This window comes from Musa acuminata, chromosome BXJ1-4 (genome assembly GCF_036884655.1).
Source record: "Musa acuminata AAA Group cultivar baxijiao chromosome BXJ1-4, Cavendish_Baxijiao_AAA, whole genome shotgun sequence".
Classification (NCBI taxonomy): Eukaryota; Viridiplantae; Streptophyta; class Magnoliopsida; order Zingiberales; family Musaceae; genus Musa; species Musa acuminata.
In genome coordinates, this window is record NC_088330.1 from 20347049 (window position 1) to 20491227 (window position 144179).

General features: G+C 41.8%; 7 protein-coding genes across 10 annotated transcripts; 5 read left to right on the forward strand and 2 right to left on the reverse strand.

The window, feature by feature from the left end:
- The first annotated feature begins 57183 nt into the window (after positions 1-57183).
- Positions 57184-60521, forward strand: LOC135650164 (large ribosomal subunit protein eL19x). Of its 2 annotated transcripts, XM_065169355.1 has the most exons (5): positions 57185-57361; positions 58970-59092; positions 59161-59474; positions 60105-60139; positions 60224-60521. In XM_065169355.1, exons 1-5 carry the CDS (start codon positions 57250-57252, stop codon positions 60243-60245), a joined length of 606 nt encoding a protein of 201 aa, XP_065025427.1. In that variant the 5' UTR covers positions 57185-57249; the 3' UTR covers positions 60246-60521. The 2 variants fall into 2 exon arrangements, with proteins under 2 accessions (XP_065025433.1, XP_065025427.1); XM_065169361.1 differs by lacking the exon at positions 60105-60139 and having other exon boundaries at positions 57184-57361.
- Positions 60522-60973: 452 nt separating this feature from the next.
- Positions 60974-62947, reverse strand: LOC135650174 (uncharacterized). Its single transcript, XM_065169371.1, has 2 exons — positions 62548-62947; positions 60974-62480 (listed from the first exon to the last, which is right to left on the reverse strand). The coding sequence occupies exons 1-2, from the start codon at positions 62752-62754 to the stop codon at positions 61029-61031; spliced, it is 1659 nt and encodes a 552-aa protein (XP_065025443.1). The 5' UTR covers positions 62755-62947; the 3' UTR covers positions 60974-61028.
- Positions 62948-64443: 1496 nt separating this feature from the next.
- On the forward strand, positions 64444-69421 carry LOC135650179 (O-methyltransferase 1, chloroplastic-like). The gene is made up of 7 exons (XM_065169382.1): positions 64444-64741; positions 65372-65538; positions 65607-65727; positions 65863-65987; positions 66353-66481; positions 66577-66741; positions 69081-69421. Exons 1-7 carry the CDS (start codon positions 64519-64521, stop codon positions 69150-69152), a joined length of 1002 nt encoding a protein of 333 aa, XP_065025454.1. The 5' UTR covers positions 64444-64518; the 3' UTR covers positions 69153-69421.
- Positions 69422-70016: 595 nt separating this feature from the next.
- LOC135650185 (proteasome subunit beta type-7-B-like) lies at positions 70017-76978 on the forward strand. Of its 2 annotated transcripts, none has more exons than XM_065169388.1 (9): positions 70017-70176; positions 74495-74639; positions 75016-75157; positions 75280-75397; positions 75506-75575; positions 75666-75770; positions 76363-76461; positions 76556-76646; positions 76735-76978. In XM_065169388.1, exons 2-9 carry the CDS (start codon positions 74496-74498, stop codon positions 76806-76808), a joined length of 843 nt encoding a protein of 280 aa, XP_065025460.1. In that variant the 5' UTR covers positions 70017-70176; position 74495; the 3' UTR covers positions 76809-76978. The 2 variants fall into 2 exon arrangements, with proteins under 2 accessions (XP_065025460.1, XP_065025467.1); XM_065169395.1 differs by having other exon boundaries at positions 75301-75397.
- Positions 76979-77459: 481 nt separating this feature from the next.
- Positions 77460-80565, forward strand: LOC135650191 (translationally-controlled tumor protein homolog). Its single transcript, XM_065169407.1, has 5 exons — positions 77460-77614; positions 79083-79156; positions 79453-79578; positions 79666-79823; positions 80277-80565. Exons 1-5 carry the CDS (start codon positions 77587-77589, stop codon positions 80392-80394), a joined length of 504 nt encoding a protein of 167 aa, XP_065025479.1. The 5' UTR covers positions 77460-77586; the 3' UTR covers positions 80395-80565.
- Positions 80566-84290: 3725 nt separating this feature from the next.
- Positions 84291-106120, reverse strand: LOC103998496 (REF/SRPP-like protein OsI_017815). 2 transcript variants are annotated; one of them, XM_065169426.1, is made up of 3 exons: positions 105810-106120; positions 105492-105716; positions 84291-84964 (listed from the first exon to the last, which is right to left on the reverse strand). In XM_065169426.1, exons 1-3 carry the CDS (start codon positions 106089-106091, stop codon positions 84554-84556), a joined length of 918 nt encoding a protein of 305 aa, XP_065025498.1. In that variant the 5' UTR covers positions 106092-106120; the 3' UTR covers positions 84291-84553. The 2 variants fall into 2 exon arrangements, with proteins under 2 accessions (XP_065025498.1, XP_065025491.1); XM_065169419.1 differs by having other exon boundaries at positions 105492-105722.
- A 5501-nt stretch (positions 106121-111621) lies between these two features.
- LOC135672100 (uncharacterized) lies at positions 111622-111966 on the forward strand. Its single transcript, XM_065180554.1, has one exon. It carries the CDS (start codon positions 111622-111624, stop codon positions 111964-111966), a length of 345 nt encoding a protein of 114 aa, XP_065036626.1.
- Positions 111967-144179: the final 32213 nt, after the last annotated feature.

Sequence of the window (144179 nt, forward strand, 5' to 3'; positions counted from 1 at the left end):
GGGCCTAGAGGTGCTTATTTGATTCTTAGCTTTGAAGCTACCCTTAATTTGCTTACCTAATTGGCAAGCATCACATACATTATCTTTGATGAACTTGATATGAGGAATTCCTCTTACAAGTTCTCTAGATGATACTTGAGTGATTAGTTTCATGCTAGCATGACCTAATCTTCTATGCCATAGCCAAGCATCCTCATTCATAACGGCAAAACACATTTCATCACATAAGTCATTGATGTCAATAGTGTATACGTTATTTTGTTTTAATGCAATCATAGATATATTTTTGTGTGGTTTTTCAATGATGCAAGCATTAGATTCAAATCTTATAATATATCCTTTATCACATAATTGACTAATGCTCAAGAGGTTATGTTTTAAACCATCAACTAGTAAAACATCTTCAATAGAGAAGTTGGATTTGTTACCTATGGTTCCTTTGCCAATGATTTTACCCTTGTTGTTGTCTCCGAAGGTGACATATCCTTCGTCTATGCTAGTGAGCTTAGAGAATTGAGATGGATCTCCGGTCATATGCCTTGAGCATCCACTATCAAGGTACCATCTCTTGCTCCTAGCTTGCGATGGTTTAGTTTTCTACAAGAAAGGATGATGTTTAGGTACCCATTTGCTTTTGGGTGCCTCATAAATAGATCTACATTTCTTATCATGTTGCATAGAATTTGTCATGGTTCCTTTAGGAACCCAGATTAGTTTGTTTGGACTTATTTTCTTGAATGGACAACAATGTGTCTTGTGTCCAGATTTGCAACAAAAGTTGCACTTGGTTTGGTGTTGAACATGTAAGATGGAGCCTTTAATGAAGGTGGTTGGATTTTGGTGAGGACTTCTCACAAATCCAATTCCGCTTCTTTTTGGAATGTGACCCTTGTTTGCAAGGATCATGTTTAATGACTTGCTACCAACCTCGAATTTCTTCAAGGTGTCCTTGAGTAGCAGGTTTTCTTTTTGCAAAGTATCTAAATCATGACATTTGATACATGAATTTAAACTATCATGATGTTCGACTTTTAGCTTATCAAACTCACAAGTAAGAGTATCATGCATCTTTTTCAGCAATTTATATTTTCTACTTATACTCTTGCATTCGTCAAATAAGTCATTGAAAGCATTTAATAATTCATCGAAAGATAAATCAGCATCTATTGAATTTGTTACCTCATCTTCGATGGCCATTAAGGCGTAATGAGCAACTTGCTCGGTGTTGGACTCCTCTTCCTCAGATGCGCTCGAATCATCCCATGTTGCTTGGAGCGCCTTCTTCTTTGTTGTTCTTTTCTTGACTTGGGGACAATCACTCTTGTAGTGTCCCGGCTTTTTGCATTCATAGCAGATTACTTGGTCCTTTTTGGGTTCAAGTTTATTTTTTGAATCATTCTTAAACTTGTTTCTTTTAAAGAACTTTTTAAACTTTCTTGTTAGAAGTGCCAAGTCATCATCACAGTCCTCATCACTTGAGTTTTCTCTCAAGTGGCATTCTGAAGTTTTGAGTGCCATATCCTTCCTGTTCTTTGGAAGGATGTCTTCTTGCTCTTCATGAGCTATACAAGTCATTTCGTAGGTCATTAATGACCCGATTAGTTCTTCAAGAGGGAAATTTCGCAGATCTTTTGCCTCTTGAATAGCGGTGACTTTAGGATCCCAACTCTTAGGAAGGGATCTTAGTATCTTATTAACAAGCTCAAAATCCGAAAAGCTCTTTCCGAGTCCTTTTAGACCGTTGACGACATCCGTGAAACGGGTAAACATGTCGCCAATGGTTTCACTCGGTTTCATACGGAAAAGTTCGAAAGAGTGTAACAGCAAATTGATTTTTGACTCTTTTACTCTACTTGTGCCCTCATGGGTCACTTCGAGTGTGTGCCAAATATCAAATGCAGTTTCACAAGTTGAAACACGGTTAAACTCGTTTTTATCAAGTGCACAAAATAAGGCATTCATAGCCTTTGCATTAAGAGCGAAAGCCTTCTTCTTCAAATCATTCCAATCGATCATTGGAAGAGAAGACTTCGAAAATCCGTTTTCGACAAGATTCCACAGTTCAAAATCCATAGAAATAAGAAAGATCCTCATTCGGGTCTTCCAGTAGGTGTAGTCCGTCCCATTAAACATGGGTGGACGTGTAATGGAATGGCCCTCTTGGTTTCCGGCGTAAGCCATCTCTCTTGGGTTTTAATCCTTTAGAGAGTTAACCGGGCTCTGATACCAATTGTTAGGATCGAGAGCACTAAGAGGGGGGGGTGAATTAGTGCAGCGGATATTTTTCAGCGATTAAAAAATGAAAGCTGCGTTCGTTCGATAAAGACTATTTTGATGCAAAAGCCGATTCTAAGATTACTTATGATTAAGTGCAGTTTACGTTTAAACACAGTTAGCGTCTAAACGCATTTGCGTCTAAATGCAGATTGCGTCTAAACTCAGATTGCGTCTAAGCGCAGTTTGCGTCTTAGCGCAGATTGCGTCTAAGCGCAGATTACGTTTAAACGCAGATTGCGTCTAAGCGCAGATTGCTTCTAAACACAGTTTTCGTCTAGAAGCAGTTTAAGCAGAAGTATAAAGACAATGTGCTGCTATTGTACAGCTCAAAAAGTAATCTGCAAAAAACAGATTTACGTCTAAACGCAGATTTACGTCTAGACGCAGATTTACGTCTAAACGCAGATTTACGTCTTAAACGCAGATTTACGTCTAAACTTTGAAACTCGTTTGTATACTCGCAGAAGGCAGTATGCAGTTGAAATCAAGACGTAAACGTGAACTGAGATATGATGATTGTGCGAGGAAAGTCGATTTACGTCTAAATGCAGTTTTACGTCTAAATGTTGAAACTCGCTCGTAAAATTGCAGAGGACAGTTTGCAGTTATCAATAGAATCAAAATGTAAGTGTAAACTGCAAAGAACTCGTTCGTAAAAGCACGGAAGACGGTTCTGCAGAATCAAACGTAAACGTAAACTGTAATGTACGAAAACACGAATTTACGTCTGAATGCAGATTCGGAAGAACAGCACTTAGAACTTGTTCGTGAAAGCGCAGAGAGCAGTAGTAATGAAGGAGGTTTGCAGTAATGATAAAGTGCTCAAAAATAAACGCAAACCAGAGATTTAGAGTGGTTCGGTCAGCCTTGACCTACTCCACTTTTGGCTTCCTCCACCGACGAGGTCGTCGACGTCAACTAGGGGCCTTCCATCAATAGGCGAAGGCCAAACTCCCCTTTTATAGTTTCTCTCCTTTTGACAGGCTCAGGAGACAACCTTTACAGACCTTTCTCTCCTCACTTTACAACTGAAAACTTGAAGAACAGAAGGAGGAGACTTAAAGGCTTTACAACACTTTTGAGCTCTTAGAATCACAGAAAAGATCAAGATTTCGGTGTAGGTCTGTATCTTTTCAGTGCTGAATGGGTGGGGAATTTATAGGCCCCAACCCAATTCAAATTTGGAGCTCAAAACAATCAAATCCTGGAATTCTGGGATCAGGCGGTTGCACCTCTTGACTGGAGAGGTTGCACCGCCTGGCAAAGCTCGAAGACCGAGCTCAGGCGGTGCCACCTCTCTGCCAGGGAGGTTGCACCGCCCAGTCTTGCTCGAAGACTGAGCTCAGGCGGTGCCACCTCTCTGCCAGGGAGGTTGCACCGCCCAGTCTTGCTCGAAGACTGAGCTCAGGCGGTGCCACCTCTCTGTCAGGGAGGTTGCACCGCCCAGTCTAGCTCGAAGACTGAGCTCAGGCGGTGCCACCTCCCGGCTGGGGAGGTTGCACCGCCCAGTCTCGCTGGGAGGCTTAGCCCAAGCGGTGCCACCTCCTGGCCTGGGCGGTTGCACCTCCTAGTGCAATCAGGGTCCGAATGGTTCATTCCATTCGGCCCAATTTCAGTCTTTCAGGGGCCCAATTGCCCCAAGATTAAGCCAATGGGATCACCTCCCATTTTCCAACTTAATCAACGTGCTAAATACGATTAAATCTAAGACAACTTCTGCAGCTTTGCTTCGGTGCGTCAATCGCTCCTTCCGGCGAGTTTCCGGCGAACTTCCGTCGATCATCCGATGAACCCTCGGTGATGCTCCTGTAGACTTCCGGCAAACTCCTGGACTTTACGACGATCCACTTGGCAAGTTCCGACGAGCTTCGCTTGGCAAGCTTCTGGACTTCTCGGATCTGTTCTCGCAGAACCTCCGACGACCGTCCGAACTTCCGTCGAACTCTCGAACTCCCAACGTGATCATGAACTTGACTCCGGCGCAACTCCTGCTGCTTGTCTATCTTTCATCGTAGTTAATCCTGCACACTTATCTCAACACATAGATTAGACAACAAATGACAATTGACTTCATCATCAAAATCCGAGATTCAACAAGATGCAGTTTAAGCAAGAGTATAAAGGCAGTTTGCAGTTATGGTAGAGCTCAAAACGTAAACGTAATCTGAAATATGATGATCGTACGAAAAAATAGATTTACGTCTAAACGCTGATTCGGAAAGTGAAAGGGTTGAAACTCGATCGTATATGCGCAGAAAGCAGTAAGCTTCAGAGGAGGTTTGCAGTAAAGATAATATGCTCAAAGTAAATGCAAACTGAGATTTAGTGTGGTTCGGTCAATCTTGACCTACTCCACTTTTGGCTTCCTCCACCGACGAGGTCACCGACGTCAACTAGAGGCCTTCCTTCAATAGGCGAAGGCCAACCACCCTTTTACAGTTTCACTCCTTTTGACGGGCTTAGGAGACAACCCTTACAGAAATTTTCTCTCCTCTCTTTACAACTCAGAACTTGGAAGAACAGAGGGAGAAGAACTTTTGGCCTTTACAACAATTTTGAGCTCTAAGAATCACAGAAAGGATCAAGATTTCGGTGTAAATTTCTTACCTATCAGTGCTGAATGGGTGGGGTATTTATAGGCCCCAACCCAGTTTAAATTTGGAGCTCAAAACTGTCAATTCCCGGAATTCCGGGATCAGGCGGTTGCACCTCCTGACTGGAGCGGTTGCACCGCCTGGCAGAGCTCGAAGACTGAGCCTCTAGGCGGTGCCACCTCCTGTCAGGGGCGGTTGCACCTCCTGCCAGAGCTCGAAGACCGAGCTCAGGCGGTTGCACCTCCTGACTGAGGTGGTTGCACCGCCTGGCAGAGCTCGAAGACTGAGCTCAAGCGGTGCCACCTCCTGTCAGGGGAGGTTGCACCGCCTAGTCTCGCTCGGAGACTGAGCCCAGGCGGTGCCACCTCCTGGCTGGGGCGGTTGCACCGCCCAGTCTCGCTCGGAGACTTAGCCCATACGGTGCTACCTCCTGGCTTGGGCGGTTGCACCTCCCGCCAGAAATCAGGGTCTGAATGGGTTGATCCATTCGACCCAATTTGGGTTTTTCAGGGGCCCAATTGCCCCAAGATTAAGTTAATGAGATCACCTCCCATTTCCAACTTAATCATTGTGCTAACTACGATTTTTCCTAAGACATTTACTGTAACTTGCTTCGGTGCGTCAATCGCTTCTTCCGGCGAGCTTCCGACGAACTTCCGTCGATCATCTGATGAACCCTCGGTGATGCTCCTGCGGACTTCCGGCAAACTCCTGGACTTGCGACGATCCACTTGGCGAGTTCCGACGAGCTTCTTTGGCAAGCTCATGGACTTCTCGGATTTGTTCCCGTAGAACCTTCGACGAGTGTCCGAACTTCCGTCAAACTCTCGAACTCCCAACGTAATCATTGTCTTGACTCCGGCGCAACTCCTGCTGCATGTCTTTCTTCCATCATAGTTAATCCTGCACACTTAAAACTTCGATTGAGACAATTAATCCTAAGCAATTAACCAAGTTGTCCGGCATGTCATTGGTCCCTCGACGCTTCGTCCGATTCTTCGGCGCATCGTTCTCTCTTGCAGCCTATTGCCCAATCGGCCAGTTGACTCCGCAACTCCGATATCCTTGGCACAATACCCGCTCTTCTTGGCCCGATGCCCGAGTCCACGGCCCGAAGCCTTCTGTCGATACGTCGACCGATCCACCGGCTCGACGTCCAATCTTCTGACATGTTCCTCCGGCACAACATGATTTTCCTGCTTTAATTGTCTCATCCTGATCGAAGCATGACACGGGAGTGTCTAATTTACTACAATCTGATTATATGAGCCTTGATTATGATCTAGTATCTTTTTCAGTCAATAATGATGCCTCATAATCTTTATCTCAGCACACTAAAAAATGACAGCTCATCAGCATATTCTCTGCACAAAGTTAAAGCTGTTTCAAGGTGCTTTTCTTCAAGACAAAGGAATGCATTAAAGGAGTTGGTTGGCAGCTATGAACATTTCTTCATTACCAATGAGTGCATTAAAATAGTTGGTTAGAAGCTGTAAACACTTAATTTCGAAATTCCCTATGCATGAAGGGTTGTTTCATGCACTAGTATTTATTTTGGTGTTTAGGACTTAGAAAGGACTTTAGAAACTGATGATATCTGGGCAGAAGCTCTTAGAGAACCCCTTAAACTCTGTATCTCTTGGATGCGTCCTTGAGTGGTGAGTCTTTTATTTTCTAGTTCTGTATCCTCGTTTAATTTCCGTTGGGTGGTGAACTTTCTGTATCCCATTGCGATTTTAAACTTGGTGGTGAGCTATATTTCGTTTTACCGAAGTTTCTTCAAGAGTTCGTTCATTGCCTTCTGTGATATTTTCTATCTGTACAACTGTTCTATTGGTATTCTTTTGAAATCCATTCTGCATTTTTACCCTCCCCGGTATCAGTTTGGTATCAGAGCTAAAGGCTAGAGATCATGGCAAGGCGGAATGGAAAAGATTTAGTTGGTGAAGGTAGCGATCACGAAGATGACGCTGAGTCGTTGAGGCTGCAGCTACGAAAATTGCTGCGTAGCCTACAAGAAAAAAATGAGATAATCGATGAACTTCAGAGTAGACATAACAAATATGAAAATGAAGCTCGAGAGTTTACTTCTGATGATGATACACTTCTTCCAAGGGAGTCGAGAAGATGTCGGAGAAGAAATGAAGTCCAAGACGAGTGGCAGAATAAATATAACCCCAGATTTGATATTCCAGAATTTGAAGGCAAAATAAATGTTGATGACTTTATCGATTGGCTTAATACAGTAAAAAGAATCTTCGATTTTCATGAACCACCAGAACAAAAGAAGGTCAAACTTGTGGCACTCAAACTCAGGCGGAATGCATCTTTTTGGTGGGAAAATCTGAAGAAACAAAGAGAACGTGAGGGGAAGAGTAAGATCGTTACATGGGAGAAAATGAAAAGGGAGCTAAAGAGAAAATATTTACCTGATAATTATAGACAAGAGATCTTTCTCAAAATACATGATTTCAAGCAAAAAAATCTTAGTGTGGAGGAGTACACTGCAGAATTTGATAATTTGATGTTAAAAGGAGAGCTTGCGGAACCGGAAGAGCAAACAATTGCAAGATATTTAGGAGGTCTGAAGTATGAGATTGCTAAAGTTGTTCAGCTACAGCCATATTGGTCTTTAAATGATGTGAGCAAGCTGGCATTAAAAGTTGAAAAGCAACAGAATTTTGAAAAGAGTTTTCGGTATGGCTCAAAAGAAGGCTACACAAAAGGAGGAAGTTCCAAGCCTACTGTCCAAAGCAAGGTGATATCGAAGGTGCAAGAAAAGGGTGAAGAGTCTACTGGCAACAAAAAAACACCTAATTCTTCTACCCCAAGTGGCCGAAAATGCTTCAAATGTCATGGTTTTGGGCATATTGCTTCGGATTGTCCAAATAGGAGGATTGTAACTTTGGTTGAAGATCATAGTGATGGAGGCGAAGATGAAGCTGACGATGAACCAAAATACGATGATGATGAGGAAGAGATTACTTATGCTGATCATGGTTTGTCTATTGTATTGCAACGTAGTTTACAAGTGTCATATGTGGCCGACGATGAAAGTTGGGTGAGAAAAAATGTGTTTCACACTAAATGCACTTCTCTTGGCAAAGTATGTTTGGTAATCATCGACAGTGGCAATTTTAAGAACGTGGTTTCTTTGGAGATGGTGCAGAAGCTGAAGTTGGATACGATCCCTCATCCACATCCATACCAATTATGTTGGTTGCAAAAAGGAAATGACATCAAGGTAACTAAAAGATGTTTAGTTTCATTTTCTATTGGCAAGTATTATAAAGATAAAGTGTGGTGTGATGTTGCCCCTATGGATGCTTGTCATTTACTATTGGGAAGACCTTGGCATTATGATAGAAGAGTGTTGTATGATGGTTATAAACATACTTATTCTTTTAAAGTGAATGAAAAGAAGATTACCTTAGCTCCATTACAACCTTCCGAAATCAGTGCGCCAAAGAAGGAAGTTAGTGCTTTTATTTCTTATAGAGAATGCAGATATGAATTGGACAAGGGCGGTCATGTTTTGGCCCTAATGGTAGTAGAGGAGAACGAACAACATAAGGAGACACCGAAAATCATGCAACCAATCCTAGAAGAATTTCAAGATGTTATACCGGAGGAGATTCCACATGGCCTTCCACCTTTGAGAGACATTCAACATCACATTGATCTTATTCCGGGGGCTGTTCTACCTAATAAGGCTGCGTACAGAATGAGTCCTAAAGAACATGAAGAACTTCAAAGGCAAGTTGATGAATTAGTGAAAAAGGGGTTAATTCGGGAGAGCATGAGTCCCTGTGCAGTTCCAGCCTTGTTGGTGCCTAAGAAAGATGGTTCTTGGAGAATGTGCGTGGACAGTCGCACCATCAACAAAATCACAGTGGACTATCGCTTTCCTATTCCAAGGTTAGATGACTTACTTGATCAATTGTGTGGTGCTTGTATTTTCTCAAAAATTGATTTGAGGAGTGGCTATCACCAAATAAGAATGAGGCCTGGAGATGAGTGGAAAACAGCGTTTAAAACTAGAGAAGGCTTATATGAATGGTTGGTTATGCCATTTGGACTATCTAATGCTCCTAGTACATTCATGAGATTTATGAATCACATACTTAAGCCATTCATTGGAATATTTGTTGTTGTTTATTTTGACGATATATTGGTGTACAACAAGAGTGAAGAGGAGCATCTGAGTCATCTAAAAGAAATCTTTCTTATTTTGAGGCAGCAAAAACTTTATGCTAATCTAAACAAATGTGATTTCTTTACTTCTAGTGTGGTGTTTTTGGGGTATGTTGTTTCAAAAGATGGAATCATGATGGATCAAAGTAAGGTGGAAGCTATTCTCAATTGGCCAACACCTGCTTCATTACATGATGTGAGGAGTTTCCATGGCTTAACATCTTTTTATAGAAGATTCATCAAGAGTTTCAGCTCTATTGTCGCTCCAATCACCGAATGTCTGAAATGTGACAAATTCAAATGGACTAGTGAAGCTAACGATGCTTTTGAGCTTTTGAAAAGAAAGGTTACTGAGGCTCCTATCTTAGTTCTACCAAATTTTGATAATGTGTTTGAAGTTGAATGTGATGCATCTAATGTGGGAATTGGTGCTGTTTTGAGTCAAGACGGAAGGCCCATTGCATTTTTTAGTGAAAAGCTGAATGATACAAGAAAGAAATACTCTACTTATGATAAGGAGTTTTATGCGATTTATCGAGCTTTGTCTCATTGGAGTCAATATCTTCTCGCCAAGCCATTTGTTCTATATTCTGATCACGAGGCATTAAAGTTCATTAATCATCAGCACAAGCTAAACAAGAGGCATGCAGCTTGGGTGGAGTTCTTACAATCTTACAACTTTACAATCAAGCACAAATCTGGTGTTCAAAATGTAGTTGCTGACGCATTGAGCAGAAAGCATTCTTTATTATCAGTAATGGAAGTCAAAGTGGTTGGATTTGAAACATTCAAAGATCTATATGAGAATGATGTGGATTTTGGCTCGATATGGCAGAATTGCAAATCAGGTTCCTTTCAACAATTTTCGATCTTTGATGGTTTTCTTTTTCGAGCTAATGCTTTATGTGTTCCAACTTGTTCTTTGAGACAAGTAATTCTAGCTGAAGCTCATGGTGGTGTTTTGGGAGGACATTTCGGTAGGGACAAGACTCTAGCTCTTGTTCAATCAAATTTCTACTGGCCTAAAATGTTCAGAGATGTGGATAGACATGTGAAGCAATGCCGATTATGTCATTTGGCAAAAACAAGAAGTCAAAATTCTGGGTTGTACACTCCATTGCCAGTGCCAAATGCTCCATGGGAGGATGTGAGTCTTGATTTCGTTTTGGGACTGCCAAGAACTCAAAGGAACAAGGATTCTATCATGGTTGTTGTTGATAGATTTTCAAAAATGTCTCACTTTGTTCCATGCAATAAATCAAATGATGCATCTCATATTGCTGATTTATATTTTAAGGAGATTGTTAAATTGCATGGTATTCCAAGAACTATGGTGTCTGATCGAGATTCAAAATTTGTTAGTCATTTTTGGAGAACTCTTTGGAGGAAGCTGGGTACTTCTTTGAATTTCAGTAGCTCGCATCATCCACAAACCGATGGGCAAACTGAGGTAACAAACCGAAGCTTGGGAAATTTACTTAGAAGCTATATTGGCAAGAATATTAAGCAATGGGATGTCATTCTTCCACAAATTGAGTTTGCTTACAATCGTTCTATGCATCATAGTATTGGTAAGAGTCCTTTTGAGGTAGTTTATGGTGTTAATCCTGTTGGTCCTTTGGACTTAATCCCTCACTCTATAACAAAGCAATTTAGTGGAGATGCTGATGAAAGAGCTAAGCAGATAAAGAAGCTGCATGAGGGTGTGAAAGCAACCATTGAGAAGCAAAATGAGAGGTACATGCATGCTGCCAACAAACACAGAAAACATGTGGAGTTTAATGCAGGTGATTTGGTCTGGATTCATCTAAGGAAGGAGAGGTTTCCACCGGGCAAATTTGGAAAATTAAAACCAAAGGCTGATGGTCCATTCAAGGTGCTTAAGAGAATTGGCAGAAATGCTTATGAGATAGAGCTACCTGAAGATTACGGAGTATCCCCAACATTTAATGTGGCTGATTTGAGTCCTTTTTATAATCATGTTGATGAATCAAACGAAGACTTGAGGACAAGTCTCATTCAACCGGGGGAGATTGACACGGGAGTGTCTAATTTACTACAATCTGATTATATGAGCCTTGATTATGATCTAGTATCTTTTTCAGTCAATAATGATGCCTCATAATCTTTATCTCAGCACACTAAAAAATGACAGCTCATCAGCATATTCTCTGCATAAAGTTAAAGCTGTTTCAAGGTGCTTTTCTTCAAGACAAAGGAATGCATTAAAGGAGTTGGTTGGCAGCTATGAACATTTCTTCATTACCAATGAGTGCATTAAAATAGTTGGTTAGAAGCTGTAAACACTTAATTTCGAAATTCCCTATGCATGAAGGGTTGTTTCATGCGCTAGTATTTATTTTGGTGTTTAGGACTTAGAAAGGACTTTAGAAACTGATGATATCTGGGCAGAAGCTCTTAGAGAACCCCTTAAACTCTGTATCTCTTGGATGCGTCCTTGAGTGGTGAGTCTTTTATTTTCTAGTTCTGTATCCTCGTTTAATTTCCGTTGGGTGGTGAACTTTCTGTATCCCATTGTGATTTTAAACTTGGTGGTGAGCTATATTTCGTTTTACCGAAGTTTCTTCAAGAGTTCGTTCATTGCCTTCTGTGATATTTTCTATCTGTACAACTGTTCTATTGGTATTCTTTCGAAATCCATTCTGCATTTTTACCCTCCCCGGTATCAAAGCATCCTGCGTCACTCAAAACGCAGATTAAATCATAAACATATATCAAGTGGTTTCATCATCAAAATACGAGATTCAACAATCTCCCCCTTTTTGATGATGACAACTACTTGATGACGGAGTTAACCTTAACTCCCGGAGTTTAAACAAACTCCCCCTATCAAAATGTCATATTGATAGAATCTTGAATTCAAACTGAATTCAAGTCATTGCAATATTCATCATGAATACTTGCAATACGTCATCATGAACTTATGCATAAACTTATGCATAACATGTCATGTCATCAACATACTTCTCCCCCTTTGTCATCAACAAAAAGGAGAAGTACCACAATCAAGTGTTCGTGATATTGGTTCAACTTATTGCATGAAAAACATAATATCAAGTTTTATCATCATGCAAGTTTGCTATTATCAAATATCAACATATAAAATTACGATGTAAGCTTTTGATATCATAACGCAAACATTTCAAGTGTTTATCAATTGTAGCATTTCATCACATGGTAAGATATCAACGCGTAAAATTACGATACAAGTTCTTGATATCTTAACGCATGATGCAAACATGGCATAATGCAAGCATGTTTGCAAATATGGCAATCATATTAATTCATATATCTCTTGATGATGCAGGCATGGCATAATCATAGCATCAGTGTTAATTCATATATTTCTCCTCCTTTGTCATCAACAAAAAGCATGGTAATTGTGATACCAGGAGAACAATATAAGCAAATTTTGAGCATAAGTGTGATAGTCGTTCATGCCTTTACTAGGTTCAAGTAATTTTCCAATAGTAAGTGATAGGAAATCAATTGTACAAGCATGATATGTAGATCACTTTGAATACTTCTTCCTTTGTATTTGTTATAATCTTTATGCATGAAGGAGGAAGACTATTTGTGATACCAACTATTTGTGATACATGCTATTTGTGATTTTACTTCGAGTGAAGTTAAAATCGATGAGAGATTAAATCATGCTTCATTTTTACAAGGATCAAGATATGTATGTGAAACAAATCCTTGCAAGTAAAAATACTTTCATCCATATTCATCAAATCCATTTCTCAAAAAATATTTTTCACATGATATGTGTATGAGAGATGTATTTGCTAGTTGATTACATATGTCAAAAATCAATGATATGAACTAAACTTGATATGACATATGCTTGTTAAGTTCGGAAGAGAGTAAACTTGATATGTTAGGATCAAGAGAATCCGAAAATGAAATTTGACTCTTTCTTGCATTCGGACAAGGTTTTGCTATAGATATTCAATTACAATCATGAAGGTAAAGCATGCTTGTTATCATTATAGTACGATGGCAAGTTTACAATTTTAAGACACGCAAGCTAGTAATTTTGAGATGTTCAAGAAAGCAACTCTTGCTTCTTGAAATATAAGTTTTGCTACATGTGCAAGTTAACTTTTTGCTTCTGTAAGATATCAATCCTTGGTGATGTTCAATATAGCAAGTTCTACATCATGCAAGCTAGTGAATCTTAAAATATTTTAGAACATGCATAATCACCAAAGCATCATAAATTTTAATGATGTGCAAAATTACAAATTTTGCATCTTTGCATTTGTGCATCTTGAGATTTGTAAGATAGCACTTCTTGGTGATGTTCAAGATAACAATTCCTTTTCTTTTGAGAAGTGTAATTATTTTCTTTCTCCTTTTTTTGAATTATATGAGCTAGCAAATTAGCTTTCAAGCATGTTTTGCTCCCCCTTTGTCATTGTCAAAAAGAAGGGAAGACCCTTTACGTTAATTTCTAAATTATGACAAAGGTAAATAACATTGATGAAAATTCAAGTCTTGAATATCAAAACAATTATTTTATCATGAATATTTCATCATTGCATGCATCATTATCATCATATATATTTTTAAAACATATAAACTCATTATTATATGATTCCAAATCATCATTCCTATTATTTCAATCATTGTTTCAATCATCTTTATAGCTTATCATGCACAATATGTCAAACCATCTAACATGATACAAACATTTATTTTCAAAGTATTTATCACTTCATTTTGATCATGATACCAAACATTCATCATTTAGAGTATTCATGACATTAAATCAACATTTATAATACTTCATTTTAGCAACAACTCATAGCATTTTAAATCATGATTCACATCATATGCAATACATCACATCATAATTAAAAAGCTCAAGTATTGTGTGCATCATTGCAAATCATAAATGTTTCATATCATGATGGTATCAATTATATCCTACCATGCATGATCATAACTTTTCATTTGTATACATCAAAATAAATTAATGAATATTTCATGTATTCATATCATCACATAAGGAATATCAAGAAGAAAATAATTGGGTGATGAGATAAACCTTTCATGAATACAAAGAATTACATAAAAATCATATCATGAATACAGGGAATACAGGTCACAATCATTCAAGAGAAAAATCATCATTCATTTTCAATTCATTCAATTTGACAAATCATGATCATGATTTTGATAAAACTCATTTCAAATTTAAATCATCAAAATCATTTTTATGGCTCACAAAATTTATAACATAAATAGATTCATGATTTCATTGATAATATATTTTTCTCCCTTTTTTAAGTGTTTCATCTTAAGTGATCGATGCCTTTTCATTTATGTCAAATGAAAACATGCATCAACGTTTAGGATCGTAAAATAAATTTCATCATAAAACCATCAAGACCAATAAGTCACAAAAATCATCATGTATAACTTTAAAATCTCATGCATAAAATCATAAATCATGGTATCCAAACATTTAGTGTTTTTATTAAATCATTATGCATCATTGAGTATACAATCGTCAAGCATGACACTTACACTATTTCATATAACCATGCCTATTTCATTTATGTCAAACATGCATCAGTTTTTAAAGCCACTGTTATTATCATGAAAATCGATAATTCATAATTATCAAGAATCATCATACATAATTTTAAAAATATCATAACTTCAAATTAAACATGATTTAATATACTCAAAATCGAGAAATAACAATGGACATCACCATGATACACATTATTACTTCTTAACCATGATTTCATATTTTCAATCAAAATCATTTTGTTTGTTTATCATAAAATATGCAATATTATCATTTTCGAAATTACTAGCATGATCATAATAATTTTTTTTTTAACATTAATTCTAAACTAAAAAAGAAAATACATCATGAGAGCATCAAGTAATTTCAAAATAATTCAAGAGAGTTGAGTTACTTACCTTGTAGTCGAAGCCCGTCAAAGCCCAATTCGCCGTTTCACCTTTGGAAGTTCTTGATTCATCCTTGGTTGCCTTCCTCTTCTTTGTCCTCTTCCTTCATTCAAGTTCATTGTCTATTTTAGATTTTTGTTTAATAAACTTATTAAGATTTAGTGTTCGAAGTTCAAGTTCATCATTGTCCTCATCACTTGAGTCATCGCTCAAGTGGTATTCATTTGTCCAGAGTTCCAAATCCTTCCTATTCTTTAGAAGGTGATTTTGTTCATCATGTTCATCATGTGCATTATGCACCATTTCATATGTCATCAACGAACCAATTAGTTCTTCAAGTGGTAAGTTGTTTAGGTTTTTAGCTTCTTGTATTACAGTTACTTTTGAATCCCACTTCTTAGAAAGAGAACGCAAAATCTTGTTTACGAGTTCAAAATCCGAAAAATATTTTCCAAGAGCTCTTAAACTATTGACGACATCCGTGAAACGGGTGTACATGTTGCCTATAGTCTCGCTTGGTTGCATTCGAAAAAGCTCAAAATCATGCAATAAAATGTTAACTTTCGAGTCTTTGACTCTACTAGTTCCCTCGTGTGTGATTTCAAGTGTTCGCCAAATGTCAAAAGCCGTTTCGCACGTAGAAATCCGATTGAACTCATTTTTGTCCAAAGCGCAAAATAAGGCATTCATAGCCTTTGCGTTTAAAGAAAAATACTTCTTCTACAAATCCGACCATTCGTTCATCGGTTTAGAAGGAAGTTGAAAACCATTTTAAACGATATTCCATAAATACAAATTCATAAAAATCAAGAAAACTCTCATTTGAGTTTTCCAATAAGTGTAGTCCGATCCGTTAAACAACGGTGGACGAAAGACCGATAAGCCCTCTTGAAAGCTATTAAGAGTCATTTCTCTCGGGTGTAAATCCGAAATGAGAAATACCGGGCTCTGATACCAATTGTTAGGATCAAGAGCACTAAGAGGGGGGGGGGTGAATTAGTGTAGCGGAAAACTTTCTTCGATTAAAACGAAACTGCGTTTGAACGATAAAAACGATTTCTGTCTGAAAGCCGATTCTAAGCAAGATGATCTTAAAGTCAATCTTTGAAGACGGTTTGCAGCTATTATGAAAACCAGAATATATGCGCAAACAGAAATACGACGTTCGTACGAAGAAACTGATTTACGTCTAAATGCTGATTCGTAAATCACTTGATTAGGCAAGATACAGTTTAAGCAAAAGTATAAAGGCAGTTTGCAGTTATGGTAGAGCTCAAAATGTAAATGCAATCTGAAAAATGATGATCATACGAAAAAATAGATTTACGCCAAAACGCTGATTCGGAAAGTGAAAGGGTTGAAACCCGATCGTATATGCGCAGAAAGCAGTAAGCTTCAGAGGAGGTTTGCAGTAAAGATAATATGCTCAAAGTAAATGTAAACTGAGATTTAGAGTGGTTCGGTCAATCTTGACCTACTCCACTTTTGTCTTCCTCCACCGACGAGGTCACCGACGTCAACTAGAGGCCTTCCTTCAATAGGCGAAGGCCAACCACCCTTTTACAGTTTCACTCCTTTTGATGGGCTTAGGAGACAACCCTTACAGAAATTTTCTCTCCTCTCTTTACAACTCAGAACTTGGAAGAACAGAGGGAGAAGAACTTTTGGCCTTTACAACAATTTTGAGCTCTAAGAATCACAGAAAGGATCAAGATTTCGGTGTAAATTTCTTACCTATCAGTGCTGAATGGGTGGGGTATTTATAAGCCCCAACCCAGTTCAAATTTGGAGCTCAAAATTGTCAATTCCCGGAATTCCGGGATCAGGTGGTTGCACCTCCTGACTGGAGCGGTTGCACCGCCTGGCAGAGCTCGAAGACTGAGCCTTTGGGCGGTGCCACCTCCTGTCAGGGGAGGTTGCACTTCCTGCCAGAGCTCAAAGATCGAGCTCAGACTGTTGCACCTCCTGACTGAGGCGGTTGCACCGCTTGGCAAAGCTCGAAGACTGAGCTCAGGCGGTGCCACCTCCTGTCAGGGGAGGTTGCACCGCCCAGTCTCGCTCGGAGACTGAGCCCAGGCGGTGCCACATCCTGGCTGGGGCGGTTGCACCGCCCAGTCTCGCTCGGAGACTTAGCCCAAGCGGTGCTACCTCCTGGCTTGGGCGGTTGCACCTCCCGCCAGAAATCAGGGTCCGAATGGGTTGATCCATTCGGCCCAATTTGGGTTTTTCAGGGGCCCAATTGCCCCAAGATTAAGTTAATGGGATCACCTCTCATTTCCAACTTAATCATTGTGCTAACTATGATTTTTCCTAAGACATTTACTGCAACTTGCTCCGGTGCATCAATCGCTTCTTCCGGCGAGCTTCCGGCGAACTTCCGTCGATCATCCGATGAACCCTCGGTGATGCTCCTGCGGACTTCCGGTAAACTCCTGGACTTGCGACGATCCACTTGGCGAGTTTCGACGAGCTTCTTTGGCAAGCTCATGGACTTCTCGGATTTGTTCCCGCAGAACCTCCGACGACTGTCCGAACTGCCGTCGAACTCTCGAACTCCCCACGTGATCATTGTCTTGACTCCGGCGCAACTCCTGCTACATGTCTTTCTTCCATCGTAGTTAATCCTGCACACTTAAAACTTCGATCGAGATAATGAATCCTAAGCAATTAACCAAGTTGTCCGGCATGTCATTGGTCCCTCGACGCTTCGTCCGATTCTTCGGCGCATCGTCCTCTCCTGTAGCCTATTGCCCAATCGGCCAGTTGACTCCGCAACTCCGATATCCTTGGCACAATACCCGCTCTTCTTGGCCCGATGCCCGAGTCCACGGCCCGAAGCCTTCTGTTGATACGTCGACCGATCCACCGCCCCGACGTCCAATCTTCTGACATGTTCCTCCGGCACAATATGATTTTCCTGCTTTAATTGTCTCATCCTGATCGAAGCATACTGCGTCACTCAAAACGCAGATTAAATCATAAACATATATCAAGTGGTTTCATCATCAAAATACGAGATTCAACAATGTCTCGGTATGAGACCTCTCCTAGAATTTTCCATGCCAAACCTTTTGACAATGGTTTCTATGTACCTGGACTGGGACAAGCCAAGCATCCTTTTGGATCTATCTCTATAGATTCGAATCTCCAAGATATAGGATGCTTCCCCTAAGTCCTTCATGGAGAAGTGTCTAGATAACCAAGCCTTTACTGTGGATAGCATTCCTACATCATTCCCAATGATCAAGATGTCATCCACATATAACACCAAAAAGGTGATAGTGCTCCCACTTACCTTCCTGTACACACAAGGCTCATCTTCGTTCTTAACGAAGTCATAAGATCTGATTGTCTCATCTAATCTTATGTTCCAACTTCTAGAAGCTTGCTTTAGTCTATAAATGAATCTAAGCAACCTACACATCTTATCTGGGCAGTTCTTAGACATGAATCCCTCAAGTTGCATCATATACACCTCCTCCTCGAGGTTCCCATTGAGGAATGCGGTTTTTACATCCATCTGCTAGATCGCATAACCATAATGTGTTGCAATAGCCAATAGAATTCTGATGGGTTTTAGCATTGCTACGGGTGAGAAGGTTTCGTCATAATCAACACCTTGCCTTTGACGATACCCTTAGCCACTAGCCTTGCTTTATAGGTCTCTACCTTTCCATCTACTCCGATCTTTTTCTTAAAGATCCACTTGCAACCGATGGGCACAATACCTTCGGGCGCATCAACTAGGTTCCAAACCTTGTTGGAGTACATAGAATCCATCTCAGAATTCATGGCTTCTTACCACTTCCCGGAGTCTATACTCATAATAGCCTCCTCGTAGGTCTGAGGATTAATATCCTCAACATCCTCTCCTCTAATGTCCCACATATCTCTTAGGCCAATTCAGCTCACTGGTTGGGCTCCAAACTATTGAATCTCGGATTTTGATGATGAAGTCAATTGTCATTTGTTGTCTAACCTATATGTTGAGATAAGTGTGCAGGATTAACTATAATGAAAGTAAGACATGCAGCAGGAGTTGCGCCGGAGTCATGACAATGATCACGTTGGGAGTTCGAGAGCTCGACGGAAGTTCGGACAGTCGTCGGAGGTTCTACGGGAACGAATCCGAGAAGTCCATGAGCTTGCCAAAGAAGCTCGTCGGAACTCGCCAAGTGGATCGTCGCAAGTCCAGGAGTTTGCCGGAAGTCCGCAGGAGCATCACCGAGGGTTCATCGGATGATCGACGGAAGTTCGCCGGAAGCTCGCCGGAAGAAGCGATTGATGCACCGGAGCAAGTTGCAGTAAATGTCTTAGGAAAAATCGTAGTTAGCACAATGATTAAGTTGGAAATGGGAGGTGATCCCATTAACTTAATCTTGGGGCAATTGGGCCCCTGAAAAACCCAAATTGGGTCGAATGGATCAACCCATTCGGACCCTGATTTCTGACGGGAGGTGGAACCGCCCAAGCCAGGAGGTAGCACCACTTGGGCTAAGTCTCTGAGCGAGACTGGGCGGTGCAACCGCCCCAGCCAGGAGGTGCAACCACCTGGGCTCAGTCTCCAAGCGAGACTGGGCGGTGCAACCTCTCCTGACAAGAGGTAGCACCGCCTGAGCTCGATCTTCGAGCTCTGGCAGGCGGTGCAACCGCCCCAGTCAGGAGGTGCAACCACCTGAGCTCGGTCTTCGAGCTCTGGCAGAGAGGTGCAACCGCCCCTGACAGAGGTGGCACCGCCTAGAGGCTCAGTCTTCGAGCTCTACCAAGCGGTGCAACCGCTCCAGTCAGGAGGTGCAATTGCCTGATCCCGGAATTCCGGGAATTGACAGTTTTGAGCTCCAAATTTGAACTGGGTTGGGGCCTATAAATACCCCACCCATTCAGCACTGAAAGGAAAAACTAACACTCGAAATCTTGACATCTTTCTGTGATTCTTAGAGCTCAAAATTGTTGTAAAGGCCAAAAGTTTTCCTCCCTCTGTTCTTCAAAGTTTTGAGTTGTAAAGAGATGAGAGAAAATTTCTGTAAGGGTTGTCTCCTAAGCCCGTCAAAAGGAGTGAAACTGTAAAAGGGTGGTTGGCCTTCGCCTATTGAAGGAAGGCCTCTAGTTGACGTCGGTGACCTCGTCGGTGGAGGAAGCCAAAAGTGGAGTAGGTCAAGATTGACCGAACCACTCTAAATCTCGGTTTGCATTTACTTTGAGCATTTTATCTTTACTACAAACCTCCTAAATAGCTACTGCCTTCTGCACTTTTACGAACGAGTTTCTAAGATCAGAACTTTCCGAATCTGCGTTTAGACGTAAATCGGCTTTTTCGTACGATCATTACATTTTAGTTTACGTTTACATTTTGATTTCAATCATAACTGTAAACTGCCTTCTGCGCATTTATAAAATGTATCTCAAAGTTCAGCATCCTCAAAATTGGCATTTAGACGTAAACCGGTTTTATCGTACGAACGTCGCATTTCAGTTTGCGCTTGCATTCTGATTTTTATCATAAACTGCAAACTGCCTTCGCAGATTTACTTTAACGTCATCTCGCTTAATCTTAAGTTAAAGTAATCTTAGAATCCGCTTTTACATCGAAATCGTTTTTATCAAACGAACGTAGCTTTCGATTTTAATAGTGAAAGATTTCCGCTGCACTAATTCACCCCCCCCCCCCCCCCCCCCCCCCCTCTTAGTGCTCTTGATCCTAACAATTGGTATCAGAGTGGGGTTAACTCTCAAACGGATTAAAACCCAAGAGAGATGGATTACGCCGGAAACCAAGAGGGCCATTCTATTACACGTCCACCCATGTTCAATGGGACGGACTACACCTATTGGAAGACCCGAATGAGGATCTTTCTTATTTCTATGGATTTTGAACTTTGGAATCTTGTCGAAAACGGTTTTTCGAAGACTTCTCTTCTAATGATCGATTGAAATGATTTGGAGAAGAAGGCTTTCGCTCTTAATGCAAAGGCTATGAATGCCTTATTTTGTGCAATTGATAAAAATGAGTTTAATCGTGTTTCGATTTGTGAAACCGCATTTGATATTTGGCACACACTCGAAGTGACTCATGAAGGCACAAGTAGAGTGAAAGAGTCAAAAATCAATCTTTTGCTACACTCTTTTGAACTTTTCCAAATGAAACCGAGTGAGACTATTGGCGACATGTTTACCCGTTTCACGGATGTCGTCAACGGTTTAAAAGGACTCGGAAAAAGTTTTTCGGATTTTGAGCTCGTAAATAAGATTTTAAGATCCCTTCCTAAAAGTTGGGATCCTAAAGTCACTGCTATTCAAGAGGCGAAAGATCTAAACAACTTCCCTCTTGAAGAACTAATTGGGTCATTAATGACCTACGAGATGACTTGCAAAGCTCATGAAGAGCAAGAAGACATCCTTCCAAAGAACAGGAAGGATATGGCACTTAGAACTTCAAAAGATCACTTGAGAGAAAACTCAAGTGATGAGGACTGTGACGATGACTTAGCACTTCTAACAAGAAAATTTAAAAAATTCATTAAAAGAAACAAGTTTCAAAATGACACAAAAAATAAACTTGAACCCAAAAAGGACCAAGTCATTTGCTATGAGTGCAAAAAGCCGGGACACTACAAGAGTGATTGTCCCCAAATCAAAAAGAGAACACCAAAGAAGAAGGCGCTCAAAGCAACATGGGATGATTCGAGCGCATCCGAAGAAGAGGAGTCCAACACCGAGCAAGTTGCTCATTACGCCCTAATGGCCATCAGAGAGGAGGTAACGAATTTAATAGATGCAGATTTATCTTTCGATGAATTATTAAATGCCTTCCATGACTTATTTGATGAATGCAAGATTATCAATAGAAAATATAAATTGCTAAAAAAGGAGCATGATAGTCTTACTTGTGATTTTGATAAGTTAAAAACTGAATATCATGATAGTTTAAATTCATGCATCAAATGTCATGATCTAGAAACTCTCCAAAAAGAAAACTTGCTACTTAAGGACACCTTGAAGAAATTCGAGGTTGGTAGCAAGTCATTAAACATGATCCATGCAAACAAGGGTCACATCCCCAAAAGAAGTGGAATTGGATTTGTGAGAAGTCCTCACCAAAATCTAACCACCTTCATAAGAGGCCCCATCTTACATGTTCGACACCAAAGCAAATGCAACTTTTGTTGCAAACGTGGACACAAAACGCATTATTATCCATTCAAGAAGATTAGTCCGAATAAATTAATTTGGGTCCCTAAAGGAACCATGATAAACTCTATGCAACATGATAAACAATGTAGATCTATCTTTGAGGCACCCAAAAGCAAATGGGTACCTAAAAATTATCCTTTCTTGTAGAAACTCATACCATCGCAAGCTAGGAGCAAAAGATGGTACCTTGATAGTGGATGCTCAAGGCATATGACCAGAGATCCATCTCAATTCTCTAAGCTCACTAGCATAGACGAAGGCTATGTCACCTTCGGAGACAACAACAAGGGTAAAATCATTGGCAAAGGAACCATAGGTAACAAATCCAACTTCTTTATTGAAGATGTTTTGTTAGTTGATGGTTTAAAACATAACCTCTTGAGCATTAGTCAATTATGTGATAAAGGATACATTGTTAGATTCGATTCTAATGCTTGCATCATTGAAAAACCACACAAAAACATGTCTATGATTGCATTAAAACAAAATAACATATACACTATTGACATCAATGATTTGTGTAATGAAATGTGTTTTTCGGCTTTGAATGAGGATGCTTGGCTATGGCATAGAAGATTAGGTCATGCTAGCATGAAACTAATCACTCAAATATCATCTAAAGATCTTATAAGAGGAATTCCTCATATCAAGTTTATCAAAGATAATGTATGTGATGCTTGCCAATTAGGTAAACAAATTAAGGGTAGTTTCAAATCTAAGAATCAAATAAGCACCTCTAGGCCCTTACAATTGATCCATATGGACTTATTCGGACCAATCTCTACATCAAGCCTAGGAGGTAGCAAATACGCCTTCGTCATTGTGGATGACTATAGTAGATACACATGGACTTACTTCTTAAAACAGAAAAATGAATGCTTTAGATCTTTTACCAAGTTTTGTAAACTTGTTCAAAACGAGAAGGGTTCTATGATTTCGTCAATTAGAAGTGATCATGGTGGAGAATTTCAAAACCATGATTTCCAAGAATTCTGTGAACTCAATGGATACAACCATAATTTCTCTACTCCAAGAAATCCTCAACAAAATGGAGTAGTAGAAAGAACAAAATCGAAATTTACAAGAAATGGCAAGAACCATATTGAATAAACATAGCCTACCCAAATATTTTTGGGCCGAAGCCGTAAATACTGCATGCTATATTTTGAATAGAGTTCTAGTTAGACCCTTACTCACCAAAACTCCTTATGAGTTATGGAACAACAAAAAACCCAATGTTTCATATTTTAAAGTCTCTAGGTGTAAATGCTTTATCTTGAATGAAAAAGATAACTTAGGAAAATTTGATGCCAAATCCGATGAAGGAATCTTTCTTGGTTATTCTTCAGTTTCTAAAGCTTTTCGTATCTTCAATAAAAGAACATTAATTATTGAAGAATCCATTCATGTTGTTTTCAATGAGGTTTCAGAAATCAGGAAAAATGATTTTGATGATGATGTTATTTTTGATTCTTTGAATTTAAATGAAACCCCTTCTCCAAATAGCAACTTGGATGCATCCACTTCTGAAACATCCTTACCCAAGGATTGGAAGTATGTAGATGCTCATCCCAAGGAGCTAATTTTAAGAGACACGTCGAAGGGGGTTCAAACACGATCTTCTCTTAAATTTTTTTGTGCGAACGCCGCCTTTCTCTCCCAAATTGAACCCAAATGTGTTGATGAAGCCATGAAAGATGATTCATGGATTATCGCAATGCAAGATGAATTGAATCAATTTGAGAGAAATGAGGTGTGGAAGCTTATTCCTAGGCCAAATGACCATTTAGTTATTGGTACTAAATGGGTATTCAGAAACAAGCAAGATGAAAATGGTATCGTGGTTAGAAACAAGGTTAGATTAGTGGCCAAAGGTTTCAACCAAGAAGAAGGTATCGATTACGAAGAAAACTTCGTTCCTGTGGCTCGATTGGAAGCCATAAGGATGCTCCTTGCCTATGCTAGTAGTAATAATTTTAAGCTATTTCAAATGGATGTTCAAAGCGCCTTTCTAAATGGCTTTATCTCCAAAGAAGTTTATGTTGAACATGTTAGGATCAAGAGCACTAAGAGGAGGGGGGGGTGAATTAGTGCAGCGAAAATCTTTCGAAGATTAAAACCGAAAGCTGCGTTCGTTCGATAAAAATGATTTCGATGTAAAAGCCGATTCTAAGATTACTTTAACTTATGATTAAGCGAGATGACGTTAAAGTAGATCTATGAAGGCAGTTTGCAGTTTATGATGGAAATCAGAATGCAAGCGCAAACTGAAAAGCGACGTTCGTACGATAAAACCAGTTTACGTCTAAATGCCGATTCTGAAGATACTGAACTTTCAGATATGTTTTATAAATGCACAGAAGGCAGTTTGCAGTTATGATTGAAGTCTAAACGTAAACGTAAACTGAAATATGATGATCGTACGAAAAAGCCGATTTACGTCTAAACGTAGATTCGGAAAGCTCTGAACTTAGAAACTCATTCGTTAAAAGCGCAGAGGGCAGTAAGCTATTAAGGAGGTTTGCAGTAAAGATAAAATGCTCAAAGTAAATGCTACCTCCTGGCCAGTAAGCTATTAAGCCTTGCTGGGAGACTTAGCCCAGGCGGTGCTACCTCCTGGCCTGGGCAATTGCACCTCTTGGCACTATTTCAGATCATTGGTTGGGCTCCAAACTTGGCCCAAACCAGTCCGAATTCGGGCCCAATTGGCCCCTAACCGGGTTATAAGATTAACACCTAATCCTAACCCTAATTAACGTGCTAACTACGAATTTAAAGACATTTCTTAAGCTATTACAAAGTCCACAAGTCAAGACTTTTTTCGGCGAGCTTCCGGTGAACTTCCGGCGGTCTTCCGATAAACTCTCGGAAACCATTCTGCGGACTCCCGGCAATCTCCTAGACTTCACGATTTGATCTTGGCGAGTTCCGATGAGCTTCTTTGGCAAGCTTCTGGACTTCTCGGATTTGTTCCCGCAAAACCTCCGACGACCGTCCGAACTTCCGTCGAACTCTCGAACTCCCAACGTGATCATAGTCTTGACTCCAGCGCAACTCTAGCTACATGTCTTACTTTCATCGTAGTTAATCCTGCACATGTAAAACACAAACTTCGATCGAGACAATTAATCCTAAGCAATTAACCAAGTTGTCCGGCATGTCATTGGTCCCTCGACGCTTCGTCCGATTCTTCGGCGCATCGTCCTCTCCTGCAGCCTATTGCCCAATCGGCTAGTTGACTCCGCAACTCAAAAATCCTTGGCACACTACCCGCTCTTCTTGGTACGATGCCCGAGTCCACGGCCCGAAGCCTTCTGTCGATACGTCGACCGATCCACCGGACCGACGTCCAATCTTCTGACATGTTCCTCCAGCACAACATGATTTTCCTGCTTTAATTGTCTCATCCTGATCGAAGTATCCTGCGTTACTCAAAACGCAGATTAAATCATAAACATATATCAAGTGGTTTCATCATCAAAATACGAGATTCAACAATCTCCCCCTTTTTGATGATGACAACCACCTGATGACGGAGTTAACCTTAACTCCCGATGTTTAAACAAACTCCCCCTATCAATATGCCATATTGATAGAAACTCTTGGATTCAGGAATCCAAGCAACATGTCATCATAAACTTATGCATAACATGTCATGTCATCAACATACTTCTCCCCCTTTGTCATCAACAAAAAGAAGTACCACAATCAAGTGTTTATGATATAAGTTTAACTCATTACATGAAAAACATAATATCTATTGTTATCATCATGCAAGTTTGCTATCATCAAATGGTAAGATATCAACATGTAAAATTGCGATTCAAGTTCTTGATATCTTAACATGATATGACATTCATAGCACCTATTCATATGAATGCTGCTTTTGATATCTCATCATAATATGGCATTCATAACATCTATTCATATTCTTCAAATATGGCACTAATAGTATCAATTTATATATTTCTCCCCCTTTGTCATCAACAATAAGGAGAACGATATAAGCAAATTTTAAATATAAGTGCGATGCCATAAGTTGGTTCATGTCATTTTCCAACAGTGAGTGATAGGATACCAATTATGCAAACATCTCGAGGAAAACATGACATGGAGATAGCTTTTATTGCTTCTTCCTTTTTATTTGTTATCTTTTTACATGAAGGAGGAAAGCCATATGTGAAGTTCAAATCGATAAGATATTAAAGCACACTTCATTTTTGCAAGGATTAAGATATGTAAGTGAGTCAAATCCTTGTATATAAAAATATCTTCCTTTTATAAGAGGGAATCATCAAATATGTTTCTCGAAAAATATTTTTCACATGATAAGTGCATTTGCTAGATGATTCCATATGTCAAAAATCAATGATGTGAATTAAACTTGATATGACATATGCTTGTTAAGTTCGGAAAAGGATAATGTATCAAGAAAATCCAATTGTTAGGATCAAGAAAATCTGAAAATGAAATTTGACACTTTCATACATTCGGACAGGGTTTTACTAGAGAAATTCAATTACAATCATGAAGGTAAAACATGCTTATTATCATGGAAATTTTTGTATTCAAGCACATAATTTCCAACATGTAATCATGGCAAGTAATTGTGTAAAATCATTATGGCAATCAAATGATTTGATCATTCAATCAAAAAAGTCCGAAAAATAATTTTAACACGTTTAATCATTCGGACATATTTTTGCCATAGTTTTTCAAATATAATCATGAAGATAAGGCATGCTCATCATCATGGTAGTATGATAGCAAGTTTACAATATACAAGCTAGCAAAAAATTTCTACATTTTAAGGCTCTCAAGCTAGCAATTTTGAGATGTTCAAGAAAGTAACTCTTGCTTCTTGAAATATAAGTTTTGCTAGATGTGCAAGTTAGCTTTTTGCTTCTTGAGATAGGCAAGATAGCATTCCTTGGTGATGTTCAATATAGCTAAGTTCTACATCATGCAAGCTAGTGAATTTTATAACATTTTAGAACATGCATAATCACCAAAGCATCATAAATTTTAATGATGTGCAAAATTACAAATTTTGCATGATTGCATTTGTGTGTCTTGAGATTTGCAAGATAGCACTTTTTGGTGATGTTCAAGATAGCAATTTCTTCTCTTTTGAGAAGTGTAATTTTTGCTTTCTTCTTGAATTGTGCAAGCTAGCTATCTCCCCTTTTGTCATTGTCAAAAAGAAGGGAAAAACCCTTTACATCAATTTTTAAATCATGACAAAGGTTAGCATCAATCTCATTTGTGCATCATTATATTTTCAAATTAAAACATGCACATTTTCAAAACATATAAACTCATTATTATATGCATGATTCCAAATCATCATTCATATTATTTCAATCATTGTTTCACTCATCACTATAGCTTATCATGCATAATATGTAAAACCATCTAACATGATATAAATATTTATTTATTTAATTTTTTTAAGCATTCATGATACACATCATACATTATCATAATAAAAAGCATATGCATCATTCCAAATCATAAATATTTCAAATCATCATGGTATTAATTTGTCACATTGCATCCTATCATGCATGATCGAAACTTCTCATTTGCATACATCAAAATAAATTCATGAATATCTCATGCATTCATATCATCACTTTAGGAATATTGAAAAGAAATAATTGGGTGATGAGATAAATATTTCATGAATACAAAGAATTACATAAAAATCATATCATGAATACAAGGAATACATGTCACAATCATTCAAGAGAAAAATCATCATTCATTTTCAATTCATTCAATTTGATAAATCAAGATCATGATTTTGATAAAAACTCATTTCAAATTTAAATAATCAAAATCATTTTTATGGCTCACAAAATTTATAACATAAATAGATTCATGATTTCATTGATAATATATTTTCCCCCTTTTTAAGTGTTTCATTTTAAGTGGTCGATTTCATGTTAGCATGCCTTTTCATTTATGAAAACATGCATCAAATTTTTTTTTTAAAGCCACTGTTATTATCATGAAAATCGATAATCCATAAATATCAAGAATCATCATACATAATTTTAAAAATATATACTCATTAATCATAACTTCAAATTAAACATGATTTCATATACTCAAAATCGAGAAATAACAATGGAAATCAACATGATACACATTATTACTTCTCAACCACATATAGCATGATTTCATAAGGTATTTTTAATCAAAATCATTTTGTTTATCATAAACATGCAATTTTCATGATTATTTTCAAAATTACTAGAATGATAAGCATGATTCCTAATTGTTTGTATTTTCATTATAAAATTATTAAACATGCAATTTTCAAGAAAATTAAATAAAAAAGAAAAATACTTTATGAAAAGCATCATGTAATTTCAAAGTAAATTAAAGGCATTTTGATTACCTCAGCGTCGTAAGGCGTAAAGGCGTAGTTTGCCACCTCGCCTTTGTTGATTTTCTCCTCGTCTTCAGAGGAGCTCGATTCATCCCAATTTTTGTTCTTCTTCTTGCGTTCAAAGCAAGTAGTTCCGTTCTTTTTACTTTTTAATTTTTGTTTCATTTATAGTTTAAGTTCACCATCACTTGGGCTTATGCTCGAGTGGTCTTCAAATGTTCTATGTCCCAAATCCTTCCTGTTCGTTGGAAGGTGGTTCTCAAGTTCTTTACGTGCATTGCACGTCATTTCATATGTGATCAATGAACCAATTAGTTCTTCAAGTGGAAAAATATTTAAATCTTTTGTTTCTTGTAAAGCCGTTACTTTTGAATCCCACTTCTTAGAAAGAGAACGCAAAATCTTGTTCACAAGTTCAGAATTCAAAAAACATTTGCCAAGAGCTCTTAAACCATTGACGACATCCGTAAAACGGGTGTACATGTCACCAATGGTTTCGCTTGGCTTCATTTGAAAAAGCTCGAAATCATGCAGTAAAATATTAACTTTCGAGTCTTTGACTCTACTAGTTCCCTCGTGCATGATTTCAAGAGTGCGCCAAATATCGAAAGCCGTTTCGCACAAAGAAACCCGATTGAACTCATTTTTGTCCAAAGCGCAAAATAAGGCATTCATAGCCTTTGCGTTTAAAGAAAAATGCTTCTTCTCTAAATCCGACCATTCGATCATTGGAAGAGAAGACTTCGAAAAACCGTTTTCGACAAGATTCCAAAGTTCAACATCCATAGAAATAAGAAAGATCCTCATTCGGGTCTTCCAATAGGTGTAGTCCAATCCATTAAACAACGGTGGACGAAAAACCGAAAAGCCCCCTTGAAAGCCATGAAGAGCCATTTCTCTCGGGTGTAAGTCTGAAATGAGAAATACCGGGCTCTGATACCAATTGTTAGGATCAAGAGCACTAAGAAGGGGGGGGGGGGGTGAATTAGTGCAGCGAAAATCTTTCGACGATTAAAACCGAAAGCTGCGTTCGTTCGATAAAAATGATTTCGATGTAAAAGCCAATTCTAAGATTACTTTAACTTAAGATTAAGCGAGATGATGTTAAAGTAGATCTATGAAGGCAGTTTACAGTTTATGATGGAAATCAGAATGCAAGCGCAAACTGAAAAGCGACGTTCGTACGATAAAACCAGTTTACGTCTAAATGCCGATTCTGAAGATACTGAACTTTGAGATATGTTTTATAAATGCGCAGAAGGCAGTTTGCAGTTATGATTGAAGTCTAAATGTAAACGTAAGCGTAAACTGAAATATGATGATCGTATGAAAAAGTCGATTTACGTCTAAACGCAGATTCGGAAAGTTCTGAACTTAGAAACTCGTTCGTTAAAAGCGTAGAGGGCAGTAAGCTATTAAGGAGGTTTGCAGTAAAGATAAAATGCTCAAAGTAAATGCAAACCGAGATTTAGAGTGGTTCGGTCAATCTTGACCTACTCCACTTTTGGCTTCCTCCACCGACGAGGTCACCGACGTCAACTAGAGGCCTTCCTTCAATAGGCGAAGGCCAACCACCCTTTTATAGTTTCACTCATTTTGACGGGCTTAGGAGACAACCCTTACAGAAATTTCTCTCCTCTCTTTACAACTCAGAACTTGGAAGAAAAGAGGGAGGAGAACTTTTGGCCTTTACAACAATTTTGAGCTCTAAAAATCACTGAAAAAGATCAAAATTTCGGGTAAGTTCTTTTTCTCTCAGTGCTGAATGGGTGGGGTATTTATAGGCCCCAACCCAGTTCAAATTTGGAGCTCAAAACTGTCAATTCCCGGAATTCCGGGATCAGGCGGTTGCACCTCCTGACTGGAGCGGTTGCACCGCTTGGTAGAGCTCGAAGACTGAGCCTCTGGGCAGTGCCACCTCTGTTAGGGGCGGTTGCACCTCTCTGCCAGAGCTCGAAGACCGAGCTCAGGCGGTTGCACCTCCTGACTGGGGCGGTTGCACCGCTTGACAGAGCTCGAAGACTGAGCTCAGGCGGTGCCACCTCCTATCAGGAGAGGTTGCACCGCCCAGTCTCGCTTGGAGACTGAGCCCAGGCGGTGCCACCTCTTGGCTGGGGCAGTTGCACTGCCCAGCCTTGCTGGGAGACTTATCCCAGGCGGTGCTACCTCCTGGCCTGGGCGGTTGCACCTCTTGGCACTATTTCATATCATTGGTTGGGCTCCAAACTTGGCCCAAACCAGTCCGAATTCGGGCCCAATTGGCCCCTAACCGGGTTATAAGATTAACACCTAATCCTAACCATAATTAACGTGCTAACTACGAATTTAAAGACATTTCTTAAGCTATTACAAAGTCCGCAAGTTAAGACTTCTTCCGGCGAGCTTCCGGTGACCTTCCGGCGGTCTTCCGATAAACTCTCGGAAACCATTCTGCGGACTCCCGGCAAGCTCCTAGACTTCACGATTTGATCTTGGCGAGTTCCGACGAGCTTCTTTGGCAAGCTTCTGGACTTCTCGGATTTGTTCCCGCAAAACCTCCGACGACCGTCCGAACTTCCGTCGAACTCTCGAACTCCCAACGTGATCATAGTCTTGACTCCAGCGCAACTCCAGCTACATGTCTTACTTTCATCATAGTTAATCCTGCACATGTAAAACACAAACTTCGATTGAGACAATTAATCCTAAGCAATTAACTAAGTTATCCGGCATGTCATTGGTCCCTCGACGCTTCGTCCGATTCTTCGGCGCATCGTCCTCTCCTGCAGCCTATTGCCCAATCGGCTAGTTGACTTCGCAACTCCGATATCCTTGGCACAATACCCGCTCTTCTTGGTACGATGCTCGAGTCCATGGCCCGAAGCCTTCTGTCGATACGTCGACCGATCCACCGGACCGACGTCCAATCTTCTGACATGTTCCTCCAGCACAACATGATTTTCCTGCTTTAATTGTCTCATCCTGATCGAAGTATCCTGCGTTACTCCAAACGCAGATCAAATATATCAAGTGGTTTCATCATCAAAATACGAGATTCAACAGAACAACCTCCTGGATTTAAAAATAATAGCCTCCCTAATCATGTGTTTAGATTAACTAAAGCTCTCTATGGTTTAAAACAAGCCCCAAGGGCTTAGTATGAGAGACTTAGTTCTTTTCTTATCGAAAATAATTTCACAAAAGGCAAGGTTAATACTACATTGTTCATCAAGAATTTTGAAAATAATTTTCTCATTGTTCAGATTTATGTTGATGATATTATCTTTGGCTCTACGAATGAATCTCTTTGTGAATCTTTTGCTAAAACTATGAGTCTTGAATTCGAAATGAGCTTAATGGGAGAATTAACATTCTTCTTAGGCTTGCAAATCAAACAACTAAGCAATGGCATCTTTATTAGTCAAACTAAATATGCTATGAATTTATTAAAAAAGTTTAATATGAACAACTCAAAGGCTATTAATACTCCTATGAGCACCTCCACTAAGTTAGAAATTAATAAAAGTGGAGAAAGCTTCGATCAAAAAACTTATAGGGGTATGATAGGAAGTTTACTTTACCTCACTGCAACTAGACCAGACATCATGTTCAATGTAGGACTTTGTGCTAGATTTTAATCAAACCCTAAGATATCTCATCTCAAAGCAGTTAAAAGAATACTTAGATATCTTAATGGTACCACAAATCTAGGATTATGGTACCCAAAATCAAAGAATTTTGTGTTAATTGCTTATGCTGATGCGGACTTTGCTGGCTGTAACCTAGATAGAAAAAGCACATCAGGATCATGTCAATTTTTAGGACATGCCCTTGTTTCCTGGTCATCTAAGAAACAAAACTCGGTTGCACTATCAACAACCGAAGCTGAATATATTGCAGCAAATGCATGCTATGCACAAGTTGTATAGATGAAAAACACCTTAGAAGATTACAAAGTTAATCTTAAAAATATTCCCATTAAATGTGATAACACAAGTGCAATATGTTGACTAAGAATCCTATACAACACTCAAGAACAAAACACATTGATATTAGACATCACTTTATACGAGATCATGTTACTAATCATGACGTAACCATAGAGTTCATTGATACTAAACATCAACTAGCTGACATTTTTACAAAACCTCTAAGTGAAGAACAATTTGATTTCATAAGAAGAGAATTAGGAATGTTGATGTGTCCGAATAGATAAACCAGTCGAAATTATTTTTTGGACTTTATTGAATGATCAAATCACTTGATTGCCATGTGTTGAAATGTTTTAAAAACTATAGCATAATCTTGTCCGAATACATGAAAGAATTCATCTCATTTTCGGATTCGCTCATCAGTTGGAATGACAAAAATCAAATACACTCTTATGAAAAATATTTTGAGATGGATTTGATAAAATGACTTTCCTCCTTCATGCACAAAGGATTATAACAAAAAAAGGGAGAAGAAGTATTCAAAGCATTATACGTATCATGCCTTCCTTTATATGCTTGATAACTTGCTTATATTGTTCTCCTAGTATCACATCTACCATGCTTTTTGTTGATGACAAAGGGGGAGAAATATATGAATTGATGCTATAAACACTGATGCTATGATTATGCCATGCCTGCATCATCAAGAGATATATGAACAGATGCCATGCAACACTTGCTACAATATTTGAAATATGTACATCTACTAAAATATTTGAAATGTGTACATCATGTAATGATATCAAAATCTTACTTCACAGCTTTACATGTTGATATCTTACAATATGATGAATTGCTTCAATTACATTCATTCAAAATTGTTATGTAAGAATGAATGTCAAGCCTTGACATCATCTTCAGAAATGTCACTTGAATTCTTAGGTCTTGAATTCAAGAATGACTTATCTCAAGTGTGGCATGTAGACAGAGGGAGTTAAGGTTAACTCCATTATCAATTGATTGTCATCATCAAAAAGGGGGAGATTGTTGAATCTCAGACTTTGATGATGAAGTCAATTGTCATTTGTTGTCTAACCTATATGTTGAGATAAGTGTGCAGGATTAACTACAATGAAAGTAAGACATGCAGCAGGAGTTACGCCGGAGTCATGACAATGATCACGTTGGGAGTTCGAGAGCTCGACGGAAGTTCGGACAGTCGTCGGAGGTTCTGTAGGAACAAATCCGAGAAGTCCATAAGCTTGCCAAAGAAGCTCATCGGAACTCGCCAAGTGTATCGTCGCAAGTCCAGGAGTTTGCCGGAAGTCCGCAGGAGAATCACCGAGGGTTCATCGGATGATCGATGGAAGTTCGCTGGAAACTCGCCGGAAGAAGCGATTGACGCACCGGAGCAAGCTGCAGAAATTGTCTTAGAATTTATCGTAGTTAGCACAATGATTAAGTTGGAAATGGGAGGTGATTCCATTAGCTTAATCTTGGGGCAATTGGGCCCCTGAAAAACCCAATTTAGGTCGAATGGATCTACCCATTCGGATCCAGATTGCTGTGGGAGGTGCAACCGCCCAAGCCAGGAGGTAGCACCACCTGGGCTAAGTCTCCCAGGGAGACTGGGCGGTGCAACCACCCCAGCCAGGAGGTGCAACCGCCTGGGCTCAGTCTCCAAGCGAGACTGGGCGGTGCAACCTCTCCTGACAAGAGGTAGCACCGCCTGAGCTCGGTCTTCGAGCTCTAGCAGGCGGTGCAACCGCCCCAGTCAGGAGGTGTAACCGCCTGAGCTCGGTCTTCGAGCTTTGGCAGAGAGGTGCAACCGCCCCTGGCAGAGGTGGCACCGCCCAGAGGCTCAGTCTTCGAGCTCTGCCAGGCGGTGCAACCGCTCCAGTTAGGAGGTGCAACCGCCTGATCCCGGAATTCTGGGAATTAACCGTTTTGAGCTCCAAATTTGAACTGGGTTGGGGCCTATAAATACCCCACCCATTCAGCACTGAAAGGAAAAACTAACACTCGAAATCTTGACATCTTTCTGTGATTCTTAGAGCTCAAAATTGTTGTAAAGGCCAAAAGTTTTCCTCCCTCTTTTCTTCCAAGTTTTGAGTTGTAAAGAGAGGAGAGAAAATTTCTGTAAGGGTTGTCTCCTAAGCCCGTCAAAAGGAGTGAAACTGTAAAAGGGTGGTTGGCCTTCGCCTATTGAAGGAAGGCCTCTAGTTGACGTCGGTGACCTCGTCGGTGGAGGAAGCCAAAAGTGGAGTAGGTCAAGATTGACCGAACCACTCTAAATCTCGGTTTGCATTTACTTTGAGCATTTTATCTTTACTGCAAACCTCCTAAATAGCTACTGCCTTCTGTACTTTTACGAACGAGTTTCTAAGATCAGAACTTTCCGAATCTGTGTTTAGACGTAAATCGGCTTTTTCGTACGATCATTACATTTCAGTTTACGTTTACGTTTTGATTTCAATCATAACTGCAAACTGCCTTCTGCGCATTTATAAAACGTATCTCAAAGTTCAGTATCCTATAAACTAGCATTTAGACGTAAACCGGTTTTATTGTATGAACGTCGCATTTCAGTTTGCGCTTGCATTCTGATTTTTATCATAAATTGCAAACTGCCTTCGCAGATTTACTTTAACGTCATCTCGCTTAATCTTAAGTTAAAGTAATCTTAGAATCCGCTTTTACATCGAAATCATTTTTATCAAACGAACTGTCACGGACAAACTTTGAAACAGGGTGTTTGATGTAATGCTTATATATGTCCGTGTCTTTTGGCATGTTCATGCCTTGTACAGAATGTAGAGGGGCAGCCGAAGGCTTAATAGTCCCACTTTAGTTGGGTTGGTGGCCTCTTTAGGCTTGTAAATAAAGGTTGTGTCATGTGGACACGTGCGAGAGCTTTTCGGTCTGTAATGGACCATTTTACCCTTTGTTGTGCCATGTTCAGAGCTTGTAAAGTCTGTTTGTAATTTGCATTGTCTATGAAGTGTTTTTCGGACATGTTTGCTTGTGGATCCCGTTTGAGGCGTTCTCTCTAACCCGTTCTCTCTTTTGGTGGTCCTAAGGGACAATGGGAGGATTCGGGGAGGCTGACCTTTGCGGACGGACACGCAAGGGTGCCGCACGCCTTAGGCAAAACCAGCTAAGGTCGTGACATTTGGTATCAGAGCGGGACAAGCACTCATAGAAACACTTAGCATGCAAACGTGGGGGACCTAGCGGGGCTGCGTTGAGGGCAGTCAGCACACGCGCGACCGTTTGAGGGAAAACTGGCATGGAGATGTAGGGAAAAGAGTCGCTCAGAGGAGCGGGCATCTGGCATTGGCATTCAGAGGAATGGCCAACCCTTCGCGCAAGAGGCACCACGAGAACAGGCAAGCTTGGAAGAATTTGGAGCGCACAAAGGTTGGGATGGCTGAGTTTGAGCTACGGCTCAACGTTGACAACTATACTTGATGGTGCTCTAGGCAAGCGAGGCGCTTGGCAAGAATGAGACCATCCAAGGTGGAATGAGTTGCTCAACGACCAAAAGAGTTATGCAAAGCTCACAGAGGTGAGGGGAATTGCTAACTCGAAGAATTTGGTACTCATGCATGGGCTTATATGTGAACGACGGAATGTTCGTGGCCATCCCAAGGCGGCCGAGACTCGGCACCATGGAGCATTGAAACTTTCTCTTCGGCATGTGAAGGATACGTCCGTAGGCGGCTGAAGTGTGCAATGAGTTCAGCATGTTGCTAGACCTTGAGGGGTGCAGTGGGGGCTGTATTGACGGGGAGTCGCAATCTAGCAAGTGCGTTTGCAGGAGGCAGAACAATGCACAGTTTGTTCAGCAGATCGGAGTAGTCCAAGGGGATGGTGGTCTCCGAAACGAAGAGAGATGTTGCTCCAATGGGATAGTTATCCAGGAGGGATAAGTCCCGGCTCTCCAGAGGGAGAATCATGTGAGACGGACTTCACATGTTGAGGAGGAGTACCTCAATAAACAACAACTCCACGAAGCTCGATGGACTGAGCAAGCGGCGAGGAGTCATCGCATGATCTCGCTTGAGAGAATGCATTGGTGGATGCATTGCGAGATCAAGTAGGGGAGCAACACAAATGAAGGCACACTTGGAGTCGATGTGGAGATCGGACTCAAGGGGGGGCTGACCCGTGGAATGGTGGGCACGAGGGCCACCATCGACTCAATGCGAAAACGAGGAGCGGAGCAACTTGGGTGTAACTTGGCGAAGTACCCAAGCCGCATGAAGGGGGCCAGCAGAGAAGTTGGAACATGGAGCAGAGGCACAGTGCTTTCCTTAGACAGGGGTCAAGGACATGAACACTTGCAGAGGCAAGAGCAGGATCATGTTGTTCCATGGGTCCTTCATTCTGACGGAGCAGACTCATCTTGCATGGTGCCAAAGACGAAGGGAGCTTCGGGGCACATGCACCTTATCTCGGAGAAGCATTTGAGGGAGGAACTAAGGCGACTCAATTTGCGGAGGCGAAGTTGGGTTCAGAAGGCCTTAGCACGGGGCAAGAGGACGCAGAGGCGGGTACTCTTGAAGAATATGCCACAGTGTTGCCATTCGAGTTGCTATGAAGGAAGCGGTGCGCAGCGGAGATTGTGCTGGTAGGGGCAGAGGCCCAGGATCCAGACAATGGTGCACCAATTGCAGCGAAGTTGGGGGACTTCGGGAGCTACTAGGCGACGGACTGTCCTAGAGCGGTGCTTCATCTAGGTGTGACCCAACAGTGGGTGGATGAAGGTCGATTGTCAAAGGAGCGAACAAACTCGAAGGTGGAAGAGACCTGGCGATGTATTGGCAGAGGCCACACATGGAGGGTTCACAATTCGAGTTTATTCCACAAGGATCAGAATGCAATGGAGATGTCACCAGGAGGCGACATGGTGCAGCGGATCGTGGTGGAACAGTTCGTGGCAATGCGATACACACGACAGTGTCCCGTGAGGGATGTGATCATATGGAGGTATGATCGGGAGCTACTGGGAGCTCCGCTTTGGTGAACAACACGACGGCAAGAAGGGCTATGGATTCAAGGAGTGAAGGCCATGGTACCGCAGAGGCGGGTCTTCCGGGCGTGCACCGAATTTTGCATCGGATGAAAACCTTGGTCATCAGCATATGGGGGCTGGGTTCCACCAAGGGAAAAGTTCGAATGCAAGTACCAGTGAGTTCCATGGGAGGGACTTGATCATGCAGAGGTATGATCGAAGCAGCTGGAGAGTTGGACTACTCCAGAGCTCATATTCGCTTAAGGGAGCCCGGCAAGTCAGAGGACAAGGCCGAGTAAGCGAACGTTGCTACCAAGGAAGCTATGGAGAACAGAATCGGTGCAAACCCTACAATGCGATGGCAGGGGCCATGCATGGGAGTGCAGTCTGTCTTTCCATCGACCAGAAGGAGCTGCTTGGAGAACATAGAGGTGTTGAAGCAGGGGGTCGAAAGGGGCGAGGAAGCGACGACGAGTCCAGAGGGACTTAGCTACCCAAAATCAAGCATCAGTTAGAATGGAGGTGGACTCAGAGGAGTGCCATGGAGACATCTCTACTGATCATGAAGAAAAGGGATTCAGAGGCGAGGCGACGGATAGTAGTGCCATGGGCATGGTAGCGCCATGGTACCGCAGAGGCGGGACTTCCGTGAAAGTCACAGATCCCTTGCTCTCACGGAGGGAGAGCGTTTGATCGTGAAAGGGGCCGAGGAGGTGGAGCATGCAGAGGCAATCTCCAAGTACCGGGACAAGGCTGAAGGGCAGAGGCCGAGGAACTTCGTAAGACCGGTGTCAGTGTGCTTCTCATCAAGACAGCCGTAAGTGAAGGACTTCGGGTCATGCAAGAGTGCACGACCAAGGAACGAAGCAGGCAGTACGCGGTGTTGTACCTTTGCTACTCAGTGGAGTAGGCGGCAGGGTTGATGGAGAAGACGGTACAATCCCAGAGGCGACCTCATCTATCAGAGAATTACTCCAAGTTGGGGTGAAAACTTCCCGCATTCCAGAAGTTCGATGGCATTGAGAAGGTGAATCACAGTAGCTAACTCAATGCAAGGAGTGCAAACACTTCAAGTGCTTCAGAAGTGTGAGCAAAGAGCAGGCGAAGACCAGTAACCAGCTCGATGTATGAAGTACAACCTCGAGGAGGCGGGCGAAGTCAAGTAACCTTTGCCTTCTCAACTCTTAAGAGAATGGGCGAAACCGAGTACCCCAATTCTCTTATCTATCCAGCAGAGGAGCTCTGCACAAGTTCAAAGACCCTTCGAAGATAATGGAAGACAATAGTTGTCAAATCCTCACCAACGGTGATCAGTGCTACTGAGAGTAGATTGTCCGCTTCATTTCCCAACGAAATGCCAATCGAAAGCGAAAGTGATGCGAACCTACTTGGATGTGACAACTAACTGAAAGAAGAGTCAATGAGCAGATTTTGTGGAGGAAGGACCCAAAACTTCAGAAGTTTGCGAGACGATGCTCGTTAAAGCTCCAACAAGCATCCACCCAGTTCAAGCAGCATGTGGAATTTCTGAGAGACTGGCGCAGTAAGGATGGTCTTTTCCTTCATCTGGGAGATCCACAGGAATCAACGAGGATCAACACAACTCCGCCAACCCCACACCAGAGTTAGAGTCATTGGCGAGTTGAAGCAGCATGGCGGATCAAAGGTTCGACTACTCAAAAACAGCAGCGGAGAGCAGCTGGGAGCCAGGAGGCGCATTGCAGCTGGAGCAGAAGATGGAAGACTCAGCAAAGGCGAAGAGTTGTAGTGTTCACAAAGGCTTCGACGAGGACGTCGAAGGAATAAGTGGGGGAGAATGTCACGGACAAACTTTGAAACAGGGTGTTTGATGTAATGCTTATATATGTCCGTGTCTTTTGGCATGTTCATGCCTTGTACAGAATGTAGAGGGGCAGCCGAAGGCTTAATAGTCTCACTTTAGTTGGGTTGGTGGCCTCTTTAGGCTTGTAAATAAAGGTTGTGTCATGTGGACACGTGCGAGAGCTTTTCGGTCTGTAATGGACCATTTTACCCTTTGTTGTGCCACTGTTCAGAGCTTGTAAAGTCTGTTTGTAATTTGCATTGTCTATGAAGTGTTTTTCGGACATGTTTGCTTGTGGATCCCGTTTGAGGCGTTCTCTCTAACCCGTTCTCTCTTTTGGTGGTCCTAAGGGACAATGGGAGGATTCGGGGAGGCTGACCTTTGCGGACGGACACGCAAGGGTGCCGCACGCCTTAGGCAAAACCAGCTAAGGTCGTGACAGAACGCAGCTTTTGATTTTAATAGTGAAAGATTTCCGCTGCACTAATTCACCCCCCCCCCCTCTTAGTGCTCTTGATCCTAACACAAACTTGGCCCAAACCAGTCCGAACTCGGGCCCAATTGGCCCCTACTTGGGTTATAAGATTAACACCTAATCCTAACCCTAATTAATGTGCTAACTACGAATTTAAAGACATTTTCTAAGCTATTACAAAGTTCGTAAGTCAAGACTTTTTTCCGGCGAACTTCCGACGGTTTTCCGATAAACTCTCGGAAACCATTCTGCGGACTCCCGGCAAGCTCCTAGACTTCACGATTTGATCTTGACGAGTTCCAATGAGCTTCTTCGGCAAGCTCCGATCTTTCTCGGCGAGCTCCGCGAACTTCCAACGAACCTTCCGGCGAGCTTCCGAAAAACCCTTCGGTAAGCTCCCTACTCATTCTCGGCTAGTTCCGGCAGCATTCCCGATGAACCTTCGGACTTCCGTCGAACTCTTGAACTCGCAATGAATCCTTCGTACTTGACTCCGTCACTTTGTTTTGCTTTATGTCTTCATCGTTATCATAGTTAATCCTGCACACACAAGCTAAAACTCTACTCCGATCTAGACAATTATTACAACGCGAATTGACATTCTGTTGCCCGGCACGTCATTGGTTGGCGCTTCATCCGATTCTTCGGTGCATCGTCCTCTCTTGCAGCTTGTTGCCCAATCGACGGTTGACCTCCGCAACCCCGATATCCTTGGCATAATTTCGCTCTCCTTGGCCCGATGCCCGACGTCCGAAGCCTTCTGCCATCCAATATCTTGATGTGATCTCCTCCGGCGCAATGTCAATTCCTCCTGCGTTAACTGTCTAATCCTGATCGAGTAGACCTGCATCACTCAAAATGCAGTTAAACATAACTATAATTATCAATTGGTTTCATCATCAAAATACGAGATTCAACGATCTCCCCCTTTTTGATGATGACAACCAATTGATGACGGAGTTAAACTTGACTCCCGGTGTTTAAACAAACTCCCCCTATCAATATGTCATATTGATAGAACCTTGAATTTAAACTGAATTCAAGTCATTGCAATATTCATCATGAATACTTGCAACACGTCATTATGAACTCATGCATAGACTTATGCATATCATGTCATCAACATACTTCTCCCCCTTTGTCATCAACAAAAAGGAGAAGTACAACTATTCTTTGTGTTTGTAATATAAGTTCAACTCATTGCATGAAAAACATAATATTAAGTTTTATCATCATGCAGTTTTGAAGCTAGAAAATTTAGCAAGTAATGCATCATGCTTAGGACATTCAAGCTATCAAGTTTTAGATATGCAAGTTTTACAGCATACAAGATAGCACTTTTGGTAATGTTCAAGATAGTAAGTTCTACATCATGCAAGCTAGCAATATTGAGATGTTCAAGAAAGAAACTCTTGCTTCTTGAAATATGCAAATTTGTCAAGTTTTGCTAGATGTGCAAGTTAGCATTTTTGCCTCTTAAGATAGGAAAGATAGCACATTTGTTTCTTTTGAGATAGCAACTTTTTGCTTCTCTTTAGACTACAAGCTAGCAATTTTTACGATATGTAAGTTTCACAATATACAAGCTAGCAAAAATTTCGAAAGCAAATGCAAGATAGCTTTCTTGTGTAAGCTCATAATTCTTGCTTCCTATTGCAATGTGCAATTTGCAAGTTTTGCTTCTTGAGATAGGCAAGATAGCACTTTTGTAATTTTTGTTTCTTAAGATAGGCAAGCTTGTGATGTTCAAAATAACAAGCTCTTTCTTCTAGAAGTGTCATTTTTGCTTTCTTTGCAAAGTGTAAGCTAGCAAAATGTTTGAAAAAGTGATCAAGTTTTGCAACATACAAGCTAGCAAAAATGCCAAACTAGCAAGAGATAATGTTTTACATGAGGCAAGCAAACAATTTGGCAAATGTTACATTTGCATCTTCTCTTTTGAGAAGTGCAATTTTTGCTTTCATCTTGAATTGTGCAAGCTAGTTAGTTTGCCTCTTTTCATGATGTCCACGCTAGAAATTCTTGCTCCCCCTTTGTCATTGTCAAAAAGAAGGGAAGACCCTTATATCAATTTTCATATTATGACAAAGGTAAGTATCATTCTTATTTGTGCATCATTATATATTCAAATTAAAACATATATAATTTCAATAACCTTATTTTTCATGCACGATACCGAAAAATAAATCAATCATCATTAATAAGCATATCATACATGATACTCAAACATTAAAATTTTCAAGCATTTATCAACATGTTGATCATGATATCAAACATTCATCATTTAAAGCATTCATGATACACATCATATGCAATAAATACATCATGTACATCATTATCATAAGTATTGCATACATCATTTTAACTTTATGAATATTTCATCATTGCATGCATCATACCAAAACATTTCAAGCCATGCAAGCCATAAATACAAAGAAATCATGTCATGAAGGATAAAATCATTTGAATACCAAAAGACATGATTCATATAGTAAATATCTTCTTTAAATAAAATATCAAGAAAAATCATAGGAGTACAAAGAAGAGATCTTGTTTTAAAAGAAAAATCAAGTAATAACTCCAAGAACTCACAAGGAAAAATCATGATTCATTTTCAACTTATTCAATTTGTCACATCAATATTTCTTAGATATACATGATACCAAAACATGGTTTTAAATCTTTAACATATAACATGCATAAATTGAAAGGAGAAGGGAAGAATTCAAACGTATAAAGATTTCAACTATCTCATAAACAAATGTAAGACCAAGTCATGAATCCAAAATTCCATGAATCAAAATGATCATCAAAGGTAATCTCATATTATTCCAAGAAATCAATATCATGATTTTGATAAAACTCATTTCAAATTTAAATCATCAAAATCATCAAAATATCAACATTACTTTCAAGAGATTCAAAATGGTATACATAGATTTATCATAATAAACATCAAGATCAATAGGATAGAGAAAAATAATTTTTCAAGGAAAAAATATTTTCCTCTTTTTAGTTGTTTCAATTCATATGATTTTATTTCACTTATATCAAATAAAAACATGTATAATGTTTAAAACGGAAAGTGTAAGATTTATTACAACAAAGATTAATAAGGCACTTTCATTATGGTAAAAATCAATAATCCATAAATCACAAGATTTATATGCATAATTTTAAAATTTATTAAGCATGATCATTATGCATGACACTAAAACATGGTTTCAAAATGTTTAATATTTTCATTACATCATTATGCAATGGTTTCATTGAACATAATTTTGAATGATTCTTATAGATAACTAAAACTTCTTTAGTTTTAATTTATGTGATTGACTTTATATTAGCATGCTCAAGTTTTGTTCTTATGTCAAAAACATACATCATGTTTGAAAACCAAAGACAAGGTTTAAAAAAAAATATCATCAAGCCTTCCATATAAAAACTATGCATCATCATTGAAAGTTAATATGGAAATCATCAAAATACACATTCTTGCTTCTCAAGCACATATATATGATTATTTAAATCTAACATTTTATTCTATTAACATAAAACATACAATTTTCAAGAAAACTAATTATTCAAAAGAAAAGAGAAAATGCATCATGGAAAACATCAAGTAATTTCAAAATAATTCAAGAGAGTTGAGTGAGTTACTTATCTTGTAGTCGAAGCCCGTCAAAGCCCAATTCACCGTTTCACCTTTGGAAGTTCTTGATTCATCCTTGGTTGCCTTCCTCTTCTTTGGCCTCTTCCTCCATTCAAGTTCATTGTTTATTTTAGATTTTTGTTTAATAAACTTATTAAGATTTAGTATTCGAAATTCAAGTTCATCATTGTCCTCATCACTTGAGTCATTGCTCAAGTGGTATCCATTTGTCCGGAGTTCTAAATCCTTCCTGTTCTTTGGAAGGTGATTTTGTTTATCATATGCATTGTGCACCATTTCATATGTCATCAACAAACCAACTAGTTCTTCAAGTGAAAAAATATTTAAATCTTTTGTTTCTTGTATTGCGGTTATTTTAGAATCCCACCTTTTTGGAAGGGATCTTAAGATCTTACTTACGAGATCAAAATTCGAAAAAGATTTACCAAGAACTCTTAGATTATTGACGACATCCGTGAAACGGGTGTACAAGTCGCCTATAGTCTCGCTTGGTTGCATTTGAAAAAGCTCAAAATCATGCAATAAAATATTAAATTTTGAGTCTTTGACTCTACTAGTTCCCTCGTGCGTGATTTCAAGTGTTCGCCAAATATCAAAAGTCGTTTCGCACATAGAAATCCGATTGAACTCATTTTTGTCCAAAGCGCAAAATAAGGCATTCATAGCCTTTGCGTTTAAAGAAAATTATTTCTTCTCCAAATCTGACCATTCGTTCATCAGTTTAGAGGGAAGTTGAAAACTGTTTTCAACGATATTCCATAAATCCAAATTCATAGAAATCAAGAAAACTCTCATTCGAGTTTTTTAATAAGTGTAGTCCAATCCGTTAAACAACGGTGGACGAAAAACCGATAAGCCCTCTTGAAAGCTATGAAAAGTCATTTCTCTCGGGTGTAAATCCGAAATGAGAAATACCGGGCGGGGGGTGAATTAGTGCAGCGGTAAAGTGTGATAAACTTTTTACGATTTAAACACTTTCGAAAACTTCGTACGATAAAAGTAACGTTTTCGTTTGAAACCGTTTCGATTGCATTTTAACTTGAAGAGATAAGTAAGACGGAGACAAAGAAGTAGAGCATTAAAGTGCAAATGGTTTGCAGTAATGTAATTGACAATAAGTAAATGCAAACCAGAAATCACGCCGATTTTACAGTGGTTCGGTCAAATAACCTACATCCACTTGCGAGGCCCCTCTTCGATGAGGCTCCCACCTTCCACTAGCAAATCTCTTGAAATGGAAGGGCAAATACCCCTCTTACAACCTTTTACAAGCGGTTCACTCTCTTATAGATTTTCGAGAAGAAAGAAGGAGGTGAACACTAGCAAATTGAAAACAAGACTAGCAAAGACTTTTCTAAGACCTTTCTCTCAAACAATTGCTGCTCAAAAAGTTGTGATCTTAGCTAAGATTTGAGGGGTATTTATAGGCCTCAAGAGGATTCAAATTTGGGCTCCAAAATTTGAATTCTTTTTGGATTCCCGATGCTGGCGGTGCCACCGCCTGTTAGTGGCGGTGCCACTGCCTGTTAGTGGCGGTGCCACCGCCTGTCACTGTCAGACATTGACAGTGCTGGGCAGTGCCACCGCCCAGTCAAGCGGTGCCACCGCCCAGCTCTCGGGTGCTGAGCGGTGCCACCGCCCAGCCTAGGCGGTGCCACTGCCTAGGCCAATTCAGCTCACTGATTGGGCTCCAAACTTGGCCCAAACCAGTCCGAACTCGGGCCCAATTGGCCCCTACTTGGGTTATAAGATTAATACCTAATCCTAACCCTAATTAACGTACTAACTACGAATTTAAAGACATTTTCTAAGCTATTACAAAGTCCGTAAGTCAAGACTTTTTTCCAGCGAGCTTCCGGCGAACTTCCGACGGTTTTCCGATAAACTCTCGGAAACAATTCTGCGGACTCCCGACAAGCTCCTAGACTTCACGATTTAATCTTGACAAGTTCCAACGAGCTTCTTCGGCAAGCTCCGATCTTTCTCTGCGAGCTCCGTGAACTTCCAACGAACCTTCTGGCGAGCTTCCGAAAAACCCTTCGGCAAGCTCCCTACTCATTCTCGGCTAGTTCCGGCAGCATTCCCGACGAACCTTCGGACTTCCGTCGAACTCTTGAACTCGCAATGAATCCTTCTTGCTTGACTCCGACACTTTGTTTTGCTTTATGTCTTCGTCATTATCGTAGTTAATCCTGCACACACAAGCTAAAACTCTACTCCGATCTAGACAATTATTACAATGCGAATTGACATTCTGTTGCTCGGCACGTCATTGGTTGGCGCTTCGTCCGATTCCTCGGTGCATCGTCCTCTCTTGCAGCTTGTTGCCTAATCGGCGGTTGACCTCCGCAACCCCGATATCCTTGGCGTAATTTCACTCTCCTTGGCCCGATGCCCGACGTCCGAAGCCTTCTACCGTCCACTATCTTGATGTGATCTCCTCCGGCGCAACGTCAATTCCTTCTGCGTTAACTGTCTAATCCTGATCGAGTAGACCTGCATCACTCAAAATGCAGTTAAACATAAACATAATTATCAATTGGTTTCATCATCAAAATACAAGATTCAACAGATAATACCCACAAGTTTCCTTGGAGTATCCCACAAATTTACATCGCTCTGTCCTTGATTCTAACTTAACGGGGTTGTGTCTTTTAACGTGGGTAGAGTAGCCCCAAATCTTAACAACCTTAAGATCAGGCTTCTTCCCTTTCCATATTTCATATGGTGTCAACACTACCGACTTAGTTGGAACTCTATTCAGAAGGTAAGCTGCGGTCTCTAGGGCATATCCCTAGAATAAGATGGGTAGGTCAGCGAAACTCATCATGGACCGTACCATATCTAATAGCGTACGATTCCTCCTTCCAGAGACACTATTGAGCTGAGGTGTATAAGGAGGTATCCATTGGGATAATATCCCATGGTTCTTGAGGAACTGAGTAAACTATGTACTTAAGTACTCACCTCCTCGATCTGATTGAAGAGTTTTAATACTCTTTCCAGTCTGGTTCTCCACCTCATTCTTATACTCTCTGAATTTCTCAAAAGCCTCGGACTTGTACTTCATTAAGTACACATATCTATACCTTGAGAAATCATCAGTAAATGTAATGAAGTAGGAGTAACCACCAATGGCATGAGTTAACATGGGTCCACATACATCACTATGTATTAGTTCCAATAGCTCAGTGGTTCTCTCTCCAGTTCCACTAAATGGAGAGTTGGTCAGTTTTCCACGAAGACATGGCTCGCAAGTTGTATATGACACATAGTCAAATGGATCTATATATCCATCATTTAGCAACTTTTGAATCATTCCCTCATGGATATGACCTAGCCTACAATGTCATAGGTATGCACTATTCACCTCATCTCGTTTCCTCTTAGACACTTACATTCATGATATGTGAAGTAGCGTCTAGCATAAACAAACCTTTATGCAATATTCCTCTCGCCAATCTCCCCTCGGCTTTGCTAGAATTTACAATAAATTGTAGATGTGATAAGCAATACTGGTATCCAAAACCAATGCACTATCACAAAAATCTGACAATTGGAGATTGATCATGAATGTACCTGATGCTCCGTCATCAATTGATTGTCATCATCAAAAAGGGGGAGATTATTGAATCTCGGATTTTGATGATAAAATCAATTGATAGGTTAATTGATCTAATCCATATTATTGAGTTAAGTTTGCAGGATTAACTACGATAACCAGAAAACACAAAGCAAGAATACCGGAGTCAAGTTTGATGGACGTTTAAGAGTCCGAAGAATCGTCGGAGATGCTGCCGGAACCAACCGAGAAGAAATCTTGAACCTATCGGAATTTTCGAAAGTTTGCCGAAGAGATCGTCAGAGGTTCACGGAGGTCACCGAGAAAGCTCGGCTACTCGTTAAAGTCATCACAAGATCGGGAGCTTGCTGGGAGTCCGTCGGAAGAAGTTCATCGGAAAGCTCGCCGGAATAAGACTCGACGTTCGCGATTGAAAACTTGCTTAGGATGTTTTTAGTTATGTAGTTCACTTGTAATTAGGATTAGGATTAAGAGATAATCCTATATCCTGGTTAGGGGCCAACTGGGCCAAAATTAGACTTGGTTTGGGCTAAATTTGAAGCCCAACCAGTGAACCGAAGGGTCTAGCGGTGGCACCGACAAACTGGGCGGTTGCACCGCCCAGCACTGTCAGTGTCTGACACTGACAGGCGGTGGCACCACCAGCATCGGGAACCCAAAGAGAATTCAAATTTTGGAGCCCAAATTTGAATCCTCTTGAGGCCTATAAATATCCATCAAATCTCAGCTGAGATTACAACTTTTTGAGAAGCAATTGATTGAGAGAAAGGTCTTAGAAAAGTCTTTGCTAGTCTTGTTTTCAATTTGCTAGTGTTCACCTCCTTCTTTCTTGCTGAAAATCTGTAAGAGAGTGAACCGCTTGTAAAAAGTTGTAAGAGGGGTATTTACCCTTCCCCTTCAAGAGATTTACTAGTGGAAGGTGGGAGCCTCATCGAAGAGGGGCCTCGCAAGTGGATGTAGGTCATTTGACCGAACCATTGTAAAATCGGCGTGATCTCTAGTTTGCATTTACTTATTATCATTTATATTACTGCAAACCATTTGCACTTTAATGCTCTACTTCTTTGTCTCCGTCTTACTTATCCCTTCAAGTTAAAACACAATCGAAACAGTTTCAAATTGTTTAAATCATTGCTTTTATCGTACGAAGGTTCCGAAAGTGTTTAAATTGTCAAAAGTTTATCGCACTTTACCGCTGCACCCCCCCCCCCTCTTAGTGCCGTTCCGATCCTAACAATTGGTATCAGAGCTAGGCTCACTCTCATTTGGTTTGATACCCAAGAGAGATGGCTTACTCCGGCATACATGAGGGTCATTCTATCATACGTCCACCCTTGTTTAATGGGTCGGATTATACTTATTGGAAGATTTGTCTGAGCAAGAACACATGGGATATTCCTCTCATGACGCCGAGAGTGGATGATCCTCTATCGACACTCAATAGCCCTCGTAAGGTCGACTACCACTCCCAATGACCAGCTATACTAGATCTGGGATAGCCAAACCTATAAGTCTGGTATCAAAGAGTGGAGCACTCATACAGGACATCCTTGGTGTCTCAAGTCTAAGGACCAGATACACCACTAGGACTACGGAATCGCTGTCTGACAATAAGGCATCATCAACCATCCAGCATTCCGTAAGCGGATCAATCAGTGAACTCATTCTCCAATGAGCACTTGTACTGTATCCCTAGTGTCCCTACATGAGCAGCTATGAGACCAACTGCATCCATCATATGGACGGGTATACAGCACACCAGTCTGTCTGGTTATCACGATGTCCCTCTCGAGTAACCTATGACCGGGATTATTTAGGATATGTGTTTAAAGGTGAATCGATCTCATTATCGTGATCTCATCACGATCCGATTCCCATTGCACAAATCCAAGGACATCACAATATATATATATATATATATATATATATATATATATATATATATATATATATATATATATATATATATATATGTGTGTGCATTTATGCAATAGTTATAAAGTGATATACGCCAAAATATAATAAGCAAAAAGATTCTGTATCAAGTCACACGTGCCATCACTCACATGATTGGCTTGCTGGGCACCTATGACTAGCAATCTCCCACTTGACCTAAAACCAATCACCTATGTGTCTGATCCCCATCAGGCCCCTGTGACGCTCAAAGACAATCTGAGACAACGGCTTTGTCAGTGGATCTACAATGTTATCTTCGGATGGAACTCTTTCCACTGCTACATCTCTTCGGGTTACGATCTCTCTGATAAACTGAAACCTCCTCAGAACACTTCTGATGAGACCCGGGTTCCCTTATTTGAGTAATCACCCCATAGTTGTCGCAATATAAGGAAGTCGACTTCTCGCTATCCGGAACGACTCGCAAATCTGTAATGAACTTCTTCAACCAGACTCCCTCCTTTGCTGCATTTGATGCAGCAATATACTCCGCCTCTGTGGTCGAGTCAGCAGTGGTATCTTGCTTGGAACTCTTCCAGCACACTGCTCCTCCATTCAAGGTGTACACATACCCTGAATTCGACTTGCTATCATCGACATCAGACTGAAAACTTGAGTCAGTGTAGCCTTCAACCTTAAGGCTATTACCTCCATATACTAGTAAAAGATCCTTAGTCATTCTCAAGTACTTAAGGATACACTTTACTGCTTTCTAGTGCTCCAAGCCTGGATCCGCCTGATACCTGCTCATGACACTCAAAGCATGCGCTATATCAGGCCTAGTACATAGCATGGCATACATGATAGACCCTATTGTTGAGGCATAAGGTATCATATCCATGTTTGCCCTTTCTTTTGGAGTCTTTGGGGACATACTTGTAGAAAGCGATATCCCATGTCTCATCGGTATGAGACCTCTCTTGGAATTTTCCATGCCAAACCTTTTGACAATGGTTTTTATGTACCTGGACTGGGACAAGCCAAGCATCCTCTTGGATCTATCTCTATAGATTCTAATCCCCAAGGTATAGGATGATTCCCCTAAGTCCTTCATGGAGAAATGTCTAGATAACCAAGCCTTTACTGTGGATAGCATTCTTACGTCATTCCTAGTGATCAGGATGTCATCCACATATAACACCAAAAAGGTGATAGCACTCTCACTTACCTTCCTGTACACATAAGGCTCATCTTCGTTCTTAATGAAGTCATAAGATCTGATTGCCTCGTCAAATCTTATGTTCCAACTTCGGGAAGCTTGCTTTAGTCCATAAATGGATCTAAGCAACCTACACACCTTATCTGGGCAGTTCTTGGACACGAATCCCTCAGGTTGCATTATATACACCTCCTCCTCGAGGTTCCCATTGAGGAATGCGGTTTTCATATCTATCTGCCAGATCTTATAATCATAGTGTGCTGCAATAGCCAATAGAATTCTGATGGATTTTAGCATTGCTACGGGTGAGAAGGTTTCGTCGTAGTCAACACCTTGCCTTTGACGATACCCCTTAGCCACTAGCCTTGCTTTATAGGTCTCTACCTTTCCATCTACTCCGATCTTTTTCTTAAAGATCCACTTGCAACCGATGGGTACAATACCTTCGGGTGCATCAACTAGGTTCCAAACCTTATTGGAGTACATAGAATCCATCTCAAAATTCATGGCTTCTTGCCACTTCCCGGAGTCTATACTCATAATAGCCTTCTCGTAGGTATGAGGATCAATATCCTCAACATCCTCTCCTCTAATATGTCCCACATATCTCTCAGAAGGATGGGATACTCTATCAGACCTGCGTAAAGTTGAAACTTGTGTATTAGGTACCTGAACAGACTCGGGCTGTAGAGTGGTGCTTGAGCTTGGTTCTCCAACCTCGCTCAACTCTATCATTCTCCCACTGTCTCCGCCAAGAATGTGTTCCTTCTCAAGGAACACTGCTCTCTTAGCTATAAACATCTTTTGGTCCTCGAGATGATAGAAATAATACCCACAAGTTTCCTTGGGGTATCCCACAAATTTGCATCGCTCTGTCCTTGATTCTAACTTATCGGGGTTGTGTCTTTTAACGTGGGCAGGGCAGCCCCAAATCTTAACAACCTTAAGATCAGGCTTCTTCCCTTTCCATATCTCATATGGTGTAGACACTACCGACTTAGTTGGAACTCTGTTCAGAAGGTAAGTTGCGGTTTCTAGGGCATATCCCTAGAATAAGATGGGTAGGTCAGCGAAACTCATCATGGACCGTACCATATCTAATAGCGTACGATTTCTCCTTTCAGAGACACCATTGAGTTGAGGTGTATAAGGAGGTGTCTATTGGGATAATATCCCATGGTCCTTGAGGAACTAAGTAAACTATGTACTTAAGTACTCACTTCCTCGATCTGATCGAAAAGTTTTGATGCTCTTTCCAGTCTAGTTCTCCACCTCATTCTTATACTCTTTGAATTTCTCAAAAGCCTCGGACTTGTACTTCATTAAGTACACATATCCATACCTTGAGAAATCATCAGTAAAGGTAATGAAGTAGGAGTAACCACCAATGGCATGAGTTGACATGGGTCCACATACATCACTATGTATGAGTTCCAACAGCTCAGTGGCTCTCTCTCCAGTTCCACTAAATGGAGAGTTGGTCAGTTTTCCACGAAGGCAAGGCTCGCAAGTTGCATATGACACATAGTTGAATGGATCTAGATATCCATCATTTAGCAACTTTTGAATCATTCCCTCATGGATATGACCTAACCTACAATGTCATAGGTATGCACTGTTCACCTCATCTCCTCTTAGACACTTACATTCATGATATGTGGAGTAGTGTCTTGCATAAACAAACCTTTATGCAATATTCCTCTCGTCAATCTCCCCTCGGCTTTGCTAGAATTTATAATAAATTGTAGATGTAATAAGCAATACTGGTATCCAATACCAATGCACTATCACAAAAATCTGACAATTGGAGATTGATCATGAATGTACCTGAAGCTTCTCCAAGCTTCTATTTCGCCCTTTCTGCAAGGTACTCTTTGTAGTTTCTCTTCCAGTGCCCATCTTTACCATAGTGGAAGCACTAGCCTTTGTCCTTTGTTGGGTCTTTCTTAGCAACCTTTGCTTTACCTGGTTTGCCCTTGCCCTTGCCCTTTCCCTTCTTAAGGGACCTTTCTGCTTTCCTTTTCTTTTTGGTCTCACCAGTGTAGAGAACTGGCTTCTCTTTCATAATAGTACTCTCTGCCTCCCTCAACATATTGAAGAGCTCTGGGAGAATCACCTCAAGTTTGTTCATATTAAAATTCATTATGAACTGTGAAAAGGAATCTGGTAGGGACTGAAGCACAATGTCCACACACAAGTTATCCTCTAGGACCATTCCTAGACCTGTGAGTTTCTCTATCCACTCAATTATCTTTAGGACATGGTTCTGAACCGGTGTCCCCTCAGTCATCCTAGCGCGGAAGAGGCTCTTAGATATCTCATATCGCTGAGTCCTTCCCTGTTCCTCAAACAATTTGCGGACATGTAGGAGAATGGATCTGGCATCCATCTTTTCATGTTGTCTCTGTAACTCAGGAGTCATAGAGCCCAACATATAGCACTGAGCAAGAGTGGAGTCATTAATGTGCTTTACGTAGCGAGCGATCTCATCCTCGTTTGCCCCTTCTTCGGGCGTAGGCATCACTATATTAAGGACGTACACGATTTTCTCCGCTGTGAGAACAATTCTCAAGTTACGGAGCTAATATGTATAATTTGGACCAGTGAGGCGGTTGACATCAAGTATGCCACGTAAGGGATTTGAAAGCGACATTTTCTGAAAATAAAGATGCAGCATAAATGAATAACATGTAGATTTTGCAAGAAATAAACTATCAAGATATGGACTTCTATCTTAATATGCTCCTACTATTTTACTAACGAGTCACGCGACACCCTCAGCACGTGAAACGGAAGTCTCCGGTAGACTTCTAGTGGGGATCAGGATCCAATCAGCGTCTTAGTGTAACCTCGAGGGACTCGACCAATCACATTAGGCCTAAAAGGTAGGCAACACTTGTCGATCACAACTCCTTGTGATTCCCGTCCTGTTCGGCCTCCGAATCACCATGGTCTCGAGGGACTCGACCAACCATGATGCTCGGTTAAGTCAATACCTTCGTTACAAGATGAGTCTGATTTGATGATATACCCTCGAGGGACTCGACCAAGCATATCACGCCCTCAGGTCACCGGTGCAGCGGTGGCAAGCGCCGCTACCCTGCGACGCCTCACCCCGCGGGAGAAGCGGCCGCAGGCGCCTCTGCCCGCGGGCTGCCAGCCCCGCCGGACGCAAGCCTGCTGCAAGCAGGCCGCCGGTCGGCTACTGCAGACGCAGCCCCTGTGCTGCCCGCCTTCGGCTGCACTGCACGCACGCAGATCGAGGGCAGCAACGGTTGCTGCCCTTCCTTGTTTTTGCGTAACGATTTTGACGTCAAAATTCTTCCTAAACACAACACACGCAGTTCAAAACCAATCATTCGCACGAACAACCTGGCTCTGATACCACTGTTGGGAAATCTTATGGGGCGACATCATATGCGCAGCGGAAGAACAAGAAAATAAAATCCCCGATTCCCAAAGAGATGTTCGTCGTCGTGCGAAGATTGGTGCGCAAAATCCGCGAAACTTAAAACTGCGTATAGAGTAGATTGTGTTACCTAGGGAGATCGTATATCCCTGTTTCCTTATAAATTCTTAGGAGCGGGTGAAAGAGGTCAAGCGTCCTCTTCTCTAGCGGTGATCCACACAGCAGGGTTGCGACGACGCTCCTCAAAACTCCAGGCCTGCTCTGAGGTGGAGAGGGAGAGGAGAATAGGAAAGGCAAGCAAAGACTCTAGCCTATGAGGCTTTGAATCCCTCCTATTTATAGAGGTCCCCTGTTAAACCCTAATGGGTCCTCCCCTAGTGGGTATTGGATCTGCATCCAATAAGACAAGGGCTCCGTCGGATATCTCATATCCGAAACTCTACTCATCGCAATGCCTACCATATGTGTGTGACCCTTTAGGCCCAATATCGAGCTGGCCGTGAGTCATACCCGTCAAAACTCCTTCTAACTCAGTGAATTATTATCTCTGTAATAATTCACTTGACTCATCGACTACGGACGTACTAGGCCACTACACCGTAGTCCCCAGACGATACAGGGGAATTCAATCCATTGGACCTGTCTGTCCTCAGTTACCGTGTACCTATAGTCCCTCATCCATCTAATATCCCAGAGACCGTATATCGAGCATGGTGTTGTCAGATCCATACGGTTTCTACTCGAGTCTCGCTCTAATCGGATTCTCCCAGAGAACTCTTTCTGTCTCAACCCGAATGACCTTGGCCAAAGATTTGTCTGAGCAAGAACACATGGGATATTCCTCTCATGACGCCGAGAGTGGATGATCCTCTATCGACACTCAATAGCCCTCGTAAGGTCGACTACCACTCCCAATGACCAGCTATACTAGATCTGGGACAGCCAAACCTATAAGTCTGGTATCAAAGAGTGGAGCACTCATACAGGACATCCTTGGTGTCTCAAGTCTAAGGACTAGATACACCATTAGGACTACGGAATCACTGTCTGATAATAAGGCATCATCAACCATCCAGCATTCCGTAAGCGGATCAATCAGTGAACTCATTCTCCAATGAGCACCTGTACTGTATCCCTAGTGTCCCTACACGAGCAGCTATGAGACCAACTGCATCCATCATATGGACGGGTATACAACACACCAGTCTGTCCGGTTATCACGATGTCCCTCTCGAGTAACCTATGACCGGGATTATTTAGGATATGTGTTTAAAGGTGAATCGATCTCATTATCGTGATCTCATCACGATCCGATTCCAATTGCACAAATCCAAGGATATCACAATATATATATATATATGCATTTATGCAATAGTTATAAAGTGATATACGCCAAAATATAATAAGCAAAAAGATTCTGTATCAAGTCACACGTGCCATCACTCACGTTATTGGCTTGCTGGGCACCTATGACTAGCATGTAAAACATATTTCGATCTAAACAATTAATCCTAAGCATCTAATCAAGTTGTCCGGCATGTCATTGGTCACTTGACGCTTCGTCCAATTCTTCGGTGTATCATCCTCTCCTGCGGCCTATTGCCCAATCGACCAGTTGACTCCACAACTCCGATATCCTTGGCGCAATGTCCGCTCTTCTTGGCCGATGCCCAAATCCATGGCTCGAATGCTTTTGTCGATACGTCGACCGATCCACCAGCCCAACGTTCAATCTTCTGACATGTTCCTCCGGCCCAACATAATTTTCCTACTTTAATTGTCTCATCCTGATCGAAGCATCCTGCGTCACTCAAAACGCAGATTAAAACATAAACACATATTGATTGGTTTCATTATCAAAATCCGAGATTCAACAATCATAACACTATAGACTTCCCAAATGATACCCAAGATTGAGTTAGGAGAATATTAGTTTAATATATCCTTCGATATTAAGATTGTCTTACTATTCAACGTGGCCATTGGCATAGTCGAGCCGCCCTCATGGTAGTAGATGAAGGGATCGTCCTCGAGCTTCATCTTGGCATAGTCAAACTTGAGAACCTAGCATGATGAAGTATTTGAATTGATAGGAGGAGGTGCCGACATCTCCACATCTTTCTTGAACCCAAGGAAGGCTTATATGTGATGACAATTTTTTCTCGATGCCTTAGTGCCAAGGCTCTCTCGACCTCGAGCTCCTCTTGTAAGGACTCAATCTAGCCGTTCAACACTGCCACTTACTTGTTTAGCCCCATGATATGCTTATTCAACTTGATGACATAACCGAGGAGCTCGATGTTGTAGATCCCCATGGAGTTGAGCTCCCCAACTTGACAAAGTAGCTCATCCTTCATCTAATGATTATGGCCGCAAATAGTCTTCAACTACTCACCCTGGCTAGAGATATGCTATCAGGCTTCGTTTAGCTTTGCCTTCAGCTCAGCCACCCGAGCCTCAAGCTTGATGGTGAGGACCAAGTCGCCCTTCTCCTTCTTTAGCTCCTCCACTTCATCACGAACGTTGTCGATCTCTACAACCCACTAGGAGATGACACTCCTAGCATCACATACACGATCGATCAGACCATTGCATAATTGTGATGCTGCAAAAAAGATAGAACTCAAGGGATAGCCAAGGAGTGATCACAATGAGTAAAACCTGACCCACAAGTTAGAGGTACTTATCACCACTTCATTCATGAAGGTCGTATTGATTATAGCCTTCCAGGCCATGAGAACACATAGTTATTAAGGAGCATGTTGAGCTTTGATAATACTGACTTGAAATCTTATTATTGTCCTAAATGCACTGGTCGATTTGTAGATTTGTAGGTTAGCTTAAGTATGAAAGGGATCGATCAAAACTCTCTAATCTTATCTTGGTATATATTATTACTAATTTTTTCTCAGATAATACGAATCATCGTGTTGACATAATACATTATATATAAAAATACTTTTGACCATTAATACTACTGTTCATACAAACATAAATATAATACAAAATAAAAGAGTCAAAAAAAGGTTTAAGATAATGTAAAAGGGGTCAAATTAAGTATTAAATGCTCTAAAAATGGTAAAAAAATAATTAAAATAATAATTCCTTTTGACATATTTGTACTCACGAAAATAAGAGAAAAAGAGTAATAATCATATAATAATAATCTTTCACGATTAATCTGGTACCTATAAAAACTTTACAATAATGAGTATAAAAAAAAGTGTCATGATCAAATTATAGCGAGTGTTTTCTACTATCTCGAACATCACAGTAGGGAATAGTAATGACACCGGTTATATCATAGATATATCTCGGATTCTTCAAATCAAACATGATTCATTGAATATTCATCATAGCCGTATATGATTAAAATCATGGCTTCTAAAATCATGCGTCATTTTAATAAGAAAAATCTTAAAATTAAGAATTAGAAAAATCAGATTATGATGGTTCAATGTGGGCCTGAATGTATTAGACCGAACTCGATCGGGTTAAATTGTGATGGGTTATGCCGATCTTGCCCTCGTGGAACCCTAGCGGAGGGACGTTCAAATAGCTGGTCCGCGTCGGCCGCCTATCTCCCGGACTCGGTTCGTGTTCCCACAGCGGGAGAGGAGAGGAGAGGAGAGGCGAGAGATGGTGTCGCTGAAGCTCCAGAAGCGGCTCGCCGCGAGCGTCCTCAAGTGTGGGAGGGGAAAGGTGTGGCTCGACCCCAATGAGGTCAACGAGATCTCCATGGCCAACTCCCGTAAGGCGTCCTCCTCCACTTCCGATTTGTGACCGTTATCGTGCTCTCTTAATTCTCGGCTATCGACCGTGTTCTTGCTTCTTTTTGCCTCGATCTGAGACCAGCCGCGCGTTTCCGAGTTCTTGCTCGAATGATCCTGTCGAGATCACAATGATACTCCCGTGTTATTCTAAGCGTTGCTTTTGTTCGTGGCGAATTTTATTTGGTTCTGTGAACGTTCGCCCGTTAATAGGTTCTCTGTTCTGGGTCGTCCTTTTCGTCTTTTGTGCTTGAACATAGAGGATCTATGTTGTTCGAGGACCTGTGTTTTGGAACTATTTTGTGTTGTTATTGCTCCGGCAATCCTTTGCTTTTTGGTCTTAGCGTTGCATGTTCACTAGCTTCTTGTTTTTCTACGATCGCAGTCGAAAATGGTTTCTGTCTATTGTCTTTCATGCTGTGTGTGTCACTTGTGTTGTGAGTATCATTATTAGTTTACCTATTTAGCGTAGCTTATTCTCCTGATGCTGCTTCCAATTCGTCATCGTGTGAGCTTTGAGACATCTTCATACATACCGTCTTTGTTGACGGTTTAGTACTGTTGTAAAGTTGTTTCAATATCTAAGTTAGGTGATAGGAAATTATTATAACCACTGTATAATGGATTTATCTGATACCGAATATTGAGTATTGATTGGAGTAGTGTGGCAACAAACGTCATTTCTTGGTGGTCTACTAAAATCTGTACCACTGATATTCCATAAGGTAGGGGGATGGTGATGGAACAATAGTCTCCTTGGTGAAATGCGCACAACATAACTAAACATTTGAAGAAGACCAAATCAAACTAATTTAATCAACAGAATAAAAAGCTAAATCCATTAGTTGTTCAACCTGTTTAATAAAGTGGTCTGATCAAGTTTGGCATCGAAGTTGGCATGTCTATCATGCTTTTGACATGATTTGATTGCTTTTAACCTGATCGACCTGAGAATGAATATGAACATCACTCACTTCAATAACATTATTTTCTGTAAAAATAAATTTTATTATCTATTATTGATGATTTTTTAAAATAAATTTCTCTTCAAATTATCTGTATGATATTGCCACCAGAATGCTTCTTTGAAGGCTGTTTCATTTTTCAATTTTGTGGTATGCCGTTTTATTCAGCTAAAATTGGTAACACTAGTCGACCTTGGCGTTGACAGGACTCAATCTGAATCCTAGTCTACTTGAACCCAGAACTCTGCAAGTTTTGGTTTCATGAGGAGAATATGATTCTCAAGAAAGGGATTGGGATGTGACAAGAAAACTGTGGCCGGAGAAACAACCGATCGGGGTATGGCGTTAGTGGTTGTAGATGGTAGGCAATATATGTACCATGAGATATGAACTTGGAGAAGCAACCCCTTTAACTGTTTTCATTTCTCCCTGTCCAAACATCATTGGTCATGGAAAGGTGGATTGAACTTTCGGTCTTACAAGATGAATTTATTAAAGCTTTAATTTATCTTGATGATTAGCTAATTGCATATAATAAATATTTTCCTTCTGCATAAGAACTTTCTTGATATTTGCAACTGCCATCTATTGTCACTGATGAAATGTGATGGTTTTGCAATGCAGGCCAAAATGTTAGAAAGCTTGTGAAGGATGGTTTTATCATCAGGAAGCCAACCAAGATTCACTCACGGTCTCGTGCAAGGAGGGCACTGGAAGCAAAGAGAAAAGGGCGACATTCTGGATATGGTATTAATTTTCATTCTAGTCCATCATTATTTAGCTTTTCTTTTTTAAATGAATGTTCTTTGTTACAGGAAAGCGCAGGGGCACGAGAGAAGCTAGACTTCCAACTAAGGTACTTTGGATGCGAAGGATGCGAGTTCTTAGACGGTTGCTGCGGAAGTATCGTGAATCAAAGAAGATTGACAAGCACATGTACCATGACATGTACATGAAAGTCAAAGGTAATGTTTTTAAGAACAAGAGGGTGCTGATGGAAAGTATTCATAAATCCAAAGCTGAAAAGGCAAGAGAGAAGACCTTATCTGACCAGTTTGAAGCTAAACGAGCCAAGAGCAAGGCTAGCAGAGAAAGGAAGATTGCTAGGAGAGAGGAACGCCTGGCTCAGGTCCGATAAAGGTTTTCTTGTGTTTACCTTATTATATGACATGCAGCTTACATCGGTTCTTTTGCTAATCATGCTGCCATTTCAACTGCTTTGGTTTATTAATTCTGATTCTTAATGGGCAAGGATTTGGAAGATTATTCTATCCATTTTGCACTACTATCATTCTTGTCTCCTGTGATTAACCAACATCAACTTCCAGGCCATAAAAGCATTTTTCTTGATGTTCAAATTAGAATGACTACTGTAGCTAGATAGGGAGGAAACAGTTAGTCTTCACCCCTAATATTATTCTTTTCATACTGAACTGTAGCCACAGATTAATGTTAAGCCTTCTTTTCAAAGTTGTAGGCCAAAACACTTATCCAATGATTATGTAATGGAAAATAGGGTGTGTTGCTATTTTATTTGTTTGATTGCCAATTATATATTCTGCAAATGATTCTATTGAAAGTGTTGTCAGTTTTAGCGTGGGTGACTCAGTATTCTGTTCATCATTGTTGCTTCGAATTGTTTGTTAGCAGGCACTTGTAGTCAATGCTGCTTTTGTTTTTAGTTTGTTGACAATAAATGCATGTACACTTCGACCTGTTCTCATTGTCTCTGTGTTGTGTTGGTGCTGTATGCAAACAGGGGCCTGGAGACCGCGTACCTGCTGCACAACCTGTGTAGGGGGTTCTTTTTCCTTTGCACTAATATGAAAGCTGTTTAGGATTTGTACACAAACTAATTGTGGTATCTTTCTGGTGCAGGGCTCCCAAGAAAGCTAAGTAGTTAGGGATAATGATGATGCCAAGACATTAGTTGCAGAATATGTAGAAGTGGTTAATGGATTGTAACTTTTGTTCTGTTCTGTTTTCCAAACCACGAGTTCTTGCAAAAAGTGAGAGAAACCTTTATTCCACGTCTGTCTCTCGGGTTTCTCTTCATGTTTGTTTTATGGAGTTGGAATATGTATGCTAGTTTCAGTTTTGAGTAGTGGTATTACCTGCTTTTGATGATAAAAAATGTTTTGGTCAATTAATACTGTGGTAGAATATTGATTCTTTAGGTCATTGGTCATTTACATTTAATTTGTTATGATTATGCATCAGTCTTCACTGTGCACCTAATAGTCTCCCCCCCTGCAATACCTCATTTTGTTCCTACAAATATGTGAGTGATGACTACATCCTAGTTGTTTCTGCCTTAGATTCTCAAGCACCAGAACTATTAATAGCAATAACCAATTTGCATTAGTAGGGCCCAAGGGTTTTCCTGCAACTAATACAGAGAGTACTTTTATCATCTCATAGTAAATGTTAACAAAAATTTGGTGAGTTTTCTTAGACGATATCATGTGTTAATTCCATTGGTTTAACGCCACCAGGTTTGTCCTTGCAGTGGGTTGGGTTTGTGGCTGGTGACAAACATAATTAAATAGCATCGAGATGAATTAAACTACCAAGATAGTTCTGCACTGGACATGTTATATTCTCCTTAAATCAGGGCCACGGAAGCCATTAAATTGAAACTGGAGCGACATCTTTCATTCGTTTGCAGAACCGAAAGTACAATTTAAAGTTCCTGCCTATTCTCCCTGGCAGGGGAAAGGATCTGATAGAGCCGATAAGAAAGTTTTATGAAATGATCGATGAAAGAAAGAAACCCCAGGAATAATGCCATCACCACCAGCAGCAGAAACAATCTTGTAGGACTATTCATCGAGAACCAATCCATTATCGGCAACTTCTCCTTGTCTATGGTCAGCTCTGTTGCCATCACGTTATCCACCGTTACCTGTTTCACCAGAATGATTTCCTTTTGCTGCTCTTCTTCTGCTTCTTCCACGTGTATCATGTTCTTGGTTTCTGCCGAGGTTTCCGACTGGTCACCTGTATCTGCCACCACCTCCACTGCCTGTAGAATTTTCTCTTGCTCGATTACCTCTGTTGGCCAGATTGCATCTGCGTTTGATTCCGTGGAAGAAACCCCGGTGCTATCTGAACCCTCCTCTCTCGTTTCGGCTTCTTCCGCGGATGATCCTGCAATATCTTGTGATCCAGTTGATGACACTTCTTCCATTTCATTTATGTCCTTCATGGTAGAAAGCTCTGATCCTTTGTAGATCTGTTGAAGCATTGATTCACCTCTAACATCATCACTGCAGCACTCATTCATTCCAGGTTGAGTTTGATGGAGTCCTGATTCGTTTTCTTCTTTTGCTTCATTGTCATAAGCAAGTTCAGTTTGGTGATCGTTCATGCCAGATTCTGATTCTGATTCACTTGACATGGCTTTTTCATGTTCTATTTCTTCATGGACTACTAATACAATCTTTGGTTCATCCATAGCCTGCTCAGTTTGCTGTTGGCTCATTTCCAATTGAGGCTTTGTCTCTTCAATGATTGCAGTTGATGATGCTTCCTCTTCTTCTTCCTGCTCATCTATTTCCTTCACAGCAGAAAACTCTGTCGTCTCGATTCGAGACTCGGTCAGCAAAGCTTCTACTTCCCCTCTTATCTTTTCTGCAAGAACAGAATCTGGTTCGTCTTCTCCAATAACTTTATCGAATTGTGAGTCAGTTGATGCTTCATCTAATTCTGTCATGTTGAGTTGAGCTCCTTCCTTTAACGGAGCTTCATCTTCTTTTTCTTCATCGTCATGAGCAAACTCAACTTGGTGATAGTTCATGCCGTATTTAGATTCCATCGATGAAACTCCATCATCTTCTTCTTCTTCGTGGGCGAAGGTGATCTCAGATTCATGTAAAGGTTGCTCGGTTGGCTGCTGGCTCACATCCAACCGAGGCTCTGTCGATGAGATCTCTTCTCCAACAACGTCAGGTTTCTCCAAGATCAGCTCGCTTCCTTCTCCTGTTCCATTAACAAGAACAAACTCGGATTCTTCCAAGGTTTGCTCTATTGAACCACACCCATCATTATGAGTGTCATCTTCCAAGATGGTGTCCTCTGTTCCCCCAACATCTGGATTCTTGGAGGTGAGAGGCTTGGAAGCAGAATCGTTCTCCTAAATGAATCCAGAGATGAACAAATTTGATCAAGAACTCATGAACACAACGTGAACAAACAATTACCTCATCATCAGCTGGTTTTGCGGTGGTCGAAGACCGCCTTCTCTGAGCTCTACGGGCCACGAAGGCGGTGCCGGCGCCGACAGCGGCCGCGATGAGTACGCTGCCCAAGATCAGGATCCCTCCCCCACCCGTCACCTCTATCTTCACCCATGGCTTCTTCCTCCTCCTCTTCTCCTCCTTCCCTGCTCCGACTCCTGCTGCTTCCATTACCCCTCACACGACCTCGCTTCTCATCGCTTCTCCTTGACCTTTGTCTCCATCTCGACATCGACCTTTACGGCCGGCCATTTACGGGGAGTGAATTGCTGCAATTTGTTGACGACTGGTAGAAGAGACAAAGGTGGGAAAGGGTAGCGGAGAAGGGTCGGTATCGGATGAGCCGTTTGCGGGGAGCGCGGAGACTAACGTGGCGACTACTTCTGCCTCGGATTGAGCGGTCGGGCCGAGTCGTGGATGTGTTTGTTGTGCGTGCGGGGAGGTAACTTCGTGACGACACGACAGCCACCCGCTGCCCGCCCGAGCCGAGCGCTTCGGTCTCTGCCACGTGCAGCACAAGGTGCGGTCGATCAAGACGCTTGGAGGGCGGACCGCGTGGAAAATTAACGGCGTTTCGAGGCTCTTCCACACGACTTCCATTTTTGTCTTACAATTCATTGAAATATGAAGTTCTGTTTCCGCAAAGGATAAATGTGATTTTATGATGATTTTATAAAATATTTATTAAATAATATTTTTATGAGAATAATAATAATAGAATAATTATTATGATACTTTATTATCATATGATTAGTATGTTCAATGATCAATATCTCGATATCAATATCATTTAATGTTATAATCATATCTATAGTTGTTATAAATTCTTCGAATTTAACATAATATTATTTATGATAAAAAAAAATATATAATCATCTTTGACATTAAAGTTCGTTTTCAAGTATAATGATTATTCATAAAAGATTATTCAGATGCGTCTCTCTTGTTATGGTAAGTAACTTTTTTAGCCGTGACCTTGGGGTCGACGCGGCTGGTTCAGGGGTCCGAACGGTTGGGATCAGGCGTGACTCCACTCGGGATCTTGTGGCGACCGATTACGGCAGGTCTGGCTGGAATGCTTCGCGACGCCGGGTTGGGTCGGCTTCGGTCGAGTACCTACACACAGGTCGGGTCGGTGGTTCGGCCCGACCCCTCCGACGATCAAGTCAGTGATTGGGAGAGGAGTTTTTGGGTGAAGTCGTGCTTCTGTGTGCTTGCCCCGTTCGTTTGGAGCCTGGGAGTATTTATAGGTGAGTTTGATGTTACCTGATGTGCCATCCTGCCGGGATAGGGCCGTACCTCTGATGGCGCCTGTTGTCGTCATGGGCGTTGCGTGGAAGGCCGAGCTGCCGCAGGGTATGGCGAGCCTCAATCGACGCCTTCCCCTGCCTCGGCCGGTCGTGCGGGGTCAGATGATGAGGTCGTCTGGGTACGGTGAGTGAGGGTGCACATTATGTTGGTGTTAATGCTCGCCCCCTGGAGCAGTGTGCCGTCCAGGAGGGCTGACGTCGTGATGTATCACGTCAAATCTGGTGTGTTACGTCAAATCTATTTTTATCCCAATCATCTCTAACTCTCTAAAATTCTCTACCTTTCATACATTTGAAGTAAATCAATACCTTGCGATCATGACTAACGATTTTATCAAAGATACTTGATATAACTTTTATAAAATTATATATATTTTTGATATCAATATGAGAGAGCATAGAATAAAACCTTGATTGGGACTCAACTATCTCCGAATTGACATCCGGGTCGGACACATGGTATTGCATGGCATGATAATATATACATTTTAGACGTATTTGTACGGTATTGTTTATATTTCACACTATAAATATGCAATTTGCATCTCTGTATCATCAAATTTTCGTGGCACAAAATATTATACAGCAAAAGAGTCACGAAAAAGGAAGAGGAGAAGCAGGTGAAATGGCCGCCTTAACGAGCCTATGCCCGCAAGCGACTCCGAAGCCCTCCTCCGCCGTTCGATCTACGCCTCCTGTGGTCTTCGCCGGTCGGAGGAAGTGGGCGGAATCCCGGCGGAGGACCGGTGGAGTCGTCGCCTCCAGACTCGGGGCCGATGCCTCCGACCCGCTGCTCCAGGCGGCTCTCCGTGCCGCTTCTCTTCGCTTCCAAGAGTCGCTCCGCCCAGGTCCGCGTTTCCCTCCCACTCTCTCGATCTCTTCTTGTTTTAACGATCGAAACGTGTTCGATGAAATTCGCTAAAGAAAGTGAGGGGGAAAAAAGAGCATTGTTTAAGGGATTTGTTAACAGTATCTAAGACCGCTTTATTTTTCATGTTCTTTTTTCTTGAAGGATAAATTTCTTCGGCTTTGGTTTCTCAAGTGGATTTTCTTGGGTGTCATTCTATGCAAACACAGCTACGATCTGTCTATTTGTTAGTGGAATTGCTACTGAGCTACTAAATATGTAGGGCGCTGTTGTTTTCTTTTCTTTGAAGTCAATTAGTTCGCAGGTTGTGGCTGCTCTTTCGAGCTCGTTGAGCATACGGTTGGAGATTCTTGTAACGATGTTTGTGTTTTCTTTTGACAGTAATATGCAATAAAGTTGTAGAACTACTGGAATGCTTTTGTTGAAACTAAACAGATTAGCGGACATTAAGTCGACAACATTGTTTTCATGAGTTCTATTTCAGTATTTGTGGTAAAATAGCAATTTTCTATCTATTGTTGTTCTCGAACATCAACTTTTTCTACTAAGGAATTCCGAAAGTTTATATTCATTTTGCCAAAAATTTGGCATTCTTGTTTTATGTCAGCAGATCCTCTTTTTGTTGATCCATACTCCGGTTGCCTTCTTTCTCCTACTGTTAGCCATGAGGATTTGGAGGATAAGTGTTTACCTTCTTTGCGCCACTATAGGTGGACGACAAAATATGTTGATGATAAATTGCTTGCTTTGCTGGGAACTATGGATGAGCTTAGTCAGGTATTTAGATACATCATAAAATAGCTGCATTTATCTGTCATATTACGTTTGTTTCTTATTCCATATAGATTGTTTTGTTGACAGATGGTATGGACACACGTCCGTATAGGCTGAGTTGGCCATTTTCATGTGTCATATTTGACATCTCTCCCCAGAGTGTCTTCAATGTGGCTTCTCAAAAACTAAAAGGTTCGTGCCTCTTTTCAAGTAAAGGGGTATGCGATATGAGTCCATCTGCTTTTGACTTTAGAAGTTGTAATGCATCGAGATGCAGTATGTACTTTGTACATCTTCTTGTTGATTATTCTCCTTGGATAAATATAGGTACAGGAGCTAAAATTGGGAGAAACTGTAATTTAGTTCATGTTCCTCTAGAGTCGATTGATTTGCAGGCTGCCTTGTACAAGAAGGGTTTTAGTGGGAATAAGCCAAGTTTATGGGCCATCCAGGTGAAGTTTGGATTTGCATTATATTTCTTGAAATTTTTGTACCCGATTCCCTTTTCAATTTTGCATTTGGTGTCTCGTACTTGGAGAAGAGTTGAGGGCACCAGGATTTAAGTTCTTGCTGATCAATGAATTGCTTCTGATGTACTATTTTTCTCCTTCTCCAGCATGTATATATGTTGGCACATGCTTCTGATTGTTATAGTATTGCCGTATTATATATTTAGGATCAAATAATGTTGGTTTAAGTTTGATTAGATGTTAACCTTTCGGTCCTTGTACAGAGTATAAGGAGTTCCAGAATATTGTTTGTGAAAACATGCTGATTGGCTTACAGAGATGGCTAATCTTTTCCTGTGTTTCTGCAGGGGCTGCCCATATCAACTTTGACAAGCTTGAAAGGTATATTATCCCTTGTAAGCAGTTCAGCTATGAAAGGAAGCATTCTCATGGGAGAATTGCCAGACTTTTTGGCAGGGGCTGAATTTGAAACAAAGGTTGATTTGTTGTGCGAGCATGTTTTTTTTTCTTCTCTTTCTTGTATATTATTACCTTTGTAAGTTCTTGCCATGTTCCTCTTTCTCCATTGCAGGAAAAGAGACATCAGTGGACAGATAAACTTTTTATGAGCCATGGCTTCCGAGTTAATGTCGTTGGGTACGATGAGATTGCAAAAAACGTGGACTTAGATGAGCCGTTTGATGACACCAGAAATATAGTATTTAGTGCTGAGCAATTGCGATTTTCTGATGCTGAGGTACTAAAATGCATAAATAAATTTTAGTTCCCTTTTGTAATTGTACCTTTATAGCTAGATATAATTCTTCTAATTACTAGGAGTGCTTGACACTGTGGACAATGGTGCTGTATTCTCAATAGATTAAAACATTCTAAGGCTTTCAATCTATTGAACAACTAGCTTTAATTTCTTTGGTCACTTCTTGGAGTCTTTGGTATTAGACTTCTGTAATTTCTATCTAGAACCAGGTTGGGTTGCGTTGTCAAAGTGCTACCAGAAAGATTTGCTAAGTATTGCAACATATGTGTAGGTTAGTGATTATTAGGTGCTTGGATCCTCTCTTATGATATTCAAGCAACTAGAATTCTCGTGCTACTGGGCCTTTTTACATGAGATCATTGATAAGTTTTAAAATGTCCCCATCTTATTGGGATGTTAGAAACATTTTATTCTTCCAATTCCTTTTCCTTCATGACATTCTCTGTTTTGAAGTATGGTGAGAGCTACTAATGCATTCCTTTGAAGATTGGATCCTCAGCACATTTTCCTCCTTTGGTTTAATGTCACATTTACATGTCCTGTTGTCACGGCCTTAGCGGGAATTGCCTAAGGCATGAGACACCCTTGCGGCAAAGACGCGAACTTAGATTGTGTTGCCTAAGTCACGAGGCACCCTTGCGGCAAAGATGCAAACTTAGCTTGCGTTGCCTAAGTCGCGCTTCGCCCTTGTAATTTGCGTCTGCAAAGATCAGCCCACTTGCAACCTCTCGTAGGTCCCGAAGGACTTGTAAAAAGAGAAAGTTGATTAGTTCGAAGAACGAGCGACGGACAAGTCCCGACTTCTCGCGAAAAGGGGAAGCTTTACAAGCAATTCGGTGAGCACCTTGCGTGCACAATAGAAAAGAGGGAGAGGGGGAAAACAAGGACTTTAGAAGGTTGAACGAACAGCTGCAAGTCCACAAACAGCTGCTCACCGGGTGCCGGGCGCGACAATAAGTTTTCGTCAAGGTAACGTGCGAACTTGCGAAAGGGTGTTCAACGTCCGACACTATACCGAAGCCCCATCCAGCCCTGTGCCACCCGGGTGGTTCTAGGGTGCTGAGATGGTTGACGTTTTGCGTGCAGTAACGGACTGCAGAAATCAGCCCATGGCACGCGAAAACGGAGTTGTTTTGGGGCTGTTTTGCTCGGTTCGGTAAGCGGTCGCACTGTAGCGCTACAACTTTTTCGAACTTACATTTTTACAAGCAAAATGACTTAAAACCAAGCCAAAACATGCTGCCAAGCAGCTGTACATGTAGACGAGAGCGACGAACGGTTCGTTGAACGGAGTTGTTGCGGGTGCGCAACGATCGTTCGTGACACTGTGGTACTTACGAACCACCATAGACACAGTTTCAAAGATTGAGTTCTCAACAAGCTTTTGTTCTTTGGCTTAATATTATATCCAAATGCCTTGTAATAATTTGGGACTACCAAGGCTGATCAGTGCCCAAATTCTGTTTGGAAATGACTGCTTGAGCAACATCAGCATTTACTTAATCTTGTTCATGCTGATATCTTTGTTGATAACTTTGTTTTTTTTACTTGCACTGGGGACTGTTGTGTTTTGATGTCGCATGATTAAAGAGCACCTAAACTTTCTTGATTAGTATGTCATAGGTGGCCGCTTTGTGTATAATATAACGTGCATGATATAGTTGGGGTTACAACTTGTCACAAGACATAAAGTCCCAAACAATTTGATAGGTAGGTTTAGTTACATTAAATTTTAATAATCTTTCTTAAGAACAAAATGTTGATCTAAGGGAATTCATATGCATATTTGTTCTGATATCGATTAAAGAGAGCAGCCTTAGGATAGAGGATGGTCTCAAAGAAATTGTAGCATGTTCAGTAGACCAATTGTTGTCTGGCTTGTTTTTGTTCTGCTGCTAAAATATTCTCAGCGATCGTTTCCACTTGTAGCAGTTTCTAATAAATAGTTCTGAAAATATGTAGCTATTTGGTTTTTGTGTAGGGTTATGCTGTACACACAACTATAGGATGACTGCAGTAACACATGAACTTGTTTGTCTCTTCTAAGAAAGCAGAATTCAGCTATTAGCTTCATATTTGATGTAATTGAGGGCATTTTCTTCTTTTAAAACCCCAAATAAAAGGAAGCACAATCTGATTTTTCTTAACTGCTGTAATTATCTTAAGAACAGTAGCTACTTCTATGCTTTAATTCTTTGTACACGATCTGTTATCCACAATACAAGTAAGATTTATTGATTGTAATTTCAATCATCTCTCTCAAGGCAAGATGACATGATAGTAATATTGTTTCTCTCAATTTGTTGTTTAAATATTAGATGGAGTCATGGAGGGCACATCTGGAAAGGATAGAGCAGGAAGGAGATGAAGAAGGATTTGAGGAATTGTAGCTTTGTGAAGGAATAATGCCCTTGGAGCAACAATTAGCATTCATTCACATAAGTTATATTGGAGTTTGCCTGAACATTTCTATGTTCCAAATAGCTATTTAATTTGACATTTTGTCAAATTAATATTTGAAGCTCACAAGACTCCCTTTGTGTTCTAGGTTTGTGGAGTGGCAAAGTCAGGTTATTTGTGATCTATTTATTGGTAGGGAAAGTAATCTTTATTTTGTCACGAAGAATACAATTATTCCGCCTTGGCTACTTTCATCGAATCATTGTGTGTTCATATAATGCGTTCCATTTAGTATTCACATAATGGGTAATTTTATTGAATCATTAAACGTAAATAGTCGTCCGAACCATTGAGTATTATTGTTAAGATCATCTATTCGCATAATGTCGATTTAGTGTTTACTATACACTAAATCAAGGGATAGTTTCATCAAATAATCAAACATGAATGATTTCGAATCGTCGAGCATTATTGTCGGCATCACTATGTTCAAGTGTCGGATTATAGGCGATGTGACAAATTGGATGCCTCCACACATTCAATCTCTCCATATCACCTATTACAGATCAATCTAACATATATGAAGCCCTTCTTCTTCTTCTTCACATCTTCATCATTCGTTCGTTGCTGCCGTCCCCGGCCGCCTGTCCGGTTAGGGTTTTGGCAAAGAAAGAGGAGCGACCTCGTTTAGAGAGCGCGTATCCGACCCGCTATCGATTGGGTCGAATTCGGATCGCACAACCCTACCCGGCTTATTCTCGACCCTTTTAGCGGGTGCACCGGTCATCGAGTCCATATTCCCGTATCGGGCCGGATCTACTCATCCATTTCTGGATCCGCTCCGTTTTGTTTCGGAGGACTGCCTTGCTTCCCAAGCAGCCCGCCCCATAAAAAATCGGACGAACAAGGAGGAGGCAACTGAGCTCCTTCTTGTCGGCCTTCTTCTTCGATAGACCGCGTCTGGATCCCAAATCGAGGGCGACAGTGATCCCGGAGCGAGATCACGATCAACAGGTTCTTCTTCACTCTGTCGCTTGGCTTGTCCATGCATCTGTACACTTCGCATTTATCGATCCGTCGTTTTGATTTTCTGCCGTCTTTCGATCTTTCTTGGCATGTGTTTTTCTTCCGCGGATATCACAAATCTTCTGATCTTTTGATGACGGGGGTCCCGTTTGGCTTGTCCGGCCTGGTTTTGGTTAAGTGGAATTAGGGTTTCGTGTTCTGTCTGTTTATAGGTTTTTCTTAGATATTTTTTATTTAGTTTCTTAATTTAGTTGGTACTATATCTTTCTGCTTTGGACCAGCTTGATGTGTTCTTTCGATCGTTTGTTCAAGCCATAGCTGCAACCAAGGGCTTGCAGAAGAGGGTAATCATTGATGGGATATATGTGTTTGGACTATTAAGTAGCACATAGAGGAGGTTTAAATTTATCTGTAGTGATAAATAATAGGAGCGTTGGTCTACCTATTCTTTGCATTGCCGTAACTTATCAATTTCTTTGTTCATTGTATCATTGTGGCAACAGATCTGAATGCAATAAGTTGTTTGCAAGTCTAATTAGATCTTAGTCTAATGGTTGTAGGAAAAGGCATGGATAAATTGCACGATAGTCCATAAACCGTTGGACCAATTTCAAATTGCTTTTGAAAATTTAATCAATTCAATCCATAAATCTTTTTTAGTAGTTTGAATCAAGTGTTCCGTCAGGCATCCTTTAAAATTTAAAAATTGAAAAAAATTACTGGCATATTCATCTAATTATCTCTAAAACATAGGAGAACTCCCACTGAGAGTTCCTGTACGTCCTATGGTTAAGAGTTATTCTTCTTTGCTTCGCCAGCCATGATCTCCTCTCTTCTTCATCTTTATCTTCTTCCCATTTCCTTTCATCATCATCACCAAGCACAGAGGAGGCTGTAGTTAATGGCAAGGGTCCATACAGAAGATGTGATCAGCTGCCACATTGGTTGAAAGCCTCTTGTTCTTTTTCTCCCATCTGCTCCTTACAAGTGTCATTAGTGATCTATGTTGTAAAATACAGCAGAGAAGAAATTGATGTGTGACTTTGCTATTTGTTTCAAGCCGTGTCACCCCTTTTCTTCTCCTTTCATTTCTTTTGCAATGGTAACAGTGACCTGATGTCATTGGGAGAGAGCTGAACTTTGTTTTCTCTTTTATTTAGAATTTGACATGACACACTATAATTTGTACGATTCACAATCTATGTGGTGGATCCAAATGATTGTGCTTACATGTTAGCATTCCATCATGTTTTAGAGATGGTAGGTGATAGATTGTAATGACTTAAGAAGTTTTTTTCCCTTAACATAAAGTAAATTACCATGATTAATGCGTTGCTTTATTTGAATAACTTATTTCCTTGTTTATGTAATATGCTCAAGGAACTGATTGCAATCTATCTCCTCAACAGTGTGGGCAAGTTAGGATTTTAGTCAATCAATTAAATAATTCGAAAAATTATTAATTAATTTTTTTCCTAGTTAGTGATGTAATTTTTAGGAAATAAATATTTTGAATTCCATTTTTGTTGTGAATTATAGGAAATAAATGTTATAATTCTATTTTTGTGTGTGAAAATAAAATAAAATAAATTAAAAACGAAAATTAAAATATTTTACCTTTTGTGGTGGGCTTATCTTCTCCTATATAAAGGGACTTCTCATCCCTCATTCCTTATTGAAGTTGGTAGTTCGAGGATTAAGGAGAGAATCCCCAAGAAGATGTAGGATTCACTACCTTTTCTTTCGAAGCTTTGATTTATGCTTTGAAATCATTGATATTATAATTTTATGATGCATGATGATGTTTTAATTTTGAAATTTTATGATTAGTAAATAATGATCATTAAATTTTGATGTTAAAATAATTATTTATTTTAGGTTGATGATGCATGAGTTACTTAAATCCTAAGTTGATGAATTTTACAAAATCCTTGTCAAAATAATAGTTCTACAGATTAAATAATTTTAAATTTGGGATCATGAATTTATTGGATTGTTTATTCATGAAAATATATTTTGAATTTAATTATTTAAAGTATATTTTAATAAATTAATATTGTATTTTTGAATGTTTTAATGAAATGCTTATTTTTGTAATGTGTTTAGGTTTAATTGTTATCATGTAATATTTTAAAATATTTTTGAAAGGATTGAAATCTAATTTCTAAGAGGAGTCAAACTCGTGTCTAACCTGAGTCAAGTTGATCTGTCAGACTAGGTCAGCCCAACTCGTGTGGCAAGGTGTGGCCTAGCTCGTGAGGCCACAAGTAGGCTTAGCTCGTAAGGCCATAGGCAAGCCCAGCCCATGAGCCAAGCGTGGCTCAATCTATTGCACCTCAGCCCAACTTGCTACCTGGGCAAAGCATGTGCAGCGTTCGTAACCTGTACAGGGCTCAGGTGGGCCTATCCAGTCTGGGTTAGCATTGTGTAGCCTAGCCCATTCTCTCTTTCTTTATTAATTTGAGCTCATTATTTGATTGAATCATACCGGTTTGACCTATCCAAATCGGTTCAGGGTGATTTCGGACCAATTTGACCAGTTCAATCTTATCGGAACTAATTGGAACCAATCAAATCCAAATTAGATTAGTCTTAGGTGATTCTAGACCAGTTCAATAAGGATTAAAGGTTGGTTCAGTCAGTTTATAGTTAACTTGAGTTGGTATAAGTCAATTGGACTATTTCAAGTAGGGTTCAAGTTGATTAAGGGCTATTGAGAGATTGGTACCTCATGTCTATATGGTTTGATGAACCTAAAAGCTTTATTCGAAGTTGTGATTAGGAAATGATTAGTGGTTCTCCATTAATTTTGAGACAAAGTTGATATTCTTAACATGATTGTTATCATGTGATATATGTGGTTATGCTGAGTAGTCCACATTAGAAGTGCACTATGAAAGGAGCTACGAGCCCATTACAGTACAGAGCTACTAATAGACATAGTCTAGCAGATCATACTCCAAGCATGATCTCTTATGATATTTTTGATTGTATATATGAACGAATGGATGAATGATCATGGATGATTATGTAGCCTTTTCGAAGGCAGGTTAGGGCGATTCCCTTTGGAGATTAACGGGCCATTAGACATAACGGGTGGACGATTCCTCCATATGTTGTTAGGACGAACATTTCCCTACTTGAGTGGGTGAGGGACACCACCCCATTCACTGATGGGAGTGCTATATGAGTTCTTTCCATCTGCTGTTGAGAGTTTATAAAACCCATCTTGTGGAGTATCTCTTCATGTGCTGTTGAGAGAGTGCACTATCGGGTCTGATGTAGGCCTTTGTTGCTTGATTGTTGTGTATGTCATCGAGATATGGTGTATGTGATTGATGCATGATTTTTTTTACTGCATAAGAAGTATTATTGTTTATTTGATACATGCGTTTCATAATAATTGATATGTTGTTGTTGTTAATATTTGAATATTTGAATATGTTGCATAAGAAGTATTTTTCGAAGGTTCCTACCAGCATGTATAGTTGCTGATGTACTTTTATCTTATACTTATTTTCAAAGTAACCTATTAACTTGTAATAGATTTGAGGCTTCGGTGAAGGAGACCTTTTCGCCACTTGTGGTACTCACAAGAAATTGCAGCCCTTTTTTGAGTTAAAATTTGCAAAGACAAGGATATTGAAATAAAACATCTTCTATAAATTGTGGATTTTGAAGTGATGGTTTAATTTTAATAAATGTGGGGTGTGACATAGATATACCATATTGAATCAAATTCTAAAATTTGAGATCTCCATCGCCACAATTTTAATCGATGAGACCAATTTGAAATTGGCTCTATAATTTAGGGTCTCTTGGTGTAAGTTAGTCAAAGGGTATATATATATATATGTATATATATATATATATATATATATATGTATATATATATATATGTATATATATATATATGTATATATATATCCAAGAATGTAACCTTAACGGTGTGATCCTACTAACTCTAGTATGTAACACGGAAGTGCTATATGGTATTGTACCCAATTATCATTGGTTAAATTTCTGTTAATGTCCTGATGTTTGTATCTACAGAGCCAAAAATGCAAAAAAACTTTTATGTTAATGGTTTAAGCATCTTAACCTTTGATGATATGAATTGACTTATACCAAGGCAATTCTATAACCTTCCTTTTTGTCTTTTGGGGTAATTTATCATTTTGCCTTAGTGGGTTTGGTGCAGCTTCATCCCTTTGTAGTAGCTTTTGTTTCGTCTTAATGTTTAAACTGGCCCTTCATATGGTATTTGTTTGCTTTTTTAATTGATTTAGTTGTCATTTCTCTCCAGAATGGCTAGGCTTACTGCAGATGCTCCAACAAAAGGTGGCTTCAGCTTTGATTTGTGTCAAAGAAATGAAATGCTGTTGAAAAAAGGCATGCATCTCCCAACTTTCAGAAAGACTGGAACAACCATTGTTGGCTTAGTCTTTCAGGTGCTTATGCTATTTTCTTTTTGATGATTTGGTATTTATGTGCATGTTTTTAGAAATGTAAATAAGATTTGGTGATCTGATTCTGATCATGAAGGTACAAGCATATATTATGATTTCTGAGCACATAAAAAATCTTCTCTACTAATTATGGTACACCATTGAATTCTTAATTTTTGTAAGGAGGATAACTTGCTGGGTTCATGCTTTCTCCTATCAATACCGAACAAAACAATTCCACTTAGTAGTCAGCAAAGTTTGTCAGAAGTGCTTGCAGAAAATATTTTAAATGCACTAGGTCTTTCAAGTAACTACAATATTTTAAGGATATAAGGGTTGATATATACACACAATTTTGTTTTTTTTCCTATATTTTCAGGATGGTGTTATTCTTGGAGCGGATACGAGAGCAACTGAAGGGCCTATAGTCGCTGATAAGAATTGTGAAAAAATTCATTACATGGCTCCAAATATTTATTGTTGTGGAGCTGGAACTGCTGCTGATACAGAGGCAGTAACAGGTAGGCATCTGGTGCATGCACCAGTCTGTCATTTTAATCTTTCCTTTGGCACAATTGCATCGACACCAGTTATGCTTTTATGGGATAAGTTAATAATCTATCAATCGTTATAAATAATGTAGTTTATCTATTTGCAACACCAGATATGGTTAGCTCCCAGCTGCAGCTTCATCGTTATGCAACTGGTCGAGAATCGAGGGTTGTTACTGCCCTTACACTTTTGAAATCACATCTGTTCAGGTACATTATCTATGTGGTATGCCAAGTAGGATACTCCTAAAAACTGTTGGTAAGTGCTTCGCTGTAATTGGTACATTTCAACTTCTATGATAATTACTTTTTCAACAGTTACCAAGGTCATGTTAGTGCTGCATTAGTTCTTGGAGGAGTTGATGTTACAGGACCACATCTGCACACAGTAAGTGCAATGTCTTCAGTTAAATGTTAAGAGAGATTTATTATCTGTTAGATATCTGCTGCAGCTTCTAATAACATGACCATTATGTAGGTATACCCTCATGGTTCAACTGACACTCTTCCTTTTGCTACAATGGGTTCTGGTTCTCTTGCTGCAATGGCTGTCTTTGAGTCAAAATTCAGAGAGGGTCTAACTGTAAGTAAACAATATTAGATTGTGGAAAATCATATGTATGCTGTCACTGATGTTGCTTTATAGTTAAACATCACTTAGCCAAGATCAAATCTTTGTTATGAACTATTAGCAGACAAATGTGCTGTTAGCATATCAAGTTACTACTGGACATAATTAAGACATTAATCATGAAAGCTGTAAAATGTCTTCCTACACACTGTTAGATAAGTTAAAAGCAGACTGAGACCCTTGATGGGATGGTTCAATGGTAGAAATTTATCGACTAAATCCAAGCTTGTTTCCTGCCTTCCATTCTGTACCTCATTGATATGTAGCTTTTTCTGCCAGACAACTAGCTCTCTGAGGTTACACTTTGAATCAACTGGTGGCAAAGACCCATCAAATATTTGATGGTGCTTCTCAAATTTGGGTTTTGCACTACATCCGACCCGTATTTACAGGAAATAGCTTGTTGTGATTGATAGTAATAACGTTAAAATCTAAATGTACATCTGGTGAAACTCTCCATCCTGCATAATACTTGATAAGACTGCAATCGTATCGCGGAGTCTGAATCCAGAGTTCTTACCGAAACTTTTTCTTGTTTGTGCAGAAAGAGGAAGGTATAAAACTTGTAAGCGAGGCCATATGCTCTGGGATATTCAATGATTTGGGAAGTGGAAGCAACGTTGATGTTTGTGTAATAACCAAAGTATGTGCAACTCCGTGACTGAAATTTTTATCGACTATATACTTATATGTTCTCTTTGCCTTAACCAACAGCTTATATTTTCAAACATTTCCAGGGCCATACCGAGTACTTGAGGAATCACCAGCTGCCAAACCCTAGGACATATGTCAGCTCAAGAGGCTATAACTTTGTCAAGGGTCATACTGGTACGTCTTAATGATTCAATCAAACTTTAGGAAGCTGAAAAAGAAGACAGAGCAGAAATTATATATGGTGTTTTTTGTGTGGTTGCAGAGGTACTGTCTACTAAGATCACCCCATTGAAGTCGAAGGTGGAAGTAGCCGAAGTCGATGCCATGGAGGAGTGATTCCGCCGGTTCACTCTTCAGCCTGACTATCTCCCTGCATAAAATATTTCCTGGTTACATTCATCAACGAGAGAACCCAGTAAATTTTACATTTGTATTCGAACTGCACTTCCCTGTTTTTGAAGACTACATTCCAATTTGAGATGAATCACCGGTCACGTTTTCTGCTATGTCGTCTGGTTTGAACTTCTAACTACGAATATTAAAGGGAAAGAAAATTATCCTGTTTTCTGAGAACATAAACATTAAAGGGAAATATTTCATTCGAGAAAATAAAATCAGCGTTAGTGTTTTGCAAGAATAAATCACTTGTTCTTCTGCCCGATTTTTTCGCGTTGAATTTTTCATTCATCTTACAACGAGGAACATAACGCAAGCTTGCAGGTGCCAATTATTAAATATTTAAAAGATATTTTTATAATAATGCTTTGTGGAATTATTATTACGATAAAAGGTACAAAGTTGAAAAGATGGAATGAAAAATATATGCATTTGTGGAAGAAAGAAAAAGATGGAATATTGTGGATTAAAGGGCCAACCGAGTTTCTATGCGGGTTCTCAGTGGGAATCCGATTCCTACCCGGAACATATGCGGCGTTTCCACTAAAGCGGCAGCCACAGCCGTCCATTTGGTATCAGACGCTTCAAAAGCACGTTCAAAAAGAGGAGGGCCCCAATCCCAACCCATAAATCGTCTTTCCCTGGATCATATCATCCTCTCTCGCCTTTGCTTCTCCGTCTCCTCTGGGATTAGGGTTAGATCATTTTGAGAGGAGCCATGTTGGTGTATCAAGATCTTCTCACAGGTACGCGTGAAGATCTCAGCGTTCTTGTTGAGAGATTTTTTATTGATCTATAGATCTGAGAAAAACATGCGATCTTTTGTGTTATAGCGTCCTGATCGAAGGTTTTTTTGTCTTATTTTTCTTGCCTTGTCTGGATCTGTTTTGTTTTGTTTTTTTTTGTTAATCTGCATTGATGAGTTTCGTTCCTGCATCTTCTATATTATTTTTCCTTTCATCTTTTAGCAAGATCGAAATTTCGTACTGTTTCGGTATAGCTGAACTGAGGAGAGAGAAGAAAGTGTCCCGATGCCAGAACAACTACATGTCAACAGCCTCATATTGCCACAAGAAAAAGCAGTCTTAACGCCACAATATCCATTCAAAATCTTGAACAGGATGGAAAAGAAATGTCAATAGCCAGCCTCACATGCGCTAAATAATCCCCCAGCTGGGTTTTTGTTGAAATGTAGGATTCACCTCGGCTGAGAACTCTCAGGCATAGACACTCTAGCCTTCTTGGATTTACAACTTTTGTGTCCAAAACTGGGAGGCGGTGAAATCGAAACTTGCTATATGGAAATGCCATTTTTAGTTCAGTACTGAAAAATTGCTTGGTTGAGGTTTGGCCAATAAAAGAATTTTCTGGCTCCTCATTGTATGCTTTCTTTTTTGTGACTTTAGGTACTATAATAAGTTGTTTGCTCTGGTTTAGCTGTTCTCCTAGGGTATGGATTTTGAGCTGCACGGCCCTTAAGCATATGAACTTTCTTGTCTTTCCTTTAAATGTTATATTATGATAGCCAATGATAGTAGTAGCTGTATGTATCCCGATGTTTCAATCGTCTTAATGATTAACCTGATCAATGAAACATGTATTACATATGGGCCTTTAGAACATTAGGAGGACGTGTTTTTGAGTTAGTTATACAGGTGATGTTTCATTGTTACAAGAGAAAAATGCTTCACGATGCAGCAGACTGCTCCATGCGTAATTTCACTTCTGACACTTTTGTAGTACTTTTAGTTTGAATTCTTTTTGCACTCTTGGAGACTGGTAGGCAGAAGATGAGAAACCTCAACATGTTGATCTTCCTGTAATTCATTTCTTGTGATGTTGTCTAATATACGCAAATCAGCATGTAGAATAGTTAGTGGTTAATTAGAGCTTCTCCCCTGCCAGGGAAGCTTGTTAACTGCTTTTTCTACCTCATGATTGATTTTGTAATTAATTGTCTCTCTTTTGCTTGTAATTTAAGAGAATTGTTTGTCTTTTTATTTTTTCTAGTGTTGTCTCACTTGAAGATGCCTTAAATATGGTGTCAAATAGATCTAAGTTCTATATTTGTTCTCATTTAATCTTTAGGATATTGAGCAATATTGTCTATCTTGTTTGTGCAACTGTATCCACACTAGTAGCTCCTTATGAACTCTTCTTACATATGTTGTTTGTTGTGTTTTTGTGATAAATTTGTTTGTTTTATTCTCCTAGGTGATGAGCTTTTGTCGGACTCATTCACGAGCAAGGAAATTGAAAATGGGATGTTGTGGGAAGTTGAAGGGAAGGTTAGCCATTTTCAAACTTTTTTATTATAATCACAATGCTTTTATGTTGTTGTATCATTAGTAGAATGATTTTTGTTTCATTTTTAGCCTTTCTTTATGTATTTGCTTTGACCTGGTCTTATTGCATATCTTTTTGGCAAATGGATTTTTCTCTCTATTAATTTCTTTTCAATCAGTTTTGTGACATCAAATAATTTTGTAGTCATTTCAAGATGACTAGCAATTCTTTGTTCTCAAAATTGCTCTCAAATTTGGTACTTGTTTGTTGTACTGATTTTGAGCATATTGACTGGCAGTGGGTAGTTAAAGGGGCTGTTGATGTGGACATTGGTGCAAATCCTTCCGCAGAAGGTGGAGAAGATGAAGGAGTTGATGATACTGCTACTAAGGTGGTTGATATAGTTGACACATTCAGACTTCAGGTCAATGCTCTTTCTTCTACATTAAAAATATCTATTCAGTTATAATGTGTGGATCGTGGCTGGTAAAGCCTTTCAAATTATTAATAGGAACAACCTGCCTTTGACAAGAAGCAGTTTGTGACTTATATCAAGCGTTATATCAAGTTACTAACTCCTAAACTCGACGAGGAGAAGCAGGAATTGTTCAAGAAGCACATCGAGGGAGCTACAAAGTTATTGCTTTCAAAACTTAAAGACCTACAATTGTAAGGATCAGAATCTTTGCATATATTTTTTATAATTTGAGTTTTTGCTTTCTAGATGATTGTTAGTATACAATAATTTTAAAATTTTCGATTAGAGAAGGGAAGCAATAACACAATAGGAATCCAGCAAGCCATAGGTCTTCCTTTAAACCTTGATACTTCTTTTAATACATTCCACTAGAATGATGATGGGCCCTAGAAACTATCCTAAGGTTATCCCTTTGTGACCATAAAGACTGGTCATGTTTGAGTTTTATTGAAACAACCATCGGAAGCCTTATCCAGTAGGGGCCTGCCTACATTCAACTAGGGTTCTATACTGCACTTTATAATGGGTTATGTTACATATCAGACTAATGTTTTTTATTTGTAGCATATATTTTAAATCAACTTAGTTGTGGCTATATTATGAATACAATCTGTTTATTTTTGATAAATGATATCTTTTGGCAGTTTTGTGGGTGAAAGCATGCATGATGATGGAAGTTTGGTGGTAGCATACTACAAGGATGGTGCAATTGATCCAACGTTCTTATATTTTGCCTATGGACTGAAGGAAATCAAATGCTAAGTATCATGTCAGGAGTGCTACCGGATGAAGGAAGTCGAATGCTAGATATAATGATGCAAGTATGGATATTTAGTTTCAGCGCTATCTTCTGCTTTCAAGAACAAATGAGATTATGCTTTTATTATGTTATCCTTTCTCGGACTAATTTAATTTACTTTCGAGTGTTTTTAAGGATGATTGTTGCTTTTATCCTGCATCTACTAATTCTGTGTCAGATGTCACACCGAGTGTTTTAATTTAGATTATGGATAAAAAGTGCGCCTTGAGATTAAATTTAATTTAATTGATCGGAGAGAAACCAACAAGAATCGTCTGCTGTGGACACATCATTTTGATTTATTTTACACTATCCTCAACCTCATTTTCTCGATATATCATATTAAACTTATTTGACACAATATCCTCAGTCTCATTTGCTCGATGCGTCAGTCAGCATTGTTTCAATTGGGAATGTCGTCGACATTGCCTTGCCTATAGAGGTAGCCATAAAGTCACATTAGCCTGCGGGTTGATGAATGGGTAGGTCCATGTTACATGGACGGAAAGGAGGAAAGGTAACTAAGTCGGTCGTTTGTTTTGTTATATATCTTGATTGCGTTTATAGTTGAGGAAAATTTATAATCGGGGAAAGCACGCAATTGTTCCCGACATTTAATCATCATTTTAAATGTGATGGTCTCATATTATATTACAAAACAATTTCTTAAGAAGAAAATTGTTTTACATGGCTCTGCCTCCATCCAACATGTCAAGTGTCTTCCACATCGTACAAAATCTAACTTAAAATATTTCATTTTTTATCTAAAAAATTGTGTAATTATCTCATTTCCACTATTTATTTACATCCACATGTAATTGCAAACATTTTACATCTTCAAAATATAATTTTGGTGATGCTCAATCAACAAAATAGTTTGGCGATTAGTGGTAAAATTACATAAATTAGAATCTCGTATTTTATATAAAAAGAGTACCATAAATTTTCATATAAATCTTATAATTATGTTAATGTTGTTGACATGCTAAAGTTATTGGTGATAGTTGGAAAAATTGACTTTGATTCATACCGACGCAATATACTCCTAAAATATGTCTAGGACTTTTAGATCTTCCAGGTGTATTCAAAAGGGTCTTAGATGCTCTTTCTTGTATATGTTAGATTGTGTGACTCTATTTAGTTAGGTACGATATATTATGGATATGATTGGATTCTGATTATGATTATCGACCAATAGAAATGAAGTCCTCCTCATCTTGAGGGATTTTTCTAATTACTTATACTAGATCATCTATTCTCATCTATAAATAGATAGCATCTCCTATGGACTAAAAACATGATATTATTGAGAGATTATTGATTTTCTCTTATCTCCCCTTAGTTACGTGAGCTAGTTAATGAGATATTACATATATTCTCTCATCTCTTCTTTGTCCATAATCTATTGCTCATAGTAGTCCTATAAAAGATAGGAAGAGAGAAAATGACAAGTCTAATTCTTCTTATAGATTAGTATCGCTATAGCTTTTAGATCTAATGATGGTGCACCCACAGATCAGATAAACACTTTATGCTTATAATTGGTATCAGAGTCATGTTTATAAAATCAAATACTTTAGATCTATCTGTTAGCACTTTTCGCTCGCGAAAAAGTATTATTCAGTTTCTATTTATGATGCATGAATGATTCATCTGTATTGCTGATATGCTTTTCTATCCGGTCCATCTTACCACCTATTTGCAGGCAATGTGAGGTTCCTCATGCTTGATTAATGAACCACCATTGATAGCTTGTTGTTAACAATAGTATTATTAAGAACGATAGCCGTTAGTAGTCACTAATCCAGTCGTGTGTACCACAATGTAAGTATTATGGGGTGTGGTAGCCTAATGGTGGCTACAATTGTCCCGGAAAGCTCGGGGTGCTATCGTACGACACCGATCCGTGCAGGTCGGTCGGTGTTCGTACAGAAGCTAAAGTCGGTCGCCCAAGGAGCCGACCATAGTTAATTGACCCCGTACGACCAACTCATCCTAGCAGGTATAAAAGCTAACCCTCCTTAATCAAGAGGGGGGCGGGGGGGGGGGGGAGGACTTCAAACACTCGACAGTATCTCATTTCATCAAAAGCTAACTTAAGCTTCGGAAGAGTCGAGTCGGAAAATCCCCCTCCTGACCTCGACCTGTGTGCCGAAGTCCAACGACAGAGAAGTAGGCCACTCACCAAGAGAGAAGACCACACTCAGGAGGATGAGACTCGAACCCGACCCGACCCGATGCTCGCCCCCTCACCACCCGAGCATCCACGTGGGCAACCTTGTACATTCGGGACTAGACCGAGCCGTGCTGACACCTCGGCCACGACGTAAAGGTTCACCAACAACAGCCTTATTGATAAAAGTAAAAAAAATTTAGTCAAAATAAGTATTTTTTAAATGACTTAGAAAAAAATTAGATAATAAAAAATTATATGCTCAAGCCTAAGCCAGATATCAATTTTGTAGTTGATATCTGTTAAATATTAGAATTATCTAGAAATAAAAATACTAAAATTACAATGAAAATAATAAGAGACCTAGAAGGGATGAATAAATTATATGCTTAGATATATAAGACTAGATCAGCTTGAAATTATGATATTTTTCAAGTGTTAATTCTTTAAATTACCTCGAGAATAGAAAGTTCACTTTATGATTTATATTTATATCAATTGGAAGGACAATTTACAAGAAAATATATAAAGTAATATATTATTATATTATTATATTATTAATAATAGAAATTAATTTTACGGTATACTTTAAAGTCACTAATGAAGCTTTGTAACTATAAAATTTTATCTCAGGACTTAGTTTGGTCAGACTTAATTATCATATTATTGAGATACTTTGTAACATATTACAATAGTTTTCTTCTCTAAGAATATAGAGTACTATTGCAACTATATGCATTATGATATAAAGTACTTGATAGTTAAAAAAAAAATAAAAAAATAATTAATATTAATTAAAAACTTGAGTTCTATTATATTGATTATTGATCTATTTACTCAAGCTTTATTATCTAAATGTTTGAAAGAATATATTATTATGATTGAGTTTATAAGCAATCCATAAAAGATATGATGATGCATGTTTGAGTAGACATTATAATTGATATTCTTATTTATGTAACTAAAATAATATATTTTTACTAATATATATATGTATATTATGGTTAAAAGTATTAACAAGATTATCTTGATAATATAAATTACGATAATTGGACTATATTAGGAAGAGCTAACAATATTATGATAAATAAAAATAAGTATAACATTAATGGCATATAACTAGTATAACTCACATTAATAGTCAGACTTAATATGGTATTATATTTATTAAATTTATTAATCTGTTTTATAAAATTCGTACGTATGTATAAAATATATTTTTTTTTAAAAATTAAAATTTAATTAAATAAAATTATTTAAAAATAATTTTTTTCTTATTTATTTTGATTTTAAATCTTTTATAAATTAAATTAAATAAATTTTGATTTCATATTTTGACATTAAGTTTGGTTGTAGGTTGAAATCCAACCTCCTACTGTATCGTATTAATGGTAAACATTTTCAGTCAAACAGCTTCTAACCAGTATTAACATTAATATACTGGGTTAGAAATATATTTGAAGACCCATAGTGCCTGTAATGATTTGTATCATAAAGAATGCCTAAAGAGTTAATGTAAAAAATTAAATAAACAATTAACTAAGATTAAGTTCAGACTTCGGAAGAATATATGCCAAGCTCAAATTTATTCTAAAAATCACCTATATCTAATTATAAAAATTTTCAAATGCTATTTCAACTCCAAATTTGGATCGACGACGATAATAACAATAAATTATTGTCATATGAATGCATCAAAACGATATATATATTAAGACAGAAATATTTAAATCTTTATTTACAATTTTTAATTTTTTAAAAAATTAATTTTTATTATTGGTGCTAAAACTTTCTACTAAAAATGTATACGAACCGAACCTTATTACGCCAAACCAGATAAGCTGTGATGGTCCAGAAAAAACGAAAATTTTGGACGGGGCAGATCGCACATCTGGTAGAAACAAACCTCTTTTTTTTTCCCTTCATTTTTTTTTGGGGGATCTCACGGCTCAGAGCGATTTGGCGGTAGCCTTGCCGGCAAGGAACTGCACGATGCGCTCGGTGGGGACGAGGGGGAGGTGGGCGGAGATGGAGTAACCCTTCTTGGCGGAGCACCGAACGGCCTCGTTGTACTTCTCCGATAGGTGGGCGCCGGCGGGAACCACCAGCCGGGTGACCAGCGGGAGGCGGCTCAGCGACCGCCAGGCTAAGACCGCGACCTCGTCCGCCGCCGGCTTGTACTTGGCGTAGAGGCCCTTGGCGGTCGGCTCGCACCGGCAGTAGAGCGAGCGAGCCAGCCCGACCGCCGACCCAACCAGGCCGGGCCGCCGCACCTCGCCGGCTGCGTACCGGGCCGCAGGCGATGCCTCCACCACCACCGACGGTACCCGCGGCTCCAGCTTCTGCACCGACTCCCCCACCTGCCTCACGCAATTACCATGTTTAGTTCACATCCGATAAAATGCGGGAAAAAGAAAGGTGTCACATCCCAGATCTCATATCTATAAAATATAATAAATTAATATTTTATTATAATTTTGAGAATAGCTTGTATGGCTAGAGCCGTGATCCAATCTCGCTGATCATATTATTGTTTCATCTTTACTTAGAGCTATAGTGAGATTATCTTTTAGCAACTTCAGTATTTTGTTTCTATAGTTGTCTGTCTACTTATTCTATTTTAGAGATGCCCAACATATATTGTGAGATCACAAAAGGAGGTCGACAATATATAGCCTCATAGGGAGTACATTTTGTGGATGAATGATAAGTTGTATTATACCACTATTCAGCCTAGGGAAGCCACTTTATCCATTCTTTTGGCCGGTCACTGATGAAGCATCTGAGGTATGTCTCCAAGCATTTGTTCACCACTTCAGTCTGGCAGTCGATTTGTGGGTGATACGCCATACTCATTTTCAATTTAGTACCATGTATCTAGAACAACTCTGTCCAAAATCTGCTCGCGAAAATCCTATCACGATCACTTACAATAGATCTCGACATCCCATGTAATTTTACAATATTCTCTATAAAAATTCAAGCAATACTAGAAGTAGTGTAAGGATTACAAACAGCGCGAAAGTGAGCATACTTTGTAAGGCGATCAACCACGACAAGAATTATACCTTTTCCTTATGATAAGGGAAGCCCTTCGATGAAGTCCATTGATATATTAGTCCATATTGAGTCCAAGACGAGTAGAGGTTACAGCTTTCCAGGACTTGCCACTGTCTCGCCTTTATGTCATTGACATACATCACATTGTGCCACAAATTTAGTAATAATATTTTTTATCCCTATCTAATAAAATTTTTGCTTAATTCTCTATAGGTTCTAAGGAACCTGGAGTGCCCGGCCGCAGGTGTGGAATGCATCTCTTGAAGGATGGTCTTTATGCAAATAGAATTTGGCACAAGCATAATACGTCCCTTATAGTGCACTTCTTTTGAGTCCCTTATAATGAAATCGCTGGTCGGAAGTGAAACGACCGAAAATTTAGCTTACTCAAGTAGCTGCGAAAGCGCATCTGCAATAATATTCTCTTTCCCCTTTTTGTAAGTTATTTCATATTCATATCCAAGAAGCTTTGTTATCCATTTTTGCTGCTCGGGGGAAGATATCTTCTGCTCCAAAAAATATTTTAGGCTTTTATGGTCGGTCTTGATTTGAAAGCATTGTCCGATCAAGTACGATCTTCATTTGGTCACCGCATGTACAATCGCGAGCATCTCCTTGTCGTAAATAATTATCTTGAGATGGGGAGGAGATAATGCCTTACTGGTATAAGCGAGAGGGCGACCATCTTGCATTAGTACAGAACCAATTCCGACTCTGGAGGCATTGGCTTCAATAACAAAAGTCTTGCCGAAGTCAAGTAGTGCTAGTACGGGCGTTGTCGTCATTGCGACTTTAAGTTCGTCGAAGGCGATGGTGGCTTTGTCCGACCATTGGAAAGCATCTTTTTTCAACAAGTAAGAGGTGCACCGATCTTTCTATAGTTTTTCATGAACTTACAGTAGTAGCCTTTTAAACCGAGAAAGTCGTGTAGCGATTTTATGTTCCTCGGGGTCGGCCAATTCTACATTGCTTCAATTTTGGAGGGATCCATCGCGACACCTTCCTTTGATATAATATGCCCAAGATATTCCACCTTATATTAAAAAAAGCTACACTTCGATTTTTTGACAAAAAGAACATGTTCTCGTAAAATCGTCAAAACAAGTCGTAAGTGCTGAAAATGACTTTCAAGAGAAGGGTTGTAAATAAGGATATTGTCGAAAAAAATCAGCACACACTTACGAAGATAATTTCGGAAAATATTATTCATAAGGCTTTGGAAGGTGGAGGGAGCATTGGTGAGACCAAAGGGCATTACCAAAAATTTATAGTGGTCGTTGTGTGTTCGAAAGGCAGTTTTTGGTATGTCTTCTTCGCACACGTATTTGATGATACCCGGATCGAAGGTCTAGCTTTGTGAAGACTCGTGCTCCCTTTAATTCATCAAGAAATTCATCTACTAATGGAATAGGATATTTGTCCTTGACGGTTATGCCGTTGAGAGCTTGGTAATCAACGCACATTCGCCATGTTCCATCCTTATTTTGTACAAGGAGCACCGGTGAAGAGTAGGGGCTGCAACTTTGCCGAATAACTCATGTTTCAAGCATCTCTTTTACAATCATTTCCATTTCATCCTTCTGGAGATGTGGATACTGATATGACCGAGTATTTGTTGGAGGTTTGCTTGGAAGAATCGGTATACAATGATCATGTCGACGGGTAGGAGGTAGATTGTGTGGTTCGTCAAAGATATCTGAAAGTTCAGCCAGCAAAGGAAGTAGGTTTGAATCTTCAAATTCTATTGGCTCTCCCTTAATTTGCTACTCAAGTTGTACCAAAATGTCGATGCATGCTTTGTGTAAAACCTTCTCCATTATTTGTGTGCAAATCGTCGTTACGTCGCCCCTACGTTTCCCATGTAGTATCACTTGTTTCCCCTCACTATAAAATTTCATAATTAGTTTCACAAAATTTCAGGAAACATCAACTAATATCGTTAGCCATTCAATATCGAGCATTGCCTCATAATCATCAAGAGGGAGGATGAAGAAATATGAAATTATCTCTTGGTCCTGCAACAACAGTTTCACCCATGAACACCTATGATCACACTTCAAAATTCGTCCGTCGGCGACCTTAATGTCAAACCTGCTGCAATTCTCGATAGGTAAGTCCATCCATATAGCAACCTTGCTGTTCATAAAATTATTAGTGCTCCCGGTGTCAATAAGAACGGTGATAGGTTGTTACTTCAGAAATCCTTCCAATTTCATCGTTTGCGGGTTTGCGTAATTGACAAGGGCATGCATCGTAATATCAACCGGTTATTGTTCTTCATCCACGACCTCTTCCTCATGCTCCTGGACCTCCTCCTCCATGTCTTCAAGAGGTTCAATCAGTAGGAGACAACCCCTTTTGCAGCAATGATCGTGGTTCCACGGCTCGTCGCAATGCCAACAAAGACCCTTTATTGATTTGTCACGTAGTTCTTCTCGTATCAATTTTTTTGGCAGCAAAGGACGACTGGGAGCAGAAGGAGGTTTATAAGTCGTGGGCCTAGGAGAGGTTCTCATCCTCCGAGCATCTTGGTTGAACCGTTCTTCTTGTATTCGGGCGAAAAAAATCGTTCTTCTTGTATTATGGCTTGAGTCCTTCGATGAATGTTCCTAACAATTGACGGTCAGTCCAATCACGAGCAAGGTAGGATAGCTTCTCAAACCTGGTTTGGTACTCTTAAATCGTAGAGGTTTGTCGAATCTTTGCGAGTTGGCCATCAATATTTTCATACTCCATAGGTCCGAAACAATTCAGCAATGCATTCTTAAATTGATTCCATGTCAGAGCCTCATGATTGTATTCCAAACAATTGTATCATTGAATAGCATCTCCTTCAAGGTGGATGATAGCAATTTCCACCATAGCATCATCCGATGTTCAATAGTAGCGAAAGTAACGTTCAACGTGCAAAATCCACCCCGTCGGGTCTCCTTCTTCCCATCGCGGGAAGTCCACCCTCATGCGTGGCTAAAGCATTTCCGAGGGTTGTCCCTCCTTCTCTGGAGGCCTCTCTAAACTCACTCCTCACTGAAATTTGGTTGGACTCGATCGTTGTCCAATTCTGAATTCTGCAAACAAAGCGCGTAATTTGTCCTCCAAGTGTGATTCAAGCCGCGATTCAATCCGAGATTCCAATGCTTCAAAATTGGCATCAATTGGATCTTGAGAAGCCATAGCATATGTTTGTAGATCAAAGATGTCCCTGTCTTTTTTCTGTTGACAGGTTAATGGCATGGGGTGATGGAAGGTTCAAAAAAATTAAGGATCACGAAAAGGTACTACAGCAGATTTTTACGTCTAACGTGTAATTTTGGACGTAAAAGATCAATGGTTTATATTAAGAATTTTTTGACGAAACCAAAGGGAAATCCGTTGTTATGAAGTATCAAAGCTGTCATAAAAATTTCATAGAGATTTGGACAGAAAAAACGTATAGCAAGATCAAACAAACTGTGCTATGCGGTTGGAATTCTATAGTGCATCTTTCATCGTAGAGATGAAAACTTTACGACGAAAAGTTTATGCATCAATATAGGAACAATTTATTTTTTGGATTTTTGAATAAGGATAACTAAATTACAGTAGTAGTAAGGTAGGAAACCAGAACCTGTTGCAATTCACGGGGAGATCAAAGGATGATCCATGGTGGTGGAGATGATGATAGATTTCAGTGTTGATCTTTTAAGCAATTGTGTAATTGCTTTGGGCGACTGTGGAGGGCTGATAGATGGTTGTGGAAGGGCAGCGAGACGCCAAAAACGCTGCTCTGATACCAAGTGATAGAACCCTTGTAGATTCTAAGCTTGGGGTTGATCTCTTTAGGGGATCGGCCTCCTTGGAACTCTATAGGGGTTCCTTCCTCCATGTTGCTGCTCAAAGGCTGCTAAAAAGATTCATCTATTCCTTCAGATAAGAGGATAAATACATAACTATTTAGAGGGCTTTTAAACTCCAACTCCTAATAGGACTCCTACTCAAGACTCATACTTCTAATCAACTCTTAATATGACTCCTACTCAAGACTTCTACTTCTAACCAACTCCTAATACTTCTCTAAGAAGCAACCTCCAAACTAATCATAACCTTAGTCGGCCTCTTCACCTCTTTAATAGGGATCTGCTTGGTAGGTTTTACGTGAATGCCCATTTCAATGAAACTCAATTAGGAATCTCCTAGCTAGAGTCCTAACACAAGGTTGTCGCTCTTAGTTCGAGTAATTCAGAATCCAACAACGACGATGAGGAGTCGCAAGGACCCCGGATGGGAGCAATGCATTTGTTGAACGCTATGCGGGGTCAAGTGGGGGAGAACATGAAGACAAGGCCATAAAAGCAAGAAGCAGTGAGCTGATGTACATAGACATTAAGCTCAATGGCCAAACGACCCGTTCGATGGTGGACACGGGTGCTACCCACAACTTTATTGCTAACCAAGAAGCAAAGCGACTTGGGCTGATCTTGGAGAAGAACCCAAGTCGAATGAAGGCGGTGAACTCGGAGGCCAAGCGAATCTCCGGGTTAGCAAAGGGAGTTCCCATCAAGATTGGAACATGGAGCGGGAGCACAAACATGATGGCGGTGCCATTGGACGACTTCCAAGTGATTCTTGGAATGGAGTTCATGCACGCGACGAAGTTGGTGCCAATGTCGTTCCTAAACTCCCTATGTATGATGAGAGGTGATGACCCCTGTGTGGTTCTCATCTCTTGAAGAGGAACCAGAGAACCCCAATAGATATCGACATTACAACTGAAGAAAGGGGTACGAAAAGGTAAATTAACATTCGTGGCTTCTATGAAGCTAGAGCCACTCGACAAGGAGGTCATTCATGAACCTGCTATGGTGGCTAACGTTCTGAAGGAGTTCACAAACATTATGCCACTTGAGTTACCGAATACTCTACCGCCACGCAGAGGCGTTGATCATCATATCGAGCTGGAGCCAAGAGTGAAGCCTCCAGCGAGACCACCATACTGCATGCCCCCTCTAGAGTTAGCAAAGCTCAGAAAGCAGTTAGGTGAACTGCTAAGCGATGGTCTCATCCGTAGTTCCAAAGCATCTTTCGAAGCTCCAGTTCTCTTCCAAAAGAAACAAGATGGGAGCCTCCGACTATGCATTGATTATCAAGCCCTCAACAAAGTAACGGTGAAGAATAAGTATCCCATCCCACTCATCGCGGACTTGTTCGACCAATTGGTCAAAGCAAAGTATTTCTCCAAACTCGACCTCTAGTCTGGGTATTGGTAGGTGCATATTGCTGAAGGTGACGAAGCAAAGACTACTTGTGTGACCAGATACGAAGCGTTTGAGTTCTTGGTGATGCCTTTCTGCTTAACCAACGCTTCGGCCACGTTTTGCACTCTTATGAACCAACTATTCAAAGAGTATTTGGATAAGTTTGTGGTTGTCTACTTGGGCAATATCGTCATCTACAGTCAAACGCTCGAGGAGCATGTTGAGCACCTTCGGACAATTTTCAAGGTTCTCAAGGAAAACACTTTGTTCGTGAAAAGTGAGAAGTGTTACTTTGCTTAAACGAAGATCTTATTATTGGGGCATCAAATTGGTGATGGCTACATTCGGATGGACAAATCAAAGGTGCAAGCTGTTGCAGAATGACAAACTCCAAAGAAGGTACCAGAGTTGAGATCCTTAGTTTCGTCAACTACTATCGGCGCTTCATAGCAGGCAAGGTATTCGAAGCGCGTAACTCCGTTGACAGAGTTGCTGAAGAAGGAGCAACCTTGGAGATGGTCTAACAAATGTGAAGCAGCATTTCAAGATCTAAAAGCTGCTGTGTTGGAAGAACCGGTGCTCAAATTGTCAAACTATGATGAACCCTTCAAAGTCCATACAAATGCTTCATACTTCGCTATTGGGAGAGTACTCATGCAGGAGGGTCATCCGGTGGCTTATGAGAGCCGCAAGCTCAACGAGACTGATCAGCGGTATCCAGTGCACGAGAAGGAGATGACAACGACGGTCCACTATCTACGAGTTTGGCAGCACTACCTTCTTGGATCGTGATTTGTGCTAATGACAGACAACATCGCTTTGAGCTATTTCCATACTCAAAAGAAACTCTCCCCAAAACAAGCACGATTGCAGGACTTCCTGGTTGAGTTTGATATGGCAATGGAGTACAAGCCCAGAAAAGCAAATGTCATGGTCGATACATTGAGTCGGAAAGTAGAGTGAGCGAATGCCATACAGTTGGAGGGTAGAGGCCAAGCAAGTCAGTTGCACTCAAACTTCCTTTCCAGGATCAGGGATGGACTGTATAATGATCCCCAAGCAGTGACCTTGATGTAGCTCATTAAAGAAGGCAAGACACGACGATTTTAGGTATAGGAGGGACTCGTTTAAACAAGAGGGAATAGGGTTTATGTTCCTCGAGTGGACAATTTGAGGCGTGAACTCTTAAGAGAGTATCATGATTCCCTTTGGGTTGGACATCAAGTATTCACAGAACCTTGGCTCTCGTGGAGAGGGCCTTCTACTGGCCGAAGATGGGGACTGATGTGGAGGAATATGTTCGAACGTGTCTCACTTGCCAAAAAGACAAGGTAGTGCAACGGAAGCTGATGGGACTTTTGGAACCGTTGCCCATGCCAGAAAGGTCGTGGGAGAGCATTTCCTTGGACTTCATATCAAGCTTGCCGGCAGTAGGGGGACTCGGATCGATACTCGTGGAGGTCGATCAATTTTCAAAGTATACAACTTTCATTGCTACACCCTTACACTATTCAGCAGAGGAGGCAGCTAAGCTGATGATAAAGAATGTGGTGAAGTATTGGGGAGTCCCACATAATATCATCAGTGATCGAGATACTCGGTTCCTGGGACGATTTTGGATCGAGCTATTCAAAGTGTTGGGGTCTAAGTTATACTTCTCCACAAGCCTCCACCCCTAGACTGATAGCCAAACTGAAAAGATAAACTCGCTCCTTGAGCAATACCTTCAGCACTACGTGAGTGTCAACCAACGAGATTGGGTGAAACTATTAGACATAGCTCAATTCTCCTACAACATGTAGTGGAGCTCTACGTCCAACAAGAGCCCCTTCGAGATCATTATAGGACAACAACCGTCAACTCCTCACACCTTGGCTATCGAGTATACTAGGGGTAGTCAGTCAGCATATCACTTTGTAAAAGAATGGTACCGAAATGTAGATATTGTGCGGGCTTACTTGGAGAAGGCGGTCAAAAAGATGAAGAAGTGAGCCGACTTGGGAAGGCGATCGCAGGAGTTCAAAGTCGACGATTTGGTGTTGGTGAAGCTCCAACCAGCATCACGCCAATTCTTTAGGAACAAAGTACACATGATTGGTGCGCAAGTATGAAGGGCCCGTCTCAATTATCAGTAGGGTGGGCAATGTCTCCTATAGGTTGTAGCTGTCGACGTGGCTTAAAATTCATAATGTTTTTCATGCCAACAACTCGAAAGCCTATCACTCAAATCCGTAAGATGCTTCCCGAAGTGTTACAACTCGGCTTCCCCCCACTAGAGCCTCCTACGAGAAGCGAGTTGAAACCATTCTTATGGATCGCAAGATAAAGCTACATAATGGAGCTGAGCAGACCGAGTACTTGGTGAAGTGGCGAAAGCTTCCCCGAACTGAAGCTAGTTGGGAGCCCGAAGACGCCCTACGATATGAAGAAGCAATCATCAATAACTACCAACAAGCATCGACGAGGGCATCAACAGTTTAAGTGGGGGAGAATGTCACGAACGACCGTTGCGCACTAGTAACAACTTCATTCAACAAACCGTTCGTCGCTTTTGCATGCTTGTATAGAGACATAACAACCTGTTTTGCCATGGTTTTGTATGTTTGTGCTTGTACAAATACATGTTCAAACAGGTTGCAACACTACAGTGCAACCACTCACCGCGTCAGGCCAAAAAGCCCCAAAATGGCTCTGTTTTTGTGTGTCGCGGGTTGTTTTCTGTAGTCGCTGCAGCGCCCAAAAACTCAGCCATCTCAGCACCCCGGAACCCCCCGGGTGGCATAGGGCTAGATGGGGCTTCGGTATATTATCGAGCGTTGAAAAATCTTCACAAGTTCACACATTAACTTGATGGTAACTTGCCTTCACGCCCGGCACCCAGTGAGTAATTGTTTGTGAACTTGTAATTGTTCGCCCTACCTTCTAAAGTCATTGTTTTCCTCCTTCCCCTCTTTTCTTTCATGTGCGCAAGGTGCTCACTGAATTTCTTGTAAAGCTTTCATTTCCGCAAGACATCGGGACTTGTCCGTCGCTCGTTTTTGAACTAATCAACTTTCTCTTTCACAGGTCCTTCAAGACCTGAGTGAGGTTGCAAATTGGCTGACATTTGCAGACGTATATCGCAAGGGCGCGTCATGACTTAGCAATCCTAGCTAAGTCCGAGAAATTGGCGCAAGGGCGCTTCGCGACTTAGGCAACTCAAGCTAAATTCCCATCTTGGCTGCAAGGGTGCCTCACGACTTAGGCAATTCCAGCTATAAGTCTGTGACATAGCAGGGAGGTGTTGAGGGCAGCCAACATGCGTAATCGTTTAGGGGAAAATAAGCATGGAGATGTAGAGAAAAGGAGTCACTCAAAGGAGTAGGCATCTGAGATTGACATTCAAAGGAGTGGTCAATCCTTCGCGCAAGAGGTACCACGAGGACAAACAAGCTTGGAAGAATGCGTAGCGTACAAAGGTTAGGATGGTTGAGTCCGAGCTACGGCTCGACGTTGAGAACCATACTTGATGGTGCTCAAGGCAAGTGAGGCGCTTGGTAAAGGATGAGACAATGTAAGGTGGAATGGGTTGTTCAGCGATTGAAAGAGTTATGCAAAGATCACAGAAGTGAGGGGAATTGCTAACTCAAAGAATTCGGTACTCATGTAAGGGCTTGTATGCGGACGATGGAATGTTCGTGGACATCTCAAGACAATCGAAACTCGACGCCATGGAGCATTGATACTTTCTCTTTGACATGAGAAGGATACGTTTGTAGGAAACTGAAGTGTGCAATGAGTTCAGCATATTGCTAGGCCTTGAGGGGTGCAACGGGGCTGTATTGACGTGGAGTCATAATCTAGTAAGTGTGTTTGCGAGGTAAGAACAATATACAGTTTGTTTAGTAAGGTGGAGTAGTCCAAGGGGATGGTGGTCTCCGAAACTTCCAAAGGGAATGATGCGAAGAGAGAAATTGCTCTAACGAGACAGATACCTTGGACGGATAAGTTCTGGTTCTCCAAAGGGAGAATCATGTGCAACGGACTGCACATGTTGAGGAGTACCTTAAAACAACTCCACAAAGCTGAATGGACTGAGCGAGCGGCGAGGAGTCGTCGCTTGATCTCTCTTAAGATAATGAATAGGGGGATGCATTGCGAGATCAAGTGAGGGAGCAACCCAAGGCAACACAAATGAAAGCACACTTGGAGCTGATATGAAGATCAGACTCAATAAAGGGTTGACCGGTGGAATGGTGGGTGTGAGGGCCACCATCAACTCAATACAAATCGAGGAACGGAGCAACTTGGGTGTAACTTAGTGAAAGACCCAAGCAACATGAAGGGAGTTGGCATAGAAGATAGAACATAGAGCGAAAGCATGAAGCTTTCCTTGGATAGAGGTCAAGGACATGAACTCTTGTAGAGGCAAGAGTGGGATCATGTCGTTTCATGGGTCCCTCATCCTACATGGTCCCAAAGACGAAGGAAGCTTTGAGGCATATGCACATTATCTTGAAAAAGTATTTGATGGAGGAACTAAGGTGACAACTTGCGAAGGTAAAATTTGGTTCAAAAGGCCTTGACACGGGGCAAAAAGACACGAAGACGGGTATTCTTGAAGAATATGCTATAGTGCAGCCATTCAAGTTGCCATGAAAGAAGTGGTGCATAGCGGAGATTGTGCTGGTGGGAGCAAAGGCCCATGATCCAAATAATGGTGCACCAATTTCAACAAAGTCGATAGACTTCGGGAGCTATTAGGTAATAGACTATCCTAGAGTTGTACTTCATTTGAGTGTGACCCGAGAGCGGGTGGGCGAACGTCGATTGTCAATGGAGCGAATACAATCAAATGTGGAAGAGACCATGTGATGTGTTGGCAAAGGCCACACATAGAGGGATCGCAATCTGAATTCATCCCACAATGATTATAATGCAATGTAAATATCACCAAGAGGCGATATGGTACAGTAGATCGTGGTGGAATAGTTCATGGCAATGCGATATACATGAAACTAATACTACAAAGGACTAGATCATACGAAGCAGTGCTTTAAAAAGCGTTAGGCGTCAAAAAGCGCCAAATTCCAAAACGCTCGAGGCACTAGGCACTCGCCCAAGCGCTCGCCCGAGCAAAGCGAGGCACTAAAATATAAAAATATATAACATAATTAATAAATATAATTATTTAAATAAAAATATGATATTAAATTAAAAAATCTTACAAAATCACAATATCACATTAACAAAAAAAAATCTCAAAATTTAAAACAATAACAATAATTTTAAATAAATAAAATTAATAGTATTAAAATTAAAATAATATATTATTAATCTAATAAATAAAAAATTATTGTTACTAGTATACAGTTAATAAAATACTATTAATATATTGTTAACAGTATACTATTGAGTCGATGTGAGAAGAGGTAGCAGCGGGAGTGGGAGAGGCAAGCGACGATAGTGGCAGCGACAACAGTAGTAGTGAGAAGCGGGAGCGACGAGCAACGACAATGGCAACAGCGGTAGCAGCGAGCAACGAGAGCGGCAAGCGACGATAGTGGCAATAGTAGCAGCGAGCAACGGTAGTGGGAGCGGCAACGATAGCAACGAGCAGCGATAGCGGGAGTGGGAGCAACGAGCGACGGTAGCGGGAGTCATGAGCGACGACAGCGGGAGTTGTAAGCGACGATAGCAGGAGCAATGAGCGGTGATAGTGGCAACGATAGCGACGTGTAGGGTTAGGGTTGGGAAGCCGCGAGAGGAAGGTGATAAGACCTTAAAGTCTTATCATAAAAAAGAAGAGAAAGGGGATGATCACTTCGAGGGGATCAGCCTTCTTGATCGCTTCGAGGGGATCGGCCCTCCTTGATCGCTTCAAGGGGATCAGCATCCTAGGGTTTGTCAAAAGACAAAATAGTATTTTTCATAGATTTATGAAAGAAGCAGTTACATCCCTATTTATAGAGTTCCACCTATAGTCCATTAGGACTTGAACTTTAATAATAAATAAATATTAAATAAATCTCTACTTGACTCTAACTGAACCAAACCGACTCAATAAACAACTGGACTAAACAGACTCAATAAACATTATTCAAAAGCTCAGAAAAAGGGTCCTAACAGTTCCTCCCTCTTCAAATCAGCCTTGTCCTCAAGGCTGAGCAACATCAATCTCGGGGAGCTTCTCTTTCAGCACTTTAGCCATAGACTATCTATAACGCATCACAACCTGTTGATCAAGTAAGTATGGTCTCCACTTTTTGACAGTGTAAGCAATAGGTCGATCTTTCACTGTAGTAATCATTGCAAGAAATTTCTGGCCTTTGCTATCATAAGTTAAAATCTGTCCATCAGCTTCGAATATATCACAGCCTTCAATGTGGTGGGCTAATTGGGCTGCAACTTTCCTGTCCATAAAATTATTAGTGCTATCTGTATCAATCAAAATAGTGACAGGTTGATGCTTCAAAGTTCCTCTGATTTTCATAGTTTGTGGGTTAGTGTAGCTAGCCAATGCATGCACTATATGTGTGATGGCTTCAATATCTTCATCAGTTTTCATACATTTATGATTGAAGTCCAACTCTTTTACTTTTGGTTCCTCTCTAATTGGCTCAATCATCAGAAGTTGCCCTTGTTTACATCGGTGCTCCATACTCCATTTTTCATCATAGTACAAACCCCTTGCTGATCTTTCCTTGCTAATTTGTTTCTCATGTAGATATACAAATGAGATCACAGCTATCATAGTGCAGGGTTGACGAGCCTTAACTTCACACCGGATCTCCGAATTAAGCCCTTCAATAAATGTATTCAGAAGCTGTCGTTCCAACCAATCTCTAGCTTGATTTGACAATCTTTCAAACCTACTCTAATATTCCAACACTGTAGAAGTTTGAAAAATTTTGGCGAGCTGGCCATCAACATTCTCATATTCGGATGGGCCAAATCGAACAAGAAGCCCTCTTTTGAACTTCTCCCACGAAGAAACTCCGTAAACAGCTTCATACCAATCGTACCACTGGAGAGCATCTCCATCGAGCTAGATTGAGACTATTTCCACCTTGGATTCTTCTGGAGTTCTGTGAAAATAGAAAAAATTTTCTGCCCTAGAGATCCAACTGGTTAGATCTCCATCTTTCCATCTCGGAAATTCCACCTTCATGTGTAAGTAGTTTGTGTCACAATCTTGGGGCCTTTTTCCTGTATTTTCAGATCTGTGCAACATAGAACTTGAGCTCCCACCTTGTTGAAATTTACTAAGGCTCTCTAGTAGGCCCTTTTTGAAATCATTAAGTGTTTCTTGCAGTCGGTTCTCAATTCTAATTTCCAATGCTTCCATTTGTGCTTTCACTGAGTTATCGGTGGTCATTTCGTAAGACTGCAAATCTGTAATCTCAACTCCTATTTTTAGTATTGGTCAAGGGCATCAATCACTGTCCTATTCGGTGCTGCTGTTGTGACGCAGTCGATGGAAACACTATGGGAATGAAGGGTTGCTGCGAGGATGCGGGGATGTAGCTGCGGTCGCCGCGTGGGAGGCAGCGATGCTTGTTGCGGTCGCTACATAGAGGGATCGCTGTTGTTGAGGGCTTGGAGGCAGCGATGGTTGTGACTGCTGTGACCCAAGGAAGCAATCGCCGAGCAGCCATGTTGAGGCTGCGATGATGGCAGCCGACAACTGCAACAGCGGAGGTAGAACAAGAGAGAGGTGGCGTTGAAGCGGCCGAGGTTGAGGCTGCAGTGGTGGCAACCAGCGGTTGTGGCAACGATGGAGAGCAAGGGGGCTACAGCAACGGTGCAGATCGAGAGGGTTGAGGTGAAGGCTACGGTGGCTGGCAGTAGCAGTTGTTGCTGGCCGGAGCGTAGCGGCGACGATGGAGAAGGAGGCAGCGAGGGTTGTGGCAGGCTGGGCGGCAAACGACGTCGTCGCTGGTTGGGCAGTAGTGGCGACGGTGGTGGCAACTGGTGTTCGCAGCAACAAGGGGATCCGCGACTGCGACAACAAGGGGACCCGCGACTGCGACGGTGGTAACTACCCTATTTCAGTCACCACGGATGCAGAGCAAGGGGGAGCAGTGGTTGGGAAGCGAGCGGGAGCAGCGGCTGGGAAGCGAGCGACGGTCGTGGCACGGGGGAGCAGCGGTTGGAAGGCGACGACGATGGCGGCGGTTGGAAACAAGGGCAACAGATGTGAGTTGCCCGTGATTGCCCTGTTTCAGTTACAAAAGATGCAGAGCAAGGGGGATCGACTGCCGGGGAGGCGTGCGACGGTCGTCGCACGGTGGCTGGCAGCGGTGGTGGCTCGACAACGAAGGAGAGGCGTGGCGTTGAAGTGGCTGAGAAATAGCGGCAACGGTAGAGGCAACCGGCGCCTGCGGCTGCAAAGGGACCGGCGGCCTGCTCTGTTTCTATCGCACCACAGAAACAGCGACGTCGACAGATCGCACGGGCGAAGCTGCAACCAAGGAAGGCAGCGATGGCAGTGCGACTAGGGCAGCGTCGCCGACGGTAGAAGCGGCGATGGGTGGTCCGCTGGCTGGGAAACGACGACCGCGGCCGCTCGAGCGAGATGCGGGCAACGAGGAGGCGAGGTGAGAAGGTTGCTGGCCGGGGCACAGCGGCAGCGGTGGGCGCTGGCCGGGGAGCAACGGCGGCGGTGGTCGCCGACCAGGAAGTAGCGCCGGCGGTGGAGGGGAAGGGAAGCAGGGGTGGTCGACGCCGGGAAGCAAATGTTCCTTCTTGGTTGAGAAGGAACATCGTGCGTGGCTACTGGCTTCGCACTCACAATTTTTTTTTTTTTTGAGATGACGAACTACGACGAGAACGCCGAGGATCGTCGCTTTAATACCAATTGATAAGACCCTAAAGGTCTTATCGTCGCTCTGATATCAAATGATAAGACCCTAAAGTCTTATCGTCGTTCTGATATCAAATGATAAGACCCTAAAGTCTTATCGTAAAAAAGAAGAAGAGAAAGAGGAGAAATGGGGATGATAATGATCGCTTAGAGGGGATTGGGTCCTCCTTGATCGCTTCGAGGGGATCGACCCTCCTTGATCGCTTCAAGGGGATCGGCCTCCTAGGGTTGTCCAAAGACATAATAGTATTTTTCATAGTTTGTGGGTTAGCATAGCTAGCCAATGCATGCACTGTATGTGTAATGGCTTCAATATCTTCATCAGTTTCCACACCTTCATAATCGGAGTTCAACTCTTCTGCTTTCGGTTCCTCTCCAATTGGCTCAATCATCATAGTTGCCCTTGTTTACATTGGTGCTCCATACTCCACTTTTCATCATAGTGCAAACCCTTTGCTGATCTTTCATTAAGTTCTTCTTGGGTTAGTCTTCGGGTGTCAAGGCTTTGGTTGGGAATAGATGGGGCCAGTGGCTTACTAATCATCTGGTTGTTGTCACTTATGTTTCCATGATTTTCCCTGTTGATTTTTTTCTCATGTAGATGTGCGAATGAGATCGCAGCTATCATAGTGCGGGGTTGACGAGCCTTAACTTCACACCGAATCTCTGGAATAAGCCCTTCAATAAATGTATCTAGAAGTTGTCGTTCCGACCAATCTCTAGCTTGATTTGACAATATTTCAAACCTACTCTGATATTCCAACACTGTAGAAGTCTGACAAATTTTGGAGAGCTGTCCATCCACCTTCATGTACGAGTAGATTGTGTCACAATCTTGGAGCCCTTTTCTAGTATTTCCAAATATGTGCAATGTAGAACTTAAGCTCCCACCTTGTTGAAATTTACTAAGGCTCCATAGTAAGTCCTTTTTGAAATCATTAAGTACTTCTTGTAACCGATTCTCAATTCTAATTTCCAATGCTTCCATTTGTGCTTTCACTAAGTTATCCGTGGCCATTTCATAAGACTGCAGATCTGTAATCTCAACTCCTATTTTTGGTGTTGGTCAAGGGCATCAATCACTGCCCTATTCGGTGCTGATGTTGTGACGCAGTCGGTGGCAACACTATGGGAATGAAGGGTTGCTGCGAGGATGCGGGGATGTAGCTGCGTTTACTGCGTGGGAGGCAATGATGCTTGCTATGGTCGCTGCGTGGAGGGATCGCTACTGTTGAGGGCTGGGAGGCGGTGATGGTGGTGCAGCTGAGGGCAGCGTCGCCAAGGGCCTGTCGCTGCGGTGGTTGCGACGGTGCGGATGGAAGGCAGCGTTGTTCTGTCTCTACCGCACTATGGAAGGAGGCGTTGGTGACGCCAAGGGATCGCATGCGGCTGAGGACATGAGTCGGTGCGTGCGTTGCCGAGGTTGAGGCTGCAGTGGAAAATAGGAATCGGTAGTGGCAAGCTGGGCTGCGAGCGGCGTCGTCGTTGGCTGGGCAGTAGCGACGACGGTGGTGGTAACCGATGTTCGCAGCAAGAGGATTGCCCTGTTTCGGTCACCAAGGGGGCAGAGCAAGGGGGAGTGGCGGCGGTCGTTCTTGCCCGAGCCCAAGGGAGCGACGGTTGGGAGGCGAGCAGCGGTCGCCGCACGGTGGCCGGCAGTGGTGATGGGTCGGTTGGAAGGCGACGACGCTTGAGGCGTGGCTGCGATCGACGAGGGGCTACGACAACAGAGGAAGCTTTGTTTCTGCAACTGCTGCAAGGAGGGGCTGCGGCAACCGACGACTGCGGCTGCGGTGCCGGTAGTCCTTCTCGCTCGAGCGAGATGGGGACGCGAGGAGAAGAGGTCGCTGGCTGGGTGATCGAGCGGCGACGATGCGACTGGGAAAAGTGGTGGTGACGCGGTTGGGTACAAGGGCAATCCGTGAGTTGCCCTGTTTCGATCGCCGTGAGGAGGGCGACAATCGGTGGCTGCGGCTGCGACCCAAGGGGAGGCGGGCGGCGGTGGAGAGGCAGCGGTGGTGGCGCGGCTGTGAGCAGTGTCACCAACGATCGCCGAGGAGGAGAGGTCGAGCGGTTGCGCTGCGACGCAAGGGGAGGCGGGCGACGGCAGTAGGGCTTTAGGGTCTTATCAATTGGTATCAGAGCAACGATAAGACTTTAGGGTCTTATCAGAAGGCTGATATCGATGCTTTAGTTGGCTTGATTGAACCAACTAAAAGCACCGGAGACCGAACCAGACCTAAAACGCTAGTTCGATCGCTTGGTTTAACCCAAGCGCTCGCCCGAAGCGCCCAGCTCTTGGGCTCGGGCGAGCGCCCAAGCACCTCTTTGAAGTGCGCCACTTGGAAATAAAGCGAGGCGCTCGGGCCTCGCCTCGCCTCGCCCAAGCACCTATTTAAATCACTAATACGAAGGTATGATCGAGAGCTATTGGGAGCTCCACTTCGGTGAACAACACAACGACAAGAAAGGCTATGGACTCAAGGAGTGAATGCCATGGTATCGCAAAGGTGAGTCTTTCATTCATACATCAAATTTTGCATCGGATAAAAGCCTTGGTCATCAGCATATAAGGGCTATATACCACCGAGAGAGTATACCAAATGCAAGTACTAGTGAGTTCCATGAGATGAATTTGATCATGTAAAGGTATGATCAAAGCGACTACATAGTTAGACTGCTCTAAAGCTCATATTCACTTAAGGGAGCCCGACAAATCAAAAGACAAGGTCGAGTAAGCGAACGTTGCTACCAAGGAAGCTAAGGAGAACAGAATCGATACGAACCCTACAACATAATGACGGAGGCCATGCATGAGAGTTATAGTTTATCTTTCCATCGACCAAGGGGAACTGCTCGGAAAACATAGAGGTGTTGAAGTAGGAGGTTGAAATGGACAAGGAAGCGACGACGAGTCTAAAGAGACTTAGCTATCCAAAAAAATCAAACATCGATTAGAATGGAGGTGGACTCGAAGGAGTGTCATAGTGCCACAGAGGTAGATCTACCGATCGCGAAGAAAGGGACGCAGATGCGAGATGATGGATAGTAGAGCCATGGGTATGGTAGCATCATGGTACCATAGAGGCGAGACTTCTGTGAAGTCATCGATCCTTTGTTCTCATAGAGGAAGAACGCTTAGTCATGAAAAGGGCCGAGGAGGTGAAGAATTCAGAGGCAAACTCCAAGTACCAAGACAAGACTGAAAGGCAGATGCCAAGAAACTTCGTAAGATCAATGATAACGAGCTTCTCATCAAGATAGCCAAAAGTGAAGGACTTCGAGTCGATGCAAGAATGCTCGACCAAGGAATGAAGTAAGTAGTACGCGATGTTGTACCTATGCAAGTCAGAGGAATAGACAACAAAAATGATGAAGAAGACGATACAATCTCATAGACAACCAAAACTATTAGAGACTTGCTCCAAGTTGAGGTAAAAACTTCTTGTATTCCAGAAGTTCGATTACATTGAGAAGGTGAATCACAATAGCTAACTCAACGCAATAAGTGCAAACACTTCGAGTGCTTCAGAAGTGTGAGCAAAGAGCGGGGCAAATGCTAATAACCAGCTCGATGCATGAAGTACAACCCTTGAGGAGGCGGGCGAAATCAAGTAACATTTGTCTTCTCGACTCTTAAGAGAATAGGCAAAAGTAAGTATCACAATTCTCTTATCTATCTAGTAGAGGATCCCTACACAGGTTCAAAGACCCTTCGAAAAAATCGAATAGAAGAAAATAGTTGTCAAATCCTCACCAATGGTGATCAATACTACTGAAAGTAGATTATTCGCTTCATTTCCCAACAGAATGTCAATCGAAAGTGGAAGTGATGCAAACCTGTTTGGAAGTGACGACTAAGTGGAAGAAGAATCAATGGATAAATTTTACAGATGGACCCAAAAACTTTAAAATCCACGAGGCGATGCACGTTAAAACTCTAACAAGCATCCATCTAGTTCAAGCGGCCTGAAGCATTTGAGAGACTAACGCATCTAATGATGATATTTTTCTTCATATGAGGGATCCACAGGAAACTACGATCAGCACAACTCAATTGACCCAACACTAGAGTCAGAGTCAATGACGAGTTGAAACGACATGGCGGATCAAAGTTCAACTACTCAACAATAGCGACGAAGTCCAATTGGGAGCCGAAAGACATATTGCAACAAAAGCAAAAGATTGAAGATTCAACAAAAGTGATGAGATGCAGCGTTTACAAAGGCTTCAACAAGAACGTCGAAGGAATAAGTGGGGGAGAATGTCACGGATAAAATTGTAAATTGGGTGTTTGATGTAATGCTCATGTATATCTATGTCTTTCGATTTTGTTCATGCTTTGCACAGCATGTAAAGGGCTAATAGTAGGCTTAGCAGCCCCATTTTATTTGATTTTGGTAGTCGTCCTAGGCTTGCAAATAAAGGTTGCGTCATGTGGGCACTTATTGGAATTTCGATCTATAGTGGACAATTTTGAACCCTTTGTTGTGCGATCGTTCAGAGCTTATAAAGTCTATTTGTAATTTGCATTAGCTATGAAGTGTTTGCTGAAATGATTTCTTGTGGATCCCGAGTGAGATGCTTTCTCTAATTCGTTTTCTCTTTTGTAAGTCCTAAGGGACCAGACGAGATTTCGGGGAAGTTGACTTTTGCGGACGAACATACAAGGGTACGGCACGACTTAGGCAAAATCAGCTAAATGTGTGACAACATAAACTACGTCATATAAAGTGACATGGGTTGGGTCATGCATAACCATATATGTTGGATTGTACTTGACCACATGAGTTGGATTATGCTTAGCAACATGAGTTGAGTCATATTTTGTCACATGAGTTGAGTCATACATGACCACATAGACTAAGTCATGCCTAATTACATGGGTTGAGTCGTACTTATCCACAAGGGATGAATCGACCCGATTTGAAAGACCAACCTAACTCAAGTCAAACCTCAATTAGGCTCCTATTATCAAATTAAATTTTAATATTTTAAATCATTAAAAAATAATTTAAATGCATCAATTAAAAAAAATTAAACTCATGATTTTAAATTTAAAACTAATTAATTCATATAAATTCTTGAAAAAATTCTTGAAACACAAATATATCTAATTAAAAAAATTAAAATTACTATATTAATCTAAAAATAAAAGTTTTAATAATTAGATTAATCTTGAAATTCACTTAAGCTCAAATGATTATTATAAATCAAATAATCATTCTAACATCATAAAATTTTAAAATTAAAATATTATTATATATTATAAAATCATAACAAATTTAATATCAAAGATTTCAAAACATAAATCAAAATTGATTAGAAAAAATAGATGATCCTATCTCTCACCTCAAGTATCTTCTCCTCATCCCTCTCAATCAGCCCTTTTATATTAAAAACTGAGATTTTTTTTGAAAGAGAGATAAATATTTGAATTTATTTTTAATTTACATTCACATACAAAATAAAAATATAATATTCATTTCATAAATGAAATATATACTATTTACTTCCCCAAATCACATCAAGAAATATATCAATTAATAATTTAATTAATTAACAAAATTTCTAACTTATCTAAAAATTAAATTTAATCTACATAAACTATAGTTATATGTAGACGCTATTCGAAAACCTGAGGCAGCTAGTACTATCCTGGACCGAAGACGCTACCTACGCCGTTCCTCTCGGCTGACATGCGCCGCCGGCAGCGGGGGAAGAGAGAGAAGGATCGATCGTACGAACCTTTCGGTCGATGAACTTGAGGACCTCGAAGGGGACGGCGTGGTACTTGTCGTAGACGGGGCCGACGAGGGCCCTGACGGCGCCTTCGGAGGCGAGGACAACGGGCGTCAGCGGGCCGGCGCGCTCCTTGGCGAACCCGTACAGCCACGCCGCCCACAACACGACCTGGACCGCCGCCGCGTGCACGAACTCCAGATACCTTAGCCTCTTCTGCTCTGTCTCATCCTGAGCCTTCCCCGACATCCACCACCAAATCATAATCAAATAACTCAAAAGAAAAACTGGAAAAGGAGATCGAATCGGAGGGTTGCTCCTTACGATTTGAGCGGACTGGGGGGCGGGGTCGGGGACGGGGACGGGGACGGGGAACGGGGCGGGGGCTGGGGCTGGGTCGGCGGCCATCGTTGGCACGACGAAAAGGGAGGGGAAACCACAAGCAAGAAAGGAACGATCTCCGACGGAAGAGTTAGGGTTTGGGCTGGTGGGGAGGGAAAGGGGACCTTTCTGTGCCGGCCATTCTTGTAGGGACGAGGAATTCTGCGAGTCGCGGGATCTGATAGCGGATCGGGCGGCAGTTGACGAGTTCGTGACGGACGCCATCCCACCCCTTCACTGCGCATGAGCTTTGATCTGGCCGTCGGTTCGTCCGATATTTGATCTACAGAAGCAGCCTCCGCTACGACTCCGATATTTTGATATACCACTATAATAATAATCATAACGATAATTGACGTTAGTATTTTTAATAAATAATTAGATAAATTAAAAAAAAGTTTTAAAATTTTTTTGTCTTGTACAGATTTTTTTATTTTATTATCTCATGTTTTTTTTCAGAGATGATATTATCCTATTGTTATCGTCTCCATCTAGTTGCTTCTATCCCGATGTAAGGCATCATCACTTTCAATCACCTCCTTTATCATGCTTGTGCACTCGTCCGCTATTACCACCACCATGTTATCCTCCTCTATCACATTGCTAGTGATGAGGACAATAATGGCGATGGGACACGGGCTAATGTCAGCTGCGCTCGGATGACGCCTCGAGCCTCGGCGAACCTGACAACACCTGATCGAGGCAAACCAGGACGACGACCGAGGCATGCCCGACCTGACCTGTGTGCAGGGACAAAGGCGGAGCGCCTCCCACCTCGTGCCTAGGCGAGGAGTTCCCTTCCAGAGGAAACGACCGTCCCGTCGCGATCGGACCACCGCAGTCGGCCACCTCAACAGTCTCAAGGGTCGCTCAGGAAGATCCCCCATCATTCGGACCCGAACCCGGCTGCGTCGGCCCCGAGGCCACGGCTCAAGGTTGTTCCCCACAACATTTTGGCGCTAGAAGGAGGGCCTGAATGTCGAGGGATCGACAAATTGACACAAACGAACCCGCAACCGAGAGGTCGCACCTGATCGGGGCTCCGAGGGAACACCCCCCCCCGTATGGAGAACCTTGAGATGAACACCCTGCCTCGACCTCAGAGCGTTATTGGCGGATATTCAATGACCCAGTCTTGACGCTACCTGACGGTGCCCCATCCGACCCGTCGCCCGTGTCGTATGAAGCTTTCCAGGACCTCGCTCATCAAGTCCAAACTCTAACGGGGATGGTGCAGACCATCATCCCACTCGTCTCTCACCCGGCGCACCCGCCTACGATCCAACCACTGCGGCAGCAGGAGCCATCCGCTCGGGCCCAAACGCCACTTCCGGAGCTCCCTCCATTGCCTCGTGTCCGGTCGGCCCCCCCTGAGGATCGGGCGATGGGATACCCGAGCAGCCGCCCAAAACCCGAGGCGTTATCTTCAGACTCAATAGACTCCCTACGAGCCCAACTGCGCTCTGTTAATCAGCAGCTCGACGAAGTGCAGAAGAAGGTTCATAGGTCAAAAGGAGAGCTCGGGGCGGACACACGCCAAGGGTCCCTGTTCGTACCCGAGATATAGGATCAAATAGTTCTCGTGAGCTTCCGGCTCCCCTCTCTTGATGCATATGACAGTGCCACCGATCCGTCGGACCATGTAGCCGCTTTCCGTGCCCAAATGTCGCTGTATGGAACCTCGGACGCTTTGATGTGCAAGGCGTTCCCCACGACTCTAAAAGGCCCAGCCCACGCATGGTATAGCGGCCTGAAGACCAGGTCGATCGCCTCCTTTGATCAGCTCGTCAAAGACTTCGAGCTTAACTTCCTAGCCTACGCCCGGCCAAAGCCGTTCGTGGCACTGCTCCTCGGTCTAAACCAAAGGGAGGACGAGCCCCTCTCCTACTTTGTGAATCGCTTTACTACGCATATCCGAGGGTTGTCGGACGCTCATCCCTCTCTGTTGATGCAGGCATTCATGATAGGCTTGCGGCCTTCCAAATTCTTCTGGTCCTTGGTGGAACAACCCCCCACCGCGGTCCCGGAGATGCTCCAGCGGGCGAACCAATTCATTGCGGCGGAGGTCTGGATGACCGGGAAGTGGGAGGAGCACAAAAGGGTCAGGGCGGAGCCGTCCCACAGGCAACAGTCTATCGCACCGAGGCGTAGATTGTATCATCCCGACCCGCTAGCATTGACATCTCAACTCCCCTCCTCGAGTGAGTCCCGAACAGATATATTTCTCTAGATAAGAGACAAAGGGTTGCTCAGAAACCCTAACCCGATGAGAAATTCGCGGGAACTCGCGGATCGGTCGAAGTACTGCTGCTTCCATCGGCAAAGCGGGCACGACACTTAGGAGTGTCGCGAATTGAAGCGATAGAATGAGGAGCTCATCCGTAAAGGGCACCTCGGTCGGTACCTCCAGCAAAACAAGGGGCTTTCCCCCCACCCAAAGGGTCCCTTCGAGCGTCAGATCAACGTGATCACTGGCGGCCCAACGGTCGGGGGGAACAGTATGTCCGGACGGAAGGTATACGCCCAGGCCGCCTCGGCCGAGGCTACCAGACGTGGACCCGACCCTGAGGTCACGTTTCCCACCGAAGGGGCCGGGCGATCCGAACATGATGACACACTTGTCATAACGGCCAGGATCGCCAACGCTCAAGTAAGGAGGATCATGATCGACACAGGAAGCTCGGCCGACGTACTTTATTTCAATGCCTTCCAGAAGCTTGGGTTAGCTAGAGAAGCTTTGGAGCTGATGACCTCAGCGCTCACCGGGTTCATCGGCGATTCAATTTCGCCGTTGGGAGCGGTCACTTTGCCCCTAACCTTGGGAACACCACCAAAATTGAAGACGGTGATGTCTATATTCTTAGTGGTTGACCTCCCCACTGCATACAACGCCATCCTTGGTCGCCCAACCCTCAACAAAGTCAGAGCTGTGGTCTCCACTTACCACCAAATGGTGAAGTTCCCGACCCATGTCGGGGTCGGCGAAGCCTGGGGAAGCCCCCGAGAGTCTAGGTGGTGTTACTTGATGGCAGTATCACTACACAAAAGGGCCAGGGATGAGCAACCCCTCGGGGATCCCCGGGAAACAAAGAGACCGACTCAGCATCCCGAGCCAATGGAGCCCACTCGCGACGTACCGCTACTGGAAGGACACCCAGACTGGATGGTCAAAATCGGGTCTGAACCCAACAAGCGAGAACGGGATCAGCTTGTCGGCTTCCTATAGGAGAACGCCGACGTCTTCGCTTGGTCGCTATCTGACCTGATGGGCGTCGACCCAAGGATTGCCCAACATTACCTGAACATTTCGCCCGATGCCCGACCGATAAAGCAGAAGCCCCGACGTCAAGCTCTCGATAGACAACGAGCTATCCGTGAAGAGGTGGAGCGGCTTTTGGCATCAGGCTTCATAGAAGAAGTCAAATACCCGTGATGGCTGTCCAATGTAGTCCTTGTGAGGAAGTCTAATGGGAGCTGTTGAATTTGTGTTAACTACACCAGTCTCAATCATGCATACCCGAAAGATTGCAACCCCCTCCCGAGGATCGACCAGTTGGTCGATGCAACCGTTGGGCATGCTCGCCTTTCGTTTATGGACGCCTTCTCCAGCTACAACCAGATCAGAATGGCGCCCGAGGACCAAGAGCACACGGCCTTCCTCACTGACCAGGGGGTATATTTTTACAAGGTTATGCCATTTGGGCTGAAGAATGCAGGTGCAACCTATCAAAGAACCGTCAACAAGATATTCGCCCACCAGATCGGGCGGAACATGGAAGTCTACGTCGACGACATGATCGTGAAGAGCCGCACGACGGCAGACCACCTGGCTGACTTGGCCGAAACGTTTGCCACATTGCGGAAATGCGACCTACGACTCAACCCGGCAAAATGCATTTTTGGCGTCAGCTCGGGAAGGTTTCTCGGGTTCATCGTACATGAGAGGGGAATCGACGCCAACCCAGAAAAGGTCTAGGTGATCATCGGTATGCAAACACCTCGGACGATCAAGGACTTGCAACGGCTCAATGAGAGACTTGCCGCCCTATCTCAGTTTCTTTCCCGATCAGGTGATCACTGCCTTCCCTTCTTCCGGGCTCTAAAGAACCCAAAGAACTTCCAATGGACGCCAGAATGCAATGAAGCCTTCGAACGAGTAAAACAACACCTAGCTAGCCTTCCCCGCCTTGCTTCGGTCTCTCCTGGGGAGAAGCTCAGTATCTACCTGGCTGCCTCCCGACACGCAATTAGCTCCGTCCTGACCAAGGAAGCCTCTGGTGAGTAGCAACCTGTCTACTATATCAGCCATGTCCTAAATGGGCCTGAGGAGTGATACTCGCCAATCGAAAAGCAGGCTCTAGCACTCATATTGACAGCTCGAAAGCTACGCCCCTACTTCCAAGCTCATTCGATCGAGGTAATCACCGATCAACCGCTCTGACAAGTTTTATCTAAGTTCGATGTTGCAGGCCGCCTCCTCAAGTGGTCGTTAGAGCTCGGCGAATTTGACATACGATACGTACCGAGGACCGCCATCAAAGCTCAATCGGTGGCCGACTTCATCTCAGAGCTGGCCCAGGTTGAAGATAAGGATCCTGAGCAGGTCAGAGAAGGGTGGGTCCTGCATGTAGACGGATCGACCGACTCGAAGGGTGCGGGCGCGGGGCTGGTGTTGGTAGCCCCCAACGGACGCTCCTTCGAACGTTCCCTCCGCTTCGGGTTTCAAGCCACCAACAACGAGGTCGAATATGAGGCACTCCTGGCAGGACTCAGGCTGGCCCTCGAGATGCAGGTGAACGCCATCCACGTCCTCACCGATTCGCAGCTGGTAGTCGAGCAACTCAACGGTGAGTACGAGGCCATGAAACCAACCATGGCAAAGTACCTGACGGAGGTAAAAAGCCTAGCCTCCGGCTTCTCTCACTTTACGATATCTAGGGTGCCGAGGAGTCAAAATGAGCGAGCCGATGGGCTGGCTAAACTAGCCTCAAGATCGGACCCCGAAGCCCAGCCCGAGATCAAAGAGCTCCCTTTTCGCACTATCTTGATCTCAGCTGTGTCTTCGACTAACGTGCAAACTACATGGGTACAGGAGATGCTACACTTCAAGCGGGACGGGATCCTCCCCGCCGACGAGGCCACGGCTCGGCGCATGCACCGTATGCAGGCGTGGTACTCCGAGGTGAACGGACGGCTCTATAAGTGATCTTTCTCACATCCTCTCCTGCGGTGCCTCGAACCCGAAAAAGCCCAAACAGTCCTGACCGAGGTCATCGAAGGGATTTGCGGAGAACACATTGCTGGGCAGACCCTAGTGTACAAGATCCTTCGCCAAGGGTACTATTGGCCCACCATGTCCCGAGACGCGAGAGCTTACGTACAACGATGCGGCCCGTGCCAGAGGCACGCTCGAACCCCCTGGCAGCCCGCGGTTCCGCTCTCCCCCATCGACTGTGCGTGGCCATTCGCACAATGGGGATTGGACCTCCTCGGACCTTTTCCACCAGCCTCGGGGCAGCGGAGATACATCGTCGTAGGAGTGGACTATTTCACGAAGTGGGTTGAAGCTGAGCCGCTAGCGACAATCACGGAACATCAGGTAGAAAAATTCATATGGAAAAATATAGTGACTCATTTTGGCCTGCCCAGGACTATCATCACGGACAATGGGGCCCAGTTCACTAGCGTGTGATTCCAACAGTTCTGCACGAACTACAGGATTCAGCTAAGGTTTAGCTCGGTGGCACATCCCCAGATGAACGGCCTGGCCAAGGTGACCAACCGATCTATTCTGGACGGTCTCAGAAGAAGAGTGTCCGTGGCCCGATCAGCTTGGGTGGACGAGCTCCCAAGCATCTTATGGTCCTTGCGAACCACCTCCAAAACTGCGACTGCAGAATCTCCCTACAGCCTCGTGTTCGGCACCGAGGCCGTCCTACCCCCCGAGGTGGTTTTCCCTACCCCTCGGATCAAAAGCTATGAGGAGAAGATGTCGATCCATGGACTACGAGCTTGTCTCGATCTACTCGAAGAAAAGCGCGCTGATGCACATTTAAAAGACCTCTCCTACAAGAGGGTTGTCGCTAGAATCTACAACTAGAGGGTGCGGCCCCGACCAATTAAATTAGGCGACCTGGTCTTGTCAAGACCCGAGTCTGATGAGCTAACTGGCCAATAACTCCATTTTGGTCCTTCAACCATGGACCAAAATGCTTAAGCGGGAGTTAACATAGTACACTCATCAGGCCCCTATAAGCTAATCATACACATTGCCCACTTCCGATGTGGGACTAATGGGATGTTACACTATCCCCAACTCAATTAGCTTGACGTCCTCGTCAAGGCCCGACATAACCCAGATCGAACCCTAGCATAGTGCATGTGAGGTTTAACTCAGTGGTGGCTCCACGCCGTGATGAGTTCTCGACTCCATCCACGGGTAGCCCTTTCCTACTCGAGCCCTCTCACCCTGCCCAAATGCTAGGTCGCTCTGATACCAAATGTCATTTCATTCATAACATATTTGGTTCATAACAAATGGAGCATAGAGTAATCGGATCATATCAATAGCGTACGAGATGATCCGGAGCATATTAATGGCAAACAGGACATTTCAGAATATATCAGTTCATAGCGAATGGAGCACAGAGTAATTGGAGCATATCAATAGCGTATGAAATGTTCCGGAGCATATCAATGACATATGGAACATTTCGAAGCGTAACAATAACAGAATAAACATTTCAGAGCGTATCAATGACGTATAGAACATTTCGGGGCATAACAATAGTAAATGAAACATATCGGAGCATAACAAAGGCATATGAAATGTTTCAGAGCGTATCAATGACAAATGAAACATTTCAGAATATATCAATGGTATGTGAAGCATTTTGAAGTATATCAATGGCATAGGAAACATTTTGGAGTATATCAATAACGAATGAAACATTTCAGAGCTTATCAATGGCGTATGAAATGTTTCGAAGTGTATCAATGACAAATGGGACATTTCGGAACATATCAATGGCATATAGACAATTTCGGAGCATATCAATAACGAATACGAAACAGAAGCTCAAACGTCAAATTTGACGTTGCATTCATATCATTCGTATCCAAAGCACGTATAGAAACACATAACCAAAGCTCTGGATACCATATCAAACATACAGAAGGTGAAGTGGGACCATAACATAATATGGTACATTCATTTCTGAATGACCACCAAACATAAGTCTCCCACGTCTGGGAGCTCCATCCACCCATGTCTGAGTGAAGTCATAGGGGCCGGCAGAGCATCTCAAGCTCTATGCATAACTCCCTTCACCATTTCTAACAAAGGTTCACAATATCCCACAAACACCAGAGTACAAAGGGACAGTATGAACAATAAATAGCACATATCGGAAGCACACGCGGAACAACAAAACGCACATGTGCCTTTACGAGTCAATACGAAGTAAACAATAATCTTTCACAATTGTATTCAGATTTGAAAGAAAATGAAAGCAAGAGCATTCAAGGATTCCAAGCAATCACATATAACTCAATTCAAATAAGAAGGTTAGATGAATTCAATGTCCAAAGGAATGAAACTGGAATAGGCACATATCGAAAGCAAATGCGGAACAATGGGATATACATGTGCCTATATGAGTCAATACGATATAGCATAAACGTTACACAATAGTTTTCAAGAATACAAATAACTTTAAGGACAAGAGCATACAAGAATTCAAACCAGTAATATAAAGCTCAATTGAATAAGAAAGCCAAAGGATATCAATTTCCAAAGGAATAAAACCAGAATATGAGAAATCGACCAAAGCTCGATTTCTGGCAAAATACAAGAGGCACATTGAACAAATGAATCAAACTATCAATCGTGCTCCAATTTTACTCAGAAAATATAACATTGGAAAGATATTTAAATCTAGTTTCTGATGAAATAAATTTCGTACGAATCAAGGTTTCCAACAAGGAGTACCATAGATTTAGTAACCCAAGATCAAAGAACAAATCTCAAATTTACAAAATTCACAAGGTCGGTTTCAACAGAAACTGGGCAAGTGTTTGGAATCCAAATCTTTTAATCTATATATCAAAAGAAAGATCTGCGAGTCTAGTTTCTAATGAAATCAGTTTTGAACAAATCAGAGGTCAATACATGAAGTTATAACCATAAAAAGGTAAAAAGGTCAGAATCTCAGAAGTTGCACAGATTCGAATCGTTTCGTCTAAACAGGAGATATATCAAATGCAAGGCGAGAACAATTCAAAGTTCCTCATATTCAAAGCAAATGTAGAGATCAAATTACAGTAAGGAAAGATCAGGATACTTGCAATAGGAAAGATTAGAACAATAACAGGAGAAACGATCGGGAAACTTGCAATAGAAAGGATCGAAACACTTGCAATAGAAAGATTAGAACAATTACAGGAGAAACGATCGGGAAACTTGCAATAGGAAAGATTAGAAAGCTTGCAATAGGAAGGATCAAAACACTTGCAATAGAAAGGATCGAAACACTTGCACTAGGAAGATCATAATACTTGAAATAAGAAAAATTAGAGCAATTATAGGAGAAACGATCGGGAAACTTGCAATAGGAAAGATTAGAACAATAAAGAAGCCTCCCTACATAATGGTACCACTCGAGCTAGAGGGTGAATTTGCTATTGATCTGGTCCCCAGTACAACCCCAATATCTAAGCCTCCCTACAGAATGGTACCACTCGAGCTAGAGGAATTAAAGAAGCAACTACAAGAATTATTATATAAGGGTTTCATACGACCCAGCGTATCTCCATGGGGTGCTCCGGTACTATTAGTGAAGAAGAAGGATGGAACATTGAGGCTTTGTATTGATTATAGACTGTTGAATCAGGTGATCATCAAAAACAAGTATCCCATACCCAGAATTGATGATTTGTTTGATCAACTACAGGGTGCACAAGTATTCTCTAAGATTGACCTGAGGTCAGGTTACTATCAGTTGAAGATCAAGGAGGAGGATATTCCAAAAACAGCTTTCAGAACTCGATATGGTCACTATGAATTTTTGGTGATGCCTTTTGGTTTGACTAATGCCCCTGCAGCTTTTATGAAACTAATGAATATGATATTTCAACCGCTCTTGGATGGCTATGTAATTGTATTTATTGATGACATATTGGTGTATTCAAAGAGTAATCAGGAGCATGAGGAACACTTGAGAAATGTATTGTCTATAAGAGAAAAGAAGTTGTATGCAAAGTTCAGCAAATGTGAATTGTGGTTGAATGAAGTTGCTTTCTTAGGTCATGTGATTTCAGGGAAGGGTATATCTGTTGATCCAAAGAAAATAGAAGCTGTAGTTGAATGGGAAGTACCAACAAATGTAACAGAAATTAGAAGCTTCTTGGGCATGGCAGGTTATTACAGGAGATTTGTGAAGGGATTTTCTCAAATCGCTCAACCTCTCACCAAACTCACTGAAAAGAATGTGAAATTTGTATGGGGTGATGATTATGAGCAAAGTTTTCAAGAGTTAAAAAGAAGATTAACTAGTGCTCCTATTCTCACTATTCCAAGTGGTAGTGAGGGATTTGTAGTTTATACTGATGCTTCAAGAAAGGGCATTGGATGTGTTTTGATGCAGGAAGGGAGAGTGATTGCTTATGCTTCTAGGCAACTAAAAGGTTATGAATTGAATTATCCAACTCATGATTTGGAATTGGCAGCAATTATTTTTGCTCTAAAGATTTGGAGACATTATTTGTATGGTTGACAATTTGAAATCTTTACTGATCACAAGAGTTTAAAATGTATTTTCACTCAGAAATAGTTAAACATGAGGCAGCGAAGATGGATAGAACTTCTGAAGGATTATGATTGTGCCATCCGTTATCACCTGGGCAAAGCCAATGTTGTAGCTGATGCACTTAGTAGAAAATCTATAAGTTTTATGGCTAGTCTGGTCGTGAAGCAATGGAAGTTATTAGAAGAAAATTTTGATTTGAAAGCTTTGAGGAAAGAGCAAGACTCGATGATATTGATGGCCTCCATTCAAGTGCAATATGATCTTATTTAACAAATTAAGGAAGGACAATTACGAGATCCACATTTAATCTACTTGAGGAATGAAGTAGAAAAGGAATTGAAGCCAAAATTTCAAGTTTCAAAGGATGGCCTATTGAGATTTGGGGAGAGAGTATGTGTACCAAATGAACCAGATATCAAGAATCAAATCCTAAAGGAAAGTCATATTTCAAAGTACACCATGCATCTTGGGAGCTAGAGGTATGATAAATTTAGAGGACTAAATTTTTCTTTTAAGGGGGGGAGAGTGTAACATCCCTCATTTCTGAATTTTCATATAAGTTTCTAGTTGTAATATAAGTATCTATTTTAAATTTGATAAAAGAGCCAAAATATGAATCTGAGAACTTATTCATAAGATTTGGGGGATTTGTTCAAAAAGAAAAAAAAATCTGAGGACCTATATGTAAACCCTGAGGACCTAATCATAAATATAATAATACAAGTACTAAACTGTAAAATGCATAAAAATACAAATCCCACCGTTTAAGGCTCTCTGTCTTCGTTCATAAGGAACCAGAGAAGGCAGCTGCGTGGAAGAACAAGAGAAAGAAAGAAAGAAGAAGAGAAGAAAAAGGGGGAAGAAGAAGAAGAAAAAAATTTGGGGTTTTGAGGTTTCTTGCTCAAATCTTCTCATTTAGGGTCATAATTCTCAAAGGAAAGTGTTCTAATCCCATCCTATAGAATTATTAGTCTTTGATCTCATATTTATTCTGAATTATTCGAAAGATTTCAGCCTAGAACCTGATATTTCTCTTGTTATATACAAAAATCATGGATCTGAAAATTTTTGGTAAACTGACCCCTGTACATTGTTTCAGCCATAATTTTTAGCACAAAATGTAGATTTAGGCAGAACCTTGTTCATTTGAAAGTAGACTCTTATACCTTTCTTTTGACTCTGATTTTGAAAATTTTGGACATCGAATACTTACCCAAAAGTCTGTTTCAAATGAGCCTATGGATGCTGCAAAACAGGGATCAAGATTTCTGACCTTTTGATACTAAAATGCCTATAAGTCCATGTTGGAAATTCTGAATTGTACCAAACTGATTTCATTTGAAACTAGACTTGTAAACCTTTCTTCTGACATATTGATTGAAAATTTTGGAATTCAAATGCCTACCCTATTATCTGTTGAATCCAACCTTATGAATTCTGCAAAACAGTGATTTTGTTTTTGACCTTGTGTTACCAAATCAAATGTAACTCCTTATTGGAAACCATGATTCGTACGAAACTTGTTTCAACAGAAAATAGATTGATATATCTATCAACAGTATCTTTCTTAAGGGTATTGGAGCATAATTGATAATCTGAAGTATTTATTCAATGTGCCTCTTGAATTCTGTCAGAAATCGAGCTTTGGTCGATTTCGCGTATTCTGTTTCATTCGTTTGGAAATAGATTCCATTCAGTCCCTTTCGCTCAATTGAGGCTTATGTTGGTGCTGGAATTCTGGCTTGATCTTTTTTGTAAATTATTTACATTCTTGAATCCTTTTGTGTAATGTTTATGCTATTTCGCATTGACACATATAGGCACATGTATATCCCATTGATCCGCGTTTGCTTTCGATATGTGCCTATTCTAGTTTCATTCCTTTGGATATTGAATTCATCTAACCTTCTTATTTGAATTGAGCTATAAATGATTGCTTGGAATCCGTGTATACTCTTGCTTTCATTTCATTCCAAATCTGAACACATTTGTGAGAGATTGTTGCTTGTATCGTATTGACTCGTAAAGGCACATGTACGTTTGTTGTTCCGCGTGTGCTTCCGATATATGCTAATTATTGTTCATACTGCCCTTTTGTACTCTGGTGTTGTGGGATAATGTAAACCTTTGCCAGAAATGGTAAAGGGAGTTATGCATAGAGCCTGCGATGCTCTGCCGGCCCCCTCTGACTTCACCTAGATGTGGGTGGATGAAGCTCCCAGACGTGGGAGACTTCTGTCTGGTGGTCATTCAGAAATTGATGAATCACATTCTGTCTGTGGTCCCACTACACCCTCTGTATGTTTGATATGATATCCAGAGCTTTGGTTATGTGTTTATGTACATGCTTTGGATAAGAATGATATGAATGCAACGTCAAAGACGACGTTTGAGCTTCTGTTTGGTATTTGTTATTGATATGCTTCGAAATGTTCCATACACCGTTGATATGCTCCGGAACATTTCATATGCCACTGATAGGCACCGAAACATTTCATTTGTTATTTATATGCTCCGAAATGTTTCATTCATTGTTGGTATGCTTCGAAATGTTCCATACGCCGTTGATATGCTTTGAAACATTTCATATGCCATTGATAAGCTCCGATATGTTTCATTTGTTATTGATATGCTTCGAAATGTTCCATACGCCATTGATATGCTCCGGAACATTTTAATATGCCATTGATAAGCTCCGATATGTTTCATTTGTTATTGATATGCTCCAAAACGTTTCATTCGTTACTGATATGCTCCAATTACTCTATGCCCCATCTGTTATAAACCAAATATATATGATTGAAATGACAATCATGATTCTGGACCTAATGATATTACGTCTATGAATTCTTAGGGCCGTGGATGGAGTCGAGAACTCATCACGGATATTTTTAAAATTTTTAGGGCCGTGGATCATTTGTTAAAAATTTTCATCACAAACTAATCCAGGATCCAAACATGGATATTTTAATATCATGGATATTTTTTAGGGCCGTGGATGGAGTCGAGAACTCATCACGGCGTGGAGCCACCACTGAGTTAAACCTCACATGCACTATGCTAGGGTTCGATCTGGGATATGTCGGGCCTTGACGAGGACGTCAAGCTAATTGAGTGTGGGATAGTGTAACATCCCATTAGTCCCACATCGGAAGTGGGCAATGTGTATGATTAGCTTATAAGGGCCTGATGAGTGTACTACGTTAACTCTCGCTTAAGCATTTTGGTCCATGGTTGAAGGACCAAAATGGAGTTATTGGCCATTTAGCTCATCAGACTCGGGTCGTGACATTTGGTATCAGAGCGACCTAGCATTTGGGCAGGGTGAGAGGGCTCGAGTAGGAAAGGGCTACCCGTGGATGGAGTCAGAGAACTCATCACGGCGTGGAGCCACCACTGAGTTAATCCTCACATGCACAATGCTAGGGTTCGATCTGGGATATGTCAGGCCTTGACGAGGACGTCAAGCTAATTGAGTTGGGGATAGTGTAACATCCCATTAGTCCCACATCGGAAGTGGGCAATGTGTATGATTAGTTTATAAGGGCCTGATGAGTGTACTACGTTAACTCTCGCTTAAGCATTTTGGCCCATGGTTGAAGGACCAAAATGGAGTTATTGGCTAGTTATCTCATCAGACTCAGGTCGTGACAGGTCTTGCGCAAGGCCGAAGTCAGCGACCCAACTCGGACGCGTGGCAAGCTTGCCCCAAATTGGGAAGGACCTTATCGGGTCATCGACGTCGTATGGATTGGCACGTATCGGCTCGCAACCATGCAAGGTCACCTTCTACCAAGAACGTGGAACGTGCAAAATCTTAAGAAGTTTTTCGTATAAATAGGAGGCGAAAGGGACAAGGCAGAAGTCTGAAACAAAAGTTTTTCATTTAAATCAAAACCCGGTTACAGGACCAGACGAGTTACAGCGTCGACCGACACCAAACCAAACCCCTAGGTTATTACAATGTTCTACCCTATTTCTCGGAGGCTTCGGCGCTGTCATCAAAAGGAACCTCGTCTGGCATGTCGACGCTCAGGTCTTTGGGGCAGGAGGCGAAGGGGTCTTCCTCGACCTCTAGATTGGGGTGGTGCGTCTTGAAGCGAGCCAGGGCAATCCGATACCCATATTCATAGGTAACCTGCCCCGACTGGATTAGACCGAGCTGAAAGTCCGAGGACTCTTTGTAGTCCTCGATCAGCTTCTTGTCTTTCTCCGGCCACTGATTCATCTCGGCGGCCAGGGCGTCGGAAGCCCTCTTCACCTCAACGAGCGCCTCTTCCAGCTTTTGAGTGAGGCCGACCGCCTCATCTCAGGCCAGATGCGCCTCGGCCCGAGTCGCCTTCAAGTACATCTGGAGCTCTTTATTTTGCTCCTCAGCCACCTTTACCTTAGATTTGAGGCACACCGACTCCGCCTCCAGCTCCGAGGTATGCTGCTCGGCCGCCCTCACCATTGATGTAAGGCGTGTCGCCTCCGCCTCCAGATCCGAGGCACGCTGCTCGGCCGCCTCCGGAGCTGCTCCCGCGCGGACCTCCTCGATCTGCCTACGCAGCTCTGCGTTGCGGTCACTCAAAATGCCGAGGGCCCGACCCACGTCGCGCATGCGGTCCATCAACGCCATGGCGTAGTGCTGACCCTGCAGAAGAAGGAGTCAGAACAGCACCGTTCGAGTATAGGCAGGGAGTCGATAGTGAGATACTTACCCATAGCAATGACTTGGCAGACTTTCCAAGCAGAACCTCGGAGGGCAAGGTATACAGATCCCAAGCCATGTCGGTATGAAGCCCACCACGGACGAACGAGGTCGCCAAATCGCCGTCGGCCCATACTCGGCCCCAGCGGGTCAAGCCCGCCTAGCGGGCCACCAGCGGGTCGGAGGGTTGGCCCTCCGGGAGTTCGCCCATCGCCCGAGCCTGGTAAGGCTCATCCTGCGTTCCTGCTTGAAGGCAGCACAACTCGCGAATGGAAGGCTCCCAAGGTGCCTTCCCTACCCCTCCCTGCTCGGGCCGGCCTCTGTCACGCCCCTAAAAATATCCATGATATTTAAAATTTTTCGTCACAACTAACCCAGGATCCAAACACACATTTGAGGTCACTAAGAAAACATTCAGATCAAAAATTTCACTTCTATAATCTACCAATTCATAACCCTGTGCAATTCATAAACATAGCACACAACACTCGATAATTTATACAATCTGAACTCAACTCATCAAAATAAAAACCACAATATAAATCCACAAGTGGGGAAATCTATGCAATCACCACAATCATCGATTTACCATAAGTTCATATCATTACACGAATTTAATTTAACATTCCAAAACCCTTTACATGAGGGATCCTTTAACTTACACAAAATCCACAGGTTTGGATTCATAGTCACATTTCATTAGATGCAAGGTAGCTTATACACAACTACATATATGCTAACAAAAGTTCTGCCCAACGTCTTCTAAACTTTCCACTGCCTCAGCCCATTCTTAACATTTAAGCAAGCGATACGCTATCCTGAAAAATTTATCAACAAATGGGGTGAGCATAAAGAGCTCAGCAAGTGACTAACATATCCATATCAAAATAGTACAATTTCCAAAGAGATGCAGTTTCAAACACAAAGCAGAATATACGATTTCGTATACATAATATCATTAGGAGCAGAATCATAATTGTCCTTTTTAATCATACATATTTGGTTCCTGACAGATGGGGCATAGAGTAATTGGAGCATATCAGAAACAAAGGAAACATATCGGAGCTTATCAATGGCATATAAAATGTTCCAAAACACATCAACGACATATGGAACATTACGAAGCAAAATCAACAGTGAATGAAGCATTTCAGAGCATATCAAACTCATATGTCGTACAGAAGCTCAAACGTCGTCCTTGACGTTGCAATCATATCATAACTATCCAGAGCACGAACAGAAATAACTCACCAAAACTCTGGATGTCATATCAAACATATAGAGGGTGTAGTGGGATCTCAGTCAGAATGTGATTCATCCATTTCTGAATGACCACCTGACAAAAGTCTCCCACGTCTGGGAGCTCCATCCACCCACGTCTAGGTGAAGTCAAAGGGGGCCGGCTGAGCATCGCAGGCTCTAAGCAATATCCCACAAAGCGGGACCCCACAAAGCGGGCAAATAAGCGCATACCAGAATATCCCACAAAGCGGGACCCCACAAAGCGGGCAAATCAGCGCATACCCTTTACCATTTCTGGCAAAGGTCCAGACAATCCCACACACCAGAGTACAAGAAGGTAGTTTCAACAATAAGTAGCATATAACGGAAGCACACGCGGAACAACCAAACGTACATGTGCCTTTTCAAAAGCAATGTGATGCAAGGAACAAATCTCTCACAAAAGTATTCATTTTAGGAAAGAAATGAAAGCAAGAGTGTACAGGGATTCCAAGCAATCATAATCAGCTCAATTCCAATAAGAAGATTAGGCGAATTCAAGTATCCAAAGGAAATGGAACAGAATACGCGAAATCGACCAAAGCTCGATTTCGGACAGAATTCTAGTGGCACATCAAACAAATATTTCAGAATAACAATTATGCTCCAATACATATAAGAAGGCTATGGTCGAACCATATATCAATCTATATTTGGATGGAACAGATTTCATATGAAACAGGGCTCCCAACACAAAATTATCTCTGATTTGGTAACACAAGGTCGAAATCACAATCACTGTTTTGCAGAATTTATAGGGTCGGAATCAACAGACGATAGGGTGGGCAATTGAACTCCAAAATTTTCAAACTATATGTCAAAAGAGAGAATTTCAAGTCTAGTTTCAAATAAAATCAGTTTGGTACAAATCAGAATTTTCAACAGAGAGTTATAGGCGTTTTAGTATCGAAAGGTCAGAAATCTTGAACTCTGTTTTACAGCGTCTATAGGCTCTTTTGAAACAAATTTTTGGGTAAGTATTCGGTGTCCAAAATCTACAAAATCGGTGTCAAAAGAAATACATACGAGTCTAATTTCAAACAAAAATAGTTCCTGCCTGAATTCTCATTCTGTATTAAAACTTATAGCCGAAACAGTGCTTAGGGGTCAGTTTACCGAAAAACTTTCAGAATCCATGGTTTTATGTCCAAAGAGAGACATATCAGTTTCTAAATAGAAATCTTCCAATTTATTTTGAATCAACATAAAAACAGAGTCTAATACTGCTGTAGGATGGGGTTAGAACACTTGCCTTTGGAAATTTTGACCCGAAATGACAAGATTAAAGCAAGAACCCTAAAAGCCCCAATTTTCTTTCTCTTCTTCCTCTTCTTCTTCTTCTTCTTCTTCTTCTTCTTCTTCTTCTTCTTTCTTTCTTTCTTTCCCTGATCACCCACGAGCTGCCTCCTCTGCTTCCTTAACAACGAAGGCAGAGAGGCTTAAGCGGTGGAATTTGTCATTTGGTGCATTTTGCAGTTTAGTCCTTGTTTTTATCATATTCACGATTAGGTCCTTAAGGTTTACATATAGGTCCTCAGATTCTTTTTTTTTTTTTTTTTTTTTGAATAGATCTCCCAAATCTTAAAAATAAGTTACCTCTGATTCATACTCTATTTCTTTTGTCAATTAAAATAGATGCTTACATTATCCCCAAAAGTTTATACGAACATTCGGAAATGAGGGGTGTTACAGCCTCGCCCCAACCGAGGCTCCCTCTCCGTTCGTGTCCCGCCGGTATAGCAACGGCTCCCCCCGACCGAGCCGCCGGTGTTTCCGACTTCTTCTTGACTCCGGTCTTCGCCTTCTTTCGAGGCCGACCGGCCTTGAGTTCCACCGGTGCTTCTTTCGAGCCAATCCTCGGCTCGACCAGCTGACGTGACGATGCGGTCGACGAAGCACGCCCCCCGCGCACAGTGATGAGATTCGCCATCTCTGCACGAGAACAATGACATTGGTCAAAAACACAAAAAAAAAAAAAAATTTAGAAAACCCTAACACTACCCCCTACGGGCCTACCTCGAGGCATCGGGCTAAGACCCGCCTCGACCAGCCACTGCTCGGTCATATTGTGGATGGCTCGGGAAGTTGGAAGAATCTCCTTGAGCCTCCGAAGGTCCCTGCGCTCCCCATCGTTCAGAGCCGGGGCGGAATTGTCGATCATGCGCGCCGCCCACCGGAGCTCGAAGCTCCAGCCCTCCACACGGCAAACATAAAAGAAGCGCCCCTTCCACCCCTTGTTATTGAAAGGAGTGTTAGAACCCTTGCAGATTTTAAACTTGGGGTTGATCTCTTTAGGGGATCGGCCTCCTTGGAACTCTATAGGGGTTCCTCCCTCCAAGTTGCTGCTCAAAGGCTACAGAAAAGATTCATCTATTGCTTGAGAAAAGAGGAGGAATACATGACTATTTATAGGGCTTCTAAACCCTAACTCCTAATAGGACTCCGACTTAAGACTCTTACTTCTAACCAACTCCTAATAGGACTCCTACTCAAGACTCCTATTCTCTTACAACTCCTAATTCTTCTCTAAGAAAAAACCTCCTACATGAATGTCTCTATGTTAGGACTCTAGCTAGGAGAGTCCTAATTGAGAGGGACATTCATGTAAAACTATTAGGACTTTAGCTAGGAGAGTCCTAATTGAGAGGGACATTCTGTTAGGACTCTAGCTAGGAGAGTCCAAATTGAGAGGGACATTCTGTTACAAGACAACACATACTTTTTGGTGGAAATTCTCTCAAGTTTTTGGTGGAAATTACGTCGAGAAACCGTTGTTTCTTCGACGATAATTCTACTCTTACAAGACAGCACATACTTGCTGCAACTTCCACTGATTTCTATCAAACCTTTGCTACCATCTACCACAGATCCAAAACTTCCATCCACAACCCTAAAACTCTACCAAACCACACCCTCAAACTGCACCCAAAATTGCCTCAAAACAAGCCTAAATCGTAGCCTACATCCACCGATCCACCAACCCTTTCGACCATCACTTCTCTTAACCCATACATACCTTTAACCTGACAACAAAAGAGAGATCTTAACATCATATATTTGGAGGAATATACTATGGCATCTAAGGAGGCAATCGATGCTAAATTTGAAGCCTTGGAGGCGCGAATGGAGGATAAGATTCGGACGCTCTTTACCGAACTCAGATTGGGCCGACTACTAAGCCCGAAAAAATCATATCACGGAGAGAGCTTTGCCTAATCGCACCAGGCCCGAAGAGATGAGTTCCAAGGGAGGGGAGGCTCTATGATCGATCCCAACTATCCACGCATAAGGGTGGACTTCCCTAGATGGGAAGAAGGAGACCCGATTGGTTGGATCTTGCACGCGGAGCGATATTTTCGGTACCACAAAACCGCGGATGCATCTATGGTGAAAATTGCAGCTATACATCTTGAAGGGGATGCTATACAGTGGTTTGACCGGTTTGAACATACTTATGGAGTCCTTTCATGGCAACAATTCAAAGAAGGACTGCTGATCCGCTTCAGACCAACCGATTACGAGAATATTGACGGACAACTAGCAAAGATCCGACAAACCTCCACCATTCAGGAGTACCAAACCAGGTTTGAAAGGTTATCTAATCAAACTCTTGATTGGTCTCAAAAACAGCTATTGAGGACCTTTATTGAGGGCTTGAAGCCGGAGATCCGAGGAGAAGTTAAAGCGCGACAACCGTACACGCTTATGGCAGCCATCTCTTTCGCACGACATCAAGAGGAGCAATTGAACCATGAAGCTCAAAGGACTAGGGTCACTACTCAACCAGTAATATTGAAGCCCTTAGCCCCCCCTACTATTGATTGAGTCCCTGCACCAAAAAGGTTGACAAGAGAAGAGCTTCATGAGCAATCTGCGAAGGGGTTATGTTGGCATTGCGACGAGCCGTGGAGCCATGAGCATCGCTGTAGTAAAGGGAGACTTTTTATCATTAAACCAATAGAAGAAGAGGTCATTGAACATCCAGAAGAGAGCATTGAACATAAAGAAGAAGATGCAGAAGAAGAGCCACAACCGACCGAAGTTACGGTATATGCACTAGCCGGCTACTCAAACCCGCAAATGATGAAAGTTGGAGGCCTTCTCAAACAACAACTGATCACTGTTTTCATCGACACGGGCAGCACTAATAATATCCTAAACAGTAAGGTTGCTATCCGAATGGCATTACCTATCGAGAATCATTGCAGGTTTGATGTGAAGGTCACCGATAGACGGATTTTGAAGTGTGATCGTAGGCGCCCGCAGGAGAAACTATTGCTGCAGGACCAAGAGATAATTGCCGATTTCTTCCTTCTCCCTCTTGATGATTATGAGGCCATGCTCAGAATTAAATGGTTGACAACATTAGGTAATTTTTCTTGGAATTTTATGAAACTAATTATGAAATTTTACAGTAAGGAGAAACAGGTGATACTGCACGGGAAACGTGGGGGCGACGTAACGATGATTTGCACACAACAAATGAAGAAGGTTTTGCATAAAGCATGCAGTGGCTTTTTGGTACAACTTGAGCAGCAAACTAAGGGAGAGCCAACAAAATTGGAAGATCCAAATCTACTTTCTTTGCTTGCTGAATTTTCAGATATATTTGACGAACTACGCAACCTACCTCTTACCCGTCGGCATGATCATTGTATAACGATTCTTCCAAGTCAATCTCCAACAAATGCTCAGCCATATCAGTATCCACATCTCCAGAAGGATTAAATAGAAAGGATTGTAAAAGAGATGCTCAAAACAGGAGTTATTCGGCCGTGTTGTTGCCCCTACTCTTCACCGGTGCTCCTCATACGAAAGAAGGATTCAATATGGCGATTATGTGTTGATTACCGAACTCTCAATGGCATAACCATCAAGGATAAATACTCTATTCCAGTAGTAGATGAGTTGCAAGATGAAAGGGAGCACAAATCTTCACAAAGCTGGACCTTCGATCCGGGTATCATCAAATACGAGTATGCGAAGAAGACATACTGAAAACCACCTTTTGAACACACAATAACCACTATGAATTTTTGCTTTCTTCAAAAGAAGGTGGAATATCTTGGGCATATCATATCAGAGGAAGGTGTGGCAGTAGACCCCTTCAAAATTGGAGCAATGCAAAATTGGCTGACCCCGAGGAACATAAAATTACTACATGGCTTTCTGGGTTTAACAGGCTACTACTGCAAGTTCGTGAAAAACTATGGAGAGATCAGTGCACCACTTACTTCCTTTTTGAAAAAAGATGTCTTCCAATGGTCAGACAGAGCCTCCGTTGCCTTCGACAAACTTAAGGCAGCCATGACGACGACGCCGGTGCAAACACTACCAGATTTCAACCGACCCTTCATTATTGAGGCCGACGCATCTGGAGTCGGAATTGGAGCAATTCTCATGCAGGATGGTCGACCACTCGCATACACTAGCAAGGCATTATCTCACTCCCATCAAAATAAGTCAACATATGATAAGGAGATGCTCGCCATTGTGCGCGCAGCAACGAGGTGGAGACCCTACTTGATTAGTCGACGATTTCAAATTAAAACCGACCATAAAAGCCTCAAGTACTTTTTGGAGCGAAAGATATCATCCCCTGAGCAGCAAAACTGGGTAACAAAACTTCTTGGATTTGATTATGAAATAACTTACAAAAAGGGGAAAGAGAATGTTCTTGCAGATGCGCTTTCGCAGCTACCCGAGCAAGCTGAAGTTTTGGCCATTTCACTTCCGACCAGCGACTTCCTTGAGGATATTAAGATGGAATGGCAGGAAGATTCAGAGACTAGTAAGATTATAAAAAAATTGGAGGAAGCACCAAGCTCCGTAGCTCATTACAATTGGGACTCAAAAGAATTACACTATGAGAGTACTAAATTGAAAAGGAGTATGGCATATCACTCACAAACCGACGGCCAGACAGAAGTTGTAAATAGGTGCTTGGAGATTGCCCAAAGCCATCCACCAAATATGACTACCCAAGGAGGACTTCAGACTCAGCCAAGTGCCATTATTGATCGACGGATTATGACTCGACGACGACGATCCACTACTGAATTGCTAATACAGTGGGCAAACCTACTAACAGAAGATGCCGCTTTGGAGAACTATGATGACTTGAAGATCAAATTTCCAAAATTCATGAATCGTCAGCCTCGAGGACAAGGCTGATTTGAAGAGGGCGGGTTTGTTAGGACTCTAGCTAGGAGAGTCCTAATTGAGAGGGACATTCATGTAAAACTGTTAGGACTTTAGCTAGGAGAGTCCTAATTGAGAGGGACATTCTGTTAGGACTCTAGCTAGGAGAGTCCTAATTGAGAGGGACATTCTGTTAGGACTCTAGTTAGGAGAGTCCTAATTGAGAGGGACATTCATGTAGAAGGTTTTTTCTTAGAGAAGAATTAGGAGTTGTAAGGGAATAGGAGTCTTGAGTAGGAGTCCTATTAGGAGTTGGTTAGAAGTAAGAGTCTTAAGTAGGAGTCCTATTAGGAGTTAGGGTTTAGAAGCCCTATAAATAGCCATGTATTCCTCCTCTTTTCTCAGGCAATAGATGAATCTTTTCTGCAGCCTTTGAGCAGCAACTTAGAGGGAGGAACCCCTATAGAGTTCCAAGGAGGCCGATCCCCTAAAGAGATCAACCCAAAGTTTAGAATCTGCAAGGGTTCTATTACTCTCTCAATTAGGACTCTCCTAACTAGAGTCCTAACAGAATGTCCCTCTCAATTAGGACTCTCCTAGCTAGAGTCCTAACAGAATGTCCCTCTCAATTAGGACTCTCCTAGCTAGAGTCCTAACAGAATGTCCCTCTCAATTAGGACTCTCCTAGCTAAAGTCCTAACAGTTTTACACGAATGTCCCTCTCAATTAGGACTCTCCTAGCTAGAGTCCTAACAAACCCGTCCTCTTCAAATAAGCCTTGTCCTCGAGGCTGACGATTCATGAATTTTGGGAATTTGATCTTCAAGTCATCATAGTTCTCCAAAGTGGCATCTTCTGTTAGTAGGTTTGCCCACTGTATTAGCAATTCAGTAGTGGATCGTCGTCGTCGAGTCATAATCCGTCGATCAATAATGGCACTTGGCTGAGTCTGAAGTCCTCCTTGGGTAGTCATATTTGGTGGGTGGCTTTGGGCTATCTCCAAGCACTTATTTACAACTTCTGTCTGGCCGTCGGATTGTGAGTGATATGCCATACTCCTTTTCAATTTAGTACTCTTATAGTGTAATTCTTTTGAGTCCCAATTGTAATGAGCTACGGAGCTTGGTGCTTCCTCCAATTTTTTTATAATCTTACTAGTCTTTGAATCTTCCTGCCATTCCATCTTAATATCCTCAAGGAAGTCACTGGTCGGAAGTGAAATGGCCAAAACTTCAACTTGCTCGGGTAGCTGCGAAAGCGCATCTGCAAGAACATTCTCTTTCCCCTTTTTGTAAGTTATTTCATAATCAAATCCAAGAAGTTTTGTTACCCAGTTTTGCTGCTCAGGGGATGATATCTTTCGCTCCAAAAAGTACTTAAGGCTTTTATGGTCGGTTTTCATTTGAAATCGTCGACCAATCAAGTAGGGTCTCCACCTCGTTGCTGCGCGCACAATGGCGAGCATCTCCTTATCATATGTTAACTTATTTTGATGGGAGTGAGATAATGCCTTGCTAGTGTATGCGAGTGGTCGACCATCTTGCATGAGAATTGCTCCAATTCCGACTCCAGATGCGTCGGCCTCAATAATGAAGGATCGGTTGAAATCTGGTAGTGTTAGCACCGGCGTCGTCGTCATGGCTGCCTTAAGTTTGTCGAAGGCAACGGAGGCTCTGTCCGACCATTGGAAGACATCTTTTTTCAGAAAGGAAGTAAGTGGTGCACTGATCTCTCCATAGTTTTTCACAAACTTGCAGTAGTAGCCTGTTAAACCCAGAAAGCAATGTAGCAATTTTATGTTCCTCGGGGTCAGCCAATTTTGCATTGCTCCAATTTTGAAGGGGTCTACTACCACACCTTCCTCTGATATGATATGCCCAAGATATTCCACCTTCTTTTGAAGAAAGCAAAAATTCATAGTGGTTATTGTGTGTTCAAAAGATGGTTTTCGGTATGTCTTCTTCGCATACTCGTATTTGATGATACCCGGATCGAAGGTCCAGCTTTGTGAAGATTTGTGCTCCCTTTCATCTTGCAACTCATCTACTACTGGAATAGGGTATTGTTGAATCTCGGATTTTGATGATGAAGTCAATTGTCATTTGTTGTCTAATCTATGTGTTGAGATAAGTGTGCAGGATTAACTACGATGAAAATTAGACAAGCAGCAGGAGTTGCGCCGGAGTCAAGTTCATGATCACGTTGGGAGTTCGAGAGTTCGACGGAAGTTCGGACGGTCGTCGGAGGTTCTGCGAGAACAGGTCCGAGAAGTCCAGAAGCTTGCCAAGCGAAGCTCGTCGGAACTTGCCAAGTGGATCGTCGCAAAGTCCAGGAGTTTGCCGGAAGTCCGCAGGAGCATCACCGAGGGTTCATCGGATGATCGACGGAAGTTCGCCGGAAACTCGCCGGAAGGAGCGATTGACGCACCGAAGCAAAGCTGTAGAAATTGTCTTAGATTTAATCGTAGTTAGCACGCTGATTAAGTTGGAAAATGGGAGGTGATCCCATTGGCTTAATCTTGGGGCAATTGGGCCCCTGAAGGACTGAAATTGGGCCGAATGGAATGAACCATTCGGACCCTGATTGCACCAGGAGGTGCAACCGCCCAGGCCAGGAGGTGGCACCGCCTGGGCTGTGTCTTCCAGCGAGACTGGGCGGTGCAACCTCCCCAGCCGGGAGGTGGCACCGCCTGAGCTCAGTCTTCGAGCTAGACTGGGCGGTGCAACCTCCCTGACAGAGAGGTGGCACCGCCTGAGCTCAGTCTTCGAGCAAGATTGGGTGGTGCAACCTCCCTGGCAGAGAGGTGGCACTGCCTGAGCTCGGTCTTCGAGCTCTGCCAGGCGGTGCAACCTCTCCAATCAAGAGGTGCAACCGCCTGATCCCAGAATTCCGGGATTTGATTGTTTTGAGCTCCAAATTTGAATTGGGTTGGGGCCTATAAATTCCCCACCCATTCAGCACTGAAAAGATACAGACCTACACCGAAATCTTGATCTTTTCTGTGATTCTAAGAGCTCAAAAGTGTTGTAAAGCCTTTAAGTCTCCTCCTTCTGTTCTTCAAGTTTTCAGTTGTAAAGTGAGGAGAGAAAGGTCTGTAAAGGTTGTCTCCTGAGCCTGTCAAAAGGAGAGAAACTGTAAAAGGGCAGTTTGGCCTTCACCCATTGAAGGAAGGCCCCTAGTTGATGTCGGCAACCTCGTCGGTGGAGGAAGCCAAAAGTGGAGTAGGTCAGGACTGACCGAACCACTCTAAATCTCTGGTTTGCGTTTATCTTTGAGCACTTTATCTTTACTGCAAACCTCCTCCACTACTACTGCTCTCTGCGCTTTCACGAACAAGTTCTAAGTGCTGTTCTTCCGAATCTGCATTCAGACGTAAAGTCGTGTTTTAGTACATTACAGTTTACGTTTACGTTTTGATTCTGCAGAACTGTCCTCTGTGCTTTTGCAAACGAGTTTCTTTGCAGTTTACACTTACAGTTTGATTCTATTTATAACTGCAAACTATCTTCTGCAATTTTACGAACGAGTTTCAACATTTAGACGTAAAACTGCATTTAGACGTAAATCGGCTTTCCTCGCACAATCGTCAGATTTCAGTTTACGTTTACGTCTTGATTTCAACTGCATACTGCCCTCTGCGAATATACAAACGAGTTTCAAAGTTCAGACGTAAATCTGCGTCTAAGACGTAAATCTGCGTTTAAGACGTAAATCTGCGTTTAGACGTAAATCTGCGTTTAGACGCAAATCTGCGTTTAGACGTAAATCTGTTTTTTACAGATTACCTTTTGAGCTGTACAACAGCAGCACATTGTCTTTATACTTCTGCTCAATCTGCGCTTAGACGCAATCTGCGTTTAGACGCAATCTGCGCTTAGACGCAATCTGCGCTACGACGCAAACTGCGCTTAGACGCAATCTGAGTTTAGACGCAATCTGCATTTAGATGCTAACTGCGTTTAGACGCTAACTGCGCTTAAACGTAAACTGCACTTAATCATAAGTAATCTTAGAATCGGTTTTTTTTGCATCAAAATAGTCTTTGTCGAACGAACGCAGTCTTCGCTTTTTAATCGCTGAAAAATATCCGCTGCACTAATTCACCCCCCCCCTCTTAGTGCTCTCGATCCTAACAATTGGTATCAGAGCCCGGTTAACTCTCAAAAGGATTAAAACCCAAGAGAGATGGCTTACACCGGAAACCAAGAGGGCCATTCTATTACACGTCCACCCATGTTTAATGGGACGGACTACACCTACTGGAAGACCCGAATGAGGATCTTTCTTATTTCTATGGATTTTGAACTGTGGAATCTTGTCGAAAACGGTTTTTCAAAGTCTTCTCTTCCAATGATCGATTGGAATGATTTGGAGAAGAAGGCTTTCGCTCTAAATGCAAAGGCTATGAATGCCTTATTTTGTGCACTTGATAAAAACGAGTTTAACCGTGTTTCAACTTGTGAAACTGCATTCGATATTTGGCACACACTCGAAGTGACCCATGAGGGCACAAGTAGAGTAAAAGAGTCAAAAATCAATTTGCTGTTACACTCCTTCGAACTTTTTCGGATGAAACCGAGTGAAACCATTGGCGACATGTTTACCCGTTTCACGGATGTCGTCAATGGTCTAAAAGGACTCGGAAAGAGCTTTTCGGATTTTGAGCTTGTTAATAAGATACTAAGATCCCTTCCTAAGAGTTGGGATCCTAAAGTCACCGCTATTCAAGAGGCAAAAGATCTGCGAAATTTCCCTCTTGAAGAACTAATCGGGTCATTAATGACCTACGAAATGACTTGTAAAGCTCATGAAGAGCAAGAAGACATCCTTCCAAAGAACAGGAAGGATATGGCACTCAAAACTTCAGAATGCCACTTGAGAGAAAACTCAAGTGATGAGGACTGTGATGATGACTTGGCACTTCTAACAAGAAAGTTTAAAAAGTTCTTTAAAAGAAACAAGTTTAAGAATGATGCAAAAAATAAACTTGAACCCAAAAAGGACCAAGTAATCTGCTATGAATGCAAAAAGCTGGGACACTACAAGAGTGACTGTCCCCAAGTCAAGAAAAGAACAACAAAGAAGAAGGCGCTCCAAGCAACATGGGATGATTCAAGCGCATCTGAGGAAGAGGAGTCCAACACCGAGCAAGTTGCTCATTACGCCTTAATGGCTATCGGAGAGGAGGTAACGGATTCATTAAATGCTGATTTATCTTTCGATGAATTATTAAATGCTTTCAATGACTTATTTGACGAATGCAAGAGTATAAGTAGAAAATATAAATTGCTGAAAAAGGTGCATGATAGTCTTACTTGTGAGTTTGATAAGTTAAAAGTCGAACATCATGATAGTTTAAATTCATGTATCAAATGTCATGATTTAGAAACTTTACAAAAAGAAAACCTGCTACTCAAGGATACCTTGAAGAAATTCGAGGTTGGTAGCAAGTCGTTGAACATGATCCTTGCAAACAAGGGTCACGTTCCAAAAAGGAGCGGAATTGGATTTGTGAGAAGTCCTCACCAAAATCCAACGACTTTTATAAAAGGCTCCATCTTACATGTTCAACACCAAACCAAGTGCAACTTTTGTTGCAAATCTGGACATAGGACACATTGTTGTCCATTCAAGAAAATAAGTCCAAACAAACTGATTTGGGTTCCTAAAGGAACCATGATAAACTCGATGCAACATGATAGAAAATGTAGGTCTATTTATGAGGCATCCAAAAGCAAATGGGTTCCTAAAGATCATCCCTTCCTATAAAAACATTAAAATTTCAGGCCGGAGCAAGAAATAATATTCTGCTCCTTGACTCTCGATGGTCATAAACTCGCAACGCTTAAGTAACAAGTGGAAGTTATGAAATCACAAATACAATTTGGATACAACCTAATTAGAAACATATGATATCCAAATTTACATATCCCCTTGATCTTCAAAACCCGTTAACACTATCATCTACGAATTAATTCTTGTATCATGAAGAAACTAAATATGTCATGATCTTAAAAGGGATACCAAACAAACTATCAACATACGTGTGCACGTTAAAAGATCTATCTTGATCGTACAAGAGCTTCTTCCTTAAATAAAAACTCAGACGAAATCACGTAACATACATTAATTGCTCTGAAACTCTCCTCAAGGCAAAGGCTCCCTGATCAAATCATATTAGGTGCTCACTGGCTGCAGGCGGTGGCACCTCTCCAGCTGGCGGTGGCACCTCCAGCTATCACGGGTTGCCAGAGGTTGCACCGCTCCAGCCAGAGGTGCAACCGCCCGCAACTCTGCCTTTTTAAACCCACACTAGGGCCGGCGGTGAAACCGACCCCAACTCACTCCCATTTCCTCCTCTACTCTTCCAAGACTCCTCCACTCTCATTTCACTCCTCTAAGCCGTCCAAATACCTTCCATTTCGGAGCAAAACATCAAGAATCCTTCCCTCTCTTGAAGATTTCACAAAGGTACTCTTTAAGAAGCTTTTAAATTCTGTTTTGATCTTCATCATCCCTCTAAACAGCAGTAGTAATGGGATCTAGAAGAACCTCAAGGGACAAGGGGAAGAGGAGATTAGTAGAAGAGTTTGATTTCAATCTTTTTGATTCAAAATACCATGCTGAAAAATTTCCCTCTTTCGAACTTAGATGTATCAGTAAGGGAAAATACGTAGATCTAAATGAACTAAGAGACTTAGAGACTATCCAATGGTTTGCAAACCTAGGTCTACTTCCAATCTTGCAGATTAACGAACCCATCTATCCTAGGCTTATTAGATTATTTTACAATAACATACAAATAGATGATGAAGGAAGGATGTCCACCTATCTTTTGGGACAACACATCTCAATCCCTGATAGGTTCATTTGTGATATGATAGGCATTCCCATAAAAAGCATAGGACTCTACTTTAGAGGATCATGGGATGATGAAAGTATTGGAACATCCTATGTTGAAGCCTTAGGAACAATCTTTGCCAATCCTAACATAGCATTGGTTCCTAAAAGTTGTGAACATCTATTGCCTTTGAACACTAAGATACTTCATTATATCATGACTAGTATAATTCTCCCTAAACAATACCATCATGATGAAATTAGTCAACTAGAATTAGGAACTATGTACTCAATCATGAAGGGACATGACATCTGTCTTGGCTATCTTATTCAACAAAATATGTTAGAATTATCAAAAAAGGATATGATGCTCCCATATGGTGGTATAATCACTAGAATAATAAAAGCTTACGACATTCTAATATCACCAGAGGAAGAAGTAATGAAAGTAGATCGATACAGCATAAACAAAAATCTACTTCACCGACTAAGATGTTACTATAGAAACGGTAACTGGGTTAGACTCCCTAGAAGGACTAATCATCCTCAACCTGAACCAGAACCGGAAACACCAGTATTTAGGGGTACCCAATCTCCTCCGACCCTTCCCTTTGAGGAAACACATCCAGTTGAGCAAACTCATACATCCATTGAAGAAATTGGGATTCGTATGGATCGATTTGAACAGAGACAAGAACGGATTGAACAAAGACAAGATCAAATCCTATCTGAGCTGCAGCAGATTCATAGTCAATTTGACTCCTTGTTTAGGCACTTTAATTTTCCACCGCATCAATGAACTTATTGAACACCTGTTGTTGTTGTAAACTTCTCACTTCTGATGTACTGAATGTAAACATCTATCGTGGTAAACATATATCTTGCGCCTTGTGGTAAAAGCTATCTCAGATTTTTATGGTATCATTACTGTTTGGCATGTGATATGTCCAAATTAAGAATGTTGTGCTTTGAAACAAAAAGTTTTGAAAACCTTGTGCTTTGATTTCATTCGAAGAATGTTGATATGTCCGAATACTTAAGCTTGTTAAAATTATTTTTCGAATGCATCAAAATCTTCTCCGAATGTTGATATGTCTCTATATGCAACAAAATCTTCTCCGAATGCATCTTATTTTTCGAATGCTATGAACCAGATTTTCTCGTACACTTTCATGAAAAATAAGTATCTGAAATAGATTTGATGAAGTGATTCATGTGTATGTATTCCATCCTGCAAAATCTTTACATGGACAATGGATTATAACACAAAGGGGAAGAAGTATTTAGAGCAATCTATGTGAAATTCCTCTATAAGCTTGCTTTGATTAATTTCCTGGTATCATGATTATTATGCTTTTTGTTGATGACAAAGGGGGAGATATATATATGAATTGATAAACACTGCCATACTATAAGTGATGCTATAAACACTGCTATGATTATGCCATCCTTGCATCACCAAGAGATACAAAAACATGTGCTAAAGTTTGCATTATGCCCTGAGTTGATATGTTATCATGTGAAGAAAATGCAAAAACTTGCTAGTATATTTCAAATGTATGCATCATGTAATAGTGCTTCACAGCTTTATATGATAATGTTCATACTACATGATGAATGGTTACAAACACAATCATACAAACTTGATGATGAATGTCAAGCCCTGACATCATCTTTGAAGAGATACATCATGATGAGTATCATGATGGGAGTATTGATAAGTTTAACTGATCTAACTTATCAATACGTCACTTGAATTCTTAGGTCTTGAATTCAAGGTTGACTTATCTCAACTATGGCATATAGACAGGGGGAGTTAAGGATAACTCCATTATCAATTGATTGTCATCATCAAAAAGGGGGAGATTGTTGAATCTCGGATTTTGATGATGAAGTCAATTGTCATTTGTTGTCTAATCTATGTGTTGAGATAAGTGTGCAGGATTAACTACGATGAAAGTTAGACAAGCAGCAGGAGTTGCGCCGGAGTCAAGTTCATGATCACGTTGGGAGTTCGAGAGTTCGACGGAAGTTCGGACGGTCGTCGGAGGTTCTGCGAGAACAGATCCGAGAAGTCCAGAAGCTTGCCAAGCGAAGCTCGTCGGAACTTGCCAAGTGGATCGTCACAAAGTCCAGGAGTTTGCCGGAAGTCCGCAGGAGCATCACCGAGGGTTCATCGGATGATCGACGGAAGTTCGCTGGAAACTCGCCGGAAGGAGCGATTGACGCACCGAAGCAAAGCTGCAGAAATTGTCTTAGATTTAATCGTAGTTAGCACGCTGATTAAGTTGGAAAATGGGAGGTGATCCCATTGGCTTAATCTTGGGGCAATTGGGCCCCTGAAGGACTGAAATTGGGCCAAATGGAATGAACCATTCGGACCCTGATTGCACCAGGAGGTGCAACCGCCCAGGCCAGGAGGTGGCACCGCCTGGGCTGTGTCTTCCAGCGAGACTGGGCGGTGCAACCTCCCCAGCCGGGAGGTGGCACCGCTTGAGCTCAGTCTTCGAGCTAGATTGGGCGGTGCAACCTCCCTGACAGAGAGGTGGCACCGCCTAAGCTCAGTCTTCGAGCAAGACTGGGCGGTGCAACCTCCCTGGCAGAGAGGTGGCACCGCCTGAGCTCGGTCTTCGAGCTCTGCCAGGCGGTGCAACCTCTCCAGTCAAGAGGTGCAACCGCCTGATCCCAGAATTCCGGGATTTGATTGTTTTGAGCTCCAAATTTGAATTGGGTTGGGGCCTATAAATTCCCCACCCATTCAGCACTGAAAAGATACAGACCTACACCGAAATCTTGATCTTTTCTGTAATTCTAAGAGCTCAAAAGTGTTGTAAAGCCTTTAAGTCTCCTCCTTCTGTTCTTCAAGTTTTCAGTTGTAAAGTGAGGAGAGAAAGGTCTGTAAAGGTTGTCTCCTGAGCCTGTCAAAAGGAGAGAAACTGTAAAAGGGCAGTTTGGCCTTCACCCATTGAAGGAAGGCCCCTAGTTGACGTCGGCAACCTCGTCGGTGGAGGAAGCCAAAAGTGGAGTAGGTCAGGACTGACCGAACCACTCTAAATCTCTGGTTTGCGTTTATCTTTGAGCACTTTATCTTTACTGCAAACCTCCACTACTACTGCTCTCTGCGCTTTCACGAACAAGTTCTAAGTGCTGTTCTTCCGAATCTGCATTCAGACGTAAAGTCGTGTTTTAGTACATTACAGTTTACGTTTACGTTTTGATTCTGCAGAACTGTCCTCTGTGCTTTTGCAAACGAGTTTCTTTGCAGTTTACACTTACAGTTTGATTCTATTTATAACTGCAAACTATCTTCTGCAATTTTACGAACGAGTTTCAACATTTAGACGTAAAACTGCATTTAGACGTAAATCGGCTTTCCTCGCACAATCGTCAGATTTCAGTTTACGTCTTGATTTCAACTGCATACTGCCCTCTGCGAATATACAAACGAGTTTCAAAGTTCAGACGTAAATCTGCGTCTAAGACGTAAATCTGCGTTTAAGACGTAAATCTGCGTTTAGACGTAAATCTGCGTTTAGACGCAAATCTGCGTTTAGACGTAAATCTATTTTTTACAGATTACCTTTTGAGCTGTACAACAGCAGCACATTGTCTTTATACTTCTGCTCAATCTGCGCTTAGACACAATCTGCGTTTAGACGCAATCTGCGCTTAGACGCAATCTGCGTTTAGACGCAATCTGCGCTTAGACGCAATCTGCGCTACGACGCAAACTGCGCTTAGACGCAATCTGAGTTTAGACGCAATCTGCATTTAGACGCTAACTGCGTTTAGACGCTAACTGCGCTTAAACGTAAACTGCACTTAATCATAAGTAATCTTAGAATCGGTTTTTTTTGCATCAAAATAGTCTTTGTCGAACGAACGCAGTCTTCGCTTTTTAATCGCTGAAAAATATCCGCTGCACTAATTCACCCCCCCCCTCTTAGTGCTCTCAATCCTAACAGGTATTTATCCTTGATGGTTATGCCATTGAGAGTTCGGTAATCAACATATAATCGCCATATTCCATCCTTCTTTCGTATGAGGAGCACCGGTGAAGAGTAGGGGCTACAACATGGCCGAATAACTCCTGTTTTGAGCATCTCTTTTACAATCCTTTCTATTTCATCTTTCTGGAGACGTGGATACTGATATGGCTGAGCATTTGCTGGAGATTGGCCTAGAAGAATCGTTATACAATGATCATGCCGACGGGTAAGAGGTAGGTTGCGTAGTTCGTCAAATATATCTGAAAATTCAGCAAGCAAAGGAAGTAGATTTGGATCTTCCAATTTTGTTGGCTCTCCCTTAGTTTGCTGCTCAAGTTGTACCAAAAAGCCACTGCATGCTTTATGCAAAACCTTCTTCATTTGTTGTGTGCAAATCATCGTTACGTCGCCCCCACGTTTCCCGTGTAGTATCAGCTGTTTCTCCTTACTGTAAAATTTCATAATTAGTTTCATAAAATTCCAAGAAAAATCACCTAATGTTGTCAACCATTTAATTCTGAGCATGGCCTCATGATCATCAAGAGGGAGAAGGAAGAAATATGCAATTATCTCTTGGTCCTGCAGCAATAGTTTCTCCTGCGGGCGCCTACGATCACACTTCAAAATCCGTCTGTCGGTGACCTTAACATCAAACCTACAACGATTCTCGATAGGTAATGCCAGTCGGATAGCAACCTTACTATTTAGGATATTATTAGTGCTGCCCGTGTCGATGAAAATAGTGATTAGTTGTTGTTTGAGAAGGCCTCCAACTTTCATCATTTGCGGGTTTGAGTAGCCGGCTAGTGCATGTACCGTAACTTCGGTCGGTTGTGGCTCTTCTTCTGCATCTTCTTCTTTATGTTCAATGCTCTCTTATGGATGTTCAATGACCTCTTCTTCTACTGGTTCAATGATAAAAAGTCTCCCTTTACTACAGCGATGCTCATGGCTCCACGGCTCGTCACAATGCCAACATAACCCCTTCGCAGATCGCTCCTGAAGCTCTTCTCTTATCAACCTTTTTGGTGCAGGGACTCGGTCAATAGTAGGGGGGGCTAAGGGCTTCAATATTACTGGTTGAGGAGTGACCCTAGTCCTTCGAGCTTCATGGTTCAATTGCTCCTCTTGATGTCGTGCGAAAGAGATGGCTGCCATAAGTGTGTACGGTTGTCGCGCTTTAACTTCTCCTCGGATCTCCGGCTTCAAGCCCTCAATAAAGGTCCTCAATAGCTGTTTTTGAGACCAATCAAGAGTTTGAATAGATAACCTTTCAAACCTGGTTTGGTACTCCTGAATGGTGGAGGTTTGTCGGATCTTTGCTAGTTGTCAGTTAATATTCTCGTAATCGGTTGGTCTGAAGCGGATCAGCAGTCCTTCTTTGAATTGTTGCCATGAAAGGACTCCATAAGTATGTTCAAACCAGTCAAACCACTGTATAGCATCCCCTTCAAGATGTATAGCTGCAATTTTCACCATAGATGCATCCGTGGTTTTATGGTACCGAAAATATCGCTCCGCGTGCAAGATCCAACCAATCGGGTCTCCTTCTTCCCATCTAGGGAAGTCCACCCTTATGCGTGGATAGTTGGGATCGATCATAGAGCCTCCCCTCCCTTGGAACTCATCTCTTCGGGCCTGATGCGATTGGGCAAAGCTCTCTCCGTGATATGATTTTTTCGTGCTTAGTAGTCGGCCCAATCTGAGTTCGGTAAAGAGCGTCCGAATCTTATCCTCCATTCACACCTCCAAGGCTTCGAATTTAGCATCGATTGCCTCCTTAGATGCCATAGTATATGCCTCCAATTCTATGATGTTAAGATCTCTCTTTTGTTGTCAGGTTAAAGAGAGAAGTGATGGTCGAAAGGGTTGGTGGATCGATGGATGTCGGCTACGATTTAGGCTTGTTTTGTGGCTGTTTTGGGTGCAGTTTGAGGGTGTGGTTTGGTGGAGTTTTAGGGCTGTGGATGAAAGTTTTGGATCTGTGGTAGATGGCAGCAAAGGTTTGAGAGAAATCAGTGGAAGTTGCAGCAAGTATGTGTTGTCTTGTAAGAGCAGAATTATCGTCGAAGAAACAGCGGTTTCTCGACGTAATTTCCACCAAAAACTTGAGAGAATTGAGAAGGGAATTGATAGCAAAATCACAGTTTATATGACAGCAAGGATGACTAATTTAATCAAGAAAATTTCGGCAGTATAACAACAAGGAAATTGGTGCAATTTGCGGTAGCAGAATTCTCGTCGAAAAATTTCAGCAGTTTACGATGAAAATTTATATCAACACAAAAATCGGTTTTAGAGATGAATTCCTCAATAGGTCAATCTTAGATGGAAGCCAAGATGATCTATAAAGTGTATAAGAAATTTCATTAAAAAAAGATTGCAAATAGATGGGTTAAGGCAACAATATGCGGCTGAAATTTTCTGCACCATAGATTTTTAAGTATAGCAGATTGGACGTAAAAGATCAGAAGTTTATATTGAGAATTTTTTGATGAAACCAAAGGGAAATCCACTATTAGGAAGTGTCAAAGCTATCATAAAAATTTCGTAGAGATTTGGATAGAAACAACGTAGTATCAAGATCAAACAATCACTGCTATGCGGCTGAAATTTTACGGTGCAGATTTTCAAGTATAGCAGATTAGATGTAAAATATCAATGGTTTATATTGAGAATTTTTTGACAAAACTAAAGGGAAATCTGCTGTTAGGAAGTGTCAAAGATGTCATAAAATTTCGTGGAGATTTGGATAGAAAAAACATAGTAGAAAGATCGAACAGACAGTGCTATACGATTGGAATTCTGCAATGTATCTTTCGTCGTAGAGATGAAAACTTTATGACGAAAAGTTTATGCAGCAATATAGGAATAATTTTTTTGGGATTTTCAAATAAAGATAACTAAATTGCAGCAGCAGTAAGGTAGAAAACCAGAACCTGTTGCAATTCACGGGGAGATCAAAGGATGATCCGCAGTGGTGGAGATGATGGCGGAATTCGACGACGATCTTTTAAGCAATTATGAGAATTGCTTTGGGTGGTTGTGGAGGGTTGATAGATGGCTGTGGAAGGGCAGTGAGATGCCAAGAACGCTGCTCTGATACCAGGTGTTAGAACCCTTGCAGATTCTAAACTTGGGGTTGATCTCTTTAGGGGATCGGCCTCCTTGGAACTCTATAGGGGTTCCTCCCTCCAAGTTGCTGCTCAAAGGCTACAGAAAAGATTCATCTATTGCTTGAGAAAAGAGGAGGAATACATGACTATTTATAGGGCTTCTAAACCCTAACTCCTAATAGGACTCCTACTTAAGACTCTTACTTCTAACCAACTCCTAATAGGACTCCTACTCAAGACTCCTATTCTCTTACAACTCCTAATTCTTCTCTAAGAAAAAACCTCCTACATGAATGTCTCTCTCAATTAGGACTCTCCTAACTAGAGTCCTAACAGAATGTCCCTCTCAATTAGGACTCTCCTAGCTAGAGTCCTAACAGAATGTCCCTCTCAATTAGGACTCTCCTAGCTAAAGTCCTAACAGTTTTACATGAATGTCCCTCTCAATTAGGACTCTCCTAGCTAGAGTCCTAACAAGGAGCCCCGCTAACCCAGAAGCCCGATCGCCCGAACAGATAGTAACCCCCCGACCCCTTAGAAAGACAAAAACAGGAAAGGAAAAGAGATCGGGTCAAGGTGATGTTAGCGTAGTGGCACTCCCCTAGGAACGCCACCAGATAGCGCCAGGAGTTCAACGCCATCTGTGACGGAGAAATGCGCCACCACGAGATACAAGAGATGATGATAGGATGCAGAGAGAGGCATAACCCGGCCTTGAGGGCGTCTAGGGTTAAGGCGAAACCTTTCAGGATTGGGTCGTATGCCCGTTGCCCCGGCTCGGGGGCAAGAAGGACGAATTCCTCCGGGATGCCGTAGTGACCCCGGAGGTTGTCAAGCGACGACTCACTCACAGTGGAGTCGAGGTCATGCGGCCACATGAGCGTTTCGAGGGCCCGCGCCGCCTTCTCGTCGGATGATGAGTTGGGGCTTGGCGGCAGCGTTCTTTCTCCGACATTGCTAGAGGTGGAAGGCGAAGACAACGAGGACGAAGAGGAAGGGGATACCATCCTTACTGACCTTTGGAAGGGAAGTAGGATGGCCGACGGAACGAAGCGATGGAAGCCGAAGAAGCGACTGAACAAATGCAAGTAAGGAGACGTGCGGGGAACCAACTGTACGCTACTTGTAGGCAAAATCCCGCCAAATAGTGACCTTTCCTCTCCTGAAGCACGTTACGTTAGGTAGACCAAATGTCACTTCGCCATAAATATGGCTTGATGTGGCAGCCAACGGGCGCGCGGTGCGGATGCTGAAGCGCTTGTCTTCTCAGTCTCGAAAACCGGCGACTCCCGAAAGTGACCATCCCCTGGGCTTCCCCAGACGGAGAATGGCCTGGCCACCCGCGTCTGCATGTCACTACGTAACAGATTGCTGATCCAAGCTAAGTAGCTCCTCGGCTACATGTTACCCTAGACCACGCCTGTGCGGCCTGCTCGCTTGAGCCGTGCTCCTCGGCTGCATGTTGCCCGAGACCACGCCCGCGCGGCCTGCCCGCCTGAGCTGTTCTCCTCAGTTGCATGTTGCCCGAGACCACACCTACGTGACCTACCCGCTTGAGCCGTGCTCCTCGGCTGCGTGTTGCCCGAGACCACCTCTGCTCGGCCTACTCGACTGGGTCATGCTCCTCGGTTGCGAGCTGCCCGAGACCACCGCTGCGCGGCCAGCCTTCCTCGATCGCTAAACTCCACGATTCCCACACCCTTGGTAAACCAACTGGTTGTCGCTCGGTAGGGACAATTTCTTAAAGCTGAAGCCATGCCTCAGACGCCCCTTACAACAACCGACGCATAGCTTCCTTTGCGGGGGGGAGGAATATGATGAGGGCAATAATGGCGATGGGACGCGGGCTAACGTCAACTGCGCCTGGATGACGCCTCGCGCCTTGGCTGACCTGACAGCGCCTGACCGAGGCAGACCAGGACGACGACCGGGGCACGCCATGTTCTGGGCGAGCCCGATTCTTCACGCTACGCCAACACCAGTGTCAGACGCTACCAGGAGTACGATCCTACTCCCTGCAAGCGGGCACATCAGGCAACGGTAACCTTCCTTATAAATACCCTCGCATTCAGAAGAAAGGGGGGGGAGGGGAACAAATCAAGTAGACAAAAACCCCTAACCACTATCAACTGACTTGATCATCGGAGGGTTCGGGTCGAGCTTCCCGACCCGACCTGTGTGTAGGGGCGAAGGCGGAGCGCCTCCCACCGTGTGCCCAAGCGAGGAGTTCCCTTCCAGAGGAAACGACCGTCCCGTCGCGATCAGACCATCGCAGTCGACCACCTCAGCATTCTCAAGGGTCGCTTAGGAAGATCTCCAATCATTCGGACCCGAACCCGACCGCGTCAGCCCCGAGGCTTGTTAGGATCGAGAGCACTAAGAGGGGGGGGGGGGGTGAATTAGTGCAGCGGAAATCTTACAGCGATTAAAACCAAAAGCTGCGTTCG

Coding starts and splice junctions, on each gene's coding strand:
- LOC135650179 (XM_065169382.1), top strand. CDS start 64,519: ATGGCCGCCTTAACGAGCCTATGCCCGCAAGCGACTCCGAAGCCCTCC. Junction 64,742..65,371: donor CCAAGAGTCGCTCCGCCCAG/GTCCGCGTTTCC, acceptor TTATGTCAGCAG/ATCCTCTTTTTGTTGATCCA. Junction 66,482..66,576: donor GGGCTGAATTTGAAACAAAG/GTTGATTTGTTG, acceptor TCTCCATTGCAG/GAAAAGAGACATCAGTGGAC.
- LOC103998496 (XM_065169419.1), bottom strand. CDS start 106,091: ATGGCGTCCGTCACGAACTCGTCAACTGCCGCCCGATCCGCTATCAGA. Junction 105,723..105,809: donor CCCCCCAGTCCGCTCAAATC/GTAAGGAGCAAC, acceptor ATGTCGGGGAAG/GCTCAGGATGAGACAGAGCA. Junction 84,965..105,491: donor TCAAGTTCATCGACCGAAAG/GTTCGTACGATC, acceptor TGCGTGAGGCAG/GTGGGGGAGTCGGTGCAGAA.
- LOC135672100 (XM_065180554.1), top strand. CDS start 111,622: ATGAACGGCCTGGCCAAGGTGACCAACCGATCTATTCTGGACGGTCTC.
- LOC135650174 (XM_065169371.1), bottom strand. CDS start 62,754: ATGGAAGCAGCAGGAGTCGGAGCAGGGAAGGAGGAGAAGAGGAGGAGG. Junction 62,481..62,547: donor CAAAACCAGCTGATGATGAG/GTAATTGTTTGT, acceptor GGATTCATTTAG/GAGAACGATTCTGCTTCCAA.
- LOC135650185 (XM_065169388.1), top strand. CDS start 74,496: ATGGCTAGGCTTACTGCAGATGCTCCAACAAAAGGTGGCTTCAGCTTT. Junction 75,771..76,362: donor AATTCAGAGAGGGTCTAACT/GTAAGTAAACAA, acceptor TTGTTTGTGCAG/AAAGAGGAAGGTATAAAACT. Junction 76,647..76,734: donor CTTTGTCAAGGGTCATACTG/GTACGTCTTAAT, acceptor GTGTGGTTGCAG/AGGTACTGTCTACTAAGATC.
- LOC135650164 (XM_065169355.1), top strand. CDS start 57,250: ATGGTGTCGCTGAAGCTCCAGAAGCGGCTCGCCGCGAGCGTCCTCAAG. Junction 57,362..58,969: donor GATCTCCATGGCCAACTCCC/GTAAGGCGTCCT, acceptor TTTGCAATGCAG/GCCAAAATGTTAGAAAGCTT. Junction 59,093..59,160: donor AGGGCGACATTCTGGATATG/GTATTAATTTTC, acceptor TCTTTGTTACAG/GAAAGCGCAGGGGCACGAGA.
- LOC135650191 (XM_065169407.1), top strand. CDS start 77,587: ATGTTGGTGTATCAAGATCTTCTCACAG. Junction 79,157..79,452: donor TGTGGGAAGTTGAAGGGAAG/GTTAGCCATTTT, acceptor ATTGACTGGCAG/TGGGTAGTTAAAGGGGCTGT. Junction 79,579..79,665: donor TTGACACATTCAGACTTCAG/GTCAATGCTCTT, acceptor AATTATTAATAG/GAACAACCTGCCTTTGACAA.